Source organism: Nyctereutes procyonoides, unplaced genomic scaffold (assembly GCF_905146905.1).
Source record: "Nyctereutes procyonoides isolate TBG_1078 unplaced genomic scaffold, NYPRO_anot_genome, whole genome shotgun sequence".
Taxonomy (NCBI): Eukaryota; Metazoa; Chordata; class Mammalia; order Carnivora; family Canidae; genus Nyctereutes; species Nyctereutes procyonoides.
The window spans coordinates 22,013,025-22,157,203 of record NW_026575132.1 but is presented as its reverse complement, the minus strand read 5'-3'; the positions used below and the strand labels follow the sequence as shown (position 1 = coordinate 22,157,203).

Here is a 144,179-nt window from a genome sequence, read left to right as displayed (position 1 = left end):
TTTAGACTCTGAGAGTGTTGGCCATTTCCCCTTTATGTTCATTCATTTATTCATTCACTCATTTCTCCAGTAAATATTTGTGGCCACTTATGTGCCAGGTACCCATTTAGGTGAACAAGTACCTAATCCAGGTATTCAGATAAATAAGAGAGATAGGATCCCCTGCTTTCATGGAGACCATGATCAAGGGGATATTAAACAAGTATATAAAATGAGATCACGAAGTAAGTTAATGACCGAGATTGATTGGCATAGGAGGAGAGGGCAACTCATTTAGACTGGCTGGCAACTCATTTAGACTGGCTGGCCGTCTCTGAGGACATGAACTCTGAAGAATAAGAGGGAACCAAACATGCAAAGAACCTGGGGAAGAATGTTCCTGAACCAGGGAACAGAAGTGCAAAGTCCTTAAAGAAGGAACAGGTTTGGCCTTCTCAGTATTTCTGTAAGAAGCCAGTGTGACTACAGTTTAGTGAGCAGAGGTGGGAATATGGTATGACATGAACTTAGAGGTGGAAGTTGGGGCTACAGCATGAACCTCATGACAACCAAAGGAAGGGGTCTGAGTTTTATTCCAAGTAGAAGAAGAAGCCATATGAAGTTTTAAGCAGTGAAGTGACAGGGTCTGTGTCACATTTAAGGCACTGCCCTGGCTGCTGTGCAGCAACTGGCTTATAAAATTGCAAGAATAGAAGTGGGAAAGCTAATAAGGAGGTTATTGCACTGGTCTAGGTGAGAGATGGTGAAGGATCGGGGTAAGAGCAGAGGAGACAGAGATAAGTTAATGGATTTGTGGTACATTTGAAGGTGTACATTGTGGTACAGTTAGCAAAGTGTTGATTAGATTAGATACTGAGGAGGGGATGAAAGAAAGAGAGAAATCAAGAATATCTCTTAAAGATGTGAAATGATGCATTGTATTGATGGCAATGCCATTTATGATGTTGGAAGGTTAAGGGAGGGATGCATTAGTCAAGAGTTCTATGAAGAGTATGAAATCCAGGTAGGAGAAAGTAGCATATCAGAATAATGTATTTACCAGGTTACATCAATCAATATTACCAAACTGCAATTAAGGAGGAAAGAAACACGTTCTTCTCGAGTTATCTTTTTTATACGTGGAAGAAGACTAAAAACTAAAAAATAGGCACAATTTTTTTTTTTTTTAAATAGGCACAATTTAATGCACTGTAACTTGGGGAGGGCAGTGAGTATGTTTAGGTGCAGAGCGCATGGATTTACAGCACTTTTTAATAGAACCTTATAAAATACTAATATATTTAATTTCATCGTATAAGTCAGGAAATCCTTTACCAGCAGCCATATTTATTTACATATACTAGAACTTAAAAGTACTTGGTATACTACTATACTACTACTACAGTATAATAATATACTATGCTATAATAATATGCTGTTATATGCTGAAGAAATATTTGTTAAATGAAGGCAAACATAACAATATAAAAGAATTATAAGTACATGTGCTTATGAAAATAGCCACTAGCTAAGCATCATAAACTATTTATAGATGTGTTTGTTGACACTTGCTTGTTAGACCAATGGTAGCAAAAAGCAAGGTGAACACATAACAGCAGGGTCCAGCAGGCATACAGTTTGAGAACCCCTGACATAGTAGACTCCATTTTGAATTGCTGCTAAAACTAGATCCAGTTATCAGCTTCTCCACACGTTATTTAATTTGGGACTCTCAAACACAAATTTCTATAGTAGCTATGCAGCAAAGAGGTGAACAAAGGGATCTACAACTATCAGTAGTGATGGCCAAAGGATAAACTGGAGGATACTTGCTTGGTTGCCAGGGGCAGCTCTGATAGCTACTATTGTGCTGGAATGAGAGTCTCATCTTGCCAGATTTTTCAGTTTTTCAACACTTCTAAATGTTGGCAATTTTAGTTTTTTTATCTTTTTAGAAAAATGCTGTGGGAGTCAAACAACATATCAATAGGCCAAATTTGGCTCTTGGGATCTTAATTTTGACCTTGGACTTAATCTTTGTGGGTAATATAATTATATGATAGTGACATGTAAGCTTAATATCATTTTCTCAGTGGTTCTTAACATTTTAAGTCACAAACTCCTTTAAGAACCTGATGAAATTATGGATACTTTCCTCAGAAAAATCTCCATATGAATGATATTTTGCAGAAAATGTCAGTATGTTCATGGAATTCCTGAACTTTGTTCATAAACTATTAAGGATTCCATGGACGCAGTATAAGAATCCCTGGCTTAACATTCAATGCAATCCCTATCAAAATACTATCAACATTTTTTTTTTTTCACAGAGCTGGAACAAACAATCCTAAAATTTGTATGGAACCAGAAAAGACTGCAAATAGTCAAAATATTGTTGAAAAAGAAAACCAAAGCTGGAAGCATCACCGATCTGGACTTCTTTTTTTTTTTTTTTTAACCGATCTGGACTTCAAGCTGTACTACAGCTTTATATTACAAAGCTCTAGTCATCAAGAGTGTATAGTTATACTGGTACAAAAACAGACACATGGATAGAACTGGTAGAAAAACAGACATGTAGATCAGTGGAACAGAACCCAGAAATGGACCCTCAATTTTATAGTCAACTAATCTTTGACAAAGCAGGAAAGAATATCCAATGGAAAAAAGACAGTCTTTTAACAAATGGTGCTGGGAAAATTGAACAGGCACATGCATAAATATGAAACCTGGCCACTTTCTTATACCATACAAAAAATAAACTCAAAATGGATGAAAGATCTAAATGTGAAACAGGGATCCATCAAAATCCTAGAGGAGAACATGGATAGCAACCTCTTTGACCTCAATGGCAGCAACTTCTTGCTGGACATGTCTCCTAAGGCAGGGAAACAAAAGCAAAAGTGAACTATTGGGGCTTCATCAAGATAAAAAAGCTTTTGCACAGCAAATGAAACAGTCAACAAAAGTAACAGGCAACCTACAGAATGAGAGAAGATATTTGCAAATGTCATGTCACATAAAGGGTTAGTATTCAAAATATATAAAGAACTTATCAAACTCAACACCCACAACACACACACACACACACACACACACACAAAAAAATCCAGTCAAGAAATAGGCAGAAGGGGCAGCCTGGGTGGCTCAGTGGTTTAGCACCACCTTTGGCCCAGGGTGTGATCCTGGAGACCCAGGCTCAGTGGTTGAGTGTCTGCCTTTGGCCTGGGGTGTGATCCTGGGGTCCCGGGATGGAGTCTCACATTGGGCTCCCTGCATGGAGCCTGCTTCTCCCTCTGCCTGTGTCTCTGCCTCTCTCTCTCTCTCCTCTCTCTCTGTGTGTGTGTGTCTTCATGAATAAATAAATAAAATCTTAAAAAAAAAAAAAAGAAGTGGGCAGGAGACATGAACAGATATTTCTCCAAATAAGACATACAAATGGCCAACAGCATCACTCAGCATCAGAGAAATGCAAATAAAAACTACAATGAGATATCACCTCACACCTGTCAGAATGTCTGAAACTAACAACTCAGGAAATAACAGATGTTGGCGAGGATGCAGAGAAACGGGAGCCCTCTTATACTGTTGGTGGGAATGCAGGCTGGTGCAGCCACTCTGGAGAACAGTGTGGAGATTCCTTAAACAGTTAAAAATAGAGCTACCCTATGACCCAGCCATTGCACTACTAGATATTTACCCAAAGGATGCAGACATACTGATTCAAAGGGGCACCTGCTCCCCAAAGTTCATAGCAGCAATGTCCACAGTAGCCAAACTGTGGAAGGAGCCCAGATGTCCACGGACAGATGAATGGATAAAGAAGATATGGTATCTATATACAATGGAATACTACACAGCCATCAGAAAGGTTGAGATCTTGTCATTTGCAATGACATGGATGGAACTAAAGGGTATTATGCTGAGCGAAATAAGTTAGAGAAAGAGAAAGACCATATGATTTTACTCAAATGTGGAATTTAAGAAACAAAACAGATGAACATAGGGGAAGGGAAGGAAAAATAGGATGGATGAAATAGGATGAAAACAGAGGGAGGCAAATCATAAGAGACCCTTAACTCTAGGAAACTGAGGTTGCTGGTGGGGGGATAGGATAACTGGGTGATTAAGGAGAACACTTGAAGTAATGAGCACTGGGTGTTGTATGCAACTGGTGAATCACTGAATTCTGCTAAAACTAATAATACAGTATATGTTAATTACATTGAATTTAAATAAAAAAATAAAAAAAAAGAATCCCTGGCTTAAAAAAATGCAAAAGTTAGTATGCTATAATAACGTCTCTTCTTCAACTGTCAGCTCAGACCCAGATCTAACTGTAAGATTTTATAATGTCTACTTTTCAGTTTAATTTTTCTCTTTGGTCTTGATCTTCCAAAATTTCTTCTATTTCCTCTTCTCCTCTCATTTTCGCCTTGTTGGTTATTCCTCTCTCTCTCCTCGTGATTGTGCTCATGCTACCGTGGTTGCTCAGAGATCTCTACAGCTGCCCGTACCCAGATCTCTACAGCTGCCCTTATCCATTGTAGGGCTCTGTCTTGAATCTGCCTTGGGCCAACTCCCTTAGACATCTCTGCAGATGTCTTTCAGCAGAACTTCAAAAGCACTTACTGACTGCACATCTCATTTTGACACTTAATCACACTCTTGCTTTTTAATGTTCTTAAATATTTTGTACAACTGTGCCATAGGGTTGCATAAAGTCTGATGTTTTGTGCCTCTTTTCTATACCCCACAGCATTTAACAGAGAACTGAACATAGATAAAGCCTTAGTAGACACAAATTAAGTTCCACTGTACTGCTTGTGATTTCAAAGCTCCCTATTTTTCCTTTTTTTTTTTTCAAACAGGGCAAATTGCTCAAAGTGCATGTCATTTTTAAAATAAGCTTTCACCTGGTGATGCAATGAACACTAGATCCACAAGGGAACATGAGGATTTGGGCAGATGAAGGATATTCCTGTCTGGAAGCTGTAAGAACTAATGTGATAATTGATATGACTGGATTCTAAGGCTGATTAAGTGGTCATAGATCTTTAGGACATAGAGAAGATTAACCAGAGAATGTGTTCTTTGCTATAGAGTAATAAGCTCTGAGTTTATGGTTTTTGATGATTTCTCAATCCATTTTACATTTTTATTAAATCTGTGTTATTGGAGTACATTACCAGACTTTGGATGTAGCCTGTTATTCATTGCAAAACATAGCCTTTAACTAAATGCTAAGATGGCTTCTAAAGGTTAATGTTGCCAATGTCAGATTTTTCTAGACGACAGCTTAAAAGGCTTGACATTTGCTGAGTAGCCCCTGAGAAAGTGTTCCTCCTCCCAGAACATAGCCCGTGTAGAAACTAGATGCCCTGAACAAACATTAATTGTGTGTCTACTATATACCAGGTATGCTGGTATGAAGGCAAAGGAGCTCCTGCCTTTGAGACAGTAGATACAGTAATTAATAAAACAAACACCTTCCCCTGCCTTCTCCTCGCTGTTGAGTGGTAACAGCACAGCAAGGATAGGAAAGTATGAAGGAACAGCACCATGCATACTAGTGGACCCTGGGGATCCCTTAAGCCTTCCTGGAGGAAATGACAAGCAGTTTTCAGAGACACTGAGTTAGACTTAAAGGTTTTTCCTTTGGGACCTCAATCACCATCCATTCACTGTCTGTTGTTTTTTACTTATTGAATTTATATTGTGTAAACTGTCATCTAAGGATTAATATTGTCCTTTTTTAAAAAAGATTTATTTATTATAGAGAGAGAGAAAGAGAGCTCAAGGTGGGAGAGGGGCAGAGGGAGAAGGAGAGGGGGAATCTCAAGCAGACTCCACGCTGAGCATGGAGCCCGACGTGGGGCTCTATGCCACCACCCCAAGATCATGACTTAAACCAAAATCAGGAGTGGGAAGTCCAATCAACTGAGCCACCCTGGTGCTCTGAGGATTAATATCATCATAATTGAAACTCTGTGTATTCAAACTACAAGAGTTCTTTGGGGTTTTTTTAAGAGTTATTTATTTTATTTTAATTAATTAATTAATTAATTTATTTATTTTTAAAGATTTTATTTATTTATTCATGACAGGCACACACACACACAGAGAGGCAGAGACATAGGCAGAGGGAGAAGCAGGCTCCATGCAGGGAGCCCATGTGGGATTTGATCCCAGGTCTCTAGGATCAAGCCCTGGGCCGAAGGCAGACGCTAAACCGCTGGGCCACCAGGGCTGCCCCTAGAGTTATTTATTTTAGAGAGAAAGAGGGAGACAGAGTGCGTGAGTTGGGGGACAAGAAGAGGGAGAGGGAGAGAGAATCTCCAGCAGACTCCCCACCAAGTAGGGAACCCAACTCCAGGCTCTGTCTCACAACCCTGAGATCATGACTGAGCTGACACCAAGAGTCCAATGCTAAACCAACTGAGGCACCCAGGTGCTTCCAAACTACAAGACTTCTAACCAGAGTGGGTATTGGTTATTTTGAAAACTCTATGCTTCACTCACCCAACTGGAGAATTTGTTATAAAGACTGCATCTGTCAAATTACATCCCAGAGCAAAGTCATCTGGGAATACCTTTAATGATAAGGTATAGATAAGTAGGGACATTATGATATTTCTTAGGATTCAAGAGACATATTCTACTATTGGAATTTTATTGGGAAAGTATTGTTAAATTAATTAAACAGGGAGGCATTAGGCTGAGGTGGCTCTAATGCTAGGATCACCTATGTAAGCAAATCAAAATCTAAGCCTATAAATCCCTTGGGTTATGAAATCAAAATACTAAAGACAACCAGTCACAAGCAGTCAACGAGGCTTTTGAGTTTTAGCCAATCAAATAGTTCCCTTTCTTTGCTTCTACATCTTCTTTATATAAGTCTTTTTCCTGGTTCCTGGAGGTAGGGGGCTCCTAACCACTTCCGGTTTAGCACTGCCTGATTGGAAGGAAATAAAAGCCAAATAAACTCTAGAAAATTTTAATATGCCTTAGTTTACCTTTTACTGGTGTGGTGGAATAGAAAGCTATTGCTTACTAAACCTCACAAGGATTTTGAATAATGTTTCTCAATCTAGTAGCTTTTAAGATAGTAGCTTAAAAAAATGTTTCAGACTCTGATGTTGACTTAAACATATACAAAGCCTACCCTCCTGGGGTTAACAGCTTCTATAAACTTAAATAAAATAGAAAATAAACAAATTTTCTAATTAAGTTTAAATCATATTATAAAACTAATCGCAATTTAAATTAAAACATTAACGTAATATAATACGTGCTACTACTTTGGTAAAGCTAAATAATAAAAAGATTTCAAAGATATGGTGTTAGATTTTATATTTTCATATACATTTTATACTCAATATTAGTAATACAGATTATGCCAATTCACATTAGTGTTAATAATTTCAACAATTTATGAAGATGAAGATAATCAGATGTCATTCTTAATCAAAATTTGGCCAGGAACGATGCTTGATTGTCAATTTATTGAATTTTATATTAAATAGGTACATAAATCGAGTTATCGATGAGAAGAAAAAACATCTTCAATATGTAGCCCCTATTTTATTTACTACATTCAGATATAGAATATGCACATACACCTCGATATTAGTTTCCTACTGCCAAACTTATACACTTGGTGGCATAAAGCAACTCATACTTATTCTCTTTTAAGAGAATCCTGAAATCAAGACCTGAGGTCAAGAATTGGATGTTCAATTGACTGAGCCACCAGGTGCCCTAGCAATGTTAGATTTTCAAATCTCTTTGCTTCATCATCAGGTACCGCCTTCTTTCTATCTCCCTCTCAGGGCACTTGCAATTACATTTAGGGAATCCAGATAATCTCCCAATCTTAAAAGTCCTTACCTTAATGACATCTGCAAAGTCTCTTTTGCTGCATAGAACAACTTTCACAGGTTCTGGGGATGAGGACCTGCCTATCTTTGGGGGCCGGTGCCTACCACAATCTCCTTGCAAGCCAAGTATATTGGTACTGACTGCTGGGCAAAAGCTTTTCTTGACTTTAGTCTGTTGTGTTATCACTCAATATTCCCAACACTGTTCTCAAGTTCCATTAATGAGAAACTGGTATTGACTTTCATTGGCCTTTACTTGGTACATGATATGTGAATGCATTATAGACACGAGCATGAAATTGTGTGATGGCATTCAGCTATTAGGTGGCCATCCCAGCGAATCATGCATGTATCAGTCTGTTGTCTCAGACTGTCACATTTTTTCAGCACACAGTATCTCTCTGGTCTACTTGTCCCATCATCATGGCAATTTAGCTCCTTCCAGTCTGAGTTTTGACTTCCCTCATAGAAAGGATCCAATTGGTCAATCCTGAAGCATTCTTAGAGGTCATTTCCTTTGGACAGAGCTTTCATGGCAGGCTCCCCAGCCCTTGTCAATCAGTTATGAGATAAGCATCAGCAGGTCCACTTACACATAAGGGACTTCCTACAAAAGCTCCTTTCAAAAAGAGGATCTTGGCATGGTAGTTCCTCAAAGGTGGGCAGTCTAATTTTATGTTTAATTGCATCATTTCTTTGTAAATTCTATGAACTATGGAATATTGATGATCACCAAATAGCTATAATTGAAGTGATAGGATACATTCAAGGGAGACTATTCAAATTCATTAAATCTTTTTCATTATCAGTTACAGCTATATATACAGCTATATATAAAGCTAAAAGGATTGCTAAACATTTGGGTTAAAGAGGAATGTGGGTTAATTTGAGAAAATTGCCCGTGAGTTCTTACATATTTTTTAATTTCTTGCATGAGAAAAGGTTCTTCTCTTTGAAAGAAGAAGAAAAACATTAGGAAGTAGAAGTAAATGCAGAAGCAAGTCAAATCACATATGCAGGACCAAGCAGCAATTTGTCTCCCTTAAGCAGACAAATTAAGTTTGAGCGAAGCAGATGAGGGGATTCAATCAAAACTTAAATTTATGAGTATTGTGACTTCTCTAGTGATCTGGAGCCCAGTCTAAAACTCTGGCATCCAGACTCACAATTCAGGGTTTTTCTATCATAATTTGATGTCTGTCATTTCTATTGTCATGAGTTTGAAAGTTTCAGAGAGGTAAAATGACAGATAATGTTTGCAATTTTCATAGAGATTGTTTAGAGGAAAGACAAGCAGTTACCGCGGCCCAGAGTTTTTATAATCTTTTCTTCCCATACACTTTTTTATAGAAATATACAATTTAAAAAATCTCCTTGGGAAATTTTAAACTATTTGGTAATTTTTACATACTACTAAGTTTCTAGGAACTTACTAAATTTTTATTTGCATGAGCTAAAATAACTAAGTAATTGGATTTATTGAAAATTTTAATTCAAAACAAGACTAACAATAGTTGAGGATCATCTTAAGACAACATTGTTGTTTATATTATTTTCCTGACCTATCCTTATACAATCTCACTTCTTGTTACTCATTAATTAGAAAGTGAGAGGAGTAGTGTGTGTGAGACATAGAGTTTCTTTTGTTCCTGCTGCAGACCAAGATCTAAAACAATCTTGTGGCCACTGTCCTAGGGAAATTGATTGGTCACTTCTTAAAATTGCAAAAGCATGTTTATGGCCAACAGTAAAGGGAAAGTAAAGTCAAAACTTCTGTTTTCGGAAGTGGCCTGTACTGTTCAAAGCAATAAGAAGGTCCACAGAATTCTAAATAAAGAAATGATTAAAATGGATGTTTCAAAAAGCACACAATATGGACCAAACAACTAGAATAGAAAAGCATTAAAGATGGCACAAAGGTGGTGCATCTCTACTACAACTTTTCATTTACTGATTGCCCCTTGGCCAACACTGACTTGGCTTCTAATGCAATCAAATGCAAAGCAATTTAGGGAGTGAAGATCATTCTTCCAAAAGCAAATCTTTTTTTGGAAGCCAAACAAATGAATTTTACAATGCATTATAACGGTTTTATCCCTATACTAGTAGTAAAAATAGAATGTGGAGATTTAAAAATGTAAATGAGATTTTGCTAAATTATCCATTCTTATTTATTTTTGAAAAGCATTGAACAGACTTAAGTTTGATTTACATTCTTTATCATCTTAATTCGTTATGTAAACCTGATTTGAAAATTCAAATTAATCTGGAGAAACTTTCATTTCAAAAAGAATCAATACATGCCTTTAATAGAAAATTGCAAAAAAAAAAAAAAAATTGCCAGAAGTGCAAATTGGGAGAGATAACTTCATTTCCTAGCAACAAGTCTCATACTAATGTTATATTTTTTGACTATGTGTATGCATTGTATCATAAGATTATAATTGCATATCAAATTGTCATAACATATACTTATTTTTTCCCACATATTCAAACAACTTAACAAAATTAAAGTCAAACCTAACAAACTAATAATTTTTACCAACTTAAAATGCCATAGAGAAAAGCAATTAAAATAGAAAATCTTTTCTTTGTTTGTTAACAGCTCACCAGTCTTATTAGACAATGGGTAAGCAATTTTTTTCTGATTTATTTTTTTAAAGTTAAAGGTTTTTTTTTTTTTTTTTTTTTTTTAAGTTATTTCTACACCCAACATGGGACTCAAACTCTGGCTCCCGAGATCAGGAGTTACATGCTGTACTATTTGAGCCAGGCAGACACCCAGATTTTTTTTTTTAAGTTAAATTTTTATTTTTTATTTTTATTTTTTTTTTTAATTTTTATTTATTTATGATAGTCACACACACACAGAGAGAGGCAGAGACACAGGCAGAGGGAGAAGCAGGCTCCATACACCAGGAGCCCGATGTGGGATTCGATCCTGGGTCTCCAGGATCGCGCCCGGGCCAAAGGCAGGCGCCAAACCGCTGCGCCACCCAGGGATCCCTTTTTAAGTTAAATTTTTAGATGAACAATTGACTTGCTAAAGACTAGTCATATAGTCCTAAAATATACTGTTATGGCTTAAGGATAGCATAACAAGATTTCTGAAGGTAAAATAAAATCATAATTCTCAGTGGTTACATTTTCTTTATATAAAAAATTAGTCATTTATAGATGTTCGGAAAGACAGGCCATTCTTAATTATTCAGAGATTAGAGAGGTCTTTCTTCTGAGTTTTCATCATCAAATTCCTGGATTTATATCAGATCATATAGGAAAGTGACATATAAAATACTTACAAATATATAATACAAAACTGGCCATTTATAAAATTAGTCTCCACTCAAAGAACACAGAATTCTTTGTGCATAACATTAGCCTTTCTAGCCGCCATGGCTTCAAGCATCAGTGTCTGGACGTTTTGACATAAAATATAATGCAAAATACAAGTATTCCACAAGATTCAAACTTTCATAAAGTCACTGAGAGTGATAATGGAGAGCTGCTATAATGACAGACAAATACAAATTAAACCATTCAACCACTGGAGAAGGCAAAACAGGAGTGATGACAAAGTAGAAGCTTCAAAAGAGAATTTTCTAAACATTAAAGGATGAAGGATTAAACTATAAATGTGGATTGAATTGAATTGAAGATGTCATGTCTTACTATCAAGACATTTGTTTGCAATGTTAGACCCCAAAGCAATGAATTTTTGGCTCATTCCCTGTTCATTCTAAAAATCAATACACGATTACAAGTTGTAACCTAAATGTTGTTAAATATGATTATTTTCACAATTTCTATTTCATATTTGGAGCTACAGATCCATGAAATTTCTTTCACTCCCTTTTTTTCTTTCTCTTCCTCCTCTTCCTTCTCCCTTTTTCCTTCTCCTCCTTCAGTATTTATTATGAAATTTTGACCCTAGGGTTAAGAGGATCCACCTTCAGTGGATTTTTCCTCCTACTAAACAGCATCAGATCATGAGAATCTTTGGTGCAGAAACAGAGAAAGGAATGAGCTGGGCCATTTCAAATCTCAATAATCTGAAAAAGATAGGAATAGGGGTAATGATACTTGTTTTGGAGTGCCATCATCTTTGGAGGGCAGATATTCTAATTCTGTGAACGTTCCCAGTTCTCAGGCCTGAACCTCTTAGCGCTGGAGGAAAGTCATTTAAAAAGCAGAATGTGAAAAAAATACAAAAAAACAAAAGCAGAATGTGATCAGTTATAATATGTAGTCTCTTCCTCCTCAGTACCCATCTTATTCACTTAGAGTCCCAAACCCTTCTTCAAAATAAGGTTTTTCCTGCTTAAATTATATTCCCCTTATAGCTTAATTTTTTTTTTAATTTTTTTTTCTTTTAATCATCTTGCTTGTCCTGGCTCCTAAATGTAGGCTTTCCAAGGTGCGTATTCCTCTTTTCGTCAGTGCTTTCCCTTGCACGTCCTGGAAATTAGGGATTGTGTTTTAAATTGCTTCATTTATCTCCTAGTAAACAGGTTTATTTTAGGGATCTTTCCCAATACTTTTCTGACAATCAATCAATCAATCATGTTGTTTTTTTCTTCTACTTGAAAGTCAGGTTGTAACAAATGCAACAGGTACAATATGGAACCTCCATATTCTGCAGTGTGTTGAAACAAATCTCTTACTTTCTTCCCTTTCAGCCTGGATTTGAAACTGAATCTCTTCCTATTTAATATATTCTTTTTGTTAATTCCGGGAATCAGAGAATACCATGATCAGAATACAATTTCAGTTTCTTCCTTGCTTCAGTAATTGAAAAAGGAAATATGACTGGACTGCCTTGATCATTATAACCCAGTATCTATACTAGTAAGGAATAAGAAATATTGGTACCTTCCCTATTGGTACATTGTTAGGAATGTTAGGATCCAGTAGTTAATACTGGATCTTTTGGTCACCTCTAGTTCCAGTATGGATGTATAATAGAAGTGTTAGGCATACATTATAGGTTGAGTTCTACTCTTAAGAGACTATCCATATTACAAATTATATTCTTCAGCTATATATAGTTGATCTTAATGACTGATTTTACAACTGATCTTAATAGATTATTTAAATCTTACAATTGATCTTACTTTTGATCTTAACAGATTATTTAAAGAAAATCTCTTTAGTGATAAGCTACAACATAAAAGGTGAAATGATGATTTTTGACAAGAACATGCTTTATACAGGCCTTTATTATATTTCACTTAAATTGATGTTAGGCAAAATGCGGTTCATTGCTTGTGATTATAAACTTTATAAATCGTTTTGTGATATTCTTCATTTCATTTATACAGAATATGAGTAATATATTGTAGCAAGGAGCTGTTACCCACCTCTAAAGTCACGTTGGAAAGCAATACAAAAGGTTTATTATTTGAAAAACAAGTTCACGGTTTTAAAATTGTTCTTCCTGGACTTCTATGTCAGGGAGTTAAAATACTGATTTTTCACAAACATGAACATTCTTAACTTTCACTATATTAGAAAAAGAAACAAACCATCATACCATGCAAAATAATGAGTACTATATTTTGATTCAAAATTCCATCTCAGGGGGATCCCTGGGTGGCTCAGTGGTTTGGTGCCTGCCTTTGGCTCAGGGCGCGATACTGGAGACCTGGGATCGAGTCCCATGTCAGCTCCGGCATGGAGCCTGCTTCTCCCTCTGCCTATGTCTCTGCTTCTCTCTCTCTCTCTCTCTCTGTCTCTGTCTATCATGAATAAATAAATAAATAAATCTTTAAAAAAATTTCATCTCAGCATTTTGATAAATAAACCATTTGTATAAGTAGTCCACGAAGAGGGCATTAATATGTTAAGATGCTTTAAAATACAAAGGCTGCAGTACGTTCTACTTGGAATATGATGGAACTTCTCTTCCAAAAAGCTTGGTGCCATTTTTCACCTTAAGTTTTCCCTTTAAGCAGCACATTGTTTGGAATTCATATTACTCTCTTAGCAAGGCAAGGTTCTTTGTTGTCTTGACAGGATATGGAGGTCTTGATTCATGTTTGCATAGAACTAAACTATCACAGTATATCATATCACTACTGAAACTATTTTACTGGCTTTCTGTCACATTACAAATTGATTTTAAAATACATTTGCCTTATAAAGGCAAAGACTGCTTTGCCTGTGCTTAAACACCGCATAAACCAAATTTAGTGATCTGTTTATTCTTCACGCTTGCATGGACCAAGTTGTTTGCACTTTGCAATGTCCAATTGTCTGCAATAATTTACTGCAGAAAAAACTCCTGCCTCTGTTTCTAGAGTCTGTAACTCTTTTACCTTATGCATTTAAGAACCAGCCAGTTTAATCTTAGAACTTACTACAATAATGTATTTGTCTGTATATGCTATTATATTCATATACATTTGCTCTTAGTTATAATGTATAGCGGTTTGTTCTGTGCTTACTTGGTTGTAAATTTAAGTACAGCACAACAGAGAAATGCTTACACATGCTGATTTATTGACAAAGACTGCAAGCATATTTCAATTTATGGAAGAGAAGATGATGTATTTTCCTATTTTATTGTCTTATGAGGTCTATATTGGTATCCTTTGTTTTCCAAAGTTAATGGTGACTTTATGTGGAATATAAATGGCTCAAATAGTGTAAAGTTGGACCACAACTTCAAAACTGGTTTGCTTCTCAACAAATAATACTTGAAATACAAGAAACATTTATTTCAAGTAATACTTAATGATTTTTGAATGATTATAAAACACTTAGCAAAGCTGAGCTTGTCAAGTTTGTTTGATCTGTGAACATGTTAGTGCTATAATTTTATTTAAAGAGAGAATTTAAATGAGAATAAGAGGGGATATGGAACTGTTGTGTTTGGTTTGATGTTGCATTTATTCTCTGAGTGAACAGATTAGTTAATTCAGTATTTTAAAATTATCTTTAGGTATGTTTTTTACTGTGTTATACTGATATTGTATAATAAGAAATAACTGGTAGTCTGAGAATATCTCTATTCAAATTGCAGGGTTGGTTTTTTGTTTTTTTGTCTGTGATTTAGATTCAGGGACAGAATGAGTTGGATTTTTGTGATTCTCACCCAATGTTTCAACCATTTATTCTGGCACCCTATAATTCAAGAAAGGAAATTTAACTCCTACTTGGAAATGAAGCATAGAGGAAAAACTTCAAAGCAAACTGCATTGTCTGTTGATTATAATAGGAGTTGGACAAAACCTTTAGAAGCTATTTAAAAGAAGGTATTTTCTTCTACAGAGGCAATTGTGCACTGACAATTGAAGTTAATGGTTTTGTTTTAATTTTAACAAATGTGGGGTTGGCTGAGTACCTCTTAATTTGAGTTTGGACAAAAAGAAGTATAATAATAAGCTCTTTCATGGATGGTTTACAAACTGCTTTTACATAAGCTATTCTGATTTGATCCTCACAGCAACACAAAGAGAAGGCAATTATTATTTTCCTCATTTTAGAAATGATTAAAGGGAAGCACAGATTGTAAACTCTATGAGGACAGGGACAGTTGGTCTCATTCATCCCCATATTTCCAGCTCCTAAGATAGGGACTGGCATATGATAAGCTTTCAAGAACCACTTGATGTATGAGAAATACTTAGAAGGATGAATTAAATGTCTTCACTAAAAAAAATTAGTAAATGGGAGGCCAGGGTATGAACAGATACCTTACAGTTCTAAGAACACTGCCCTATTTTTTTGTTTTTGTTTTGTTTTGTTTGGCTATTCATGAATAGTTATCCTATCTCTTCTGTTTCCTCCTTTCTCCCTGCACAAATAGATGCTCATGAATTCTTTCAAAAATCTGTATGCATTAAAAATTTATTTCTTCTTAGGGCACCTGGGTAGCTCAGTTGTTTAAGAACCTGACTCTTGATTTCAGCTGAGGTCATAATCTTGGGGTTGTGAGATTGAGCCCCGCATTGGGCTCTGTGCTCAGTGAGGAGTCTGTTTGAGATTTTCTCTTTCCTTCTGCCCCTCCCTACCTCACAGGCTCTTTCTCTCAAATAATAAATAAATAAATGAATAACTAAATAAATCTTTAAAATATACATATATACATACATATTTCTTTAGTTTTAAATACTCTTAGCCAATAAAATAGCTGGAAAACAAAGGATATTTTTTCTTTTTCTGTTCTTTCTCAGTTTGGGTAATTACTGCTATCACAGCATCCACGTTCCCCTAAAGCAATAATCCTGAAAGATGAGAAAATCTTTGACATCAAGTCACTGAGTGTGAAAATAGAACTCTATTGAGAAGATAATATGATCAAAAAAAAAATTCAGGTAATATATTTTACCCATAAAAACTGTCATTCCTTACTCTGGAAGGAAAAGCCCGCATTTTGTGGGCTGTTTGGACAGCTTTGAGAGTGAGACAATAGAAGCCTGAAACACCTTGCTCTACAGCCATTGCCCACCCTGCTCTGGTAGCGAAATATTTCCCCTTGGGAGCAGGAAATATCTTATATGTAAAAAACAAAGCAAAGAAAAACAAAAAACCCAGAAGCCTTTCTTACCTAGCCCTACTGAATGAAGTAAAACAAAAGACTGGATTTCAAATCAGACTCTCACAAATCTTCAAGATCAGTTTGCTACCCCCCACCCCCACCTCCCCCATACACATCATTTCTGTGTTTTGGCCACATAATGATGTGCTCTGGCTCTGATCTGTAAGCAGGTACTTCACTTGCATGAAAGAGACATGTTAAGACATGAAATATCTGCACCTTTACACTCAATCACATAGCTTATATGGCATTTTTGAGGGAGCCAGTCCCCACAAATCCATGGATTTCAGGTTTATTTCCATAGCAATCATATCCAGCTAGAAGAATTCCAGAGTTAAACACTTATTCTTCCAAGTTGTCAGCCACCTGACTCCTGGGACTTTTCACTGGCTGTCTTTTCTTTTTTAAAGATTTTACTTATTTATTTGAGAGAGAGAGAGCATGAGTGAGGGCAGGGAGGGGGAGATGGGTAGAGGGAGAGAGAGAAGCAGACTCCCGGCTGAGCAGGGAGCCCGACAATGTGGGGCTTGTCCCAGGACCCCAAGATCATGACCTGAGCCAATAGCAGATGCTTAATAGAATGAGCCACCCAAGTGCCCTTGGCTGCCTTTTTTGTTGTAAGTTTATCTCATGACAATGTTGTTGGCTCCTCTCCTTGCCCCTTTTCCTTTTCTTCTCTCTTCCTCCCACCCAGGCCTCAAACCTAAATTCACTGTCCTTGTTCCTTGGAAAGTAGCTTAAACTTTGTCCATTGCTGCTTTAGGTTTTGCTAATACCCCTCTCAGCCAAGCATCTCATCATTTTTTTCCCCAAATCATGCCATAGATGAAATCTGGTTGGAAAATGCATTTTTTTCTGTTCTGATTTTATACACTCACAGTTTTTGGTTTTCTTCAGGCGGTTATATTATAACATTCCAGTCAATTACCAGTACTGGTGGTTGGTAAAAAGAGGGTGAGGGGAATCTAGGTAGCACCCCACCCACCACAGAGAAGAATTCGATCATAGACAAATTATGAGGCACAACTGATTTAGAGATCTCTGGGAAAACAACTTATCTTAAGCACTGAGAGAGTAGAGCAAGTTTGGTCCAGAAATAATGCCCCTTACATCAAAGGGCCAAGCTGATTCTGACCATAGCACAAGTCAATCGTTTTGTCCCTATTCATTCCTTCATTCATTCATTCCTGTGAGTACCTATTATGACCCTGGAGCTGTTCTTGGGTGCTGGGGATAGAGCAACAATTAGACAAAAATCCCTTGGAACGTGCATTCCATAAGAAAATACAAATAATAAATCAGATAAATCAGTTAAATATATAATGTGTTAGTTAATGATACCTGATAGGAAAACATAACGAAGGTAAAGTAGGGTAGCAAGTGTTCCTCCAAATGAGCCCCTCATGGACTTGTGATGTAAATGTAAAAAGCACAACAAAACAAAAAGAGCCAATTTCGTACAATGATTCTGTAAGCTACTGAGGGCATAAAGCAACACTGATTAGTTCAGAGTTAAGTACAAAAAGGGGGGCGGTGTGTGGAATAGGAATTCTGTTTGAGTAGAATAGTGTTGACATGGAATAAACTTCCAAAGGCAGCAGCTAACGACAGTTTGGGACTTGGAAGGGTTGTGGGGCCCAAAGGCGTGAAGATCTTAAGACTTCAGAGCACGCCAAGCTTCTGAGCCGAGGCAGCAGAAATCACTGTGGGGCTCAGCTTCAGAGCCTGGATGCCATATCAGAGCCAATGGCATTGGGCTTGTGAGTAAATGTGAATCACAGCCTGCAGACCTCCACAGGGAAGCAGGCGGGAGAGACACCAGATCTGACACAAGGAGTAAATGCACTGATCTGCTGGTGTATGTTGAACGGCTGGCTTTCTGAGTGTAGTTCGGACACAAGTATTGGCTGATAGTCACGTTAAATCCATGAGTTAGACAGAAGAGGCTTGTTTGTCAATGATGCTAGTGAGTTGTTTGCTGAATAACTTTTGAGTATTGCGTGAAGCGAAGTTTTTGCGCCTATTCACAGTACAAGAGCTATGGACATGACATACTAATCTGCAGTATTAACATCTTCTTCATCTAAGTATAGAATAAACAACCAGCAAAAGGGTATATCAAACCCTAATTTGTGGCATTGGCCAATATCCATGGTGTAAATACTTGTAAAAAGTCTCACTGTGGTTGACCTCAAGTCACCAAGGAACGCAAAGTTGGCAAGAAATGTGCAAGAATGCATCATTATCTCTACAATAGCATTTCTGCCATAGAGACAAAAAAAAAAAAAAGGAAATCATGTCAAGAGGATAATAAGAAAGGCAGTAAAACATTTAGGACGTGATGAGTTTTTAATATTTACTGCCTTTGCTTTAAGAAACAGTATATTTAATTCTAAGTTTACACAATATGGTTTTTAATAGTGGCTATGTTTAACAAACAGCAGTAAAATTTTTGCAAATTTGATATTGGCTCTTGTGAGCCAGTACAAACCAGTTATCATACACTGCTGGGAGATGCCAAAACTATATGAGTTTAGGTTATTATTAATAATGTTACTTGATTTTTATTCTTGGGGTCAAATTGCTCCAAAAAGGCAAGTTTAAAAATAAAATGCCTTAGCCCTTTAATTTTACTTTGTTTGCTGTGATTGGATTGTTTGCTTTGATTTCTTTGAATATCTAAGCAACAGATTTCCAAGTCTCTTAGGGTACATCAATGAGCAGACAATAATCTCAGCCATTAGTTGCTGATTCCCACTAGCTTTCCACTCAAAAGGTGACTTTTCACTGATGACTCCCTAAATTCTAGGAGTTCTTTATTGCATTTAGCTAGGTACTATCTATAATCACTACTATCTAATATGTATTAGGTTGAGCCAGATGTAATCGCTGTTCTCCAACCATTTTTGACCTAGAAAAAAACAGTAATTTCATATGCTTCAATCAAATATCTTTCCTTTAGTCAAATTGATGCCGATGTTTCCCTGTCACCTGCCTCTATGGTCATGCCATTTTTCACATCTGAAATAATCTTTCTCCTCCCTCTTGCTACTTCAAAACTCTCATCTTCCAGGACTTAACTCCTACTTTCACCTCTTCCACAAACAGCCATGATCGCTTGAATCTTCATTAACCAATTTTAAGCATTGTCTCCCCTGACCTTTCGTGATACTTTTATGTACACCACATAATTGGACATGTATAATTTGTATTGTTTCTCACATTAGGCTTGTCTGAAAATAGACAGTCAATCCTCTGAAAGGAGAAACTAGAAGTTAAACTTATTCTGTAGCCTTTCAATGCACAATTGTGCTGAAAATCAGTATGTCCTCTGCTATTTCAACTGGTTTTGACAACATCCTTCAAGGTTGAACTTAATTAAAACTAGGTTTATACAGGGGTTTAAAACTTGCACTTTGGAGTTATTTCCTTGCTCTTCCAATTATAAGCTGTATATCCTTGGGATAGTTACTCAACAACATGAAGCCTGTTTCCCTCCTCTGTCAAATAAATGGAGATAATGATGTCAACATCATCAGGTGATGTTAGGGTTATACGATAGATCTGGATTACATAGACTCTTTTCTGGAAGTTTAAAATGAATATAATCTACTTTTCTTAATGCTTTGAGTAATTCAGGGAAAGGTAAGATTATCATTATATATGTCTGGCTTAAGAATGAAAAGTATTGTTATAGTTATTTTTTAGGTAATACTTTAAAAAAAATACTTTTTGGTTTGATTCAACTTTCCAATCTCTCAAACTGAGAGATCAAACTGATACCTAAAATACCTAAAAATGGCACAGATAGATGGGTAGATAGATAGATTGATGTTGGGGGAATGGAGATCACAGATACTTTTAGAAGTTGAAACACACTGGATTCCTGTGTAGTTGAATATATGTAAGGATACTGTGGTTCTAATTACTTAATAATAAAATTCTTATCATTTTTAATACTCACAAACCTAGAGTTTTTTGTACAGTAATAATTTGCTAGCATTTGTTAAGAACTCACTATGTTCTTTTTTTTTTAATTTTTTTTTTTTAATTATTTATGATAGTCACAGAGAGAGAGAGAGGCAGAGACACAGGCAGAGGGAGAAGCAGGCTCCATGCACCGGGAGCCTGACGTGGGATTCGATCCCGGGTCTCCAGGATCGCGCCCTGGGCCAAAGGCAGGCGCCAAACCGCTGCGCCACCCAGGGATCCCAAGAACTCACTATGTTCTAACAACTTTGCTAAGTGTATTAGCTTATTGTATCCATACAATAGCAGTGAAGTATTTTCTATTCCTATTTCACATATGAAAAAAATATATACTCTATTTTTTTGAGATAGTGAGAAAAGTCACTAAATGAAGGCATTTGCAAAAATATGAGGAGAGATTTAATGAACAATCTCTCACAGAGAGTGACTTTACAACAGTAACTACATTTTAATTCAGCTTTCTAAAATTCTAGAATGTATTGCTGAAGGGCTATGAAGGGTTATTACCAATACTGGTAAAGTGAATCCGATATGAACAAGACATAATTTCCAAAGCAGTATATAAAGATGGAAGAAAAAAATAAAGCTTTGTAATGACCACTGCTTCCAGGGATAAGGGTATATAGTCATTCACTCATTTCTTCTTTTTATTGAACACATACTGTATACGAGGCATACTTAAATATACTAGTTACCTCTTGTCCATTGAAAGAAATTTAGATTATTGTATGAATTTTGATTAAGCTGATTACTAAATTTTGAAACACAATGGAACCCAAACGAGGGCCAATGCTCATTTCCTAAATGAACATTTTATGTGCAAACAAACAGCTGCTGGAATTCAACAGAATTTAAAACAAGCTGTTTGTAAATTTTACTGACAGCTGTTTTTGGTGATTTTTGTCAACAGAATTTTCCTGCTTTGCATCACAGCGTTTTTTTTTTTTTTTTTTATTATAGTGTCCCCTCAAAGAATAACTTGCTTGCTTTAATCACGTTTACAGAGATTTATGACTTGATGCTTATTCAGTGGTAGAGCTTCTCAACACAAAATGTCAGTGAGCCTGTTATAAATTGCTCCTGGCATTCCTACTCTATCTTTTATTTGGCTGGGAGTATTTCCACCTGAAAGTGATAAATTCCTGCTATAACCGCTTTATGTGCTTCAGTAATTACACTGTACAGAAAAAGGGGGTTTCTACTGAGGTGTCTTCTTAAAAATAGCAAGCAATAAAAGGCAGTGGAATGGGCTGAACTCTGAAGTCTATTGAACAAAAAACAATGACCAGTGAAATATCTGTGTCAGGCTGAATTTGATAAATGATCAGGAAATACAGAAGATACCCAAAATCTTTAAAACCACTGCTGTAGGGGCATTTAATGTAACTATGTCCTTAGACTAGTTACTTTTGATCCTTTGACAGGAATTTGGCAGATGCTCACAAGAATGGAGCTAACATTCTTTCAAACACTGTCTCAAAATATCTAGACGCTTCTAGAGACTTGGGTAATTTTTCAGTAAATGCCAAGGTCTACGTGATACTGAGACTGTGTCCTCATGTGCAAGTCAGAGACAGCAGCATATCAAAACAGTTCATTTTAGTCCACTGCAGCCAATAACTTGATCACTAGATATATGCACAACTGTACCAATCAAGAAAAGATCCACGTTGGTATTTATGGCATCTATGACTGGTAGGTACTGATTAATTTGGGCGATCCTTTTTTGTTTAGTTCATATAAGCTGTCTATAGTACACAGAACAAAATTACTCTTTTTATTACTGAGGATTTTTGGCTTATAAAGGATGAACAAAATGTTGTAAATAAAAGATCTCCAAGTTAGTTGAACAAAAACCATAAAGATTTTTTTATTATCTGGTCCTAACATCATGCCATGAATGGTGTTAGGAGTCCAGTGGATACTTCATTGAGATAATACTAAAGAGATTATGGTCATTAAACAAAATTCAAGCTGTTTTTCAGAGTTATTGTGTCATATTTGCAAAGGAATTGCTACAGCAAGTATCTCTGCTCCAATAGTCATGAAATTTGTGACTCCTTCTTACTCAGAATATGTACTCTTTCTTAGGAGAATTCTTAAAGCAAGTATAACTGGGTTAGTGCAACTCAAAAATGCTAGAACTAGTCCTAAAATTGGGAATATGTATTGAGTGCTTATTGTGAATTAAGTTTTAATATATGTATTAAAGCATAGTTCAGTCCATTGTGAAGGGATTTCCATTGGTTGTGCTGCACTATTGATTTGGAACATTTTCCACAATTTGTAATTCCTTTTTCACAACCATGTACGTGTGAGGTTGATATATGTTAATTCTAAATTTACAAAAGATGAAACTAAGTTCCAAAATAGGTTAAAACAAGGGTCCAGGGTATAATCCTAAGAAATGGCAGGGCTTGGTTTATAACCCAGTTCTGCTTCACTACAGAGCTCTGTGCACTTAATCATTATGCCACATTGGATTCCAGGAAAAATAGCACCGAGCTTATGACTTTAACTTAGGTTAAGAGCACTTTCACGTTAGGAAGGCTAGCTCAGTCAAATGTAGAGAGCACAGACCACACTCCTGGGTGCTGTGGAGGTTTGTTCCATTCCATCAATTACTGCATTCAATTGTTCTTTATTAATTGCTCTCAAACTGCAGTTTTTGGGAGGAGTCTAGGTTTCATAGAGGTCCTTGCAAACGAAATTTATATCTGACAAAGAGAATGCACTCAAGAGTCAAATGCACCCGGAGTCAAAGTGAGTGATTCCGCTCCCTCACCCCATAATTAAAAGCCAGAGAAGAATTAGTGTACATGCTGAATTTAGGAGATAGCTTCACATGTCATGGGAGGAGAGCCTTGGTATTATGTTTGTCCCATTTTGCTTGTTAAATATGTTTATCCAAGTGAATATGAGGAAGATTTACTACTTTGTGAAATCCTTCGCAACACAACAGAAGAAAAAAAATTAGCATTTAGACTGTTTTCAACAAACTGTTACATTGAGCCTGCAGATCAGGAAAGAGACCAAACCCAGATGCCTTTGGAGCATAGGAGCGCTACAGATGGTAATCAGTGCAGTGAGGAAGGGCATGAAGAGAGAAGGATAGGTAAACAGGCTAAAGCAAGCCAATTTATCTGCCTCAGAATGCCTGTAGGACCTGAGTGTTATACTAGGTAGGCTGAATAATTTTGGAGGAGTCTAAGGTACTGGGGAATACTACTTAGCTGGAGAGAGGAGACTGGGAGCAAAATGGAACAATAAACCTATACCCTGATGTATTCACGAGGTCCTTGCGGGGACACAGAAAAGGAATTAAGACATTTAGCCCCTTTTAAAGTGAAGACAAGATACTGTAAGTGCCTAAGCTAAGGCTTTACCAAGACCCTATAGACCGGACTGGATTTTCCTGGGAAGTTTTTTTCTGGAAGCAGTTTCAGGATTTTATGCATTTTTAAAAAAGATTTATTTATTTATTCATGAAAGATACACACACAGAGAGGCAGAGACACAGGCAGAAGGAGAAGCAGCCTCCTAGCAGGGAGTCCGATGTGGGACTCGATCCCAAGACCCTAGGATCACGTCCTGAGCCAAAGGCCGCGCTCAACCACTGAGCTACCCAGGCATCCCAGATTTTATGCATTCTTGTACCTCATCTTGGATTGGTTGCCCATCTTTTATGGACACACATACATGCACACAAGAGAAAGAACTGGCTCTTGAAACTCAGGATCCAGGGTGTAGAGGAAGGGTTGATTCAAAAGCACAGATCCCATATCACTTCACCTCAGTTGGAATGGCTAAAATAAAAATCACAACAAACAACAAGTGTTGGCCAGGACGTGGAGAAAAGGAGCTCTCGGGCACTGTTGGTGGGAATGCAAACGGATGCAACCGATGGGAGAAACAAAGGCAAAGGAAATACAGCTTCAATTAAAACCTCTTTACAGCTTGCAGCCCACTGAAAGATTCCTGAAACATGAAGAGCATGATCTTCCTCAAAGAGCTCCTGGCTGCCTCAGTGCCTTCATGTTTAAACGTAACCATATCCAGAGCACCTGCGTGGCTCAGTGGTTGAACGTCTGCCTTTGGCTCGGGTCGTGATCCTTCTCCCTCTGCCTATGTCTCTGTTTCTCTCTGTCTCTCAAGAATAAACAAATAAGCTCTTTAAGAAAATAAATAAAAGTAACCTTATCCTGGTAGCACCTGGCCCCTCAAGGTCCTGAAAACCTTGCTTCCAGATTCCTTGGAGTCTTGCGCTATCCCTAACCCCCACTAATTAAAAAGTATATGGTCACTCCTCACAATCCCAATATAGCTCTTTCTGCTCCCAGGTCCTGTCCTGTGAATAGGTAGGGGAATAGGCAACAGAGATAGGGGCCTCTGGTTCCCCTGACCAGGCTCTGAAACGATTCCTGGCAGGTGGAGACACCGAGGCAGAGCAGAACAAGAGATAAAGGGGCAAACCAAGGTGGCTCAAGAATTTCAAGGCCACAAGCTTCCCAATCATTTCTCAATAAAAGACTGCAACTAAAAGCTCTCAGTGGCTATCCATTCAGGTCTCCTCTTACTCTAGAGAGCTTTTTTCTTTCCTTTCTGCTCTCACCTTTTTTTTTTTTTTTTTTAAGATTTTATTTATTCATGAGAGACAGACAGAGAGAGAGAGGCAGAGACACAGGCAGAGGGAGAAGCAGGCTCCAAGCAGGGAGCCCGATGTGGGACTCAATCCCGGGTCTCCAGGATCATGCCCTGGGCTGAAAGAGGTGCTAAACCGCTGAGCACCCCGGGCTGCCCTCACCTTTAGTTAATAAGCTTTTACTTCACCCTTCATGAGACTTCATTCTTTGACTCTGTTGTGAGACAAAACCCCTTCATTCCTGCAACGCAGCCATTGTGGAAAACAGTATGAAGGTTCCTCAAAATGTTAAAAATAGAATTATCATATGCTCCAGTAATTCCACTACTGGATATTTAAGCCAAAGAATACAAAAACACTAATTCGAAAAGATAAATGCAACCTGCTGTTTGTTGCTGCATTATTTTCAATAGCTAAAATATGGAAGCAACTCAAGTGTCCATCCATAGATGAAAGTATAAAGAAGATGTGTACACACAGAGTATTACTCAGCCATAAACAATGAAATCTTGCAATCTGCAACAGCATGGATGATCTAGAGGGTATAATGCTAAGTGTAATAAGTATGTCAGAGAAAGACAAATACTATATGGTTTTACTCATATGTGCAATTTCAGAAACCAAGCAAATGAACACAGAAAAAAAAGAGACAAACCATGAGACAGACTCTTACATATATAGAGAACTGGTGGTTACCAAAGGGGTGTGGGTAGATGGAAGGGTGAAATAAATGAAGGAGATTAAGAGTATATTCATTGTGATGAGCACTGAGCCATGTATAGAATCGTTGAATCACTATATTATACACCTGGAACTAATGTAACATTGTGCTAAGTATACTGGAATTAAAAAGAAAAAGCAAAGCATCAGCCACTTGCACTGTAACAGAGCAGGCTGGGAGGAAAAAGTGGAAAACCTGGCTTATTCTCTTGATGAGTTTATTATGGCCACTATCAAACGGCTGCTGGGAATTTCATGAGATTTGGTGAGAGGTAATGGGGCAATGGCAGAGGGAAGAAAAGAAAACTAATGGGAGGAATGCCTCATCGTCCCTGCATCGCAATTCATTTAGCAGCACTGTACCAATAGGCCAGTGACAGTGTCCTTACAGCATTCTACCAAAATAGGGAATTTGCATTTACTCTCATCAGTTCCATTATGTCCTAATTAAAAAAGCATCTGATAAACATATTCAGTGCTATTTTTGGTAAATAAAGCATTAACAGAACTGGGTATAATCATCTTTATATTAGGTACCATTGATTGAGTCCTTTTTTTTTTTTTAAGATTTTTATTTATTTATTCATGACAGACAGAAAGAGAGAGAAAGGCAGACACAGGCAGGGGCAGAAGCAGGCTACATGCAGGGAGCCCGATGTGGGACTCCATCCCGGGTCTCCAGGATCACACCCTGGGCTGAAGGCAGCGCTAAACTGCTGGGCCACCTGGGTTGCCCCCATTGATTGAGTCCTTATGTCCTTATGATGAAGGTGATTTTACATTGATCTCATTTAATAATTCTCTAGATGTACAGAATAAATATTATTCCCACTTTACGGACACTAATGTCCAGAAGACTTCAATTTCTTGACTACCTGCGAGTTTAAGAAAAAAATTTGATTTGGTATGTTTACTCTGCGGATTATAGGTCAGTTAAAACACCTGATGAAGGAACCGAAGGTTAGCGGAGGACGAAGCACAAACCGACCCCCACAAATGACGCCCCCCCCTCCTCGGGTGGGAGGTCTGTGACCTTCGTCAGGAACTCCCTGCTGCTCTAGGGTCAGGGAAAGGAAAGACAAGTATGTTAATTCATGGAGATTATAGTCCTATAGACTGAGTCTCCCTCAGTTTACAAAATGTCTTAGTGATTTGCAAGAGAAAAGCCTTCTTATCAACGACCTAACTTCTGGAAGGAAACTCCCAACTATTTTAATGTTAATGCTTTCCTTGAGGGAAAAACCTCAACTTGACTATGGCAAGGCCTCCAATATCTTCTGGGTCCTCTTTACTATACAAAAATTCTTTTGAGGTTCGCCTGGGTGGCTCAGATGTTGAGCGCCCGCCTTGGGCCCAGGGTGTGACCCCGGGGGTGACCCGGGATCGAGTCCCGCATCGGGCTCCCTGCATGGAGCCTGCTTCTCCCTCCGCCTGTGTCTCTGCCTCTCTCTGTGTCTCTCATGAATAAATAAATAAAATATTAAAAAGAAAAATTCTTTCGAAAACGTTTTCCTTACCTCCCCCAACTCCCAAGTATATACTGAGCCTCCTCTCAGGAGCCCAGGGCAGCAGCTCTTCCTGCCCGTCGGTCCTGCCCGGGGTAAGGTTTACTAAAAATCACCATTTTGCATCAAAGACGCCTCAAGAATTCTTCCCTGGTGGTGGCCTCCGGACGTCACCCCACCAAACCTCACCTATATTCTCAAAACTACATCACACCCTGTAAGATCTTACTTAGGCTTTATCCATTCTGCTTCTACTAACCAAGTGTTTATTTGGAAAGGTTTTCGATGGCTACAGTGTGGGCGGACGGTTGGAGGGCGCTGGCGTGGACACTGGGATCACAGCCAGGAGCCTACGGGACACTCTGGGTGAGACGCACAGGGGCCTGGGGGGGGGGACGAGTGACCCGGGTGGGGGCGGGGGCTGCAGAGGTTTGGCAGCGGGACTGGATGGGGAGGTGGGAGGGTGCGCAGTAGGTGTTGCCCCCGTAATGAGGTCATCAACGAGGATTCTTAGGCGGCCGGTGGGCGCATCTTTAGCAAACAAAACAAAAAGCCTGGAAAAGGCGGTGGTGGGGGAGAAAGTTACTTTTTTAGGAGTAGAGAAGATGCATGTTCAGGGTCACGATCAGCTCTTCCAAACTTTACGGTACTCTAAACAGCGCTCCTTAGGGATTACTCTCCGCGCAAAGTTCTTCGCTTTGGGACTTTCCATCCGCGGAGTCCCACCGAGCGCCGGGGGTCCGCGCAGCCCAGGGCAGGGCTCGTCTTCCCCTCCGCGTCCCTCGGGGCGGCCCGGCCCCGCCCACCACAGGCCCCGCCCCCGACTCGCGCGCCCGGGCTTTGGCTCATTTCGGCGGCCCCGCCCCCTTCCACCGCCAGGCCGGTGCGCCCAGGCTTTGGCGCGCTTCGGCGGCCCCGCCCCCTTTCCCACCCCGCAGGCCCCGCCCCCCGGCCCGCGAGCCTATGCTTTGGCGCGCTCCGGCGGCCCCGCCCCGGCCCCGCCCCCACAGGCCCCGCCCCCAGCGTCCCGCCGGCCCCGACGCGGGACCACTCGGGCCGGGGTCGGGCGCTAGGCCTGCGGCGTCTCGGTCGTTGCTCGGGCCCGTCCGCCCGCCGCGGCTCCCGCTCGGGGAGGACCCCTGGCCAGGCGGGGCGATGCCGGGGGGCCGGCGGCCGAGGGTCCGCTCCGGGAACCAGCCTCGTCCCGCGCCCGCCATGGAGCCGTCCGGGCGCGGGGCCTGGGCCCACAGCCGCGCCGCGCTCGACCGGCTGGAGGAGCTGCTGCGCTGCTCGCGTTGGTAAAGACGGACCCGGGCGGGCGGGCGGGCGCGGGCGGGGGCGCGGGCCGGGGCGAGCGGGCATCACCTTCGCAGGCCCCCGCGCGTCCTTCCCGGCCGGCTCGCAGCCCCTCGGCGCGGCCCCCCCGCCGCTCCTCCCTCCCCTCCCCTCCTCCCTCCCCTAACCCAGCTGCGAAGGCAGTTCCGGAACCTCGGCGGCCCGGCGGGGGGCGTGGCCTCGGCCTCGCCGCGCCTCCCAGGCCCCGCCCCCGCGGGAGGTGCGCGCTGTGGCGGCGGCGCGGGCGGGACCCCGGCGACCGGCCCCGGCCCCGGCCCCGACCCCCGCCCCCGCCCCCGCCCGGGCTGCGCCCGCCCCTTGACCGCTTCTCTCCGGAAAGAGGGTTTGGGTTCCTCTGGCTGGAGGCGCCTTGCGGAGGGCGGGGCCCGGACACCGCCGTCCCGCTTCAGGGTCTCGTTTCCTTGGTTCAGTCCCAAGGCCGTGCGGCTCCGGGCTCCAGCCCTTGCGGATGCTGCTTATTATCACTTTTTTTGCTTCTTGTTTTCCTTCCTGCTCTGGCACCGCGGGAGTCCGCTCACTCCCAGGCTTTCGTTGTCTCTGAAGACCCCATTGCCATGACGGGTGCTCCGTGCCCCCGGTCCTGGGGCTCTTCCCGTTCTGGGAGGCAGGGAGGTCCCCAACACGCAGGAAGGGCTTTGCCGCCCCTTTTCGTTTCGTCCAAAAGCAATGATTGAGCACCTGCTGTGTGCACAGCTCCGTATTTCTGCATCGGTATCACTCGGGCGGGTTTTCTCTCTGCTTGTAGCCGACATGACTGTATTTATCTTTCTGGGACTTTGTTTTGATTTGTCCCCCCCCCCCCCCGATTTCCAACCTGCAGAACTTAGATGTACATAAAGTACAAGTAACACAGCAGCTTTTTCTTTAAAAATGAAATGGACTTCACTGTGGGGCGCCTGGGTGGGGTAAGTGTGGAACTCTTGGTTCTGGCTGGCATCCTGAGGTCCTGAGCTCCAGCCCTGGGTGGAGAGTCTGCTTCAGGGCCTCCCTCTTCCTCTGCACTTCTCCCTGCTTCCCACCCCGCCCCCCCATCTCTCTTCTCTCTCACTCTCAAATGAATCTTTTTTTAAAATTTTTTTTATTTTTTTTTATTCATTTATGATAGTCACAGAGAGAGAGAGAGGCAGAGACACAGGCGGAGGGAGAAGCAGGCTCCATGCACCGGGAGCCCGACGTGGGATTCGATCCCAGATCTCCAGGATCGCTCCCTTGGCCAAAGGCAGGCGCCAAACAGCTGAGCCACCCAGGGATCCCTCAAATGAATCTTAAAAAAAAAAAAAAAAAGAAATGGACTTAACTGTCAGAGACTTCTGCACTTTAGTTTTGTAAAACCTTTACAAAGTCATTGCACTCCTTAGAAAAGTGGCACTTTTGCTAGAATTCATGGAGACATTCTTGAGTTGTGTGTTTTTCGTAACACAGGGGCCATCCATCTGAGAATACGATTTTTTTATTTTTATTTTTATTTTTACTTTTTTTTGAGAATAAGAAATTTAAAACTGGCTCTGTTGCTATAATAGAAGAGATTATGATTACACCTTCCTAGTTCAACAAAAGTTAGACATTCAGTTGGCACATTTCTGTATGGAAGGCACTAGGGCAGCAGCATAGTGCTTCACTTAGACTGTGGTGGTGGAGTCAGGTTCTAGCTTTGACACTGTGGCCCAGATCATTCAAATTCTCTGCCTCAGTTTCCCCGTCTGAGTGATAATATCACTCCGCTCATCCACCGATGAGGATTCGTTAGTAATAAAGATATTATTGAGCACCTGCAAAGTGCTATTTTGGCATTGGGGATTCATTTCCTTAGTGAACAAAGCAGACAAAACCATCAATCCTCATGAAACTAACATTCTGTAGGAAGAAACTAAATGAAATTGTACATGCAGAGTGTTGAGTATGGGTGGTTGTCATAGAATAAGTGATAAATAATAGCTGTCTTACAAAAATACAAAGAAGTATAGCCTGCTTGCTGAATGGTTTCGAGGAAGACAAAATAGGTGATTTGTAAGACTAATCTGTAGGTTGTCCTGAAATCTATTGCAGCCAATTTCACTTTTTATCCTCTACCAACGATTTTTCCAGTTTTTAACTGAAGTGAGCAGAAAATAAGAGCCAAAGGACTGAAAGTGGACATCAGTAGCTAGGTCCAGACTTCTAATACAAGTTGTTCTTTTGACTGGACAGTAATGGTGAGCTCCAGTGATTTTTCTTAAAAAAATAAATAATATATGAACCACTGACAGAATAGCTAAATTTCACCTGTTTCTTTGCATATTTTAACATAGGGGTCTGTAAACTTTCTATAAAAAGTCATATAGTAGGTACTGTAGACTTTGCTGGCCATGGTATCTGTTCTTTATTATTTTTGTTTTTTACAACCCTTAAAAGCAAAAAGTATTCATAGCTCAAGGCCGTACAAAGACAGTCTACTGACTTGATTTGGTGCACAGGCTGTAGTTTGCCAAACTGTTTTAACAGGTACAGTCTTAAGTTTAAAAATCCTTCTCTCTAAAATTTTATACCACAATATTTAGAAATGATTTTGTGTTCTTCTCGATGTCTCTGTGTTTTGGTATTGTCCTAGTGAATAGCGTGGCTAGTTGCTTCTTACCCATGGGGGACAAAAAAACATTCTTTCCACCTCTGCCTTTTCCTGGTAGCTGCCTGACATCATTGCTTGAAAGGAGCAACTCCAGTGGTCTGCTTCTTGCTTTTGGCGACCCACCATCCAGAGCAGTGTCATATTATTTGAAATTGTGTCAGAATGCCCTTTTACAGAGTTTCAAAGTTCTACCCAGTGGGCTAGTGATTACCCCGATTACCCTCACATTCAGCTTGCAGCTGTCATCTATATTGTGTTCCCAGGTGTCACCTGTCTCGTGTAGCACATTGAATCTATTTTGCAGGAAGCATTACTTGCGCGTGCAGGTGGATTGGCTACATTACAGGGCATCCTTTCTTGACCTTTAACATAAGTGTGGCTCCAAGGTGAAGCTGATGAAATTTTTCAAGAGGCCAGATGTGACATTTGTGTTAGGTCCAAGCCTCACAACGAGATAGAAGCTATTTAAAGATTTGGACAAATGAGACAGGAAGACCATATCTTTTGAGAGACTGGCAGAAAGCATAGTAATAATGTGATCCTAAAGGAAGTAGGAAAAAAATATTAGGAGCTGTAATGTAAAAACCCAAGTGTCATATGACACTGTTTTGTGAATTAAAATAATTAGGTACCTCTTGATGGTTAGAGCAAGGGGCTTTGACCTCTACTTACAATGTAATTTGGAGTTGTAGCATGTTTTAAATCAACGTTTAGTCAAAAGTAAAAAAGTAATCTTGTGATTTTTAGGGTAGGTGATTTTTTTCTAAATTTTGTCCTCGTAAAGGCGATCAAGATTGTTTTCTCTTATCGCACAGCTTAGCTGTTATGAGCATTGATTTTGAACGTTGGCTTCAGTCGTGGCTTAGTGGTTTTGGGTAAATTATTTTATCTTTGTATGCTTTTCTCATTTGCAAAATGAGTTAGTAGTCGTTTCTATCTTATAAGTTGGCTATGGGAATTAAATGAGTTAATATTTATAAGATACTTACAGCAGTGCCCATTATGTTTTAAGTGCTATATGAATGTTTGTAAAATACAGGATGGATTTCCTGACCCCAGCATTAAGCTTTTGCCTTCATTAGTTTTGAATGTTCAGAAGCATTTTAATAGGCCAATGATCCTTAAATGGAATGATTACTCCTTTGGCTTGCTCTGGTGCTGATTAGGACCACAAGCCATCTCCGAGGCAGTACATTAGTGGTGCTATGTGGTGAGACATTTTCAACCTGTAAGGAGCATGCTTACCTATAAGGGATAAAATGTACGAAGAGTTTGGGGTAAATTATGGTGAGGGCCAAAGAGATGGAAAGGAGAATACTTTGGATGGTGCCAGTAGAGGAAAGTTTTATGGCTTTTGAATTGGGCTTTGGAAAGATTTTCACAGATGGAGACAGGTGGAATGTGCTAATTACAATATGTTAAAAGGTACAGTAGAATAAATAGGAAGTGTGAGTCAGGTGGGTCAGATCAGAAAGCAATTAGTGGACCAACAACAGACTATTCATTTGGTTCACATAGTTCCTAAGGAGAAGCAATTTAGGTACCTTTCCTGGGACTCTGGTGTCCCCATCTATAAAAGAGGAAAGTGGACCAAGTGCTTTCTAAGGCTCCTTCCAGTTTGTAGGTTCTATAATATTAGTTTCCATTGGATGCACATTGTTGTTTAAAACTTTTTTTTTTTAAAGATCTTACCCATTTATTTATTTGAGAGTGAGAGAGCACAAGCAGGGGGAGCTGCTGAGGGAGAGGGAGACACAGGCTCCCCGCTGCCCAGCAGGGAGTCTGACCCAGGGGCTCAATCCCAGGACTCTGGGATCACGACCTGAGCCAGAGGCAGAGGGGCTTAACCAACTGAGCCACCCAGGTGCCTCTGTTGTGTAAAACTTGCTATTGAAGTTTAACGTACATCTAGAAAAGGGCACAAGGGCATTGGTGTTCAGTATGTATCAGATATCCCTCCTAACTTTTGGTGTTTTGATTTTTTGATACCTGTAGCCTTCAGTAATACTACACATTTCATAAAGACAGGTTCGCATTTGTAGCCACAGTGCTGGACACAACATTTCTTTGTGTTTGTTAAATTAATGGATAAAAGAATTTAGATTAGGTTAGGATCACATTTGAGAAGCTTTTGCAGGTGGAAATAACCAGAAGGACCTGGTTAACTTGCCTCACCAAGAATCCTTCATAGGTTCCTGGGGTTTACTACCTGTAGTAAGTAATGACTGTGGTCTTAGAGTAGATGTAGAAGGCAAAGGTCTTTACCTCTGGGGGTTAGAGCTAGAACTGTAACTTGCGCAGACCCACTGCAGGCCTACACACACCTAGTGCTATACAGGCTTGGGACTGCCAGAGAAACTTAGACATTGAGCATCTGTTTCCTAGAGTATAGGGGATGGTCTTACAAGTGGACTTATTATTAGTTGGGTCTGGGACTTACAGGAGAGGCTGGGAGTGCACTTTTGACAGTCATCTGCGTGTAGATAGTAATTGAGTGCATACTTCTGGAAGTGAGCAGGGAAGGGAATACAAAGATGAATGAGCCTTGAAACTCAACATTTGAATATAAGGTGGAAGAGGTGGAGCTTTAAGAACAGTTACCTGGGTACTGTTTTGCTTTGGAAGAAAGAGAATACAGGACAGAGTAAACCAGTGCTATTTGAGTCAGATATACGTGATATTCTCTGTGACTTACCTGTCTCATAACAGCAGATCCTATTTTAATTAGTCATTAATAGATAGATAGAGTCTATTGCCCATTTGGCTTTTGGTGTATTGGCTTGTTGATTTTATTCAGTGTTTATTAACACTAAACAATTAGACAGGATTTTTAAAAAAATTTTACCATGTGACTTACTTGAATCTGGCATACAAAATACACAGAAAAAGATGCTTTTGTGTCATTATTCATGTCCCTTACTTGTTAACAATTTTGTTTATTTTGAAGATAAATACAAGAAATTGTTTGATTGGCTTGGAGAGCCTGTTAACCAGTTGTGTTGGTGCACACTTAAAATAACTGGGCAGTTTTTAAAATGTAAGAGCACTGTGGTAGCTAGCTATGTTGCCTAATGTTAAATAACAGTTTATCTCATAGAAGCTTAGGGAGCCATTCTGTTAAGAAATGGGTCTGCCTCAGTATTATAATCTCAGCTGAATTTACTTTCCTTTTCTTCTTTGCAAAGACATTTTTATATCAATACGACCTTTTTTTTTTAAATTGTTTGTTCTCACTACTTAGTCTTTCCCTAAGTTATAATCCTCTGACTTTGCCAATCTTTCCAAATCAACTTCATGTAAAGTAACAGAAATATGACTGCAGATGGGAAAAAGTAGAGTAGCCGAATTTTCAAGGTATGGAAATCCTGTTACCATGCAAATGTCTTTTCTTATTCTTCTGGATTTTTTTCTTTCTAATATATATGTATATCAAACAAAGAATAGGGTAAGGATAAAATAGAATTGTTAATATAAATTCATTTTTGCATGTAGTTTTCCATTTGCTTCATTCACTAAGGATTTATCAGAATCCTGCCGCTCACATAGCACCATGCTAGGGAGGTAATAGTGTGTTGGGGAGCTCAGAAAAAATAAAAGTCAAGACCTCTTGTTTGTAGGGCTACAGTCTATTTGGAGATGAGGGAATCAAGCGAATACAATACAAAATATTTCACTTTCAGCATTGATTTCCAGAGCCCCAACTAGGATGCCATCTCTCTGGGACTTTAGAGCATTTTGTACTTAAGTCAGATAGTAACTTTGCTTATGAAATTACCTATTTAGATTATAATTCTAAGCCCCTTAGGGTATATATTATATTGCAGGTGACCTTGTGTTGTTTCTGGTCTTTTGCTGTAATAAGCTGTGTGGGAGGGAATATCTTTGTCCCCTGGCCTTTACATTTAAAATTTTTTTATTAAAATTATACATGAACATAGTCAACAAAGTAAGGCAAAGACATATGAAAACATTGTTTTGCTTCATCTATACTCCACATACAACCTCTTTATTTTAGTTCTTGAAGATTTACACCTATATTTCCAAATGATCAGTTTCTATTGCTACTTCTTGAATTTTTCCATTTTAGACATTGTTCACTTTCTAACTTCCTACTCTAAAAGATGAGTTTTCTTATTATCTATTAACTTTCTAATATGGAAGATGAAGTACAAAATAATTTTCAGTCATTATTTTGAAGGCCAGGCATCCCTTGTTACCCTTGAGATGTCTTAGGCAATTTTGAATATATATATATATATTTTTTTTTTTGAGTATATATATATATATATATATATATGACGTTATATGATGTTTTAGTTTTATTATTTCTTAATCTCTGGACTCTCTTGGTGAGATATCTCCTGTCTAGGGAGATATTTTTTGTGTTTTGAAGTTTCAGTTTTATAAGCACATATCTCTAAAAGATAAAATTCCTGGCAGGGGAATAGTTGAGTTAAAAGTGGGTACATTTAAAATTTTGATAGATCCTGATTATAATAGAAATTGTTTTATTCCTGAGTGTCTTCTCAGCTAAGCTCTGGGCATTGTCAGAAAGCCTGACTTTGACTTGGATCTGTGCCATCTTCTGTCTGTATTTGCTCTTTGAACTCTTCATTAACCTTCTTTTGAACTTGACCTCATCCCCCTTAGCCTTGGTTGTAACACCCCTGTCCCTGCTCCTTCCCTTATGCACGCATACCCATACTTCTCAGTCATTCCTCCAATGTCTTTTAAAAATTTTAAAAGATATTTTATTTATTCATTAGAGACACAGAGAGACAGAGACTTAGGCAGAGAGAGAAGCAGGCTCCTCACGGGGAGCTGGGTGCAGGGCTCCATCCCTAGACCCATCATCATGCCATGAGTGGAAGGCAGACGCTCAACCACTGAGCCAGCCAGGCGTCCCCAGTGTCTTTCTTTTTTTTTTTTTTTTTTTAAATCTTTTTAAAAAATTTTTATTTATTTATGATAGAGAGAGAGAGAGAGAGAGAGAGAGAGAGGGGCAGAGACACAGTCAGAGGGAGAAGCAGGCTCCATGCACCGGGAGCCCGATGTGGGATTCGATCCCGGGTCTCCAGGATCGCGCCCTGGGCCAAAGGCAGGCGCCAAACTGCTGTGCCACCCAGTGTCTTTCCTCATCTGTTAACAACAACAAAATATATTCTAGCTCAGTAATTAGAATAATTAGTACAATTGATCAGTTCATAGATCTTAGATTCATTGCTAATCACACTATAGCTTCTCATTACTGGGGTGAAGGGTCAGAACCATAGATAAAGTGTTCAGAGTCATCTTAGGACATTTAAGTTTAGAAACAGAATCGAGGCATTGGGTTGAATGCTGCCATAGAAAACCATTGAATGCTGTGGACTGCATCCTGGGTTGAGAAACAGGAAAGAGGCATTAACAAAATGCTGAAACAGGCAGGTAAATGTGCTCTAAGGAAATTCAAAACTCAACAGACGGAAAACTTTCAAGAAAGAAGTTGAGGTCAGTGTTACTTCACAGAAAGGTCGGGGAATGAGGCCTAAAAGTGTTTTTTGGGAGCAATTTCAACAGAGTGCTGGGAGTTAAAGCTAGGGAGATAAGGAGACAGTGACTGCTCTAGAGCTCTAAGTTAGGACCTTACATCTGTAGAGAAGAGCTGGGGTTGAAAGTAGAGTGAGAGAAGCAGGATCTAAAGATAGTGCCCCCCCCCTTTTTGAGTGGAGGAGAGAGTACCTACCTGTGCATTTTTAGGCAGACAGAGGAAGAATGGTGACTATAATGATGAGAATAGATTATATTAGGGGATAGAGAAGATAAGGGACATAGGGAGAGATAGAGCAGTGCATTATAAGAAAAAAAGAATGACTGCAGGAGATCTCCTCTGAGCCTGGAGGGAGGGATAGAATTATGGGTGAAAAAGTTAGGAAAGGGTCCAGGTGGTAAGAAGCTCACACAGTTCATCTTCAGTCAGGTTAATGGTATTTCAGAGCATAGAGATTGTTAGGAATAGCCATCTATTCATTTATTTACTCATTGAAAATATAATGTGCCACTTTGGTAGAGCTATCAAGTAAATTTATAAACACATATTTACGTATCTTTTTTTTTTTTTTGAGAGAGAGTGAGCGAGCCTGGGGAGGGGTGGACAGAGAAGGAGAATCTTAGGTAGACTCCACACTCTGTGGGGGGCCCTGACATGGGGCTTGCTCTCAGGACCCCGAGATCCTGACCTGAGCTGAGATCAAGAGTCCAATGCTTAACTGACTGAGCCATCTAGACACTCCTATCTTTCTGTCTTTTTATGATAGTCATAGCCTGAGAGTAGGTGAGGAAGGAGTGGACTGTCAGGCCTGTCTGGCATTACAGATTGGCATCCATGAGTGTCTAAGAGGTCAGTGGAAATAGGGTGATGGTGAAGGTGGCTGTGAAGTAGTTAACTGTGGCCTAGGGAATCCAAGGAGCTAATGAACTGAATGGTATTCTCTCAAGGTAGAGAGCAACCTGAAGGTGGAGGCTTGGTCAGTGATAGAATAAAAGAGACATAGGGAGTATATTGTGATAGAGGATGTGAACTACCACCACTTCAGAGATCTTAGAGCAGAGCTTGTAATGAAGTAGAATTTAATACGTTGATTAGGAGATAAGAGATTAGGTTTGGTAGATGAAATCATGAACAAAAATTACAGGAGGAGCATGATTGTTGTAGCAGATATTATTTTAATTGCCAGAATCACAAAAGTGGCTGGCATGTCACAAGTCATATTTATCACTGTGATCTGTGTAGTGTGATAGAAAAATCAGATATTGTGAGTTTTTGAAAAGTAATGGGTTTTATAATGTCAATGAGCACCATTTGTGGTATTTTGAGGATAACATTGTAGGTGTGTACTCTGTTTTTAGCATTCTTTCTGAAAGCTCAATTTCACTTTAATGTTCATATCTATTAAAATGTGCAGTGTGATACTTTTGATCTTTTAAGAAATGTGGAAAACCATTTTTATTGATATGTGGTATGTATACAGAGGTAATTGGATAATAATGGTGTAAATACCTAAAGGTCCTAAGGTTACTGTGATAAACCAAGCACAAGAAATGTTCATCCTTTGAAAGCTTCATTTCTCCTGTCTGCTCTCACTGCATTACACCCTCTGAAAATAATGACTTGATGTGTTTATTAAGAAGTAAGTACTGTTACTTTCTGAGGATTATCAAATGTAGCAGGTATTTCCATGGACAATAATTGTGTTTCTCTCTCTCCTCTCCCAATGCCATGAATCTCATTCCGTCTGCAGAATGTCAACCTGATGATTCCTATTTGCAGTTGCTTAAAGTACAAAATAGTCAACTAATTGTGAACTGAAAGAATGGCTGGATTTTTGACAGGGCATTGATGAAATGTAAATAGCCACTTAACAATGGTCAGAAAACAGGGTATTTCTATGGGAAACCATGAATTCTTAGTGTCAAAGTGATTAGATGTCCTGATTTTCCTAGGTCAGCCCTGGTTTACACCTGCTGTCCCAGTGTCCTATTCAGTTATCACGCCCCTTCATTCTCAGAAATGTTTTTTTTTTTTAGATATTTATTTATTCATGAGAGACACAGGCAGAGGGAGAAGCAGGCTCCATGCAGAGACCCCAATGTGGGAACCATTCCCGGGACTCCAGAATCACATCCTGAGCCAAAGGCAGATGTTTTAACTGCTGAGCCACCCCAGGCATCCCTCTCAGAAATGTTCTTATATGGAAAATATATGGCCATTTTATTTTTAAGTCTTATTTTGAAATTTATGGTCTATACTTTTGAGTCATTAGGTGACGATGTGTTTTAGTAGTTGAGAGAAGCAGCCAGTGGTTGGTTTTGCCTGTAAGGGATATAGAGATACCAGCACAGAGTTGCTTCTCTCTGTGATTTCCCAGTGTGTACATTATAAAAATTGTTACAGTTCGTACTGAGTTTGATAGTAGCTATTTGAATCCAGCAGATGTGTGATGATACAATATTTAATGAGGTAGTAACAGCCTTTCAAATAAATACATCCTTAGTATCTTCTGCTTTAAGAAAGAGAAATATGGTAGTGTTAGGCCTTGGATTTATGAAATGTTGGGTGTAAAATATTGATCTAATAATGACCTAAGTCTTGATTGTTTTCCTTTTCTTCAAACAGCTCTAATATTCTGAGGGAGCCTGTGTGTTTAGGGGGGTGTGAGCACATCTTCTGTAGGTAAGTAATTACGGCTTGATACTTAGCGTAATGGTATTTTTTACTAGGTCATCATCATGTAATCAATAATAATGACAATGCCTTATGTTTGTGTAGCTCTCATACACTGCAGGTAATTTACGGTATATTCTCTCATTTTGATTTTTAGAACTGTCTTAATTTACAGATAAGAGCATCAAAGCTCAAAGGGGATGGCTTGTCCAAAGTTGCAAAGCTTTAGTAAGTAGTTTTGCTGCTAAGGCTGGGGAGAAAATCTATTGTGTTGTTGAAGTATGTCTCTCTTTCCTTCCAGTTAGTTTTGAGTCTAGACTTTCCAAATTATAAAAAACCTAGTTCTTATAGTTGTTAGATTAGTTTTCTAGGGCTGCTGTGCGAAATTGCCCAAGACTGAGTCCTTTAGAATAACAGAAATTTTTTGTCCCACAGTTCTGGAAGCTAGAAGTCTGAGAGCAAGGTGTCAAGCAGGGCTGTGAGGAAGACTATTCCATGATTCTCTTCTATCTTCTGGTGGAGAAGCTTTGTCTTCTGGCAGTTTTTGGCATTCCTTGGCTTGTAGATATATCACTCTGATTTTGACCTTTATGTTCACATGGCATTCTCTCTTGTGTGCATATTTGTCTCTGCCCAAACTTCCCCTTTTTGTAAGGATACTAGTTATATTGGTTTAAGCCTTACCTCGATGGTCTCATATTAATTTGATCATCTAGAAAGACCCTATTTCCAAGTAAGATCCCATTCTTAGGTACTGGGGTAAAGACTTCAACATTTTTTGGGCGGCACAATTCAAATAATAATAGTTATGTGAAATTACATCCATGTTATAGTATGAGAGCTCTGGCTTATAGATTAGAATACCAGATTTTCATGTCATTCTATTTCTTATTTTGGAGAAATAAATTCAAGGACCGAATGTCTTAGTTTAATTGTCTGAGACAGGGTTAACGTAGCCTCCTTTGACTAGTTTTTTAAGGATTTCAGTTATGACTGACTATGTGGCATGAACACCTGCAAGACGAGGTTTAAGCATATATGAAAATAATTTACTATGTGACTGCCGGGCTGGGATGTGTGGGAAGCAATTATGCTTGGGGTCCCGATTTTCTTTCTGGAAATATGGATCTGATATATGGGACCCACCAGCTGGATAGGAAGTAGTACCTGTTGCCTACCTGATAACTCTATATGGATGATGACGGGATTTCAGACTTGACGTGTGCAGAACATGCCTGTCGGTCACTCTTCCTTCTGCTGTGCCTGTCTCGGTGATCTTCACGGCAATAAAGGGTACCACCCATAGCAGTGTTGCTTAAGGCGAACACAAGTAATACCCAATTGCTCTTTTTCTTCCTTATCACATCATGAAGTTCTGTTAGTTCCACCTCAAAATGTGCCTTGAACCTTGAATTTTCCCACTTTCTCTGTATTTATTACCATTTCCACTTTGGTCCAAGCCATCATCCTATTACCGTATCTCCTCCTAATAAGTTCAAAACTGACCCCCTTCCCCATTTTCTTCATTCTTATCAGCGATCTTTAAAAAAAGGTACATCACATCCCTATCATTAACCTCCTTAAATTCCTCTAGTGGCTTGTTTTACAGTTAGAATGAAATCTAGACTCTTCACTCTAAGGCCCAGAAGACCCTCCTGTACAGGACCCAATTCCTACCTGCCTCTACAGCCACGCTTCCTGCTTAGCTCACACTGTTCTACTCACCTTCTCCTTTTAGTTCATTAAACACACCAAACTCACCAGTGCCCCAGGACTTTTGCACTTGCTATTTCTTCCATCTAGAATGTACTGCCACATTTTTGTAAGGCTGACTTTTCGTTAGTTACATTTCAGCTCATATGTCACCTCCTTCAAAAGGCCTCTTATGACCCCTTTACAAAATGATGCTACTTCCTGTCCTTACTTGATAGGAAGCAGATTCGTTTCAGCTGATGTACTCATTGTATATAATATATGAGTGACAAATATGCTGGAGCATAACAAACTCCCTGAAATTATATGTAAAGCAAGTGTGTGTGTATGTGTGTGTTGAGTGTGAGAGAGACCTATACTTTTAATTGGGTTCTAAAGCAGTCTGTGGCTTAAAATGGTCAGTGAAAAATTAAGATAGGCATGGGAACTTCTTTTTTTTTTATAATAAATTTATTTTTTATTGGTGTTTAATTTGCCAACATACAGAATGACACCCAGTGCTCATCCCGTCAAGTGCCCCCCTCAGTGCCCGTCACCCATTCACCCCCACCCCACCCCCGCCCTCCTCCCCTTCCACCACCCCTAGTTCATTTCCCAGAGTTAGGAGTCTTTATCTTCTGTCTCCCTTTCTGATATTTCCCACACATTTCTTCTCCCTTCTAGGCATGGGAACTTCTTAGAAGAGAAAGTGGTCATCTGTAAATGACACGAACACAGGAAAGAATACATTCAGTGCAGTTTTGGTTCATTTTGATTATGTGATGCCAAGAATTAGGGTTTTGCAGATTTGAAAACTATTGAGCAATGCTGTAAATATCATGCAGTTTTATTTTTTATTTATTTATTTTTTTATCATGCAGGTTTTTAAAAAAAATTTTTATTTATTTATGATAGAGAGAGAGAGAGAGAGAGAGAGAGGCAGAGACATAGGCAGAGGGAGAAGCAGGCTCCATGCACTAGGAGCCCGACGTGGGATTTGATCCAGGGTCTCCAGGATCGCGCCCTGGGCCAAAGGCAGGCACTAAACCGCTGCGCCACCCAGGGATCCCCCATATCATGCAGTTTTAAAAGATGGTTTGATATATACCAATTCAGCTGAAGCTTAGAAGTGGGGTGGGGAGGGGGATGGTTGGAAGGGCACAGATTTTTATGTTATTGACAGTGTTGTGGTGGTTTCAAGGTAATTTCATTCCAATCCCTGATAAAAAGTAGGCTGTGTATTCTCCTTAAGATAAAAGATCATTTAAAAAATATGGCAGACATATGCAAACTTTTTGACTTTGGATCATTTTATACCCTTAAAAATTGAGGACCCTAAAGCAGTTGTGTGTGTGTGTGTGTGTGTGTGTGTGTGTGTGTATTTACCATGTAAAACTGAGTGTGTTTGTGTATTTACCATGTAAAACCGAGACATTTAAAACATACTATTCACTTAAAAATAACAATAATAAACTTATTACATGGTAACATAAAGAACACTTTTTTTTAAGAAAAAATAACCATTTTCTAAACCAAAGAAAAACTAGTGAGAAGAGTGACACTGTGTTCTATTTATGCAAATCTCTTTATGTTTTGCTGAATAGAAGACAGTAGGTTCTCATACCTGCTTATGTAATCAATCTGTTGTGATACATTGCTTTGATTGCAGTATGTGAGGGAAGTCTTGTATTACACATGTGCATAGTTGGAAAAAGGAAGGATTTTTAAGTAGCCTGTTTAGATAATTATGGATATTCTTTTTTTTTTTTTTTTTTTAGAATTTTTTTAATTTTTTATTTATTTCTGATAGTCACAGAGAGAGAGAGAGAGGCAGAGACATAGGCAGAGGGAGAAGCAGGCTCCATGCACCGGGAGCCCGACGTGGGATTCGATCCTGGGTTTCCAGGATCGCGCCCTGGGCCAAAGGCAGGCGCCAAACCGCTGCGCCACCCAGGGATCCCGGATATTCTTTTTTTGATACTACACTATTACTTGCCAAGTGCTAGTTTCTTTAGATTTGTTACAGTGTGGAATCTAGAAGGATAACAATGAACTTTTTGTATTCTGTTACATTAAATATCATTGGTTTATCCTGTGCTTTTTTTTTTTTTTTTTTAAAGATTTTATTTATTTATTCATGAGAGACACAGAGAGAGAGGCAGAGGGAAAAGCAGGCTCCATGCACCGGGAGCCCGACGTGGGATTCGATCCCGGGTCTCCAGGACCTCACCCTGGGCCGAAGGCAGGCGCTAAACCGCTGTGCCACCCAGGGATCCCCTATATGTTGAGGTTTTAAGAGCTCTAACTACAAGTAAAGAAACTCCCAAGAAGTTCCTTTCTTTGCTACAGAAATTTAACATTTCATGATCTTAGGGTTGTGAGATTGAGCCCCATGTTGGGCTCTGTGCTGAGTGTGGGATCTGCAGTGCGGTGATCTGGAAGGTCTTTCCTAGCTCTAGTGTGGTTTACAGATTCGTTTTACAACATTTATTGAGTTACTTTGCATCAGAATCTAAGATGCAAAGAATAGAAATGCCACAGGCTTTTTCTGGAAGGAGCTCTCATATTGTAAAAATCCTCTGTGCCTATAGATGAGTGGGTCACATGGAAAGGAATGTGTTTGGGGGAGATTGATGTGGCTTTCATCACTGTTAGCATCACTGTGAGCTTAGTCTTGCTGGAGCTCCTCTAGTGAGGCTAAGGAAGAGGGAGTGGATTTTTTAGGTTTCTTAACTCACAAATAAGCTTTGGAGGAAGGGTTGTGAGCCCCGCCCCCCCCCCCTTTTTTTTTACCAAGAGCTTCTATATATCTTCATCAGATTTGCTAAGGATTTGTAACCGCTAAAGTCCAGGAACCCACCACCCCCAACTATGAGACTTTCAGTCCCAGACAGATAACCTGAGATAATTTGAACCTGCAGGTTATAAAAGTATCTGAAAGAACTAAGTATCTTTTCTCAGAAATTATGTTAAAGCCTTTAGACAATTGTCAGCAACAAAACAAAAAAAATACCTTTCCCAGTCTCTGCAATAATTTTCTATGAAGCACAGTGCATACAAAAAATGTTGAGATGCATGGCTGTTAAGCATTTAGTATCAAATATATTTATTTATGTCCCTCTCTGTACTCTTACTGAAGCTATAGATTTATTTGCATGAAAAATTATGCAGACTCATGTCTGGCTAAAGTCTCTTCATATCAAATTACCTAAGCAACTGTAGATTTAGATTTTATGTGTGTGTATTATACTCTTTCAGAAACATTATTTTAACAGATATTTTATGTTTACTCATTGCTTGTTAAAACAACCTTTACTTCATTTATTCTGTTCAAACTCTGTATCTTAGAATTAAGGTTCTGCTGAATGCATTGATATATATATATATATATTTTTTCTCTTTTAATCCTTTTTAAAGTAATTGTGTAAGTGACTGTATTGGAATTGGCTGTCCAGTGTGTTCCACCCCAGCGTGGATACAAGATGTGAAGATAAATAGACAATTGGACAGCATGATCCAGCTTTGTAGTAAGCTTCGGAATTTGCTACATGATGATAAGCTTTCAGGTGAGAAAAAATATCACTGTCTCTCTTCATTAAATAACTGATGAATTCATATTGGTCACATAAAGTATGTAAACATCTCTCAGGAATTCTGATATGACATATTTCAGATTTTTAAGAGTTATAGTGTTTGCAGTTATTTTGAGAAGTGACAGATAATTTAGAGATAACTTAGAGAAACCAAGGTCCAGAGAGGTTAAATGATCTTGCCTAGAGTCACATGTGTAGTTAGTACCAGAAACAGGAGAAATAAAGCCCATTTTTTCTGAATGTCAGTCCAGACACTTTTCACCACATACACTGCTTGCTTTTTACAGTTAATATAATTTCTGTATAATATATATGGAAAAAGTGATTTTGTCCTTAAATTCATTTAAATACACTTTTACAAGATAGAATACAACCTGTGCATCACTTTTCCAGACTGAATTAATTAGATGAGCACATTTTGAAAGAGCAAAAATCTAATATTCATTATCTTTTCTATTTAAACGGGGGTTAATGTTTTTCAGATTGTTCTTAGACTCTGTATTAACTATATATCTTCCCATTGTGCTTTCTGCTGAGAACTAATTAGCTACGGAAAGAAAGTAAAGGGTTTTTAATCTTCATAATTAGATATTGGAATTATCTTTTTATTGACCAGATCATGTCATTTTAGCTTATGTTTATAGGATAACCTTCTCTTGACTGGCAGGGTGCTGTGAATGATTGATAATATTCATATAAAATGGCTGAATTTCTTTTTTTTTTTTTTCTTTTTAAGATTTTATTTATTTATTCATGAGAGACACAGAGAGAGGCAGAGACACAGGCAGAGGGAGAAGCAGGCTCCATGCAGGGAGCCCGATGTGGGACTCGATCCTGGGACTCTGGGATCACACCCTGAGCCAAAGGCAGATGCTCAACCGCTGAGCCACCCAGGCATCCCTGAATTTCTTTTTTAAATCTTTTGACCTTAGATTTCTGACACAATGTGTTAATTGTCAGCTACCAAAGGTGAAGTTGATTAGACAAGATAAACAAGGCAAGGGATCCCGGGTGGCTCAGGGGTTTAGCGCCTGCCTTCGGCCCAGGGCCTGATCCTGGAGTCCTGGGATCGAGTCCCACGTCAGGTTCCCTGCTTCTCCCTCTGCCTGTGTCTGTCTGTCTCTCTGTCTCTCTGTCTCTCTCTGTCTCTCATGAATAAATAAATAAAATCTTAAAAAACAAAAAGAAACAAGACAAATACTTTGAGTCTTATTGACCAGGTACCTCTGTATTTTTTAAGAAGAATTTAAATCATAGTCTACCTATGAAAAGTTTAGATAAATAAAATGATCAGACTCTATTGATCATTTTATCAGACTCTATTCTTTTTTAGGAAAAAATGTGCTGTAGTGATTAAGTTTTACTTATTTGCAGATGTAATTATACACAGATACAGATTTCAAAAAGTACTTACCTTTTTGAAAAAATAATTCTGTGTTGTAAATGTTTTTAAGAGTGAGGAAAAGTTTCATGATTAGTCCATCTTTTTTTTCTTTCTTACTCAGAGGTAGGGCTGATAGTGTTAATTTTCTAATTAAAAAGATTAGTGTATGAGCTGCCCCCCCCCCCCCCCATACAGCTACTACTGATTAGAGAGTCCATGTATCTTTGGCCATGTTTGGGGTGGAGGGGGAGGATTAAATTTTTAATATTTTTTATTTTTAAGTAATTTCTGCACCCAATGTGGGGCACAAACTTAAAACCCCAAGATCGCGAGTCACATGTTCCACCAACTGAGCCAGCCAGGTGCCCCTAAACTCTTAAGTGTACAAAATGAAAAATGTTCACGTCTGAATCAAAGTGGCCTTCATCAGATTCTTAAAGACATGTGGTCTGTTAGGATTATTGGCCGTGCCATTTGGGTGCTACTCTGAGAATTTCGTCAGGAGGTTTTGATTTGATTCTCCAGTCCCTCACAAATTCATATATCCAAGTCCAGTTACAGCTGTATGGTGATACATTAGCATACTCAGGCTGTGGTAATAAGCTGGATGGCTTAAGAAATACAAGTGTACTTTCTTCCAGTTTGGGAGTCTAGGAGTTTTAAATTGAGGTGTTGGTATGGTTGGTGCTTTCAAGGACTGTGAGGGAAAGATGTCTGTGAAGGAAGGGCCTCTCTGCTTGGTTTGTCTTTGTGTTCACGTGGTGTTTTCCCTGTCTGAGTGCTTATGTCAGATCCCCGCCCCCCCCCCCCTTTTTTAAAGATTTTATTTATTCATGAGAGATAAAGAGAGGCTGAGACAGGCAGAGAGAGAAGCAGGCTCCCTGCAGGGAGCCTGATGTGGGACTCATTCATCCCGGGTCTTCAGGATCTCGCCCTTGAGCCAAAGGCAGACCAGACACTCAACCACTGAGCCACCCAGGCATCCCAGATTTCCCCTTTTTATAAAGATGTAAGATTGCATTACAGAGTCCCACTCTACTCATTTTTACTAATTATATTTATAATGACTCTTTACAAAAGTAAGGTCATCTCCTGAGGTACTGGGAGTAGGACTTGGATATATGAATTTGTGAGGGAAACAATTTAACCTGGGACAGTAACGTGACTATTTTTTTTTTTTAATGTGACATTTTTAATGTTGATAAAAAGGGAATAGGGTAACTCTTGATGGGTAGTGAACTATGGCATAATGGTAGTATTGGTATGGTTCTTTAGGGTGCTGAGAAGAATAAGCTAGTGTACTTCTTCCGAAATTTTACTGTGGTTGGTGGTGTTTGAGTCTTTAGTATGGTTTTCCTATTTGTGGACTCTATGAAGTGCCTCCACATTTTATTATTACTAAAGATATTTAGGAAAATCATTGAGTTTAGAACAGTTTTTGTGTGGGGTCTGAGGCCTTTCAGAATCTCATCAAAAAGTAGATGTGGGGGATCCCTGGGTGGCGCAGCGGTTTGGCGCCTGCCTTTGGCCCAGGGCGCGATCCTGGAGACCCGGGATCGAATCCCACGTCGGGCTCCCAGTGCATGGAGCCTGCTTCTCCCTCTGCCTGTGTCTCTGCCTCTCTCTCTCTCTCTGTGTGACTATCATAAATAAATAAAAAAAAATTAAAAAAAAAAAAAGTAGATGTGGAGTTTGGGGAGAGAATTCTGGTGATTAATTTTTTGAAAGCCTTTTGTGTTCATTTTCCTTTTTAAAGTAAGTAAGAACTACTTTTGTCCTGACCAGACTGAGCAGTGCTGGCTTCAACATTATTTATTTTAAGATGAGTTGAAATTTCAGTTTGGATAACATACAATCAGAATATTAGGAGCAGAAAGGTCATCTTGAATTCCTTATTCTGTGGGTGAGGAAATTGAGGCCTTAGGTTATGCAAGGAGGTCATGCTGTAAGTTTTCTTGTTTACTGTTTTATCATTTAGCTCAGTGCTGTCAGGAGGAGTGTAGGTGTTCATTATATTTGTTGAATTGAATTGGAGACAAATTGTGAGTGCTATTATTAATTCATATCCCAAAGACTTAAACAGTTTTAAAACAGATTCTTCGATTTTGGTTTCAGCAATTCATTTTATAACGGATTATCATCCTCCTTTGCTCCCTTTATAGAAAATGATAAATCTCAAGTATAAGCGTATTGGAATAAAGATCTCTGTCCAGATCTATAAATTACATGGTGCTGAGCCTTTTCTACTTAGCAGTTGCATTGTCATCACCTTTTCCTCCTGAGGTTCCCAAAATAAACTAGCCTCAGAGGGTATTTGAGTTTGAGGGTATTTCTCTTTCTTTATAGTGCATTAAATGTCTTATGTAGAATTTGTGTTAGTTTATGTAGCAAGTACTTCCAAAACTCATGCTGTATAAGATGTACTAGATGAACAGGTAGAGGGAGCAAACAGTTGGGGACAAATAATGGTTTATCTTTTTTATAATGAAGAAGTTGGAAATGGATCTCATAAAATAAGGGTATTAAATTAAGTGATCCATAAGGTATAGCTTGAAAATTATATGGTTCTGTTAAATGAGTGTTGAGGATGATGAATTAAGCAGGATGGTGGGATATCTCCTACATCTGTATTTTTTTTTTAAACCCTGTAGTTCACGATTTATCTTTCAAATGAACCTTGTTACTTTCATTTACTATAAAATATATAATTACCATAATTAAGGTGGGTAATTAGGAAGAACTTGTCAAATCATGGACATGGTATATGATATGCTGGAGATAAAGAAGCCTGATTTATAGTAATACTTTTTAAAATGAGCTTCTAAATACTCGAACAGATTTTCCTCGGTTCAGTGTACTTTAAAGAGAAAAGATGGTGTGTCACAAATTTTTCTGACAACCATTTATGGATTAATTTTACCTTATTCTTTATAACATAATCTGCTTTCTACTAATAGAGTTAAATTTAAGAGTTTGTCTTTTATTTTTTTTTTTAAACTATATATTTTTTTAATTTTTTTTTATTTATTTATGATAGTCAGAGAGAGAGAGAGAGAGGCAGAGACACAGGCAGAGGGAGAAGCAGGCTCCATGTATGGGGGGCCCGATGTGGGACTCGATCCCGGGTCTCCAGGATCACGCCCTGGGCGAAAGGCAGGTGCCAAACGGCTGCGCCACCCAGGGATCCCGAGTTTGTCTTTTATATTGCTTCCCATTATATTAAATCAGACCTTGCAGGTGCTGGTCAGGCTCTGTGAAGCATTTGTTGGTGTTGGTGGTGCCACAAAAAAAAAAAAAAAAAAAAAAAAAAAAAAAGGCACTTTGATTATGCTTTCAGTGGATCACAATTTCCTTTTCTCTCCAGAAATGGCTTCCGGAGAGATAGATGCTTGTCTTTCTGGAGTGAATTACATAGTGTTTCATATATGTTATGACTTTTTTTTATAATAGATGAAGATGAACATTTGAATAGCTGTGTTGCTGTTGTTTTTTTTAAATGGAACTGAATACTTCTTAACTTCCAAAATAATCATTCTTTAGTGAAGGCGTTAATGTTGCACAGATGGTAGCAAAGTACTTTCCTTTGATTTTTAATAAGGGACTAGTTTGTCAAAGAGATTTCTCAACTTCTGTTGTGAAACCTATAATAGAGAATAATTTGAAAGGCACACAATACATCATTATAATCCTTTGATGTAGATTAATGATAGCTAAATCACATTTTCTAATTGCCTCCTTTTTCTATAGTTTATTATTGAATTTTAAGAAAAAACTTGCCTAAGCTGCTCCTTACCAACATGTGCATCTCTGTTCCTCGATATTTTGTGGTTTTCTCAGAAATATTTATATTCAGAGAATAGAATTTTTAAAAATGTCATCATTAAGAAATTTACTATGTAGAGGAAGGGACCAGTATTTTTCTTCATGAAATGAATATGACAATTTATCGTGCTTAGAAGCATTCACTCATAAAAATTGTTGTTGCTGTTAGTAATATGATTTATGTTCCAGCAGGGGTGGTGGTTTTGCTTTTTACAGTCTTAACTTAGATATGCTGTATAAAATCCAGGATTTATAATCACGTTTGCTATTGTGGTCCTTGCTTAGTTAGGACAAGATGTATAATTTCAAAAGCAAGTCATTTGTGATATAATCTCAAGTCTAGAGGAAAGATCAACATGAAATCTTCCTGAGTGTATGTATTGTTACTGGATGATTATTAAATTATTGTGTACATATAAATTACATGAACATAGACTCTTTTCATTTACTTCTTTATAAATTAAGGGATAGGTACACCTGAGTATGAAATTGTTGTCTTGAATCTTAGATGTAGATTTTTTTTTTTGTCAGTTGAGTGTGTTGCTACTACTTACCAGCCTTAATTTTCCCTTAAGTGTCTAATTCCACATTTTGTAAATTTTGTAAGTATTAAGGACTTTAGCATTTGACTTATTTTTAATTGAAAATGTCATCCTCTATCTTTAAAATAAATTTTAGCACATCAAATACAAGTTTTTACAGACTACCAGAGGATTAACCTTTCAGTCTTTGTAATCCTGAGTCTTAAAAAAGCAATCCTTGATAACATTTCATGTTGACCTTTCCTCTAGACTTGAGATTATATCACAAATGACTTGTTTTTTGAAATCTGCCTATTACTGCAGAGAAAAGACCCTGTTAGAAATTAGACGTACAGTCTCTGTGTTGAGTGGATACCTCATTCTGATTGTTTTTATTTCCAAGATCCTGACCAAAATAACACTTTGTGGATCAACTGATATTCAGCTGGGATGTAAGAAGGGTGCCAGAGACTCTGATGTTATTCAGATACACCCTCCTGCTTCCAGCTGTTGTTTGTTGTCTTACTGTCTCCACAGTTGGGATGCTTCCATTTGCATGAGGAGGAAGAGATGGCTTCTTTGGTGCAGAATGGAGTTGGACTGAATTTCTTTGCTAGGCAGAGAGAGGGTCTGTGAAATTTCTACATGGTTAAATATGAATTATTTGTTTTTTATAATCCACTGTTTTTCATTTTTTCTTACCTGTTTAAAGTGCTATCTTGGCAGATCTATTTATAAAGGAGTTTTATACTCCAGAAATAGGAGGTGAAAGAGGAATAGAAGAATCAATTTTGAACTTAAGAGATTTGAGAGATTTGAGTTTACTAATCCTCTGGTGTATCAATAATTTTAAATGGATAAAATAATAGTGTTCTGTGTGAATAAAAATACCTAAAAGGAATTCAAAAATAATATTTAATAATTTCCTTTTCCCTTGCTTGTATTTTAAGACATGAGAATGTTGAGAAGAAATGTATTCTCAGAAACAAATAAGAAAAATGAAACTAAAATTATGTTTTCTCTCTTAAGTATTAAAGCTTTTCAGGAATAGGCACACTTGGCAATTTTGTATAACACCTTAGTAGCATCAGACATTTATTTCCTACACAGCAGATGTTACCGGTTCTTAGAAGTAAGATGCCATTGGTTTTCTTCATAAAGTAACTTAGTTTTAGAACTAAGTTTGTTAAAACTTTGCTTTAGATTCTGTAATGTAAGAGAAGGCTTATGAAGAGTTCTCATCTTGAATGAAGAGTGACTTCTGAGGAGAAACACGTAATCAGAGAGCTTTCCTTCTTTCTTCTTTTTTAAAATAGGACAAATCAAACATAGTCCAAGTACTCTGGTTGGTCTTAGGAGATTACGTCTCTGTTAATTTGGAGAATGAGTATCAGGCAGTAGGAACTGATTTGTGAGGCACTGAAACCTGTCAGGTGGTGGTGATGATTTTCCATTTTCCCTGCCTTTCCTGGGTTCTTTTACCTGAAGCGGCCTCTCGGTAATCCTGTTCTCAGTGGAGAAGAGTGCTGCACTGGGCGACCTCCCTCCTTTGCCTTTCTTTTTAACTTTAATTCTTCATCTTTACATGAGAGAATTGGATGTGTGGCTCTCAAGTTATCTTCTAGCCCTTAGATTCTAACCTCTTGTATAAATACTTGTGAAGATTTAAGGGCAGGTATCAATTTATTTATCCGTATGTTTTTGAGCACCATTGAGGGTGCTCACCCCTGTGCCGGGCTGACCTCGGTTGCCTTTACCTGTCTGCGTAGGATGAAAGGAAAGATTTTTGAGGGAATGCTTTTTAAGGAAAAACGAGTGGGCTTAAAGGCAAAAAACAAAATAAGACAACTTGAAGAGGGATCATGACAGAGTCGGAAAGTAGATCACTATATGATATGTCTTACCCGCTGACTAGTTCTTAAGCATCTGTTAATGAGCAAGATTGATAGGTCTAAAAAAATACATTATACATAGATAATATATAGTATATATATACTGTAGTACAGTGTATATATATGTACTGTAATACTATAATATATATAATACCATAATACTATTTCTAATACTAGAATTTATATATGAAGTATATAGTGTAGTATGAAGAAAAACTCATTTTGCCTGTGTGTTTTTCTCTATTTCACTCTGATACCAGATGTGTAGGTTTTCCACACATTAAGCCATTCTGTGACACTGGGTGGGCATCCTACAGTTTCTTTTACTCAATTCTTTCTGACACTGTCTGCCTGCAGATAACATCAGAGCCACAGGCTAAGAGCTTAGTCCTGCAAGTCTGCTCCAACCTACTGGCCTTCAGAGCCTGACTGGCTATGAACATTAGAGGTTCCCATGACCTCCTTGGGTTCTATTAATTTGCTAAAGTGACTCACAGAAGTCAGGAAAATGTTTTACTTACTAGATGACTGTTCATTATAAATGGATATAACTCACGAACAGCCAGAGAGAAGAGGTTCACCTAGGCCAAGGAGCGTGGGAAGAGGTGTGAAGCTTGTATGCCCTCTCTGGGTGTGCCACTCTCCCAAGACCTCCATGTGTTTACCAGTTTGGAAGCTCTCCAAACCCTTCCTTTTAGGTTATTCTTTTAAAGGCTTCATTACATTGACACAACTAAGTCTTTGGCCAATGGGGATTGATGCAATGTGTAGCTCCTCTCCCCTCTTGAAGTTTAGGGGTGAGACTGTGAGTTCTAACTCTAATCTTGATTGGTTCCCCTGGCAACCGGCCCCCATTCTTAGAGGGACTCCAAAGTCACCGCATTAACATGTTCAGGTGTGGTTGAGAGAAGTGATGAATAACAGGAGATGCCCATTTCCTCTTTATAACTCTGGAACTGTTTTTGGAACTGGAAACATGACTAAATATTTCTAACAAAAGATGCCCCTATACATTCTTTTTTTTTTTTTTTTTTTTAGTTTTCTCATTTAGATCAATTTTTAAAAAATCTAAATCACAAGGGTTTTTGAACTTATGTACTAGGAACAACAGATGAAGACCATATATGTTTTCTTAAATTACAGTATTGCATAAAGTGTGTACTTGGTGAAAAGTTGTTTTATTTAGTAAAGTCAGGTATGAGTTCAAATGCCAGGTCTTTCAGCAACTAGGCTTATAACCTTAAATTTGGTTTTCTGTTTGTTTAATTTGTATAAGAAATATAAGAAAGCATTCTTTTCTACAACCAATTAAGCTATATAAAATTGTATAAAGCGTGAAAGTCATCCTCTATCCTTTCTCTCAGCTGAAAAGTAGAAAATCCTTTTCTTTTACAGAGGCACTGTTTTCTACTTTATCTTTTGTGAATTTTTGAAAATATTTGGATGTAAATGCAATAGAACTTTTAGGACATAAATGGGATTGTGCTACACTTACAAGTGACTTGAAGATCTTTGCATGTCCATTGATGTATGTAGTGACCACATAAGATTTTGTAGTCCAAATCTTTCAAAGTTGGCTGATCGCTGAACACTGATTTTCTTTTTTCCTTAATTTATGCTATTCCAAATACTGCTGCAGTTAACATTCTTATACATTAATGTTTGCAGGTACCTGCATGGATTTTTCTATATTTGGTAAGAAAGATGACTAGAGGTGAAATTGCTTTGTGAGAGGGTGTATACATTTAAAATTTGCAAATATTTTACCATATTGCCTTTGAAATTCTGGATTTGATAGGCTTATGTTGTATTTAGCAGTTTTGCATCTTTGAGCATAACTGGCAAAGGCCTCATCATGGATTCCCACACGCACAGTGGGTTGCAATATAGGAAATGAACCCTAAGCTTGGGGAATGGACTTTTCATAGTAAGCAGAAATAGGCCTGCTTTTTTTTCCCCCCACAAGGAGACCCTACCACATCCCTCAGAGATGATTGCCGTGAACCCAGTCCTCAGAAATGGTCTGGGTAGAGAGCAGCCAGGGCCTTGCCTTCCTGCAGGATGCGGAGGATCCCTGGCAGCTTGTGTCCTCCCACATCCGTGTTTCTAGGTGCCTTTAGTGGTGTAAGCCACAAACATGTGAATCATCCTTGTTGCTGCCTTCTTGTATTCACTTCACCAAATTCTGTAAATTTTATCTCCTAAATACTTTTCAAAGAGTTCTCTTTTTATTTTTTCCCCTTTCACCACCTCCCCAGTCTGTTACCTTCTACTTGTACTTCTGCTTTGACCTCATAAGCATTGCCTTCTTCGAATCTGTTTTCTCTCCAGTTAGGACTGATTTTATAAAACACAGATGTAGTCCTGCCTTCTGACTTTATAAAGCATTTTGTTGGTTTGAGGAACAACACCAAGGAGACCCAGTGGCTGGAAGAGAGTAAGGAGAGAACGTGAGAGGAGATGAGGAAGGTAATGGAAGATCAGGCTGTTCCTCACCTGTTAGATGGCTTATGAAGATTCAGAGTCAGAATGGAAGTCTGAAGGGTGTTAGTGATATAGTTTGACCAATTATAAAAGGATCACTGACTGCTGTGTTGAGAATACATACATACACTCATGGGGGAGGAAGCAAGTACATAATCAGGGAGATGATTTAGGAGGTTATTATAATCTAGTGCAAAATGGTGTTTTATACCATACTGGCAGGAATGGAGGCAGTAGGAAGTGGTCAGATTTTGTATGTATTTTGCAGGAATTATAGAACTTGTATTTTGCATATAGGATACGAAAGAGATAGAGGCAGGTTTGATTCTAAAATGTTTGTTCTGAGCTACTGGATTGATGATGTTTCATTTACTGAGATGGGGGCAACTGTAGGAGGAACAGGTTTGGGAGGATTTGGATCAGGAGTTCAGTTTTAGTCATGTTCAATGTGAGATACTTATTAGAAGTAGACTTGCTTATAAGAGCTGTTTAGTAGGCAAACATTAGTCTGGAGTTCATGGAAGAGGTCTGGGCTGTACATACACGTTTGAGGTTGCTAGTGGATGGAAAGATAGGTAGGTAGGTAGGTAGAAGATATAAGGTTACCACGGGACTGATTGCAGATGAAGAAGTCCCAAGCCCTCCCACTTCAGAGATTGATGGAATGAGGAACACCAGCAGTTAAACTTGAGGCTGAGCTCAAGAGTCCTCTGCTCCATAGAATACTTCTGCGTCCCTGTCTGCTTAATTTTCTGCTCCTTCTCCGAACTCCAGCCATCGTGGCTTTCAATCCATTGAATGTGCTAATAAACTCATATCCAGTGTAGGAACTTGGCACCTGCTCTTCCTTCTTGGGCTCCACTTCCCTACATACTTACGTGGCTGCTTCCATTTTGTCATTTGTCACGAGGTCTCAAATCAAAAGTGAGCTTCCCAGGGAGACCTTCCTTAATGACCTTAGCTAACGAAGCAAGGTGTTTGTACCAGAGTACTCACCCACAGACTGTGGCACCTGATCTACTTAGTGACAGTGATTCTTTTCTTTTTTAAACTCTGCTGAATATTCGTCTTTAAAATCTGACTATTAATAAAAAGTTAAGAAAATTCTTATAGTATACACATTATAATTATATAGCTTGATGACTTTTCACAAATGAACTCACCCAGAAGAATAGAAATATTCTATTCTAGAAGCTCCACTTGTTGCCCCTTTTCAGTCACTCTGTTCTCCAGAATTATTGGATAATCACTATTTTGATTTAACACATCAGATTAGTTTTGGCTGTTATTATGTATGTATTTTCTGTCTGACTTCTGTAGTTCATTCACTTGGATTAGTTTCTGGCGTACGTAGCTTGAGGTTATATTACATGGCACCTAAAGAGTTCTGACTATGATCTTTAATCCCTACATTCATTTTGTCTGAAGTACATTGAAGTCAGGTAGTGTGAGTCCTCCAATTTTGTTCTTCAGTGTTGATTTGGCCATTCTAGGCCTTTTGCCTTTCTATATTAGTTCCTTTGCTTTCTCATGTAAATTTTAGGATCCACTTGTCTATCTTTACAAAAAAGCCTGGAATTTTCATTGGATTATATTATAGTCTGTAGACCTACTGGGAAGAATTGACATCTTAACAGTTTTTGAGTCTTCCTATTCATGAACGTGGTATGTTTTTCCATTTGTACAGATTTCTTTCATAATTTTCAGACCTTGTACATACTTCTCTAGATTTACCTTAAGTATTTTTTTTATACTATTAGAATTTACCAAATTTTTAAAAATTTCATTCTACATTTGTTCATTGTTATTACATAGAAATATAGTTGGAGTTGACATGGTATGTTGACCTTGTTTTCTACGGTCTTGGTAAGTTAAAGTTGTTAGTTTCATCAATTTTATTTTATTTTTTTTTATTTTATTTTATTTTTTTTAATTTTTTATTTCTTTATGATAGTCACACAGAGAGAGAGAGAGAGAGAGAGAGAGAGGCAGAGACACAGGCAGAGGGAGAAGCAGGCTCCATGCACTAGGAGCCCGATGTGGGACTCGATCCCGGGTCCTCCAGGATCACGCCCCGGGCCAAAGGCAGGCGCCAAACCGCTGCGCCACCCAGGGATCCCTAGATACAGTTTTATATCTTCTTGTATAATCTGTATGCCTTTTATATCTTACCTTGCTGTGCTATCTAAACCTTTCAGTATTATGCTGAATCAGAGTGGTGAGAACAGACATTTTTGCCTTGTCCCTAATAGGAGGAATAAAATGGCAGTTGGAGTCTTTTACCATTAAGGAGGATATTAGCTGTATGTATTTTTGTAGATGCCTTCATCAGGTTGAAGAAGTTACTTTCTATCCCTAATTTGCTGATTCCTTTTTAAAATCATAAATGGAAGGGATCCCTGGGTGGCTCAGCGGTTTGGTGCCTGCCTTGGGCTCAGGGCCTGATGCTGGAGACCCGGGATCGAGTCCCACATCGGGCCCCCTGCATGGAGCCTGCTTCTCCCTCTGCCTGGGTCTCTGTGCCATTCTCTCTCTTTCTCTCTCTCTCTCTTCTCTCTCTCTGTGTGTGTCTCTCATGAATAAATAAATCTTAAAAAAATTAAAAAAAAATCATAAATGGATATTGGATTTTGTCATTTTGCTTCCTGTGTCTGTTGACAAAATCATATGGTTTTTCTTCATTTGGCCACGCAGTGAATTGTTGAGGTGAATTTTTTTTTATTAAGATTTTATTTATTTATTCATGAGAGAGAGAAAGAGAGAGAGCGAGGCAGAGACACAGGCAGAGGGAGAAGCAGGCTCCATGCAGGGAGCCCGATGTGGGACTCGATCCCGGGACTCCAGGATCATGCCCTGGGCCGAAGGCAGGTGCTAAACAGCTGAGCCACCTAGGGATCCCCTAATTTTTTTTTCTTTTTTTAAGATTTTATTTATCCATTCATAAGAGACACAGACAGAAAGAGAGGCAAAGACACTGGCAGAGGGAGAAGCAGGCTCCATGCAGGGAGCGCAACGTGAGACTCGATCCCGGGTCTCCAGGATCACACCCTGGGCTGAAGGCGGCGCTAAACAGCTGAGCCACCCAGGCTGCCCCAGGGATCCCCTAATTATTGATTATTGTAGTGTATTGATTGTTTTTCAGAAATCTTTTTTAAAAATTAAGCATTGTGTAACAAGTCTTTTTTGACTACTGCTTATTAAATCCCATATTTGTCTGCCTGTCTATCCATTGATTGGTCGATCTAGTATATCTTTCTCCATGGCTCTTATTATTGCCAGGATGCTCTGTGTTCTACTTATTTATTTGAATATTCTGTCCATCTCCAGTGGAAATTAAGTTCCATTTTTTGTTCTCTGTTGTATCTCCAGTCTGTAGAATGTTGTCTGGAATTAAAGTAGGATTCTATAAGTATTTGTTCAGTAAGTAAATATCTGCTCTCAAGGAGATCATAGTCCAGAAGAGGAAAAAGAGGTACAGAAATGAAATGTGATACAACTTAGGAGAACTACAAGCACAATTCTTTGAGAGCTCAAGATGGGGGAGATTAAGTTCATGTAACAGATTTCTTTTCCTTTTTTCTGTCAGATTTGAAAGAAGACACATCTAGGGAAAATTTATTTAATGATGCAGAAAATAAGAAGAATTCAATAAAAATGTGGTTCAGTCCTCGAAGTAAGAAGGTCAGATATGTTGTGAGTAAAGTTTCAGTGCAAACCCATCCTCAAGTCGTAAGTGATGAGAACGCTCAGCAGGCTTCAATGTATGAATTTGTTTCTACAAGTCCTCCAACAAGTGTTTCAAAGAGGGCTAAAAAGGCTCGTACAAGATCTAGAAAAAAACAAAAAAAGAAAACTTTAACCGAAATCAACCAAAAATGGAATTTAGAAGCAGAAAAAGAAGATGATGAACTTGACTCCAAAGAGGAATATAAGGAGAAGCTGGTGTCTTTCTGTAGCCAACCATCTGTTAACCCTAGTCCTCAGGCAAATGGTGAAATAGACTTACTTGCAAGTGGCTCTGTAACAGAATCACAGTGTTTTAGCAGCTTAGCTGAAGTCTCTTTACCATTAGCTGAGCAAATAGAGTCTCCAGAATTGGAGAGCAGGAATGAAGAATTGACTCCCCAGAAGAATCTCTGTGAGAATCCTCTTCCACCTAAGCAGTCCTTGCCATCAGGTCACAGTGGGCGGCGTGGGCGGCCCGGGCAGTGCAGCGGCCGGTTCAGTCCCATTTCTAAGAGATGCAGAAGCAGCATTCCTGGCACCAGTAGCCAGCACATAGTGCTTTCAGAAAACAAGCCATTGCCTGGCTGCTCTTCACCACCTTCAAGCAAACTTAAAATTGGTGACACATTAAGGAGGAAAAACAGTAATCTATCAGTTGAGTCCATGACCCTTTCACCAGGTACACAGCCTTCTGCACTGAATCGCCCAAGTTACAGATGGATGATGTCTAGCCCCTCAGCAACAAAGCTGTCACCCAATAGCCTTACGGCTGTGAAGAGAAATCATAGAGGAGAGACTCTGCTCCATATTGCTTCAATTAAGGTAGGATGCTTACTCTGAAACACAATTTTGGAATGAGACCAACTATATATAAAACAGTTTCTGTGGGGCTTATGAACAATGACATAAGATGGCTTAGATAATTAGCATACCCCATGTCATAGTTCCTGTGAACTAGAGAAGAAAATTCATAGGGACTGCATCCCCACCTCAGTTAGAGCCGTGGCACCTGGGCCCGAGGAGCATGATCTTGCAGGAGAAAACTAATATTTCAATATTCCAGCTTCTACTTTGCCAGGGGCTTTAGTTTGTTCCATGAGAGTTTTGTTCAGTTTTTACCACTTTCTCATGCTTTATGGATACAGACAATTGCCAGGTTACTGCAGGCAGTATGTCTTTACCTGGCCAAAGAGCTAGGGACAGTGTGGGAGGGGACAGGCTTCTGTATGTTGGTCACTTGTAGTGGGCACTGCCAGAATTTGCAGGGTTGAAAGATGTGGTCTGTACATCTTTCCAATGATCTGGAAATGTGATTATCAGAAATGGCTCCCATGACAGACCATGAAGGAGCTTGTCTATATCCTAAGGCCAGTCGTTTCTTTTACTAGTTGTGATTAAAGTTACCTCTCTTTGTTTACTGCTCAACACTGGGGGTGTGGTAGTGTAAGTTTTTTGGAACCTAGCCTATTTGTCAAGCATGAGTTGTACTTGCAAGGGTTAATCTTTGCAATTGACTCAAGAACTGCACATATAGGGAGCACTTAGCATCACAGCTTTAAAGACTGATTTCATGTGAGTGTTATCAAAATAAAATCTAGGCATGCTTAGGGTGAAATTAGGATAGCTCTTATGGTCTTTTAGGTGAATGGAGAACTTTGGGAGATCTGGGAGCCATTGGAGGCCCTCAGATGGAGGCCCTCAGACACAGGGCTTGGTGAGCAACATGAAATATTTGGGAAGAACAGGGAGTAGACATTGAGTCCAGGCATTCCTGTATTTTTGTATAGAGAAAGGGAAAAGCACAAAAATGAGTTTCCCCAACTGTTAGGGTTTTATTTATTTATTTTTTTCTTGTTTTGTCTTCTACTAAATGATGAATGTAGAATACTCTATATCTGATTCCAGGGAGGAGGGAAACTGCAACATGATGACATGCTAGTTTCTACATACACATCCTTTGAACAACTTGAATGTTCAGAGTTTGTCCTGATTATATTTTAGTTTATTTTTTGCAAAGCATTGGTTTAAAAAAAGCAGACTATATTTTTTTGTCCTATTTGTTTTTTTTTATTTTTTTATTTTTTGTCCTATTTGTTATATTTTTAATATACATGCACATAATCTAACTTTATAATGTTATAAATGTTTCATTAAACTTAAGTAGCTAGCATAATAATAATTTTTTTGTTTGTTTTTCTGACTAATACATGGGAATGAGGACCGCTGTAGTTTCTACACTTTCCTTTCTGGTACTTTCAGACCACCAGGCAAGCCTTTGTTTACGTTGGTAGAGAATTTTTCTTTTAACCATAATAATACTTATATAAGATTCTAGAGCTACGCAGGTTTTTAACATAATAAAATTACTATAAAGATTCTAAGAGCTACGCCATGGTTTGACAAACTTTTAAAGGAGCAAATATTTTCAGCTTCGCAGGCCATATTGTCTGTACAACTATTGTTTGCTCGTAGCTCAAAAGCAGCCATTGACAGTTATGTAAATCAATAAAATTTGACATATCACATCATGCACCTGGCCTGTGGGCCATCGTTTGCCAACCCTTGACCTCGTCAGTGGGAAAAAAGACACAATCTTAAGACCAGGAAAACACTATACTGCCCTGTGAATTTTCACCATTGAAAATTGCTTCATACAAGTTTTGTCAGATTGTTAGTTTACCTAGGAGGAGTCTTGTCAGTATTAAAATTGCCCATTTGACTCTCTTGAACTTATTAAATACTGTTATTGTCATTAGTTGGCAGATTCTTTTTTTTTTTTTTAGTTGGCAGATTCTGATACATAGTACATTTAAGAAAAGCTAATTGATTTCTGTAGTTTTTTTAAATCACTATTTAACAAAAATGCACTCTTTTAAATATTTGTTATGAGTTGAATGTAAACCCTTCACCCAGGTTGATTTTAGTAGAACCAATACTTGAGAAAACAAAAACAGTAGATTTATCAGGAGATTTATCTTTTTATGAATAGTATTCGTTTTGTTTTCTGCCCTAATATTCTCATTTGTGGTCAACAGTGAATAATCTGTGTGTACTAGAAAACCAAATATTGTGATTCTGCTATCTTAATTTATGTTTTGTGCGCATCCGGTTTAGAAAAAGATTTGAGGTGGCTCTGAAGTTAAAATACTAAAAATGGAACAGGGAGCAGGGAAAGAGAGAGAAAGAGTTGCTGTGGCTGAATGGAATGTAGATCTGATGACCAGTCAGGCAGCCCCACCAAATAAGGGGAAGTACCAGGTTTTCTGTCGTCAAAGGTAGATTTTTGTTGTGCTTGTTTTTCCCCAAAGTGACTTGGTAGACTTGCCATTTGCATTGTCCAATCGGCTTTTGAGAGTGCATGGTTGCACCATACATGCTTGGTGTGTGGGCTCTGAGGGTAGAGATTCCACCCCCCACCCAGCAGTTACATTGGGCCAGTTCTCTTCAGCTTCTCTTACTGCAGTTACGGCTTTACAGAATGATCTCCGATCTTGGTAATGATATTAACAAAATTCTTTAATATATTGCTGCACACTAGCCCATGGCGTCTTTCTTGGCCATAACCTTTCCATAGCTACTATCCAGGTGGAAGTTCCTTACCTTTTCTTGCCCTGACCCTATGTGTTAGTTTCCTGTTGCTGCCATAGCAAGTCACCATAAATGTAGTGACTTAAGCCAAATTATTATTATTATTATTATTATTATTTTTTTTTTTTTTACAGTTCTATAGGTTAGAAGGCCAGTATGGGTCTCACTGGACTAAAAGCAGTTTGTCAGCTGTGTTACAGCTCTTAGGCTCTAAGAGAGAACCTGTTTCCTTGCTTATCTGGGATGTTGCACAGAACTGTATAGTTCCTTGTGGTTGGAGGACTGAGATCCTGTTTTCTGGCTGACCTTCTACTGAGGGCCATTTTCATATTTGTTTTTTTAAAGATTTTATTTTTAAGTAATCTCTACACCCAGCATGGGCCCAAACTCACAACCCCGAGATCAAGAGTTGGATGCTCCACTGACTGTGCCAGCCAGCCAGGCGCTCCCATTCTCATGTTCTTTAGTTGATGGCCCCTTTCCTCTGTCTTTAAACTTGCAGCAGCAGAGGCTTTTAAAGACTCCCATGATTAGACTGGGGCCACCTGGTCAATGCAGGATAATCTCCCCATCGAAGCTCAGTACCCTAAAGTGTAGTAGAAACTGTAGCACATTACAAAATCCCTTTTGTCATATAAGGCATAACATAGTCACAAGTTCTGGGGATTAGGGCACAGACATTTTGGGGGACAGGGTGAGTATTCTAACAACAACCACTGAGGTAGCTTCCTAAGTTCTCACCCTGCTTTTCTACACACTTCCTGCAATCAGTTCTCTACATGGCAGCCAGAATAATCTGACATAAGTTAGAATTTGTCATTCTCTGCTCCCCTACCAGAAACTTCCTGGCCCACTTAAAAATCCACAGTGCTTCTCATGGTCTACACAGCCTGATGTGATCCTTTTCCTTGAGGCTTCTGCTCAGATGCCACTTCTTCAGAGAGACTTCCTAGCTTACCTGAACTAGCAGCCCTGCTTGTTTTGTTTTTCTTCCTTTTATTTCCTGACATTATGAGTGTAGATCTCTTAGTTTCTTGCCACTCTTTAGAATGAGAGCAAGAATTCTGTTTGTTCACTGTCATGTCTTCAGGATGTAGAACATTGCCTGGAACATAACAGATGAATTTGATGAATAAATGAGCAAATTTTCTACTCGGTCATGAGCTGAACCCCATTCTCCTGTCACACTGAGATTTAATATTATGACTTATTCAGGTACGTTCACTAATGCTGCCAATACTTTTCATGTGTTCTTTTTTCTGACTCTGAAATTCTTTCCTCTCCATGCTTCTGTCTTCCTTCCTGGCTCTTTGTACCTAACCTTCAGAATCCAGTTTACATCCTACCTTCTTAGTAAATCTTTCTCAGAATTCCCAGAGATAGTTTCTTCTCTATGATGACATTATTTTGTTTGCATTTATATTCATTTAGATTTTTGTTTATTACATGTCTCAGTTAGATATTGTGGTTATCCAGAGTATATTTTTCATTTAAAATTTAATTTTGAAATTTGAGTAATAACTGCATGTTTCAAAAATAAGAATAATAGTACTTATCGTAGAAAACCTCACTCCCATTTCTGCCCCTTGCTACCATATTACTGACAAGCCCTTTTTGCTAACCACCTTCCTTACTTGTGTGTCCCTTGTGAATTTCTTTATGTATTTATAAGCAAATGCTTTTATATTGGCACACAGCTTTCTGTATATTTTCATAGTAGTATTGCTTTCCATGAATTTTCATTACTTAACTAGTCCCTTACTGGTGGATGCCTTTTAGTTTCTATTCTTTTGCTTTTATAAACAGTGCTGTAGTAAGCAATCTTTGTTTCATATCTGAGCAGGTGTATCTTGAGGATAAATTCCTAGAAGTGGACTTCTGGGTTAATGTAAAGCATCTGTTACCTTATTTATCTTGATAACCTCCATACTTGACAATAGAAGGGTCGTATTAAATATCCACACTACCTAAATTCAGGCTGCCTGAATGTAAACAGCTACTGTATCACTGGCAGATATTGTTTGTATTCTCAGTTCTCAAATCCTTTTTTCCCTCAGGATCATGGATTTACAGTGAGCCATCTAGGTTTTGAACATTCAGCACTATTTGAATGCAAACCCTACACAGGATTATTCTTGAATTCCTTACTTATACTTTAGTTTTATTACACTGTGGAATTTCAAGCAGAATATTCATTAATATGATGTCTTGGATGTTGTGCATATTCTCATTTAACCAGAACAAAAGTTGAGATCCAGTTGGTTCTCTTTATTGCCCATGTTTCTATTTGTATTTGAATGTGAAGGTCACCTATGGTTAAAATGCTACTGAGAACATTATGTTATAAATGTGAAATTTTATGAGAAAGTGTTCTACCTAATTAAAAACTAAGATAAATACTCACTATTCTTCTGATGTAATTTTTAAAAATTTAGTTTAGTTTGATACTTATTTAGACAAAATTTTGATTTGTTACTTATTATGTTACCTTTGCTTGAAGATTCGTAGTTGCTGGAATAAACGTCCTCAAATTTCTAGCACAGATTCTTAAAATGGTAATGATTACTCGTAATTCATGCCACAGCATTGAACGTATCATGAAATAGAAGAAAGACCTGAGCTTGGCATGTCATGAGACGCATTTGATGCAGACATAATGAATCGTATTTTGAAGACAACTTAAAAAGCATGATGTACTTAACGTAACAAAGGTGATGGGAGTCTCCTGGGTGGAGAGAACATCCCTTGTGAGGAGTCTCCTTTAGGGTTTGACTTTGTAATTCATTATATTTTATGGTGGTCATGTGTGTAAAGTTATGGTACTACTTGTCCTTCATAGTAGCTTCCTGAGAAAGTAGTGGAGGATTCAGAAGCAAACTAGCATCTATGATATCTTCAAGATTTTAATTTCTAGAACATCTCTTGGACTCAGTATCCATTTTTCCCTCTGTCACCCACCACTTTTATAATACTGAACCTCCTTAATACCAGAATCATCTGTGAAACTATTTTATTCAGTCAAGTCTGAGAAGCCAGGGAAGTGTTTAATCTATTTTAGAGCTTCATTCTGGATAACTAAAAAAAAAAAATTAACAATATTTAGTTGCCAAAAGAGGTTTTAGGTAGCTGATTAGTTCATTTATGTGGAAAAACTTAACCATTTGGGGTAAGTCATTATTATAATGTTTGTACCATATTTATCAAATAATATTCTTATATTTTAGAAAAGCTAATATTTATAATGGAAAAGTGTGTGTTTGGGAAGTTAATTTATACTGCTGAAACGTGTGGATGTGTGAAGAATCTTTTTGAATGAAAGATTAGCAATAAGAAAATTCATTGTGGTACACATGCTCCCTTTATTTTCAGCCTTTTAGGTATTACTTGAAAATATCAAATCCATTTAAGATTTCATACAAGCCTTGGTAAAAACGTTGCTTAGACTGTTTTTATTTTCTTGCTGTGGTTTAAGAAAATCTCAATCTTTTAAGTTGTGGGGAGTCTAAAAGTGAGTGCTTATTACTCAGAAAATATTGTTAGTAAAGAATGTAATTTAAGGAAATGAGAAGCAGAAATTAATTTATTTCCCAGAAACTCCATATTGGTTCAAGCTTACTCAGTTACTGTGGGCTCTATCTAATTTTCATAATTTTATTTATGTGCATGACATTAAATTTACATAAAGTAGAACAATGAAATTATGACAAACTTTTAAGGACTAGGGAGGGAGGAGAAAGCAGATTAGATTGGGTATAAAAAATAAGCACTAAAAAAACAAACAAAAACAAGCACTTTGCAAATTGGGTATGTATTTTGGGGAAGTCTAGGGATGGTTTGTTACCAGAAGACACTGTGATAGTCTAACGAGGTGACATGAAAGAAAAATACCACCGTCTAGCAACCTTACAAGAGAGTCTGCTTTTCGTCTTTAGATTGTCACTGTTTCTTTGTGACTGTTCCTGTGTGACTCTTCATTTCAGTTATATTATTTTATGGGCTGCTTTAGGTGAATATGTCTGTGTGATTACTATGTAGAATTAGAATGAGGGAATCTTTCAGAAGGCTTTTTGCAGTGGTGGTTTGGTTTGTTTATTTTAGATACTTTCATGTTGAAGGTTGGAAATGTATGTGGTTCTGGCAGTTCATCTGCCTTCAGTATTCATGGGATTGTTTTAAAAAATTCAAATTTGTATCTCGACAGATGTTCCTGGTTTTATTTGGAACTGACTTGAATATAGAGCAAATGTTGCTAAATAAATGTTAACTTGTATTAGAGGTATAGAGTTTGCACCCTTAAGTAACTATGGGAATTTTTCTTTTTTTTTTTAAAATTGGAACTGGGACAATTGATTTAGTTGGGTCATTTTGTTATTTTAGGAGCATAAAGATGTGTGTTGCATTATTTTTTTTTTTAAGAAAGCTAAGTAAGGTACCATCTTAAGATTTGCTGTGTTTGAGGGGTGCCTCAAAACAAGCAAATAAATGCAGGTATTGGGAAACTTAGTGACTCCTACATAATCAAACCAATAGGAAAAACTCCTTTCAGAATATTGGGGCTGGGAGTGGGAGAGGAGAGGTTTCCTTCTCCCTAAAGAAGCTCTTCACAAAACCAGTTGAACACAACTTTTTCATAGGTAACTTTTGCCATATGTAACTTTTATTTATTCAGCCTTTTTTCAGAGTGAGCTCTGTCAGTAATTATTTGGAGAAAATAAGCATTGCTTTTGCCTTAAAAAAAATCTTAGAGCAAATAAGGTAAATATAGACTAAATTAGTATATTAAGGGATAAGTGGGTAACTGTCAAAAAGAAAGCAATTTTTGGTATTTTTTTTTAAAGATTTTTATTTATTTGAAAGAGAGGCAGAGCATGAACTGGGGGAGAGACAGAGAGGGAGAGGCCAACTCTCCACTGAGCAGAGAGCCCAGAGGACCCTGGGATCATGACTCTAGCCCAAGGCAGACACTAAACAGTCTGAGTCACCCAGGCACCCCAAATTTTTGGCAGTTTTAACTTAGCAGCCTTCTTAGCATTAATTTTGCCTTTAATGGTACTTGGAATTCATTTTAATGCATGCTTGAAAAGGATGTTTTTCACAAATGAAGCGATGACTTTAAATACTTCATTATCACCAGTTGATTTTTGGCTAGTGCCCTTTATTTGGTATTTTGAAATGACTTTTGATAAGGGTTGCTAATCTCAGGCATTTTGTGCTTGATATTCAGGGATGGACAATATAACTTCATGACTTGGTACCTCACCACAGTTCATCTATACATTACTTATTTATTATTCATGAGCAGTAGGCTTTTAATAAAAAATGTAAATTTGATTCCATCTTTGAGGAGACAGAATTAAAAAAAAAAAGAAAGAAAACCAAAACCTAATTATCTATTTTTCTTTTCTTGATGATTTTTAATTTCTTTTTATTTTTTCATTGTTCTACTAGGGTGACATACCTTCTGTTGAGTACCTCTTACAAAATGGAAGCGACCCAAATGTTAAAGACCATGCTGGATGGACACCGTTGGTAGTTTTCTATTTGTTTTTTATTCTCATTTTGTTTATGTTTTATAGTTACTATACTTTTATGTTATATAGTCATCTATATATTATTCTCTGCAATATACACTCTCCTTTTAACCTGAAGAACTTATATTTTCACCAAGTAAGGGAAAATGATGATTTTTTCATCTGACTTTCCAATTGTGACAGGCAAGAAATTGGCTACCTTTTCACTGACTACCTTTAGATTTAGGAATCTAGTTATTGCTATCTACTATGTTGCTGAATGTAGCCACTGTGTGCAGGTACACCTACTACAATGTACATCAGACTCCCTTTTGCCACATTGCATGTCATTAGAACCAGATTTCTTGGAACATGCAGAGGTCAGAGGAACAGGGTATAGGATTCTATCACAAGGCAGTGATTCTTACTGAGGGTCTATTATAGCCTCATTTAAACCCAACCTAATTGCAAATGTTTAGAAGTAGTAGAAGACCTTGGCAGATATTACACAATTTAAAAAATCTTTATTATTATTACTAAAAACGCAATGTGAAGTATAGCCTGGAAAAGGAATGGCACAAATACATGGTAACAAGCGCTGTATGGACTGCCTGATAGCCGTAGAGGTATCAACAGAGAAAGTGGAAGCCCTTATCCTGTGAGCTGGAAAGTTATCACAGAAATTAGGAGATTCTCATTAGGCCAGGTATAAAAAAGGTTTAAAGTGATATATAATTCTCACCAAGTTTTTAAGCTGGGAGGGGTTAGTCTGGATCGGAGTGCTTTGTTGTTTTGACTCCGTAGGCTAGCTAACCTTTTCTTTCTTTCTTTTTTTTTTTTTTTTTTAAGATTTATTTATTTATAATAGACATAGAGACAGAGAGAGGCAGAGACACAGGAGGAGGGAGAAGCAGGCCGGGAGCCTGATGTGGGACTCGATCCCGGGACTCCAGGATCACGCCCTGGGCCAAAGGCAGACGCTAAACCGCTGAGCCACCCAGGGATCCCCTAGCTAACCTTTTCAAAGAAAGGTCAAAAAGGTCAAAGAAAAATTTTTTTTAAAGCCAGTAAGGCAAATTGTAGTAAAGTTTGGTGAGCGATTTATTAGATGACCTGATGTCTAATTTGGCTTCCTTTCTCCTAGAAATAGACCCACAGACATTTAGTGTGATATTGCTTATAAATTGAATAGATGTACTCAAAAAAACAGTGTATGCCACAGAGATTTATTGGAGTTAAACATAGTGGCATTGTTAACAGTTCATTCCACATAAGGAAAGATTTGCATCTTTGAACATTGCATTGTTAAATCATTCATTCTTTTTGAGCACTTACCTCTATATTTGTTACCATCGACACCAGCTGTACAGCAATTTGTAACCACCAAAAAAAGAGGTTTGTCTTTTAAATACTCTCTCGGGGATATTCATTTTGTGGGGTGATTGTGTATATGTGGGTGCACCACTTAAGTATATGTGCACTAAGAACCTGATTTAGTGAATTCTCTTCAGCCGTGGGAAATTTCACTTTTTTATGCACGATCTAGTTGTTAAATACTCTGAATTTTTGTGTTTGTGATCTTTTTACGGTGGAACAGTTGAGCTGGAGTTGGTTTATACCATATGTATGTCAGTAAATTTACTGACTAAAGTTTACATTTATTTTCCTAAAGTGCAATTTCACTACAATATGATGCACTGTGTTGTTATGCATCATCACTTTTCTCCCTTCTTATCACTTAGCACGAAGCCTGCAATCACGGGCACCTGAAGGTAGTGGAGTTGTTGCTGCAGCACCAGGCGTTGGTGAACACTCCTGGCTATCAGAACGACTCCCCCCTTCACGATGCTGCCAGGAACGGGCACTTGGAGATAGTCAAGCTCTTACTCGCCTCTGGAGCCTCCAGGGATGCCATGTGAGTAGTTCAACACTGTTGTTTTACTTGTATTCCTGAGTCCAGACTGATGGAGCACACACTATGAGACTCCAGCTGACGGCTCCCTTTCTTGTCTTTCACAACCGAGGTTAGGTGTGACCATTATATTCTGTATTTAATATCAACATACGTGCCCTTTTCCTTTTGTGACTCTTACATATTTTAGGGAGGTTTGCTCCTTTAATTCAGAAGCGATTGCCAAATTAATTTCAGAAGCTTTGACTTTTCTGGTTAAGTTCACATAGTTACCTTCTGTAGATTGGGTCATACTTATTAATTAGAAAGGAATTAGAAACGTAGAAATAGCAATTTTGGATGCTTCCCGGTCCTTCAGGATTTGTTTTGAAAATTCTATTATGTTACACTTTTTTCTGCATATTTAGTTAAAATAGATAAGAATTTAGATGTTGGGCAAGTGCTGTTGAGTTATCTCTTAGACTTTTCACATCATTCAAACGAAACTCTCGGTAAATTGTTTTGCAGTGTCAGGGCACAGAGATGCATTAGTGAATGCTGGCGGCTGCATTTTCAAATTGCTATTGTCAAGAGTGTCACAAGCAATTGCCATATGTGGATTTTATATCTTTAATCTATAACTTGGTTCGTGTCGCCCTATATATTATTTTACTCTTTTCAGTTAATGAGGGAGTTGAAATGGAAATAGAAGAACTGCCTCTTCCTATCCCCATTGCTTGTATAGGTTTAGAAAGAGCACACAAAAGTCACGCTTACTTTGGCTACAGAAGCAAACAAGAATTACAAAATGCAAAGCTTCTAAGTTGACATTTTTTATAGCATAATTAAAAAACAAATTAATAATGCAAGAGTGTACCATACCTTGAGGTTTTAGTTTCAGTAAGTGTGTCTAATATCCTTTATTTTTTGTAACATGTGATGAGATAGTTAAGGCAAGCTCAAGGGATACCTATTTCTATGTACTTTTATTTTTCTAGTGTGCATGTGCACACGCGCGTGCACGCACACACACAAATACGTGGTCCTAACAGATATGACCCTCCTGTGGGTATAGCCAGCCATTTGATAAAGCAAAATGGTTGCTTGGGTCAGGTGAAACTGAATAGTTTCCATCCTTGGGTTCTTAAATCAGCCATGACTACTTTAATGAATGGAGCACTGGTCAGGGCGTTAGGGAATTCAGCTTTTATTTGCGACTCCATTATTGACTTTATAGCCTCAGGCAGGTTAATTTCTGTGCCTTGGTGTCCTCACCTATAAAACATGGGTGATGCCTGCTGCTTTTCTATTTCTTCAGAGCATAGTGAGGATTAATGAGCCAAAACACAGGGCCTGTCTGGTGGTTTGTACACCATGATTCTTCACTACACGGTGAAGCTTATTAATATACAAGGTGTGGGCATGAGACAGTGAGCTGAGTCTGCCTTCACTGGTGCCTCTCAGATAAATGTGTTGTTTTTAAATAGGCTTACCTAGTGAAGTGGCAGATGTAGGTATATCTGTAGCCCAGCACTATCCGATAGATCTTTCTGCAATGATGGAAGTGCTCTATGTCTGTGCCGGGCACGCAGTAGCCAGTAGTCATCTGCTGCTGTTGAAGACTTGAAATGTGGCTGTTGCCACCGAGAAACTAAAATTTTTTTTAAAAAAGATTTATTATATATATATATATATATATATATATATATATATATATATATATAGAGAGAGAGAGAGAGAGAGAGAGAGAGAGAGGCAGAGACACAGGAGGAGGGAGAAGCAGGCTCCATGCTGGGAACCTAACGTGGAACTCGATCCCGGGACTCCAGGATCGCGCCCTGGGCCAAAGGCAGGTGCCAAACCGCTGAGCCACCCAGGGATCCGCCCCCCCCCCCTTTTTTAAAAATTTATTTCGAGAAACTAAATTTGAAAATGTATTTTAATTAATTTAAATAGCCACGTGGGCCAAGTAACTACTGGATTGGACAACTGGTTGATACAATTAGGATAGAGGCAAGATTTGTTTGGTGAGAGAGGTGAGGATAACGTTGAGTAGAGGACGGTAAGTCAGCTATGGTGCAAGTACAGTGGTAGACTCATCTAGGGTATAAGTGTGTGGTAGCTATTTCTAAATATTGTTATTTCTTTTTTTCCAGACTGGTGGTCATCATACTTTAGTATTTGCTATGTTTTTTGCTTTTCTATTTTATTTTATTTTTAGTTTTTAAATTTTTTATATTTTATTTAAATTTAATTTGCCAACGTATAGAATAAACAGCCAGTGCTCATCTTGGAATGTTTTCATAGTAGTTCTTTTCACCTGATTGGCTTTGTCAGTTTCCTAACTGGTCTCCTCCTTTTCAGATTACTTTTCTTCGTTCATTCCTCACACTGTAGCCCGAGAACTTTAAAATAAAAGTAGAAGTCTGGCCAAATCACTTTACTTGCTTAAAAGTACCTGGTACCTCTTAATGTTTTTAAAATAAACTTCAAGATATGGTTTATAAGGCCCTGGATTGTGTGGCACCACTTACCTCTCCAGCCTCCTCTTGCTAATAATCTTCCTCCTGTTCCCTTTGCCTTCAGCTTTTTTTTTTTTTTTTTTTCTCTTCTGCATTTTTTATACCAGCCTTTCTAAATCATGCCTGTTCTCCTGGTCCTGCCAAGTGCCTAACATAGTCTATACCCACATTTATTTGTAGTAGAAATGAGTAAGTATTTGAATGCATGAGAAGATGATGTATTTTTTCCTCTCTTTTGAAAAAGAGATTTGATGACAACAGCAAGTGCCTCTCTGCTCCCAGATTGACTTTAAGTGTGGTGTGAAAAGTCTAAACTTAGTTTCTATAAGCTGCCCCTTTTCTGGGGTGGTGGAACTGGTTCCTGGTAGATGTTAGTGGACATGATGTGTACTTCCTGGTGGAATCCTTAGTCTCTTCTCCATTGGTGGGCATCCATAGTATGTTACCTTTTGTAGGTTTGTGGCTTCCCAATAGGAATCTATTGCCTTGACATTTTTAAGATCTGTTTTTTTCTGCCAGTGTTCTGTATATTGTCTTTTTGAGTTATGTACTGACAAGTGACCATAGATGAGAATTCATTCCTTGACTTTCTCCATTTACGAGTAGAGCATGGGGAGGGGGACCATGGGGACTAGATGGAGTTTTTACTACCTTTTTTTTTTTTTTTTTTTTTAGCCTAGAGCTCTTGTTCCTTAAACCATTAATATCTCTGACTCTAGAATCTGAGTTGGCAGGCATATTACTTTTATTTACTCTGCTTATATTTTTATTTCTATTTATGTCTCTTTTACTCTTTTTTTTTTGTCTCTTTTACTCTTAATGGAACTCTTCTCTCGATAACCGGGACTAGACTTTTCTATCCCTGGAAGAAGGAAGAGGGTTGGAACCAGAAAGGGTGAAGGCTGTCCTTCTGTCCTTCCCTTTTTATGGCTTGGTACTTTGACTAAGCGAAGCTGTAGGTGGGTAGGGTCTATCTGCTTTTTCTGAGTTTCTGAATGGCAATTTTCAGCTCTATAACAGACATTTTGGCAGTCTTCTTCATTCTTTTGAGATTGAAGTTTTCTTACTCGAATGCCTTCATTTCCTGGGTCTTCAGTAGCATCCTGTTAGGTTTTCTCATATTCTTGCCACTGCTACTTTACTTCCTCATCCTCCAATCATTTTATCTGCTTGCTGTGTTTTAGTGGAGTGAATAGACAGGCCAGTGATTACAGAGCTGTGTGACACATGCCTTCATGGGTCACTTCACAAGATTCTGTGAAAATCTAGATTAGGGGCTGTAATTTTATGACTAGAGGAAGTCATAAAAGCCTTTCTAGAGGAAGGAGCACTTCCATTGACTTTTAAAGAAGAGGAGTAGGAGGATGGGCTTTTTAGAAGGGGCTGATGGGTACTAAGGGACATTGCCGTCAAGACGTCTTATCAGTTCAGTTCTAGGAGCTTTGGTTAGTGATGTCAGCTAGTATGAAGGGGAGGAGGATGACCGCATAAGAGGCTGGAGAAGTTGATAGAGGCAGAACGAGACCTTGTGTGCCAGAGGGTTCAAATTTTACATTGAAAACTTCTTTCTGCACACGGCTGGGAGATCAGTGGAGAACTCTGTCCAATAACCCAGGGAGGTGAGTCTGAGCTAAAGTAGTGACCGGGACAGTGGTGGCAGGGGCAGGGGAAGGACCGACGGATTTCTCTCTCTTTATCAGCTTCTTAGGTCACTCAAAGTCTAATACACTGTGTTAAGAAGTAATCTTACTAGAGTTGACGTTGAAATTGACTAGGGTATGGATTATAGTGGATTTAATAAGCTTGATTTTTCATTCAGGAACATAGCATGTTTCTCCATTTATTTAAGCCTTCTGCTACATATCTTAGTAAAGTTTTTCATCTGTTATACATATGTGATCTTACATATGTATGTTTATGTGTGCACTTGATATTTATTGAGGTTCCCCAGATATTTAATTCTTTTTTTATTCTGGTGAACTGGATGTTCTGTTAATAAATATAACTTTTTACTTTGATATATAGGAAACTGTTCATTTTAGTACATTTCTCTTATATCTAGCCAACACCTAATTCTAAGGATCTGATTATCATTTATTAACTTCTTACCGCATTTATCTGATTTTCTAGGACAGTATTGTAAAATAATGTGATAGTTGGCATCCTTATTTTATTGTCATTTAAAAAAATATTTACTGTAGGTTTAGAGCCAGTGTTAAAATCAATATGAAAAATAAACATCTTGTTATTTTACTATTTTTACTATTTATTAAATGAATCTTAGTTTGTACTGAGATGATCTTAAACCTTTTGCCTGTTGTGTCATTAATACATTTAAAAATACTAAACCATATTATATTCTTGTGATACACTTGATTTAATGTAGTGTGCTATTTTTTAAACAAATGCTTTACATCGGTTTGCTAGGATTTTATTTAGTATTTTTGCATTTCCCAGGTGATTGATGGTGATCATCTTTTCATGTGTCTGTTGGATATCTGTATATCTTCCTTGGAGAAATGTCTGTTCGTGTCTTCTGCCCATATTTAATGGGATTATTTGGATTTTTTTGGTGTTGAGTTGTATAAGTTCTTTATATATTTTGGATACTAACCCTGCATCAGATATGTTATTTGCAAATTATCTTCTCCCATTCAGTAGAATGTATTTTAGTTTTGTTGATTGGTTCCTTTGCTATGTAGAAGATTTTTATTTTTATGTAGTCCCAATAGTTTATTTTTGCTTTTGTTTCCCTTGCCTCAGGAGACATATTTAGAAATACGTTGTTATGGCCAACGTATTATTGCCTGTGGTTTCTTAAGGAATTTTTATGGTTTCAGGTCTCACATTTACATCGTTAATCCATTTTGAGTTCAGTTTTGTATATGGTGAAAGAAAGTGGTCCAGTTTCATCTTCTGCATGTGGCTGTCCTCTTTTCCCAACACCATTTGTTGAAGAGACTTTTTCTCATTGCATATTCTTTCCTGCTTTGTTTAAGATTGACCATATAATTGTGGATTTATTTATTTATTTTACATATTTTATTCCATTGATCTATGTGTCTGTTTTTGTGCCAGTACCATACTATTGATCACTACAGCTTTGTCCTATAACTTGAAGTCTGGAATTGTGATGCCTCCAGCTTAGTTTTTTCTTTTCAAGGTTACTTTGGCTATTTGGGTCTTTTATGGTTCCATACAGATTTTAGGATTGTTTGTTTTAGTTCTGTGAAAAATACTGTTGGTATTTTGATAGGGATTGCATTAAATCTACAGATTACTTTGGGTAGCTAGTATAGACATTTTAATTTAAGAATATTTATTCTTTCAATCTGTGAGCATGGAATGTCTTTATGCATTTGTGTCATCAATTTTTTTTATCAACATTTAGAGTTTTCAGAGTACATGTCTTTCACCTCTTTGGTTAGGTTTATTCCTAGGTATCTTACTATTTTGGGTGCAATTATAAATGGGATTGTTTTCTTAATTTCCTTTTCTGCTGCTTCATTATTAGTGTATAGAAATGTAGCAGATTTCTGCACATTGCTTTTGTATCCTTTGACCTTACTTAATTCATTTATCAGTTCTGGTAGTTTTTCCGGTGGATTCTTTTGGGTTTTCTGTATGTAGTATCATGTTGTATGCAAATAGTGAAAGTTTCACTGCTTCTTTACCAATGTGGATGCCTTTTATTTCTTTCTGTTGTCTGCTGAGGCTCGGACTTCTAGTAATATGTTGAATACAAGTGGGGAGAGTAGGCATGCTTAGCTTATTCCTGATTTTAGGGGAAAAGCTCTGTTTCTCTCCCACTGAATATGATGTTCACTGTGGGTTTTTCATGTAAGTCCTTTATTTTATTTTATTTTTTTTAATTACCACTCTCCACTTTATTTTTTTTTTTGTTTTTTTGTTTTTTTTTTATAATAAATTTATTTTTTATTGGTGTTCAATTTAAACATACAAAATAACACCCAGTGCTCATCCTGTCAAGTGTCCCCCTCAGTGCCCGTCACCCAGTCACCCCCACCCCCCGCCCTCCTCCCCTTCCACCACCCCTAGTTCGTTTCCCAGAGTTAGAGTCTTTATGTTCTGTCTCCCTTTCTGATGTTTCCCACACATTTCTTCTCCCTTCATGTAGTAAGGCCTTTATTATGTTGAGGTATGTTTCTTCTAACCATACTTTGTTGACGGTTTTTATCACAAATGGATGTTGTACTTTTTCACATGATTTTTGTGAGTCTATTGAAACGATCATATGATTTTTATTCTTTCTTTTTTGATGTGATATACGTGATGTATCACATTGATTGATTCATGATTATTGAACCACCCTTGCATCCCAATAATAATCCTACATGATTGTGGTGAATGATTTGTTTATTGTTGGATTCAGTTAGCTAATATTTTGTTGAGGATTTTCGCATCTGTGTTCATGAGAGATAGCAGCATGTAGTTCTCTTTATTTTTTGTGGTGTTTCATTTTGTTTCATTTCATTTCATTTCTTTTTTTTAATATTTATTTATCTATTTGACAGAGAAAGAGCACACAGGAAGGGGAAGCAGGAGAGGGAGAAGCAGGCTCTCCGCTGAGCATGGAGCCTGACATGGGGCTTGATGTCATTTCATTTCATTATTATATCACCCCTTTTTGTGATATTTTTATCTGGCTTTGGTGTTAGGGTAATGCTGGCCTCATAGAATGAAAATGGAAGTTTTTCTCTTATTTTTTGAAAAAATTTGAAAATAATAGGAATTAACTCTTATTTAAGTATTTGGTAGAGTTCATCTGTGAAGCTTATTGATCCTAGACTTTTGTTTGGAGTTTATGGATTACTTATTCAATGTTGTTGCTGGTAAATTGGTCTGTTTAGATTATATATATATATATATATATATATGCATATGTATACATATACGTATATGTATACGTGTATATACACATAAAATCTTTAAAATAGGGATCCCTGGGTGGCACAGCGGTTTGGCGCCTGCCTTTGGCCCAGGGCGCGATCCTGGAGACCCGGGATCGAATCCCACATCGGGCTCCTGGTGCATGGAGTGGAGCCTGCTTCTCCCTCTGCCTGTGTCTCTGCCTCTCTCTCTCTCTCTCTCTCTGTGACTATCATAAATAAATGAATTTTAAAAAAATCTTTAAAATATATATGTGTGTATATACACGTATACATATGTGTATGTATATACACATACATATATATATATTTTTTAAAGATTTTATTTATTTGAGAGAGAGAGAGAGAAAGAGCGCGCACACACGTGCATGAGTGGGGTTAGGGAAGGGGCAGAGGGAGAGGGAGAAGGAGACTTCCTGCTGAGCAGGGAGCCCAATACCAGGCTTGATCTCATGACCCTGGGATCATGGCCTGAGCTGAAGGTAGAGATGCTTAAGTGACTGAGTCACCCAGGTGCCCCAAGTTCAGATTTTATATTTCCTCCTGCTTTAGTTTTGTACATTATATGTTTCTAGGAATTTATTCATTTCTTCTAGGTTGGCATATGATTTTTCACAATATTCTCTTATAATCCTTAGTATCTCTGTGGTATCCTTTGTTATTTCTCCTCTTTCATTATTGATTTTGTTTTTTGGAGTCCTTTTTTTTTTTTTCTTGATGAGTCTGCCTAGAAGTTTATTAGCTTTGTTGATCTTTTCGAAGAACCATTTTGGTTTCATTGACCTCATCTTTTTTTTTCTATTTTTCTTTCTCTCTTTTTCGTTTTTGTTTCTGTGTCATTTATTTCTGCTTAATTTTTATATGATTTCTTTCCTTCTGCTGGTTTGTATTTTATTTATCCTTCTTTTTCTAGCATCTTTAGGTGTAAGGTGTTAGGTTCTTTATTTGAGATTTTTCTTACTTCTGGAGGTAGTCATGTGTTGCTTAGAAACTTCTATCCTAGAACTACTTTTGCTGCATCAGAAAGATTTTGGACTATTGTGTTTTCATTGTCATTTGTCTCCATTTGCATTTTGATTCCTTGTTTGATTTCTTGGTTGACATAGTCATTGTTTAGTAGCATGTTATTTAATTCCTTGTATTTACGCTTGATTTTTTTCTTATGGTTGATTTCTAGTTTCATTGTGTTACAGTCAGAAAAGATGCATGGTATAACTTTGATTCTTTTGAATTTGTTGAGGCCTGTGACCTATGTGATCTATCCTGGGAATGTTCCTTGTGTACTTGATAGGAATGTGTATTCTGCTGCTTTAGGATGAAATATCTTAAGTCCATCTGGTTCAGTGTGTCACTCATTGTTTCTTTGTTGATTTTGTTTCTATCATGTGTCCATTTATGTAAATGAGGTGTTAAAGTCCCCTAGTATTATATCACTATTGATTAGTTCCTTTAGAGTTATTAACTGTTTTAGTATTTGGGTACTCCCATGTTGGGTGCATAAATACTTAAAATTGTTGTATCCTCTTGTTGGATTGTCCCCTTAATGACTATACAGGGTTGTCTTTTGTTACAGTCTTTCTTTCAAAGTCTATTTTGATACAAGTAGCTTTCTTTTGATATCCATTTACATGATAAATGTTTCTCTCCCCTCACTTTCAATCTGCATGTGTCTTTAGGTTTGAAGTGACTCTCTTGTCAGCAGCATATAGATGGGTCTTGTTTTTTTAACTATTCCGTTATCATCCTATGTCTTTTGATTGGAGAGTTTAGTTTATTTTCCATTTATATTCTAATTATTGATAGGCACATATATATTATTGCCATTGTATTACTTGTTTGTGGTTGTTTTTGTAGTTCTTTTCTGATCCTTTTTTCTCTTGCTTCTCTCATGGTTTTCCTTAGTACACTGGGATTCCCTTCTTTATTTTGCATGTCTATTACTGGTCTTTAATTTTCATTAGGTTTGTAAATAACATCTTCTGTAAATAACAATCTGTATGAAGTTGATGGTCATTTAAATTTGAATCTGTTCTTTACTCCTCTCCCCACCAACATTTGGGTATATGGAGTCATACTTTATATCCTCTTATTTCCTAATTTCCTTGACTGATTTATTTTTACTGCTTTTGTGCTTCCTACTTTTCTTACCCTTACTTATGGTCTTTCCTTTCCACTCAGAAGATTCCCTTTTACATTTTTTATAGGGCTGGTTTATTGGTTAGGAACTCCTTTACCTTTCATTTGTCTAGGAATCTCTTCTTTTCTCTCCTATTCTGAATAATAGCCTTGCTGGATAGAGTCTTCTCGGCTTCAGAGTTTTTTTCTTTCAGCACTTTGAATTTATCATGCCATTCTTTTCTGGCCTGCAAGGTTTCTGCCAAAAAAATCTGTTGCCATATAGGGTTTTCTCTTGTATGTAACTATCTTCTTTTCTCTTGCTGCTTTTCAGATTTTCTCTACTTTTTGCCATTTTATTTTATTTTAAAGATTGTATTTATTTATTTAGCACAAGCAAGGGGAGGGGGCAGAAGGAGAGGGAGAGAATCTCAGACTCCTCACTCAGTCCCAAGCTAGACCGGGGGCTCAATCTCACATCCCTAAGATGATGACTTAAGGTGAAATTAAGAGTAGGGTTCAGCTGCTTCACTGACTAAACCACGCAGGCACCCCACTTTCAGCCATTTTAATTACTATGTATCTTGGTGTGTTGGAGAAATCTCTGTGCCTCTTGGATCTCCATATCTGTTTCCTTTGCCACAATAGGGAGGTTTTCAGCAATTATTTCTTGAAATACATTTTCTGCCTCCTTTTTTCTCTTTTTCTTTTAAAGTGTTTATAATACAAATGTTATCACATTTGATGTGTTGGAGTTGCTGAGCTTCCCTTAGATTATTCTCATTTTATATAATTTCTCTCACCTGCTCAGCTTAATTACTTTCCATCACCCTGTCCTTCCAGTTGCTAATACATTCTTCTGCTTTCTCTAGCTTGCTATTTATTCCACCTAGTGTACTTTTCATTTCATTTATTATATCCTTCACCTCTGATTGGTTCTTTTTTTATCTTTTTGTTAAGGGTTTCACTGATGTCCTCCACTCTTTTCTCAATGCCAGTGAGTATCTTTATGATTGTTACTTTAAATTCTCTATCAGGTATATTACTTATATCTGTTTTGCTTATGTTCCTTGCTCTGGTTTTGTCCTGTTTTTTATTTGGGATATATTTCTATGTGTTCTCATTTTGTCTAACTCTCTGTGTGTCTGTTTGTGCTAGGAAAGTCAGCTATATGTCTCTTGCTCTTAGAAGTAATGGCCTTAGAAAGAAGAAGTAATGGCCTCCTGTGATGTCCTGCAGTGCAGTGTTCCCTGTTTACCAGAGCCTGGCACTTCAGAATTGTCTCTTACATTGCATGAGCCCTGCTGTTGTGTCCTGGCTGCCTTTTCCCTTAACCTAGTTGTCTGCAGTGATTTCCTTTGCCAGTTGTGGGCAGTGTTGGGTCCCTGCCTAGGGTGGGTGCATAGTTTTAACAGTGTGCAGGGTATTCTTTGGGGGGCCTCTGCCACTGCTGAGACCAAGGCCCTGCAATATGCGCAGGTAGGAAGACTTGGTGTTGGCATGGCTTGCACAGGTCTTCTAGGGAGCTGGGACTGAGGCAAGATGGGCTGGAGGAGGTGGAGCTTAGTATAAGCAAGTTAGTGAATGTTGGCACTGTGCTGTTTCCCCAAGGGCCATGCCACGTGGGACCATTCGGTTGTGCCTGGCAGCATTGGGGGAAATGGTGCCAGCTGGCTCCTTTGTTCCTGGTGGAATCTCCCGGAGAAACCTCCCCCTCACTCTGAGAGGAGTAAATAAACTCTTTGGTATCTCCCAGATGTTTTCAAACTGCTGCTTCTATACTATATCTGGCTCTTGTCGAACTTTCTTTAAGCGTGGGAACTCTACCTCCTAATGCCCTCTGGGCTCTCCCAGAACCAAGCTGGCTAATTTTTTAAGTTTTAGGCTTTAACTCCTTCTGGTTGTAAGAATTTATGAAATTCAGCTCCTCTCATTTTCAAACCCAGATGTTCTGGGGAATTGTCTTCCCCATGCAAGCTCCCTGGTGATGTTCTGTTTTTTTCCTCCCTTCTCTGTGCCCCCAGCTCCCTCCCTCTCAGGGATGCCATTGTCCGATTAGTTTCCCACATGCCTCTGCCCTTCCTACCCTCTTCAGTGTGGCCTGTGGGATTTGTTCTGCCAGTCTGCTCACTGACAGGAGTATTTTCTAGCCCTATCCATGGGACAGGGTGATCTTCGGGTCCTCCTACTCCACCATCTTCCAACTTCTCATCTTCTTGAAGATAATCAAGGATGCTTTCTACGTTCTCTGGTCACTGGAACATGAATGGAGTATGTTATAGAAATAAACTCTCCATTTGGCACATCATTGTCAATTTTATAATTTGCATAGTATATAATATGTGAAGATTTCTCCAATTCTGTTACTAGTAGTTAATCGCTCTCAAATAGTAATATATTCATAGAATACAGGTACTAAAATAAACCTTGTCTGCTACTGTAAGAATTTAACTTAAATTATTTCAGTTGTCTGTAAAGCAAACTTGTAGAGAGAAGTAAAGATTTTTGTAACTTAGCCCTGATAGGGAGAAGAAAACCTGAGACAAAATCCAGCCTTTAAAAAAAAAAAATCCAACCTTAGTTATTTTTGGATGTCTTTAGAAGGGAGCAAAGCTCATATATGAGAGCCAAGGGATCCAAGTTAAAAGTTCTATATTCTAGGGACTCCTGGGTGGCTCAGTGGTTGAGTGTCTGCCTTTGACTCAGGTTGTGATCCTTGAGTCCCAGGATCAAGTCCCACATCAGGCTCCCTGCATGGAGCCTGCTTCTCCCTCTGCCTGTGTCTCTGTCTCTCTCTCTCTCTCTGTGTCTCATGAATAAATAAATAAAATATTTAGAAAAAATTTTCTATATTCTAATAGGTTCTGGTATTAAATTGTCATAAATGGTGTTAAGACCATGTGACTTTAAGTTTTGGGGAGAAGGCTCAAGAACTAACATTTTTAGTTAATACTTTAAAAATGTGACAATAACAGAATCTTTTTATAGTCCAGGAGGTAGAGAGAGTCAACAACTGAGAAATATAATTAGGCATTGAGCATCTATGGAAGACCAGTTACAGGTAAAGAAAGCATGGAACATGATTTATCACAAAGCTAAATAAATTTAAAACCATCTTACTGAATACTGGTGGAGGAAAATCTTGAAATGTCAGTCAAGATAAGGTAATTAGGAAATAACTATATGCAGTACTATCATTGATGCTCTTCATCTATCGTCTTCATTGTTTAATTTAAAAAATACAGAAACTTTTATAAGTTCAGTGAAATTTCCCAGTCCTTTATTTCCTCGTGAAGGCTGTAATCCTCAACTATGAATTTTATGTTGCAAGGTTTTGGGGCCATAAATCTTTATTATTATGGAGGGAATATGTATATAGTAGAAGGTTTTATTTTTTTATTTATTTTTATTTTATTTTATTTTATTTTTTTTTGCCCCCAGTAGAAGGTTTTATATATACATATATATATATATATATATATATACATATATATATATATATCTACTTCAGACTTAATCTTTTGTTTAGATTTAATCTAACACTGTTTTTTAAATCACATTTTACTTAGAATACTTATGTGATTTGGACTTTTGCTATGCAAACTTTGCCACTTTTAAAAATACATTTTTGCATTTAAATACAGTATTGATTCATTTAACTCTGATTTTACTTTCGTTTTGCATGAGAAATTTACATCTTAGGCACTAAAATAAGAGTCCATTACCCAAGTGGGAAAATTAACTTCTCTTTCGACCTCAGATAAAAAGGTCCATATCTTCTATGCTTCATTGTTGCCTGAGAATATTTATATTGATGACTAGTCAAAACCTCAGTGGCTATCCTTCTTTCCCACTACCTTCAGTGCATCCGGTGTGAACCTAAAATAAAAGCTCTTCATTGTATCAGAACCATTTTGAGTGTGTGGAGAATAGCGTGTGCCCTTTTTTTTTTTTTTTTTAAAGAGATATATAAAGTGTAGGATTTGGTACTTGGTCTGCCATTAACACAGTTTCCCCTGCAGGGGTGTAGAATTCATAATTAGAAAATAGTACATGGACCATTGGATCTATTAATTGTCCTCTGCCCTAGTTAATTTTTAAAAAATAAATCTTCTATAAAAATAATCTTCTATAACAGATAATTTGTTTTATAATTTAAAAAAGGAATGTTGCTCTTTTGAATTTCTGTGCCTTTTCCTGCTCCACAGCCAGCCAGTGACTTGAAAATTAAAATGTATGTGTTTGCAATTTTATAGGATTCATAAAGGATTTCATTCATGGACACTGTCTTGGTAGCCTGTCACGCATGATAGGTTTAGTATTAGTTAAAATGCCTTTTGGCATGAGTGTTTGGGACTGAAAGACCTGTATGTGTAAGTTCAAGTTTGAATTTGCCCATCTCTCCTCCCTTTTTTGAGTGGTGTACCTTCTCTTGGGCCTAGTTGTGGACAGGTTCTAGTATATTCTTGGGTGGAAAGGACACTAAAGGGCTATACTCTATTCTGAACTCTTGCCTGTGGGGTAAGGCTGCACTGTTAAACACTGCAGTTCAACTCTTTAGTAACTTCCTTGTCATCAGTCTTAGTGATCAAAAGGAATCCTAGTGAGGAAAGTTATTCTCACTGTCTTCAATTAATAATTGGTCACATTGGTAGTCTTTTGTGATTTTTCTTCCAAGTGTTACTTTTTTTTTTCAAAAAGAAGATATATCTAACTGTACATTTTATTTATGTATTTATTTAAAGATTTATGTATTTATTTTAGGGAGAGGGAGAGAGAGTGGGTGTAGATGAGGAGAGGGAGAATCTCAAGCAGACTCTCCACTGAGCTTAGAGACAGACACGGGGCTTGATCTCACGACCCATGAGATCATGATAGGAGCTGAAATCACAAGGTAGACATTTAACTGACTGAACCACTCAGACACCCCTAATTTTGTACATTTGAAACTGATTTTTTACACTAAGTCTAAAGAAAATATTAGTGCATTCAAATATATCATTATGGGGGGAAAAGTTGTATGACTTTTTTGTGTCCATGTGATAAAGGAGAAATCTTACCTATGCCTGGTCTTGCTGTGGGTTTATGAAAGTGCCACATTATTAAAACTTGATTCTAATTTCAAATGTCAGTGATCCACAACAAAGCAGAAACATGACAGGATTTAATAGGCTCCATCTCCCATGATGCAGGACTGAGGTTTAACTGATTATCTTTCAATCTGTAGCATTTGTATGTACCATTTGCCAGTTCATTAGCAATACAAGAGAGCTAAGGGTTTAGTGAACTGTGTATAAGCAGAAGCATCCATAATCCAAGTGCATGTTTAAAGACCATATGAGATAGCGAGCTTTGTGTAGTAAGGACTGTAAATGTAAATTAGAATCATGCCAGTCATTTTATGAAGGAGAACTTTAGACAGTATAAGCATCTTACTTGTCCAGACAATTGTTTTACTGGTTACTTTTTGTTTGCAGACCACTGGCTGATGGTAGTACTTTTAGGAAGTATTTCTATTAACATTGTTTTCTGTTATCAGAGTGGACTTAAATTCATATTTGTATAAAACAACTATACTATAGTTACTATTTATTAAAGTTTATTTCTTAGGCTTTCACATTTTATTTCTTTGAAGTTGTCTTTTTTAAATTTACAGTTGTCTTAAAAAGATCCTCTGGCGGTGTACGGTTTTTTGTTTTTTTTGTTTTTGATGGCATAGGGTGTGACACATTTTTTTGTTGTTTATTCATTTTTGTACTTGGTGGTTTAAGACCTAGAATATTGATTCTTTATCTCAGATTCCTAGTTTTTGATTGTCATACTTACAGAATATATGTGTGAGGAGATTGTTTATTTGGTATGTGAGTACAGTAATTTAAAATAATGAAATGAAGAAATATCAAGTATAGTGGATGAAATCCGCTGCCTTTTGCAGTAAACTGAGATCATCTGCTATAAATGTATGTGGAATCAGAAAGACCCAAAATCCAGTGCAGTGGCTTGTCACTTGTTTGTAAATCAAAAAGCAGAAACACAGTATGATTCTTGGCCGGAGAAAGACTGTTGCCAGAGAAAGATTGCAAACTATTGAACCTAGGTCTAAACGGAAATCTGAGAGTACAAATTTATCAATGTTTATGGGTACATTGCAAGAGGAGCGAATGAACCTGAGTCATGAGTGGCAGTCATTAGAGAAATGGTTACTGGGGTTCATTTCTTAACGCATTAGCTATCTTTTCCTGCTTTGCTATCAAAACCACTTTCTCCAGGGTCATTCATAATGACCTTGTCTCCAAACCAGATTGGTGCTTCTATCCCTCATCTGTGTGCCTGCCCTTCATGCGGCATCAGAGTTGACACCTTCCTCTTCCTTCCACTCTGTTTCTAGATCTTCTAGATCTTTTCTGTACATTCAGGACAGTTTTAAACACTGGTATTGTATCATGTGTATCGTTTTGTGTCCTGTTGAAATCATTGCATTTTCATGTGCACTTCAGTGGCCATTACTTGGATATACCATAATCTTTTTTTTTTTTTTTTTTGATATACCATAATCTTAAAAACCCTGAAAGCATATAAAAAGAAAGCTTATTTTAGGAAACTTTTTTTTTAAAAGATTTTATTTATTTATTCATGATAATACACAGAGAGGAGAGAGAGACAGGCAGAGACACAGGCAGAGGGAGAAGCAGGCTTCACACAGGGAGCCTGATGTGGGACTCGATCCAGGGTCTCCAGGCTCACACCCCAGGCTGCAGACGGCGCTAAACCGTTGAGCCACTGGGGCTGCCCTTAGGAAACTTTTTTTGTCATAATACAATATATTAAAATTATTTGGAAACCACATGTAGGAAGTGGAAGAGTAGGCTAAGTGTATATTTTTAACGATTTACTTATAATTAAAAAACTAATGATGGGCAATATTGCCTGTTATTGGAATAAATGAGGAAAACACAACCTTCATCGTCATTGGAACCTTGTTCTCTTTGTTCTATCTATGAAATAACAGATTTCTACTATTTCTGAATTCTCTTCCAGTGTAATAGAATCTCCGACTTGTGAATTAGTACATTCTGAGAAGTCTGTGTTAACTTGTTTCCTAAACCACCAGTTGATTCTCTTAGATGGCTGTGATTACTATATAATGTACATACATATTAATTTTAAAAGTGCCCTGTTCACTGCTTTATTCATTTGTTTGTCATGTGGCATGGTTTTCTTTCTAGCAGATCTGAATGCCTGTCCTATGTATTTATCTAATTTCTGTGTTTGTTTATGTAGAATGTAGAGCCTATGATAGCTCTGGTAAATTATTTTTATTTGCATTTGAAAGCATCTTGCCCTTGGTGATTAATGATTATGAAGCTATATTAAAAATATGAATATGAATACAGAAGAATATAGAGTTGTGAAAAAATTCATGTGTAAGTAACAACATATTCAATTAAAAATACTCCCTAGAAATGGTTGATGTCAAATTGAAATTTCACATCCTTTTTTTCATTGAATTCAGCAGCTTGTGATACTTGATCCTTAGGCTTTATGTGAATTATGAGTCATTTATTTTACTAAAGTTGTATATTATTAAGGAAGTTGGAAAAAATCTTCCCCTGGTGCATTTAGTTAAAAATCAAGTCACACATTCTATTTACTTAAACCCATCTGCACTTATTTCACCAGTAACATATTTGGTTTGCGGCCTGTGGATTATGCAGACAATGAAATGAAATCACTATTGCTGCTACCAGAGAAGAATGAATCATCATCAACTCGCCATTTCTCAGTAGTAAGTATGGATTAGGCTTTGGGGAATTTCTGTCTTTTATTGAAAGGAATATAATAGGAAAATTTCCAGTTAGCAAATTGCTTTCAATCACCACTCAATTATTGAACACTTCCCTTTGTATTAGGTATTGTTAATTCAAAGACTGTTAGAATAAGTCTAACAACAAGTGGGTTTTTTTTATCCCCCCCCCCCCCCACATATTTTAGGGAGCATTCATACTGCAACCAATGTGACAGGTGGAACTCTTATTCTCAAGGAGCTAACATTCTAATGAGAGATAGGAAAGAGAGAAATTATAAATATGTCAACTAATATAAATGAAATAATTTCAGGAACTTATAAATATGTGGTTTAAAGATTTTGTAGTGTGTGATTGAGTGGCAGTTGAGGGCTCCAGAAAAGGCACTACTTTAGCAGTGTCATTGAGGAGGGCCTCCAGAAAGCTGATGTTTGTTTGAAACTTGAATGAGGAGGACGAGTAGGCATCCATTATCTGGAGGACAAGTGTTCTAAGCAGAGGAAATAGCAAATGTTGTGTGAGTCTTTCAGTGGATGAGCTTGACATGCTTGAAGGGTAAGGGTAGAGAGAAGAAGGTCATACTTGCTGGCGATGTCAGTGTCTAATCTAAGAATAGTGGTAACCACTGAAAGGATTTAAAGCAAGGGAATAACATGATTTATGTTCTAGAAAGTTCACTCCGGCTGCTTTTTAATAGAGAGGGGTGGGACAAAAACAGAAGCAGGGAGATTACTGAGGAGGTTTCATCCAGGTATGATCACCTGGATTAAAGTAATAGCAGTGGAGATTATAACAAATAATGATTAGTGATATTTTTGAGTTAATGGCAACAAACTTTCTGATGGATTATATATGAAGTGTGGACACATACTACAATTAGTGTGACTTTAGCAATGCGGTGGTAAATGGTGGTACCATTTCCTGATATGGAGAAGGAAATAATTAATTCTCTGCCAATTTTGTATCTGTAAGGCAGGAAACCTGTTGAACCTGTAGCTTAGGAAAGAGCTATAAGCTAGAGAAAGTGGAAAGAATGCTTATTTTTTAGGAATTCATGGTTTAGTGAGAAATACAGATGTTAAAAAGTTAATTACATACTATAATAAATTTATAATAGAAGCCATAAAAATGTACAGTAGATTCATAGGGAAGGAAGAAGCCAACTTCAGGACTGATCAGCAGAGCTTCACAGAGAGGGTGACAAAGAAGTCATGTAAACTTATAAGGTAAAAGTTTTAGCAAGATACCTAATAGAATGCTGTTGGCTGCAAATAACAAAACATTTAGCTGAATGCCTAAAGGCATTATATTATTTTATATAAAGATCATCTCAGTATAGATGGATTTCGTTGGTGAGTTCAGCAATTAAATGGCTCCACCAGAAACCCAACTTTTTTTTTTTTTTTATAATTCCATCCTTGACTTGTTGTCTCTGTCCTCCCTCATCTCCCCTGCATGGTTGTAGGATGATTGCTACAATTGTCCATGTGACAGTGTCCAGTGTTAAAAGAGGGGCTAAAACCTTTCCCAGAAGCTTTCCAGTGAACTTCGCCCTATGTCTTATTGGTCAGAACTGGTCACACAGTTGGTGTTGACATACCTTGTGGTTGAAGACACAATCAGTCCTCAAGGAGTGGGTATCTGTAAAAATTGGGATCTCTTAGTGTGGAGGAAGTAAGGCGTGGATTCAGTGAGCATTACCCCCCCCCCCCCAAGGTATACAGAGTGGGAAGGGAAGCCCAAATCTAGGGAACAATGGCTCAAAGGCGAGGAACTTTTGAAAGAACTTTCGAAATCTGAAAAACTAAGTTTAATGTGGGTGGAGTGCAGAGTGTATTATTATTAGAGAGAAACCAGAGGTCAGGAGTGAGATTGGGGTCAGATTGTAAGGGCTTTGAATCCCCTGAGGAGGAGTGTAGACATTACTGCCCTACTCAAGGGGGCATTGTCAGTGCTGTTAGTACAGAGGACAGCTCTGAGTGGGCTGAGACCAGAGACAGTTTGAGAGACCATGTGGTAGACTGAGCTCTGATGTGAAATGATGGGGTGTGTGGGCAGGGAGAGAAGAGGAGTGTGGTGGACACATTGCAACTGCCCCAGGTGGAGGAGGAGGAGAGAAAGAGATGAGTTGAGGTCTACGACCAGAGGTCCTGCCCTTCTTGTCTAGTGAGGGCAGCGGCACGGTGATTGATCTCTTGCTGAAGATGAGGAGGTGACCTAAGGCACTTGAGGGGGTCATAGGTGCTGTCACGCGTTAGTTACTCTTGGGCTCTGAGAACTCTGTCTCCTGCCTTCTGGAAGTCAGCCCGGCAAGTGTGCCCCAAGCTGTAATTTTGATAATGAAGGGAAAAGTAGAAATCAGCAGTTTAATTTTCTTGGTTCACAAATGAGAAAGCTGAAACGTAGTATGATTTGCTTATGGTTAAGGAGCAATTACCAAAAAAAGGGGAGGGAAGTCAGGGTTTTTTTTTTTTTTTTTTTTTTTTTTTTTAAAGAGATCAACTGGAACTTGAATTTCTTAGATCTTAGGTCAGTACTCCTTCAGTCCCACCATACTTACGAACTATGAATTGCCATTTATCTTATTCGTTTGGACTTGAACCCTCCCAGCAGAACACAGAACTAAGAACCAAGTGGTCATTTGCCAGTGTTCCTCCAAGCTGGAGAACAGGGTATTTTAAATGTGTCAAAAATAAGGCTGCGTTTACAGTATTCTTGGAGTGTGAAAGTGGTGCTGTCCGTCAGAGAAGAGGGCATCGGTTATTCTCCTCTCAATTCTGTCCGTTTCCCATTTATTTTTATTAAATGTGAGAAACTTACACTTTCTGCATGTCACATGGACATGGCCTGAGAATGTCATTATTTACTTATCTTAGTGGTAGATTTTTGGCTAAGGAAAAAAGCCTTAGATCTAAGTACGAGGTTGAAATGGTTGTCTCTTTCTGGAATCTGGCTTCTCAGCTGCTGCCAGACTCCCTTTTTACTCCTTCTTCTTTAGCCACATTGGGCTGCCTACTGTTCCTTGAATCCACCAAACGTGCTCCCATTTCAGATCCTCTGCACTGGCAATTTTCTCTGCCAGGAGCAGTTGTAGGGAGCTGCGTCACCCCCTTCAAGTCCCGCTCCGAGAGGGCTCCGTCCTATGGGATCTGAACATAGCAACCTTCCAGTGCTTCCTAGCCCCCAACCCCAGCTTTATTTTCCCGTACCACTAATCATTTGCCAAAATATATTTTTATTTTATCGGGTTTTTACCCTCCTCCCAACTAGAATGTAAACTGTGAGGTCAGGGACTTGCCTCTTTTGTTACTGTAGTAATCCCAGTGTGTGCAAATAGTGTGTGCTAAGTATGCGTTTCCAAGCTGTCCCAGGAGCTGCTTCAGGAAGAGCATCATGTTGGGGGAAAGAGGTGAGAAGTGGGTGGGGTTTGAGTGTCTCTACTTCCCATTTAGAACTTTTGTTTCCTGGTTGTTGGAAAACACAGTTTTAAAATTGAAAAGCTGTCTCTAATGACTTGAAAAGCTGCTTGCCTTCTTTATTTTGTTACTTCTCTGCCCATGATCCCTTCAAGCAGCATATTTACCCTTTTTCTTCTTTTCGTAGTTTTTAAACCCTATTTTTAATAAAATCATTAATTAAGAATAATTTGTTTAAGACAAATTTTCATGTCTGATTAAGTCTTTAAATAAGAGTTTAATGCTGTTGTACATATAGTGACTCATACCTATAAAATCAGGATATTGAACCCTTGGGATGTTTTCTGAACATTTTTTGAACTTCATGATTTTAAGACCTCTGCTTATTCAAACCAAATGCCTCCCCTACCCCTCACCTCCTGTTCCAAATCAAATGTATAGCTTTGGTGGCTGTTTGCTTTATCTTTTTTCTTTTTAAATAGTATTCCTTAACTATGAGAAATTAGTGCCAGTTTCTATTCTTTATTCAAATTTTAAAACTATGATAGGAAAATGCTTGACCCACTTTGGTGCTTTTCTTGGGTTGATGGAAATAGTATCATATGCTATATTTAGAATTGATATCTTTTCACTCTTGTATTTTGTGCAGAGAACTCATTTAGCTGAAGTGGAGTTATATAAATTGGAAAGTAATGTGTTCCATTTAGAGCTATTTTTGTGGCACTTATTTGTATAACACAGTAATTTTTGAATGACTGTTTTTTACTATTATTTAGTAATTGATCATAAAGTATCCTGCATTATTTTCATTTTACAGAATATTTACAATGTTTAGGTTAGACATGGTTACATCACCTTATAACATAGTGAATAGGAAAGACACATATATAGAAATGTGATGTAAATGTGTATGTGATGTGTGTAGGTTGTCCAGGAAAACCTTTGCAGTTTGAACCTTAGATGAATAATTTAGGAAACTGATTTTAACTGCTGTATATTGTGATTAAAAAACTTTTTATAGAAATCTTTTTTTTTAATCTTGTATATATACTTGTTTAATACATAGTAGAATCCATTCAGTAGATTTGAATGAATGAGCTCTGTTTATAGATGTAGCTAACAATTTAGATGTTACATTGTCAGGTATCAGACTGTTTGAATTATCACTACTCTGATATATAAAGTGAATATTTAAATACTCTCTCGAATCTAGTTGCTGAACTGTACTGGTGATCATACTTTCAGTGTTTGACTTGTGTTCTTTGGGGCTTTTGAGAACCCAGAAATCCTCTGCATATAAAGTCACATGTCAGAGGGCCCTGTGTCTTGTATTTGGAAATTACCATACTGTGTTTGGTAATTTTTGTCCTCTAATTTTGTCCTCTAATACAGTGTCCTCTATACAGTGATGCCGATTTGCTTTTTTTCCTTTTTTTTTTTTGCTGGGTCATTGCTTATCTTTTATCAGGTAGCTTGTAGCTAACTCATTCCAATTCTATTTGTGAAGTTCTGTTGGCTGCTGTTGGAGGCATTATTTTATTGTTTCTTTGAATCCTTCATTTCTAATCTCGAATGCTATCCATTCGTGTCTTCTCTTTATTTTGTTTTGATCTTCTGTAAGTTCTATGTCTTACTGTTCAAGTGAAAATACTGGTCTTTGTTAAAGCAATTCTTTCCTTTTCATGAGCTACATTGAGTTATTACTGTTAGTGGATCTAAGTTTTGTATTCTCTTGTCTTTTTTAATTTTCTTGGTTTTGATAGGTAGCTGTTTTGATGTTGAGTTTGTTTTCTATTTTTGAGCTGAGTGCTGTTAGAAACTTTAGTGTTCATTTTTCACCTAACCTCAGTTTAAAATAAGGCCAAACTGGATTTAACTTTTGTGAAGTAAGTTAGTAGAGGGGACATAGGGAATTGATAATTTTAAATGGATGTTTTGGGTTACTTAAAAAAAAAAAAGAAAAAAGCTTACTGGTGACAGAATTACGTTGTAAAATCCTAGAGAGATCCAATTTAGAATCAAGGAAACAAGAGCTCTGGGTTTAGATTGCTATTCCAAATAGCGTTTTATTGGGGGAAAAATAAAGGACTAATAAAATAACTCTTGAAATGCATTGAGCATTAAGGCTTTGAGTGACGATTCAATGGAGATGGTGGGGAATTACTAGGTAGAGAGGAAGCTAAATACTGAGACTTAAGATTCTATCAAGTGAAAGCCAGTTTATATCTTTTTCTAGTCTTTAAGTGATTTTAACACTGTTGTATCTCCCCTTTCTTAATAGCCAAACACTGGTCAGCGTAGGGATGGACCTCTTGTGCTTATAGGCAGTGGGCTTTCTTCAGAACAACAGAAAATGCTCAGTGAGCTTGCAGCAATTCTTAAGGCTAAAAAATGTGCTGAATTTGACAATACAGGTGAGGTTTTTTATATATTTATTTTTGGTTCAAAAATTTTTTTAAATAGATAATCCCTTTGTAGACCTCCCTTGATAATTTATGTTTTAACCATTGGGGATTAGCAGTATACTCTGAATTTTGTAATACATTGAAAAAGTGTTTATAAACTACTTGCAGGCCTAATTTAGTCAGGAAATGTTAAGTTTAAAGCTTTGCACATATTTTAGGACCGAATAGTTGTCAGAAGGGCAAAATTAAGAGTTCACTAATGACAAATAAATTGTGTGCAATGTAGTGCTTTAATTCTTTAGTTATAGTTTGAAAATAAAAATGTTTGCTAATGTGGCTTTCAGATACAGGGTTTATGGTCTGATTTTTCATGTTGTTGACCAGGATGGAGAATGATACTAACTTTAATAAAGTCTAATATTTAAGTGTAAAAAGTGTTGCTTTTGGTCTTTTAAAAACTTTATTTATTTGAGAGAGAGCGCAGTGAGAGAGAGATTACAAGCAGAGTTGAAGGGCAAAGGGAGAGGGACAAGCAGATGCCCCCCTGGGCAGGGAGCCTGATCCTGGTACCCTGGGATCACAGCCCAAGCCGAAGGCAGACTTTTAACCGACTGAGCCACCCAGGTGTGCCTAAAATTGTTGCTTTTGAAGAAGATTCAGGTTATGAAGCATAGACTAGCTGGTATAATAGTTAAAGAATTATTTTGGTTTAAATCTCTGTTTCTCTTCTTTTTTTTTTTTTTTTTTTTTTTTTTTTATATTCTAGTAACTCATGTCATTGTTCCTGGGGATACAGTTCAAAGTACCCTGAAATGTATGCTTGGGATTCTCAATGGATGTTGGATCTTAAAATTTGAATGTAAGTACTGGATGTGGGAGAACTACAAAATGAATTAAGTTGATGAATTTCATTTTTTATGGTGCTCTACTGCCAATAATTATTTAAGGAACTTAATACTTTTTTTTAAACAAAGCTTCTTATATTAATGATATCATTTAGATGTTCTTGATGAATGTCCACAGAAGCGTTTTTTAGTCGTTTTTTAATTTCTTTTTTTCTACACTTTGAAATATTTTAATGAAGAGTGAATGAATATATGGTGGAATTTTAAGAATTTTAAGCTTAAGTTATCCATATCACTCTCATGGTATATTTAACTTTATAATAAACACCTGTTTTAAATATACTACCATGACATTAAATAATTTATTGCTTTTGTTTTATGATTTTTTTTTTAGGGGTTGGGGAGGGACAGGGGGAGATGGGGAGAGAATTTTAAGCAGGCTCCATACCCAGTGTGGAGCTAGACATGGGGCTCGACCTCACAACCCTGAGATCATAACCTGAGCTGAAAGCAAGAGTCAGATGCTTAATTGACTGAGCCACCAGGCGCCCCTCATATTAAGATGTCTAAAAACTATGTATGCTTTCTTAGCTGATCCAGTATATTTTCGGGAGCTATAAGAACTTTAGACTGCCTTGTACTACCTGATTTGAGGCAATTAATACCAGCTATTATCCAAACCTCTGATGAAGAAGTATCATCCTTATCTGCTTCTTGTTGGTGGTCAAGCACACTGCCTTCAGAATTGCCTTTCACCTTCCCTGCTTGCACTTGTTCGTTTTCTTACTCTTGGATTCCCTTAGGACTCATGGAGCTCCACTGTACATTTCTTTGTATCCTCCAATGAATCTGTAATTATTTCAGATTAAAAAATTTAAAAAAGATAGTATTTTTAATGAAACTTTCTTTTTATGAAGCAAATGTTGGATTAGAATTAGTTTTAAAAAACTTTGTTATAGCTTTGTGCTTTGAAGATTTTATAGTAGGAATGCTTGATTTATCAAGATCTGGATTATTATTAATTTAATCTGTAGTTTGAAATTAATTTGGTTTGTAGAACAGTTTCTCTTTAGCAATTGGTATTCATGTCCTTTTTAAATGCAGTTCCCATTGTCCTTGTGATCATAGTCTCCACTGATATAGGTCGGATCCGGCTAAGGCTATGACCAGCACTGTGATTCGTCTATTCTCATCCATATCTGTTATTATCTGTCCTGGTTAAGACCAGTTTAAGAAGTATGATAAGCAGTTGGACTGATTGATTATGTACATAGAAAAAAAATTTCTCTTTCTGCCTCACTTTTATTTTTGAACTTCTTTTCCCTTTTAAATCTGTGGCAAGTCTTAATGGACCATCGTGTTTAAAACATTTGGTTTCATGATTGTAGATGCTGTTTTACTGAACCTGCTCCAGAAGCTTTGCCAGTGGTTATAGGAAGGAACAGATTTTTGTAATAACAAGGTCTTGATAATAAAGAAACCATGTGAAATTTTGAAAAGACATTGCTGGTTTAAGTCTTTTTCTTGTGAATATTCTCAACTTGCTTCTGGTTAAATATACAGGCTACATGATTCATTTCCATAAAATCTGCCTTCTTTAAGAAATGGAAGTTGTATCATTTTAATGACTTGGCCATGTCATTTTTATAAAGGAATCACGATGGACTCAAGCTGACTCAATAGTGTGTTATTTGGTGAGTCTCATAGTGGTGAATAACACACTTGAATGTCAATGGTTCTGTACGATAAAGGATGCATGGAATCAGTTATTTATGATTATATTTATTTATTTGAGAGAGAGTACAAGTAGGGATGGAAGGAGGGGCATTCAGAGAGGGAGAAGCAGACTCGCTGCTGAGCAGGGAGCCTGATGCAGGGCTTTATCACAGGACCCTGAGATAACAACCTGAAACAAAGGCAGATGTTTAATGCAATGAGCCACTCAGGCACCCTGCATGGAACCTCTTAACTGAAGTTTGTATCCTTGTACTTTCTAACAAAGAGTCAAAGAGAAATAGGGTCAGGGTTTGGGACAATTATTGTAAACAGTCACTGAGTTTATCAAAAGAAGGCAAGAAACTGCAAATACCTTCTGTACTAATAATATCTATATTTCTCACTACATTGTTTTTTGTGTCATATATATCTATCAATTTGATTTTTTAAAATGTTCAAATCTATTGAAAACTCTCTGAAACAAACATGTATATTGGAGAAAGAGGAGATGGACCAAAGCTTTCAAAATTAATTGTAAAGATTTATGACTTATGAAAAGTAGGTCTTGTGGTTGAAGATATCCATGAACTTGCTGGTAAACAAAATCTTCTTTAATGTATGGAAACTTCAATATTATCTTTATGGGATTTTCCATAAACCGACTAGATTCAAGAGGAAATTTTATCTGAACTTTTCTCTACATAATTACCAAAATAATGTAACAGATTAAATGAATTTAAACAAATCAACAAAAAAAATTCTAACTCTCCAAATTTAGCTATTGAAAATTTTCTATTTAACCATATTTTGTCTTAATTGATTATGTATCTTATTTTCCCACTTTATGTATGTATGTAGAGTATATTACAGTGCCACAGTTAATGACTATACTGACAGATTGAGACTAGGCCATAGTTATACTATTGTATCAGCCATTTGTCTCATATTTGTTTTGTAGATATTTTGCAGAAATGGGAGATACATATAGGAAAATTCCTTTAAGATTATATTTATGGCTAAACTCCTGCTCAAGTCTTGGTTCTGGCAAATTCTTTATAGGCAACTCAGAGCCATTATCGTACAAGGGTGGATTTTGGTAATTAAAGACATGACTAGAATAAAAAAATATAAAATGCATGAATAAGTGACTTTTATTCACCTTATAGGCTGTAAAATGGAGCTACATCTTAAAGATGTAAACTAGTCTTCAAAAAAGAGGAAATATCTTTTATTGACTTGTCTTTTGAGTACACTTCTTTCAAAATTTCCTCTAGACCGACCTTTTTTCAAAAAAATTAATTCTGCCTTTTCATGTCTCCTCTCAATGTGAAGAAGAGAGCAGATGGCTGTCATCTTTTCTTTAATAATCTCTCCCTCTCCCTGTCCTCTTAAGTTTAGCTGCAGGAGAAGTTTTGAAAATCCTTAGCACCTGAGGGCATTGCCATGGGAATGTACCAAACCTTTTACCCTAGACTGGTGTCTGTCAGGTGAGGAGGCACCAAAAAGGGTGTTTTAGTTGAGGAGGATGGAACCTAAAAGATGATCATTATGCCATCATATTATAAATGACCTCACAATCAGTTTAATAAACTTTTCTATTTAAAATTTGTCTCTTCAAATTTTATTCTATTCAATAAAATAGAATAGAATCTATTTAGTTCCATTTAAACTTTGCTAATTTCCAAAAATAAACAAACCAAAGCATTTCTATCAACTAAAATTGGTAGGCAGCTTCATGCTTAACAGAAATCCTCCACCAGAGATTCTGTAAAAATTATTAAAAAAAAAATCTTTTGATCTGATAGTCCCACTTCTGAGAATTTGTCCTTAGCAAGAAATACAGAAGAAAGAAAAACTTACTTTCATTGTTATTTCCAATAACAAGGCATAAGGGGAATAGCATTAAATATGAAATAATTAAGAAAAGGTTAAATACATTCTCTGGGGATCCCTGGGTGGCGCAGCGGTTTAGCGCCTGCCTTTGGCCCAGGGTGCAATACTGGAGACCCAGGATCGAATCCCACGTCGGGCTCCCGGTGCATGGAGCCTGCTTCTCCATCTGCCTGTGTCTCTGCCTCTCTCTCTCTCTCTGTGACTATCGTAAGTAAATAAAAATTAAAAAAATAAATACATTCTCTGAAAAAGTTCGTATTATGTGATAATTATTAAGACAAAGTATTATAAAGAACAGGATTGTTGAAGTGTTAAAAAAAGCATAATACAATTACATCTTCACTTTTAACAATATATAAATGTGTAAATACAGGCAAAAGAAACAATCAAAAGGAAACATTGGTGAATCGGTAGGTGGAGGCCTGTTGGTAACAGTTCTAAAAACAATATGTGTCTTGGTGGCTTTGTCAGTTAAACATCTGACTTTTGATTTTGGCTTGAGTGTGGAGCCTACTTGGGATTCTTTCTCCCTCCAACTCCCTCCCTGCCCTGTGCGTACATGGTCATTCTCTCTCTCTGAAAAACAAAAACAAATCCAATATGTGTCTTTTAGATGAAATCCAAGTGCTGTCAGAAGAAATTCAGCTTCCTAAGTTCTCATGACAATTAGAAAGTTTATCTTCTTTTTCAGCTTTCCAAAGATTAATTGGGCAGGAAAGGGTGGGCTTCAGTCTTAATCAGGGAAATTAGAACTTGTGTGTGTATATTGCTGCAGTCAGATATACCAGATCTCTTATATCAGTTCTGTAGACCTGCCAGTCAAAATGGAAATTCTTATGTACATATTTAAACTATATGACTAAAAAAGAATACCAGGTATGAATTATTTAGAAAAAATTTTAGATGTTTGAAAAAAGAAAAAAGCTTGGTTTTTAACCACAACTCTAAAAAGGGGATTATTTTGATATTAATAATACAAGGTTTTAGAAATGATACGCAAATTTTGCCTAATAAAATTTTGTGATATAGCATGTAGCATGATTTTATATATATATATGTATGTATATATATATTTGTATATATATATATATAAATATAAAGATACAAAGATATATTTATTTTAGAGAGTGTGAGCCAGGGAAAAGGGAGAGGGAGAGAGAATCTCAAGCAGACTCCTGCTGAGCACAGAGCCCAAGGCAGGGCTTGATCTCCTGACCCTGAGATCATGACCTGAGCTGAAACCAAGAATTAGGCTCAACCAGCTGAGCCACCCAGGCACCCCAGTACATCATATGATATATTTTTGTGATAGAATTTGACCCGCTTTTCAATACACATGTGAAACAAATAAATTCAGCATACTGTCCTATGAAGAAAATGTTTTCATGTATAAATATGTTTTTGTAATTGGAATACTAGCTTAAAACGTGCCAGAAATAAGTTGTTAAATGGTATTTATGTAGGATTACAAAATCTAATGATCTGTGGTACCATTTTCTGTGATATCCCAAGTCTAGATGTTTATGATGGCATGAGTGGAACATTTAGCTTTTATTTTATATTTTCAGCCTTCATTTCATTGTCCTTCCACCCTATACTGTGACATTTCATAATACTGAGCTTATTTCTTCTTGTACCAGCCATGCAGGTTTTCAGAAATTGCAGGGAGAATGGATGTTCTTCCTTTTTTTTTTTTTTGTCACTGTTGTGAAAGGTTTCCAGTGATGATTTCCTTTTTTCTAAAGTTTAGCGATATCATAGCCTCTTTGCCTAAAAAGCCTAGTAGAAAAGCTGTACAAATAAAATAATTTGTTTATTCCATCTTTGTTGTATTTTATAATCACTTGTATATAGCTGTGGATTCAGGAACACCCCCCTCCCCTTTTTTCTTACTCCTTCCCACTTCTATGATTTAAAGCTAGATTTTTCTTTTCTAAAACTAGGAAAATGATTAAGTTTAGTATAGATTTGCAAACATCATTAGCAGTTCATAAAAATGTACATTCATTATGTGCTGTTATGAGGTATAGGAGATAAGAGTGGTTACTAGAGATTTAAGATAAAGGAATACCTTTCGTATATAGTACAGACTTCATTTAAAAAACTTATAGCACAGAATTCATAAGCTGCATTAGTCTGCAAAGATTCCAGGCTTTGCTAAGGTAGCCAGAGCTACCTTAATGATTTTGAGTTAATGACTTTGAATTAAGTAGTACTTTGGGAATTGGGCTGCTTACCTATATGTAAAAAAGTAGTAAGTCAGGGCCAAAGGAAAGCTTACCTGAAATGGTAAACAGGATCAGGAATATATGTGGGCTAAAAAAATCTGAGTTCTAATAAAATAAGTAATTCATTCCTATATTTATGCAAAATGATAGCTTTAGTCACATCTTGAAACATAATGGAACATGTGAAAAGAAGGAAAGGATATAAACTTTTTTGAGGATATTGGGCCCACACATTTTAAGATACATATATCATTTTGGCATATGTAGAAATCTATGTTTACATAAATAAAACAGCTTGTTCATGTAAAATCATTTCAGTTTGGAAATTGTTAGCTGAGAAAGCTAATAAGTGGTCTTACATATATGTCTTATTTCTTCAAAAAAAAGTCTAAGTGAGATGCCTGGAAGACTTAGCCGTTGAGCATCTACCTTCGGCTCAGGTTGTGGTCCCAGGGTCCTGGGATCGAGTTCCACATCGGGCTCTCTGCAGGGAGTCTGCTTCTCCCTGTACCTATGTCTCTGCCTCTCTCTCTGTGTCTCCCATGAGTAAATAAATAAAATCTTAAAAAAAAAAATTAAGAGGCTAAGTATCCGTCTTTCTGCTAAACTCTTTTAGTGTCAGATGATGGAATAATACCAACTTTACTAAGTACATGTTACGAAAATAAAACCTCTTTTGGTTAAGTTTTTAGAAATATCTTTTAATGAATGGAAAATGGCCTATTTTAAAATCTTGATGTATATATAGATAATAAGGATTACAGTATATATTGTACTTAGGATGACTTTATGCCAGTGAATGTTACGAAAGGTCTGATATTTTGTTTAACATGGAAGATAGGTTTAGGAATTCTTGCTGCAGTTTGCTTAACTTTCATTGAGTAAATAAAATCTTAAAATAGGGATCCCTGGGTGGCGCAGTGGTTTAGCGCCTGCCTTTGGCTCAGGGCGCGATCCTGGAGACCCGGGATCGAGTCCCACGTCGGGCTCCCGGTGCATGGAGCCTGCTTCTCCCTCTGCCTATTTCTCTGCCTCTCTCTCTCTCTCTCTGTGTGTGTGACTATCATAAATAAATAAATTAAAAAAATAAATAAAAAAAAATCTTAAAATATTATCCAATGTCTCTACTTGTTAATTAGGTAGTATTTAGGCTGGTAGGTTCTTCCATTTTATTGATGATGTTAATAGGTCACTATTTAAATTGCTGAAAGTTTATTTTAAAGTACCTTATTTATTTATTTTTTACTTGTTAGTAAATCAGGTTAGTTGGTTTACGTATTGGTATGTAATTATCTTAAATGTCGGTAAGTAAATGTTGAGAAAGAGTAGCAGCTTTGGCATCAGTCCGAGTAAATAACTCATTGATTCACTAAAGACAAAGCCAAATGCATGGTCTCCCTACACCCCCACTGCCAGGGTAGTAGCAGTTTTTGCCATTTGGTTTACTTTTTTGCTAATCTCTTAAAAATGAAGATCATCCTATTTAGACATCTATTAAGAGGTTTTATGACTTTAAGAGAAGTATGTTAAATCTGCGTAGAGAATGCCTGGCATTTCCTTAGATACTTTATTTTTTAATTAAATGATAAAGATTAAACAACTGATCTAGGAGTTGGAAGATCTCTGAGTTCTCATTCTTGGTTATGTCTCTGAGAAACTGCTTAAATCTCTTAAGACTTAAGTATCAGGGTGCCTGGGTGTCTCAGTCCGTTTTTGGTTCAGGTCATGATCTCAGGATCCTGGGATAGAGCAGAATTGGGCTCCCTGCTCAGTGGAGAGTATGCTTCTCCCTCTTCCTCTGCCACTTGCTCGGCTCGTGCACTCACCTACCCTCTCATAAAGAAATAAAACCTTAAAAAAAAAAAGACTTAAATTTGTCTATCTGAAATGAAAAGATTGATTAGACAAAGCATCATGCATTTCAAATTGTCAATCTAAGGGCCAAAGTAGACTGAGTGAACAACTCAGTCCAGCATAACCTTTAAAGTTTTGCATTTTGATGTATGATATCCATTTTCCTATTGGTTACAGTCTCCACAACTTCCTGCCCCTTAATACCGTTACATTATTCCTTAAAACTTTACGTAGTCCGATTGGCCCTTGTAGGTAGTCAAGTTGCAACCCTTAGGCTAGATGTCATTCTTAATTTTCAAAAAATTCTTGATGTTTTCTATGCTATGACCGCAACTAACAGAATACTTAGTCACCATGCAAGCATATTATTAAAGACCTGTATGCTGTTCCTTAATTTTCGGGGTGGGGGGGCGGGGATTGCTTTATTTTCTTTCTTCTTGATAATTAAGTGATACAGAGAATTGGCAGATTGTTGCTTAGAATAAGAGAATGTCAGAAGAATGTACTCTTGATTCAACTCACTAATTAGAGCGTTGGATTTCTCTCTCTTACTCTGTAGAAATTTATTGAGCAACTGCTCTAAAGCTGTAAATTTTATGGCTTAAGGCGTTTTCATACTCTAGAAGCACTGGCGTCTTCCCACTGAACTGCTGTAACTGCTTTGCTGCCCTATTTGTGACCGCTAGATGCTACACTTCCCTCATTCTCATATCTGGTGATTGAAACTAATACCAGCATGTTGCCAGGATCAATAGATAACCATTTTAATATGCTTTTTTGACCATTTAAATAATCAACTAAATGAATTTGTAAAATGGATAAATAGCAAGCATAGGCACAATCCATTTATTTATTTCTGTATTTAAGACCTTTACTTTTCACTTGTACCAGTAGTTATTATAGGAGTATTCAGTTGTTGGCTTTATATGCTCTCATGTTCATTCATCAAAGATACTGGTCTGACTGCTCTGCAAGTGTCATTAGGAAAGGGGATTTAAGAAGAGGAATACATGCTTAAGTGATAGAAAGAAAATAACTTACATGTAGAATAATGAGTTTAAGGTAAGTCCATGATTTAGCTAGATTGCTCACGTTATTTAGGTTGGTTTTTAATATAGAAATAGTATGTGATATAATTTAAGCACACTGGTGTTATTTCTTTTTTTTTTATTTTATTTTTTTTTATTTTATTTTATTTTTTTTTTATTTTATAAATTAATTTTTATTGGTGTTCAATTTACCAACATACAGAATAACACCCAGTGCTCATCCCGTCAAGTGTCCCCCTCCGTGCCCGTCACCCATTCACCCCCACCCCCCGCCCTCCTCCCCTTCCACCACCCCTAGTTCATTTCCCAGAGTTAGAAGTCTTTATGTTCTGTGTCCCTTTCTGATATCTCCCACACATTTCTTCTCCCTTCCCTTATATTCCCCTTCACTATTATTCATATTCCCCAAATGAGTGAGAACATACACTGTTTGTCCTTCTCCGATTGACTTACTTCACTCAGCATAATACCCTGCACACTGGTGTTATTTCTATGATACTTTGACCTAGTCAAAAATATTGAGACTCATTTCCTTTTTTTTTTTTTCCTTCAGAGATTTTATTTATTTGGGCTGGAGAGAGAGTGAGTGAGTGAGAGAGAGCGCAAGAGCACAGGGTGGGGAGGAGCAGGCTCCACACTGAGCAGGAAGGCTCAACATGGGGCTCAATCCCAGGATGCTGGGATTATGACTTGGGCCGAAGGCAAGGCACTTAACCGACCGAGCCAGCCAGGGGACCCAGCATAAGCAAAATTAACAAATTAAGAATCACATGATAGGGAATTATAGATATTCCAAGGCTGAGTGTTGAATATCAATATTCACTGACAGTCCCAAGTTAAAAAAAATCCAGTCTCTTAACAAAGCTCTGCTTTTGGAGAGTTGGAGAATCCAGTTGTTAAAATCCTCTGATTTTTATATATTAAGTAGTATCTTAGGACATCGCTATTGAAGCAGCTCTAAAGCATTTGAAATATTCACCAAGTTATCTTTAGACTGGGGACTTCAGTTGTGTACCTGTCAAATTCCCAACATTTACCAAGCTCTGCTTACCTTGTGACAAGTGCTGTTGTGCTTCTGCTGGGTGGCCATCTGACCTAGGTGCTGTGGACAAAAGCACTTTCCTTAATACCAGATCATCTAAGAGTCTAACAAGAGGTTAAACATAGGACTGTAGAAATGAGCAGTGCAGGTGAAAAGCCCTCAAGTTCAAATCATGATCAGGGACTTTTTATCCACCTTCATTTTGGTAATTGCTATGAATAAAAATTCAGGTTTTTATAATTGCATGTGAAATAGTGTATTGATTTAGGTTTTTCAGAAAAGAAACTAAAATTAGTGTTCAGTACACTTCATTGCTCAGTTCTCTGAAGGAAAGATTTCTTCTGTTTTCTTTATATGGAAAACCATTTTTATTACATTTTGTTTTACCTAAGTAAGGTTTCTATTTCTGTTTCAGAACAATACTTAACGAGGGAGAAGAAAAAGCACATAGATAAACTACTTGTTTCAGTGAGAAACAAATACTCGATACTTATTTTGCTGTTATCCTTGTTTTTTGTTAGGGGTGAAAGCATGTCTACAGAGAAAAGCATGTGAACAAGAGGAAAAATATGAGATACCTGAGGGACCCCATCGAAGCAGGCTCAACAAGGAACAGCTGGTATTTGTCTTTTGATACCACTTTCATTGTTCTTATTATAACTTAATATTATCACCATCAGGAAAAACTTCTCTTGCCCTTTCAACAAGTACAGGTGACTGATTAAAATTTTAATTGCGCTTGTTTCAAGCACTGGATTCTGAGAGATGATCACAATGAGCAGTAAAACCCAGAAGGTGATAATTTCATACTGTTAATGGATTGTTGGCATCTTGAACATTCCCATAAACCTTTCAGAATCTGAGGTTAGTCTCAGAGACAGAGTAACTTGAAAGAAGACTTACGGCCACTGCTCGGATTTAGTTCCCATATGTCTTTATTGCCACGTATTGCAGTTTTAATGGATAATATTCCATTATCCTGTGTATGTATATATTAGAAGTGACAAAGAAAAATTTTCATAGAGGGCAATTGTGAATTTTTTTTTTCATAATGCACAAGGAGAGGTGTGTTTCAGAGCTAAATGGATGCCTAGCCATAGCTTCATAATGTATTGTGCCCCAAGGAATATGTATCTGGAACCCTGGAGGCCACACTCCCACCGAGGCTGTTCTAGAGACCCAAGGTTAGTAACATAGGGAACTGAGTCAAGATCCACAGAAATGATGTTACTTGTATAATTTTTTTTTAAAGTATAACCTGGTATCCCTGAAGGACATTTCAGATACCGTTGGAGTTCTTGGGACTTTAAGTCCCACCAAATGTAAATAACATTCTGATAAAAGAAGTTTGATGAGCAGTTTTTGTTTGCTTTTTTTTTTTTTTTAAAGGTTTTATTTATTTACTCATGAGAAACAGAGAGAGAGAGAGAGAGAGAGAGAGAGAGAGAGAGAGGCAGGGACACGGGCAGAGGGAAAAGCAGGCCCCATGCAGGAAGCTCGATGTGGGACTCGATCCTGGGATTCCAGGATCATGCCCTGGGCCAAAAGCAGGCGCTAAACCACTGAGCCACCCAGGGATCCCTGTTTGCTTTTTTAAAACATGTATGTGTGTGTGTGTACAGAGACACATGCATACACACAAAGCACACCTAATCTGAGGAGAATGAGGTTCCTTAGATGGTGACTGAGTTTTAGGAAAAAATTGTAAATAGGAAACCTATAAATACATAAGTATATTTCTTGACCCAAATAGCTTACTTGAAATACAGCTTATCCTAGCACTTCATTTAAGCAGCTTCTTAACTGCTCATGACTATTTATCTTTATTTTCCTCATTCATATGCAGTGTTTTAAAATATTTTGATCTGCTTTTAACAAGCTTTTTCTTGTTATTTCAGCTGCCAAAGCTGTTTGACGGATGCTACTTCTATTTTGGGGGAACCTTCAAACACCATCCCAAGGACAACCTTATTAAGCTTGTCACTGCTGCTGGGGGCCAGGTCCTCAGTCGAAAGCCCAAGCCAGACAGTGATGTGACTCAGACTATCAATACGGTTGCGTACCACGCGAGACCAGATTCCGATCAGCGCTTCTGCACACAGTATATCATCTACGAAGATTTGTCTAATCATCACCCAAAGAGGGTTCGGCAGGGCAAAGTCTGGATGGCTCCTTCCAGCTGGTTTATAGATTGTGTGATGTCCTTTGAGTTGCTCCCTCTTGACAGCTGAATATTACACCAGATGAACATTTCAGATTGAATTTACAGATTGAACTTACACAGTGTGAGAACCCAGCCATTGCACTGTTGTGATCATTCACATTTTTAAAAATAGGTAGACTCATTCATACGTATTTTTTCCTTAAATTAAAAACAAAAAACAAAAAACAAAACACCTTATGCCAGATTAGGAACTCATTTGGTGTTTACCATTTAGATGCTGAGATTGTTTTTGACGGATTTTTCTTTTTAAATCTGGTGTATGCTTTGATTCATCATGTCTTTTTATTCAAATTATCAGCTATCAAAGATTAATGAGAGAGTATCAGAACTATTGGTTAAATATACAAGCAGTATGGTTATTATCTCAGCCTTTTAATGTTCTTTGATGAAAAAACTCCACACTTTGCCACCAGCAGAAATGCTTCCCATGCTTAGTAAACAAAAAATATTGTCAAATAATTGATTCTGGCTTTATTTTAATACAGTACCTGGTCTGAGTGTACCACCATAGGTGTTAAATTCTTCTGTTTACAATTGTCTTCATCTTACGTTTCATTTCTTATACTTCATGGGGATTGTCAGTTCCTCTGTTTTTATCCCTTCTTTTATCTTATGTATTCATCAAGAAATCATGATTTAAACCATAGCAGCATTCTTTGGTGGTGAAAATCAACACTGGGCACCTGGTACGTATTTTTATTATATATACTTGCTTATCGCTAACTATCAATTTGCGACTGTGCCTACAGTGTATGTGTATATACGTAGAGCATTTTCTCTCACACATTTAGTCTCACCAGATGAGTGAATTGTCAATCAAATGTTAATAAATTAAATTAGGAGCCAGTTCTTCTTCTGGTAGACCTCACTACATATTGCTAAAATAATTGTTTTGAAGGTCTTAATTTCTTTTGTAAGATTTTTTATTTACCCCTTTTAGATTGCTGTGGAGGCAGAAGTTGGGGATTATTTGTAAGAAGCAGAATTCTTTAGTAAGTCTTCCTAGAAACTGAACATACTTCTAATATGAAAGACAGGGGAAGGGAGACACTGTGGGACCTGCCAGGTTTGGTCTCTGATGCACTGGAGATGGTCAAGGTGTGGATGACAATACTGAGAGTCTGAAGCGAACGAACATACTAAGATGCATTTATTTGTGTGTTTGAGATTCTGCTGATTATTTCAAAATAAATCTTACTGTAATTCCCTCTTTGACACGGCACGTTTCCATATAAAGAAACACATTATGTAAACGCGGTGATACACTGCGGACCCTGACCTTCACGGATGAATTAGCTCCTCAGCGCTGTCCGACCAGCCATGTGCTTATCCCACATTTTATTGTTATGGAGAATGATGAACAGCACAGCACCACACAAATCTGAGGGGTTAGATAATGTTTGGATTAAATAATTTGGGACACTCTGGGATTTCACTTGTCATTTTTGATTTATGACGGACTTGTCACTTTCTATTGCCTCATCGGTCACATTCCTAGACAGCGTTGTGTCTCCCTCGGATTTGAATCCCTTTTTGTAAAACCACTTTGGGGGTTGCCCACTCTGCTTCATTCATTTTCTTGGTTTGTCCCCACCCACCCTCCCTCTTTGTTGTATTTTGTCCCCCACTATTAAGCGGTTCTGTTTTTGGTTCTTTTTAAGTATTTATTTTGATAGAAGTTGGTTGATGTTAAGCTTCTAAGCCTTGTAATTTCTGCGTAGATAATACTTGTAATGTTTTATTTTTCAATCATAGATTCAAGCTTCCTTTTTATTGAGTATAAATCATTAAAGTTATTAGTGTATCTGTATCTCTGTATCTTCTACAAGTAGCTTACTTACTGCGCGCTCTTGAAGCGTGAGACTCCGCAAGACCTGGGAGGAAACCTTTTCAGCGAACAAAGCCTGTCTTTCGGAACACTAACACATATAATTAACTTTGGATAGAAATCTCTGTAAAGTATATTAGATGCTTTATTACCTTAAATAAATACGTCTGAACAGAGTGTAACCTTGATAGTTTGAAATTGTCATTAGGAGGGTCATTAATCGATGACACAGTGACTCCTTCATGATTCCATTAAATCCAGAGGGTCAGCAGCTTGTCTGTAGTATCACCCAGGGCTGCTTTCTACTTCTGCCTTCATTTTTGTAGTTTCTTCCCTTGGCAGCCACTACTTGCAGCTACTTATCTATTTCCTTCTTAAAAAAAATTGTTTTTTAATGTTATTTATTTGAGAAAGTATTGAATGAGAGAGAGCATGAGCAGGGGGAGGGGGCAGAGGGAGAAGTAGACCCCCCACTGAGCAGGGAGCCCCATTCAGGACTCCTTCCCAGGACCCTGAGCCCAAGGCAGCTACTTAACTGACTGAGCCACCCAGGTGCCCCCTACTTATCTATTTCCATTAATATTTTACGCTTTTTTTTTTTTTTTAAGAATTTTATTTATTTATTCATAGAGACAGAGAGAGAGAGAGAGGCAGAGACACAGGCAGAGGGAGAAGCAGTCTCCATGCAAGGAGCCCGATGTGGGACTCAATCCCGGGTCTCCAGGATCATGCCTCAGGCTGCAGGCGGCACTAAACCGCTGTGCCACCGGGGCTGCCCTGTTTTACCCTAATTACTTTTTTTTTTTTGACTTGCTAAGGAATAAAAACCAGGCACGAACCATTTTTGAATTATGAGGATAAATAAGCAACGTGTGAGGGTTTGGGTGATTCACCAAAGAGTTAGATACTTAATGTTTTTGGAGAAAATAATTACCATTTATTTTACCTGTCTTGATTTCTTCTGAGCATGCTCTGTGAGTTTGGTGATTGACCCCTGCATAGGTGAAGAGTATGCTTTGTGAGGTTTAATGTTTCTGTGGGAGTAAGAAAATGCAGGGAAGTGCATGCAGGGCAGTCACATCACACATTAGCTGTAATTACCTCCTTGGTTGGGGCAGAAAAGTCAGTTGTGATCTGAAGGTTCATGGACCTCATCACAACCATGAATGTGTATTCTGTTCTCCAACCTAAACACATAAAAATGGCGGGAAATTGTGCTTATTTTAATAAGTACAAGCCACTATTTCGTTTGAACTACAAATTGTGAATATATATATATATAATATATATAAATATATATATATATATATATAAATAATATATAATATTTAAATATTTTATTTATTTGAGAGGGGGAGAGAGCCTGAGCAGGGTGGGGAGAGCCTGATGCGGGCCTCCCCGATCCCAGGATCCTGGGATCATGACCTGAGCCTAAGGCAGACATTTAACTGACTGAGCCTCCCAGGCACCCTCATGTATGTTTTTATAATCAAATCACCTAATAAATGAAAACTAAGCATTTCCAATGTTTCTTCAGTCAACTAATACATACTGTGGCTGCTTAGTTGAATACTACCTTATGAATTAAGGATTGTTGATTGTGTAGCTTTCTAAGGCACATATATTATACCTTTGGATAACTGGATGTTGTTATTAGAATAGCAATGTAGGAGAAGTTGGGGAAGGCACTAGACCTTTTTTTTCCCCTGAACTGGCTTCAAAGGTGGTTGACTAACTCTATATGCCTGTGTAGGCCAGGTCAGTAAGCCAGTCAGAATTGGAGATTGGATTAAATACGTGGGGGGGGGGGGGGGGGGGGAGGAGGAGGAGAGTGGCAGGATGTGCAGGTTTTGGATTCACTTGTACCTGGGTTTGTTTATCATCTCTTTACTCATTTTGCTAACCTATGTCTACAGTTATAAAGTGGGAAAAAACACTGTCCATCTCACATGGGCGTAAAGATGGATTAAAGCATCGAGCACCTTGTTTTTGGTATTCACAGGATCACCTTCCAAAACCTTGGTGAGCAATATGGACGAGACCTCTCTGAAAGCAGCTTATTCAAAGGTGACTTTTGGTAGCACAGCTCATCTCAGTCCTGAAGAGTCCTGGCTGTTGTCCCCAACCCCTGCTCAACTTCAGGCTGTCTTCTCTCCCCATCTCTGAGTGCAGTGTCCCCATTCAGCTAACATTTTGTTCATGGATACATTTATTTTGGATACCAGGCCTGTTTAGGCCTACACACTTGAAATACACACCCCTTTATTCATTTTCTTGGGCTTGGAACATTACAGAGTTCATCTACAACCCAGAAAAACAGCTATTGACATTCTTGTCTTTTTTTTTTTTTCTCTTCAAGTGCACACACATGGAGCTTTTTTTTTTTTTTTTTGTTGTTTTGTTTTTTAAATTTTTATTTATTTATGATAGTCGCAGAGAGAGAGAGAGAGAGAGAGAGGCGCAGAGACATAGGCAGAGGGAGAAACAGGCTCCATGCACCGGGAGCCTGATGTGATGTGGGATTCGATCGTGGGTCTCTAGGATCGCCAAACCGCTGCGCCACCCAGGGATCCCCACATGGAGCTTTTGTAACTAAGTAATTAAACCCCTAATATATTTTTACTTTGCCTCTTTTCCCATGTAATTAAATATTCTTGAATGTGATTTCCCTGTTCATATGGTAGCCTATCAACAAGATGTATGATAATTTAACTAAATCCCCGCTATTTTGTATTTGGATTATTTCAGTCATAGATAAATCTGTATAAATATTGTTATGATAAATTTTGGTCCTGGGGAAAGGAGGTGTTTTTTTTTTTTAAATGTCAAACTAAGTCATTGTCTGTCGTTACCATCTCTACAAAATGCAGTGCATACCCCACATATTTAAATTAAGACCTCTAGTTATTCTTAAAATACAAAAATTAGAAAATGAGCCTTAAGTGATTGCTATGACTTTCATGATCGATGAGACTTTGCTTGTAAGGTTCAAAACTCTTCTGCTTTCTGGGTTAGAAACTAACCAGGAAAAGGAAGGGAAAGAAAGGACTCTGGCCTTTCAGTAGAGACCTTGGAAATCACCTTGCCTGTGTTAAGATGAGGAAACAGGCCCAGAGAACTCTAGATCATGCAGCTTGTTATTGGCAAGGCCCAGACAAAGCACATGAGTTCCTTTCCTCCCGCCTTACCACCTCCCAAGCTACATAGCTTCTTAAAGTGAATTGGAAGCATCTGCTATTAAAAGGAGCCTGTGACCTGACTTTTACTTATGAAAGAACATATTGGACTGGCCTGTGACATCTAGAAGGGAAGGTGGCATCCATCCCAAAACTGCTGTAGCCTCCACTTCATCTCGGCAGACATTACTAATTAACTGCATCTGTTTCTGAGACCAAAGAGGGTCTTAAAGTCTTTTTCAGCTTTTGTTTCAGGCAGCCACAACCAATTGGTGAATTTGGTTTATTAGCTAGGATGTACTTACTGTCCTCAAAGTGAACCACGTTAAAAACTTAAGTGATCTTTGTATGTTTCTTGCTTTCCCCACAACATGCCAGAAGTATAGGACATACTCTAGTCAATAATGGTGGCTCAATACAGAGATGATTTTTAACTGGCAGGCCATGTCCTTCTAGTTGGGAGTTAAAGGGGCTAAAAAATAAATACCCCCAAAAACAATAGGAAAAAAACCCTCCAAGATAAGGAGAGTGTAAGGAGGGAGAAAAATATTTGAAAAAGCTTTCTGGGTGATTGTTATGCCTGCACTTAACTGCACTTGCAAGGTACTGCTTGGCACCATTTATTGTTGGAAATTTCCTTGTAAAATTGTATTTCTGATTCAGGCACCTAGTGCAATGCAGTGTGTGTGTGTGTGTGTGTGTGTGTGTGTGTGTGTGTGTGTGTGTGTCTAAATGCGACCATATATTTTGTATATAATGCGTCTGATTCCCCAAGACCTACATTTCTGAGACTGAGGCATGTGGAGTTTGAGGTAGAACGTGGCGACACATGTGCCTTAACATCAGCAATCCCATTGTAATAATCATTTCCTTGCTGTGAGCACTGAAGTTCTGATACCTGGTAGTAAGTTCGGATTATTTTTCTGGGCAGGAGAAGTAACAATTAGCAAGTGTGATGTTTATTTTAAAAGGGAATTATTACATTCTGAAAAGTAAATGAAGCCTAAAGATTTTTTCCTATTGATCTTCCTTTTGCAGATAGTGACAGAAGCACAAGCGTAGGCAATTGACTTTCAGTAAGTATCCCCACATTTAAAGAGCTACGCAAAGATGCCCTAGCAGTTAAACCTATGAGTTTTGTCTTTTTTTTTTTTTTTTAAGAACTATATAGATCTGGTTTCACATTTTCAAAGGAGTCTGATCCTGACTTACTCACAAATGTGTACATTGACTCATTGGGTATTTATTGGGAAACTACTAGATAGAAGCTGTATTGGTCACTTGGAATAACTAAGGTGAATAAAAGCCCATGGCTACAGCCCTCAAGGAACTCCTGCTCTAGCAGGAAAGCCAAGCAAGTAAAGGAGAAAGTAAAGATTGCACAGGCATTGTTCTCGGTGAGGCAGACCCTGACCTGTGCAAGAGGGACGTGTTGATGCAGACCTGAACGCTGATGGCCTTTACTGCGTCAGGACGTACTTCTAGAAGTCTACCTTGTCCCCTTGACAGAAGAAGCAAACCCATGTTTGCTCTGGACATAATATTTGGAAGGATACCTGGGACTCATTCTTAGGATCAGATGACTTAATATTTACCATGATAGTCACTAAGCATTTTTTGATTCCCCTTGAGTGATACTTATTGTCTTTTGCAAGAGAAGAGAATGACATTTTATCAATATTTTATTAGGGGATTTTATTTATTTTTATTTTTTTTTTAATTAGGAAGATGCGTCAGAAATAGGAAATGCGGCTTGCTGAAGCCATGAATAGGAAATGAGGGTTTTTTTTGCTCTCAGTGTTTTATTTGCTAAGTTGGCAAGTTTAATCTCAAGATAATTTAAATAGTAGTTAAAGCTATCCAGATTTATTTCATTTCCCTTTTCAAAAAAATGCATGATTTTAATATTCATGCTGGTTTTCTATGAATTCAGATGTCGGAAGACTTTTTTTTTAATGTTTTTTAAGTGAATTGTTAGTATTTTGCAATTTTCCATTGTTTAGCAAAGTCATTTGTGTACGTAGTTTAAAAAGTGAAATAGTGCTAAAATATTTAGACCAAAATGCATGTCTCCTAGATCTCTTTCTGTCTGCTAAGAAACAATCACTTTGTACTGTTTTAGTACTTTACCTTGGTATTTGCCTTCTACATAAGTAAGTATGGGTGTGCTGCATTCTTTTGAGTAATCTATTTTAGGTATCTGTGATTTACTATTATGGTAGCTGATTTTTTTTTTTTCATTCTGAGATTCCTTTTTCCTTTTCAAATCTTTCCAAGCCCATAAATTTCTTCTCAAGGCTTTCACAATGATGACTATGGACATAGTCCCTGCTCTTCCAAGTTTTTTATAGTGATTGCATGTCCTTTGTATAAACCTTTTTGTTTTTCTTAAATTTTAGTTTAGTTTTTTTTTTTTACAAATTTTAGTTTTTAAATATCTAAAGGTTTGAACCTTTGTCTACAACTTCAACTGCTTTCTGATGTCTTTGAAAAAAAAGTCGCACAATGTAATTTTTCCCTAAGACCAAACAAAGTAACAGACTGCTTGTTTTTCCTGGAAACACCTCCTAAAGGTTCTTCTCTCTCCAGTGTGGACTGCTTGACAATAAAATCTACTGCAAAGCTTTTATCCTGTCACTTTCCTGCTTTCCCAGATCTCAGGAAACCCCTTTGCTTCTCTTTCATAATGGGAGAGGGGAGAGTCCTTGTTTACTGCTTTATACCTTAATCATAATTAAGCATATCCTCCAGCAACTTGAGAGAGAATACAGTTTGTACATATATTGGCTGAAAAATGTTTTAATTCTGCTATCACCTGTGACTTTGCTTTGACAAATAATTCTTAGATGCCAACTGTTTTCCCTCAGAGTGGGGTTTGAAGAGTGATCAGCATCTCCCTTCTTGTCTATGACCATCTGCAGGCACTTGGTTTTGACCTTCCTCCCACCTAGAAGTCATTTTCACCTACCATATGTTGTGTTGAGGGTTATGTCAAATTATTCAGTGGTTTTCAGCCAGAGAAGGGTGTAGGCAATGGACCAACATAAAGCACATTTTAACGTCTGTACTCATTCTTTCAAATACCTTTTATGTATACTTAAGGTAACTATACCTTTTACATATAGTTAATAAAAGGATGCTTTGGATTACTTCTGCCATTTGTAAATAATTGGGAATGCTCTTGTTTAAAATGGTGCAATCTGGCCCTGTGAGAGTAGTGTTTCACAAAAAAAGGTTAGTCATGCAGGGCTTAGGCAACTTACAATGTATAAACAGTTTCTTTTCTAAATTAGATTTGAGCCCTTGAATGATAATTTTGAATGATTGAATCATTTCCTGCACAGATAAGCCCACTGGTTCTATTTGTAGTATTTTATATGCAAAATATCAGTACATTGTGAATAGTCTTTTTAGCCACAAGCCTTTCATTCTAACATTTCTTAGGTACTTTTTTTCTTCAGGTAGAACTATTGAGATTTATAAATCTTGTAACCTAAAAGTAAAGGCAGTATTGATAATAGGTCTTCTAAAAGCAGATGGAAAAAAAATAAAAGGCAGATGGAAGTCCTCTAGATGTAGGGGTAATAATGAAGATTTTTTTAAAAACCTAAGAAAGAGCTACAATGATAACACAAAAAAAGATAAAGCCATTTAATGATGACCAACTGGGCATATTGGAGGGTGGAATATCAAGTGAAAAACCTATTAATCTTCTATAACCATGGTTGAGGAAAGAGGAAGAAAGGACAAATTAAAATATTGAGAATATTTTCTAAATTATTCTAAAGTATTTAGAATAATTGCTTTGTATCTTATGTTACACAATGATAATTTCTTAAGAATTGGCAGGTATCCAGAATGTGGAGGGGGTGGTCCAAGATGGCAGCCTGGCAAGATCCTGAACTCAGCTCCTCCTGGGAACGCACTGAATCTACAGCTACACACGGGACAGTTCCCTCTGAAAAAGAGCTGAAAACTAGCTGAGCAGCTCCTTCATGAAAACTAAATTGCTATTGACTATTGTATAGATAGGCTCTTATATGTGAGCCTCGTGATTACCACAAAGCAGAAACCTATAGCAGATACAAAAAAGATAATGAGAAAGGAACCCAAGCATAGCCCTAAAGAAATCAAACCAGAAGGGAAGAAAACAAGAGAAGAAGAAAGGAAAAGAGAGGAACTATAAAACAATAAAAATGGCAATAAGTACATACCTATCAATGATTATTTTTAATGTAAATGGACTCTATTCTCCGATCCAAAGACACAGAGTAGCTGAATGGGTAAAAAAACAAAAAACAAGACTCATGTTTATGTTGCCTGTAAAAGACTCCCTTCAGATGTAAGGAAACACAAAGTGAAGGGATAGAAAAAAATATTCCATACAAATGAAGACAAAAAGCTGAGGTAGCTATACTTACATAAGACAAAGTTGGACTTTATTTAATTTTATTTTTTTAAAAGATTTTACTTATTTGAGACAGAACGAGAGAACATGAGCAGGGGCAGAGGGAAAGGGAGAAGCAGACTCACCTATTGAGCAAAGAGCCTGATGGGGGGGGGGGGGACTCTATCCCAGGACTTTTGGCAGAGTGACCTGAGCCAAAGACAGATGCTTAGCCAACTGAGCTACCCACACACTCCCTAACAAAGTGGACCTTAAAACAGACTATAATAAGAGACAAAGGCATTAATAATAAAGGGGTCAAACAAGATATATTTGTAAATATTTACATATTCGAACATAAGAGCATCAAATAAAGCAAATTTTAGCAGACTTACAGGGAGAAATTGACAGTAATACAATAATAGTAGACATCTTGAATACCCCACTTAAATCAATGAATAGGTCATGCACACTGAAAATCAATAATGAAACATTTGCCTTAAATGACAGATGGACTTAATGCATACATACATAACATTCCATCCAGAAGCAACAGAATATGCATACCTCTCAAATGCGCATGGAACATTCTCTAGGATAGATCGTATGATAGGCCACACAAGACTCAAGGAATTTAAGATTGAGATCATGTTAAGCATTTTTTTCTGATGAGAGTGTTATGGAGCTAGAAATCGATAAGAGAACTGGAAAAATCACAAATATGTAGAGGTTAACGTGCTACTGAGCAACCAATGGGTCAATGAAGATATCAAAATAGAAATCAGAAAAATTCCTTGAGACAAATTAAAATGGAAATACAACATACCAAAACCTATGAGATGTGGATACCCAAAGGTTTTTTTGTTTGAAATCTCTATAATAGCAGTTCAAAGAGGAAAGTTCACAGGATGCAAATCTATCTCAAACAAAAACAAAAAAAGAAAAATACGAAACAATCTAACTTTATACCTAAAGGAACTATAAAAAGAACAAACGAATCCCAAAGTTAGTAAAAGGAAGGAAATAACAAAGATCAAAGTGGAAATAAGTGAAATAGAGACTTATTAAGAGCTTATTAAATTAAGAGCTGATTCTTTGAAAAGATAAAATTAATAAACCTTTCACCAAACTCACCAAGAAGAGAGTTCAAATAAATAAATGAAAGAGGAAAAGTTACAACTGATAGCCACAGAAATACAAAAGATGATAAAAGATTACTTTCAACAATTATATACCAGAAATCCGACAACCTAGAAATAAATTCCTAGAAACATAATTGTCCAAGACTGAATCATAAAGAAATACAAAATGTAAATAGACCAATTGCCTGTAAGAAGATTGAATCAGTAATCAAAACCCTCTCAACAAACAAATGACCAGGACCAGACCACCTTTGCTGTTAAATTCTACCAAACATTCAAAGATTTAATCCCTATCCTCAAAATTTTCCAAAAAATGGAAGAGAGGGGAATTCTCCCAAACTCACTTTACAAGGCCAACATTACCCATATACCAAAACATTGCAACAAAAGGAAAATTTCAGGCCATTATTTTTGATGAACATAGACACAAGAAGTCTTAACAGAATGTTAGCACACTGAGCTCAACAATACATTAAAATAATCATACATCATGATCAAGTGACTTTATTCCAGATATGCAAGGACGATTCAACACCCACAAATCAATCAAGGTGATGCACCACATTAAAAAAATAAAGGATAAAAGTTATTATATAGATGCAAAGAAGATTGATGAAATTCTTATGTGTGTGTGTGTGTGTGTGCGCGCGCACGCGCACATGGGTACGTGTGCATGCCGGTAGGAGGAGAGGAGGGACAGAAGGAGAAGAAGGTGAGGGAGAGAGAGAATCTCAAACATCCTCCATGCCCAGCGTGGAGCCTGACCTGGGGCTCAGTCTCACAACACTGAGATCATGACCTGAGTTGAAGTCAAGAGCAGTTGCTTGACTGACTGAGCCACCAGGTGCCCTTCCCCCATTTTTAAAAGAGAAATACTGATTTTAATTCAACATAAGGTAAGCTCTAAGCATCTGTCATCTTTAGTCTAAAATTTAGCAAAAACTGTTGAAACAAGGCACAATTTTCCCCCATACTTGTTACGTGGCTCCAGTTACAAAAAAAAATTTATGAAAATGTTAAAAACATAAAAATAGAAGTCTGTGATTTAAAAAAAAAGTGTATGAAAATTTCCTGCAAAACCTGTCAACGTTGTTCCTTATCCTACAAAATAGCACCAGTAAGATGAATAAAAGGTGTTAAAAACCATTACGACAGCATTTCTGAAATGCAGCTTTCCCGACCTCCTGTTCCCCCTAAAAACAACTTCTCATGAAATACAAAAGGACTTTAAAATCTCTGGAGGGAAAGTCGAGCTTTTACTGCAGTTTCCCCCTGCAATCTCTCTTAGATAAGGAGAAAGTGAGGGGAATGTGCTTGTGCCCTGGCTGTCACTGCTGCTTCTCAGTTTGGAAAAAAGGTGGAGGATTTGAGATGTCATATTTCTCATGTGAGGACTGTGCCAGGGTAGTCTGGAAGGTACATTCTGGGGGCAAGGGGGATGTCTTGCCTAAATCTCCTCCTTTGACCCCTTCACAGGAGGAAGAGGGAGACAGAAGCCATACACCTGCCTGCATAATATACAGCAGCTTGTAGCCCATCCCATCCCCTTCCTTAGCTCTCCAGAAGGTTCTATGGCAGTCCCTGGGATGGATTTAACTAAGGGTGGACCTCCCCTTGGGTTTGGAGGGGAAAGTAGCTCTGAATGTGATGATGAGGTCATCCCTGTGGAAATCATCAAAGTTACGGAAAATACATAAGCCCTGACAGTGGGTCCCAGTCCTTTTTACTGAGACCAGGGGAAATATGTTGAGTAAAATTCCAGAAAGACATAGGCATCGTTTCCTCTTCTGCTAGTCCTAGAGAAAAAAGACACCCAGGGTACTTAAAATGTCCCTTAGCTACATCAACATTATGATAAAACCTCAACAATGTGGCTATAAAGAGAATGTACCTCAACATAATAAAGGCCGTATATGACAAGCCCACACCTAACTCATACTCAATGGTGAAAAGCTGAAAACTTTTCCTCTAAGATCAGCAACAAGACAAGGATGTCCATTCTCACCACTTTTATTTAGCATAGTATTGGAAATCCCAGTCAGAGCACTTAGACAAGAAAAAGACAAGACATCCAAATTGGAGAGGAAGTAAAACTGTCAATGTTTGCAGATGACATGATTTTTGTATAGAGAAAATCTTAAGGACTTCCTCCCAAAACTGTGAGAACTAATAAATTTAGTAAATTTTCCAAGTACAAAATCACTATGCAAGAATCTGTTGTGTCTCTATATCCTAACAATTAGCTATTAGAGAAATTAAGAAAGCAATCTCATTTATAATTATATCAAAGAGAATAAAATGCCTAGGAATAAATTTAATCAAGGAAGTGAAAGACCTGTACACTGTAAATTATAAGACATCAACAGAAGAAATTGAAGAAGATGCAAGAAATTGAAGAAAAGGAAAGATTTTGTACTCATGGATTGGAAATATTAATATTGTTAAGATCTCCATATTGATCAAAGCAATCTATAGATGTAATGCTGCCCATATTGGAATTCCAAAAGCATTTTTCACAGAAATAGAACAAATAATCCTAAAATTTGTATAGAGCCATGAATCACCTCAAATAGCCAAAGCAATCTTGAGAAAGAAAGCTAAAGGTATCTGTGTTCTCTCATTTTAAATTGTACTAGAAAGCCTTAGTAATCAAAAACAGTTTGGCATTGGCATAAAAACAGACACATAGGTCAATGGAACAGAAAAGAGAGTCTAGAAATGAGCCCACACATGTATGGTCAACAAGTTTATGACAGAGAAACTAAGAATATACAATGGGGAAATGACAGTCACTTTAATAAATGGTGTTGGAAAAACTGGGCAGCCATATGCAACGGAATAAAATTAGACTACTATGCCATACACAAAAACTACCTCCAAATGGATTAAAAACTTGAATGCAAGATCTGTAAACATAAAACTCTTAAAAAAAAAACAAACAAAAACGAAAAACAAGTGATGAGTTCCTTGACATTGGCTTTGGCAATGATTTTTTGGATCTAACTCTAAAAGCAAAGACAACAAAAGCAAAAATAAACAAGCAGGACTACATCAAACAAAAGCGTCTGCACAGCAGAGGAAACCATCAACAAAGTGAAAAGACAACCTACTAAATGGGTGAAAATATCCACAAATCATATATCTGATAAGGAGTTAACATCCAAAATATGCAAAGAACGCCTACAACTCAACAGCAAAAAGCCAAAAAAAAAAAAAAAAAAAAGATTAAAAAAAAAAAGGTAGAGGATCTGAGCAGACATTCTGCCAAAGAAGACCTACAGATGGCCACCAGGCACATGAAAGGATATTCAACATCACTAATGATCAGGAAAATGCAAATCAAAACCACAATGAGATATCCCATCACATCTGTTAGAATGGCTATTCTCAAAAAGACATGAAATAACAAGTGTTGTAGAGAAAAAGAAACCCTCGTGCATCGTTGGTAGGAATGCAAATTAGAGCAGCCACCATGGAAAACAATATGGAGATTCCTCAAAGAATTAAAAATGGAACTACTGTATGATACAGCAATTCTACTTTTGGCTATTTAAAGAAAGTGAAAACATATCTTTGGAAAGATACATGCACCCCTAAGTTCATTGCAGCATTATTTACAAATAGCCAAGATTTGGAAACAACCTACGGGTCCATCAATGGCTATATATATAAACTTAAGTCATGAAAAAGAATGGCATCTTACAATTTGTGATAACATGGTTGGACCTTGAAGGTATTATGCTAAGTGAACTAAGTCAGAAAGACAAATACTGCATGAATTCACTTATATATGGAGTTGGAAAACAAACAAAACTCATGGATACAGAAAGCAAAATGGTGATTGCCAGAGGGGAGTGCATTTGGGGGCTGATGACACGGGTGAAGAGTTTACAACTTCCAGTTATGAAATAAATGTCATGGGGTTGTAATGTGCAGCATAGTGACTATAGTTAACAATATTGTAGTAAATATTTATAAGTTGCCCGGAAAGTAAATTTTAAAAATTCTCATGACAAGAAAAAAGGATATAACCATATGAAGAAGGATGGTAACTAGATTTACTGTGGTGATCATTTCTCAGTGTGTGTGTGTGTGTGTGTGTTTTGAATCATCATGTTGTACACCTAAAACTAATGTAATGTATGTCAATTATACCTCTTAAAAAAGAAAGAATTGGCGGGTAAGATAAGCCTGTTCACTGAAAGATATGCTTGTCATCTTGTGGCTTTTCATCTATAAGAAAATAGTCATTCAATTTCAATGTATGTTGAATATATTGGGGAAGTTAGAGGCAATAAGCCACTGAACCTACGTTGGGTAGTGAATAATCTGAATTATTTCTATATATAGAAATATCAGATTCAGGTGGTTACCTCTGTGGAATGCCTTAAATATCATATAATAATTTTTGAAGGAAAGGAATCCATAGAACAGAAAAGAATTTAAATGTTAAACGTGTCTTTAATGCGACCATCTCTACCAAAACCATCAGCGTGTGCTGAGTGTCGGGAAATCGTGAATTAGAATCTTGATCCTGAGCCATTTCCTTCTTTTGTTTTGAACCTTTACCAAAATTTTGTTCCTTTATAAATCATTTCCATTTGTAGGTGATCTTCAGGATCTCCAAAAATAGCATACTGCTTCAGTTGTCTTGTTTAAAATGTTGCATCACAGGTAAGCAAAAAGGTTACAGAACCGAAGCTCAGAGTTTTTCCCTCCCAATGATTAGATATTCCTTCTTCCCCATTTTATATTTGGGCATTTTCTTCTTGCCAATTTTGTCACCATATATTTTTAATAGTTTTTTTCTTACTGTAAGCTATCTATCTGCCTCCATCTCTCCCCCCACACCTTTTTTTTTTTGCTTCTGCCAGACTTTCATTTACCTTGATACTACCATTCTTCTACTTTGCTCTGTATTTATACCCCTTGTTGTCTATTCAATGGTGTTCAGTTTCAAATATCTGATCTTCACTACAGTGATTTTCTAGCTTTGTCATCCAAGAGGAAAATATGTTTCACAGGACTCTTGGAATTGTCTACTTTTGTAAAGCCATCAGAAGTTCCCCTACTTGAAGGGAGAAGAAATGTGTGGGAAATATCAGAAAGGGAGACAGAACATAAAGACTCCTAACTCTGGGAAACGAACTAGGGGTGGTGGAAGGGGAGGAGGGCGGGGGTTGGGGGTGAATGGGTGACGGGCACTGAGGGGGACACTTGACGGGATGAGCACTGGGTGTTATTCTGTATGTTGGCAAATTGAACACCAATAAAAATTAATTTATTAAAAAAAAAAGAAGTTCCCCTACTTCAGTAAATGGAATACTAATTAAAAAAAAATCTATCTTCTTTACTGCCCCCCCCCCGAATTTTGCTTTTACTTCAACATTTACTCAATGTAGCTATCAATTACCAAAATTTTTGTTTTGTTAGTGGTGAAAGTCAACAATCCTTTGGTTCTTATCACAGAAACTGTGATCTAATTTATATAACCTCCTTAAAGCTAGGGCTATGTAGTGATCACAGCAGCGAATGCTTTCTTGCTGCATACCCTACCATGACCAGACATCACTTTGGTTGCTTCATATGTGCAAAATAATTCTCACAACAGCTTTCATTTCCTGAGTACTACTTTTGTCCCATTTTAAAAATGGGGCAGGCTCCGAGAGGTTAAGTGATAAAAGAATCTTCAAGAGTTCCAATGCAAGATGGATGAAACAGATAGAAATATAGCCCGTGTAGAATAATGTCCAGGTTCACAGCTAATGGCAAATTTCTTATACTGCTGGGAAATGGTCTGGCTGAAAAAGATAAGTATGATTTTCCCCCTATCTGCTTTAAAATATGAAAGTAATGCGATTTTAATATGCCCACTTTTGAGAGGAGACAGTGGCCTGTATACATTTCTTTTGCCTTTGATCTGATAAAATTCATTTTTTAATATAGGTCATTTCAGAGAAGATTCTTGCTTATTAGGTAAAATATACTAGTAACAAAAGAGGCAAAATTTTTCCCATCTAGTGAAAAAAGAACATTAAAAAATTTGGAGAAATATTTAAGCGCTGGGCTGTCAGGATTTTGCCAAAAACCCAGAACTGAGTCTTTAATGTTATAGGCTTGAGTTGTCATCGCCCTTGGAGGAAAATAGGCATATTTGTTTTTTCTGCAGTTATGAGTACAGCCAGTTTCACTGTGGCATTGATGGAGTTAGCTGGCTTCAGCTGCTGGGTTTTTGCTATTTTCAAGATAAGAGCTGATGCAATCATACAGAAGCTCCTGATATTTATGTAGATGTACTCTATGGCTTGAAGAATTCTTCTCTACCTAATTTCAAATCACTGCTAGGCATGGTTGGGCCAGTACAATGTTTCTCAATTTCTTGGAGCTTTGCTACATATTTCTACCGCATAAAAGTCAAGGATGTATTAAATTAAATCACCCATCTCCTGATAATAAGATTGGTGATTGCCGCTCTTACATCAGAGCACACTCTTATATCCACAACTGAAGATGTCAAGCATTTCTGTCTCTATCAGAGCAAATTTAAGTATGTCTGAATCAGGGTTCAAATAGAATACTTTGCCAAATATTTATGTTTATTTTATATATTAAGAACATAGCCTTGAAAACATTTTTTAACAAAGAGGAGTTCCTTTTGACTTGTGTATCACTGCCAACTGTGGTGACTCTGAAATCAGAATTTTGTAATATTTTTGATTCATGAGAAAGAATAGCATGTGTTTTGCTCTTCTGTAGCAATATTGGTTCTGCAGAGGAGGAGATAGTAAAAAATTTATTTTTTCTGAGTACACTAAGCAGACGTGAATCAGAAGACACATGGGAAGGAAATATATATTCTTCTGAGCACTATTTTTACAAAGGCTCTTTTTGGCAATAACCACATTTTATGTCCCTGTCCTTTACAATATTCTGTAATTTCTAATACCACATAAAATAAATTTACACTTTCCTCTTCAAGTCAGCAGTTGTAGGTTCTGCTATCAATCCCTCAAGTTAAAGTATATTGTGTGGTTTGAAGCAGCATGATATAGTAGCAAGAGCATGAGACCAGGAGTCGGAAGTTCTGGATTGAGTTCCCACTGGACCATTTACTATCAACCAGGACAAGGCTTTTCAGAGTCTCATTTTTTTGACCCATGTCAAAAAATAATAATCTTTTACTCTCCCACAGTGGCTTTGTATATCAAGTAATAATGCATGTTTAAATTGTTAGGTCCTCCATAGATAATTTTGGAGGCTTCTGACAACATACTAGCTTTTCTAAATTCAGGGCTTATTTTATCTGGGGTGGGGGAGGGGGAGGGAATAGCTGATAGATGTACTTGACCAAGGCAGACAAAGTTATTGGCTGTCAAGAGAAATCGGAAGTGTTTTATACATCAAAAAGTCTTATATTTTAGAGATGAATAGCATCTCCAGAAGCTCTCCAGTTGTGAGATATAGAATTGCACCAATTGTAGTATTATTTACAACTTATCTAAATTTGAAATATTTTATATATGCCATGTAATCAAAGGTAAATAAAATGAATGATATTTTTAATAGATGCCTTCTACTCTATTAAAATTATGGGATACTTTTGTACATCAAGAATATAATGTAGTTTTGATAATAGCATAAATTATTCTTCCTTCATATGATTTTTAGTGAGTTATTTCCTGAAAAAGGTTATTTATATATACATTTTTAAATTTTTATTTATTTATGATAGTCACACAGAGAGAGAGAGAGAGGCAGAGACATAGGCAGAGGGAGAAGCAGGCTCCATGCACCGGGAGCCTCACGTGGGATTCAATCCCGGGTTTCCAGGATCGCGCCCTGGGCCAAAGGCAGGCGCCAAACCGCTGCGCCACCTGGGGATCCCAGGTTATTTATATTTTTAAGTAAGGAGGTATTATTCAATGCAAATGTTTTATTTCTAAGCCTCATAATTTTTAAAGAAAGAACATAAAGGATATTTTCTTGAGCTATCCATAATTACATAATCTTAGTGGTATAGGAGAATCATAAATTGCAATCAAGATTAATCTGGTAACTGGATTTTCAATCATGCATAGATTCAGTAGTATCTCCTTCAAGAATTAGAAAGAGGACTTTACGTGGTATAGACTATTAAGTTCACAAAGTAATCACATAATAGTTATCTATAAAATATCTGTAGTCTGATGTTTTGTTCTTTACAGCATAATAAAAATACGTGAAATCAGAACTTAGCTCTGAATTTGTAAACTTGCAAAACTATATAACATTTCAGGAAATATGTTCTAAAAAGTAGTCAGAAATCAAATGTCAATTCAGGATGACTAACAAAGAGATGATGATTACCAAGAATGTTTTTCTTTTTTTCTTTCCTAGTTCGTTCTCTCTCTCTCTTTCTTCCTTTGTCATTCTCTATTGGAGGAAATCATCCTATCTATAAACATCATTATCCTCAAAATGCTCAAAATAATTTTCAAAAAAATACTTATTCTTCTGTCTCTCATTGAAATTTTTACACTGCTTATCAAAAAGTCTTTACTTTTTACAACCTACTTTTTATACTATAAACGTGTATCTGTCAAAAAACATTGCTTCTTAAGTAAACATTTACTGAAGACCAAGTCTACTACTAGTCATATATAGGCTCTATGCAATTCAAGGTGAGAAGACATAGTTTTTGATTCATAAGGCTACATTTTCCTGATTTAAACAAATTTAAGAATCATTTTAAAAGGCAAAATAAATTTTAATATCTAAGACAAAGCCAAATTATATTTTATCACTTATCTAACACAGGAGGGTGTATGTGTGTCAGTTACATATCACCATAACAAAACTTATTGGCTTAAAAATGAGTCATATTTCATGAAGCTATGGCTTGATTGGATTCATCTGATTCATGAGGCTGTGGCTTGATTGTATTCAGCTGAGATTGCAGACATCTGTAGATTTGACTGGGTTGAGTCATTTAATTCATGTTGGTCATGTGACTGGCAGTTGGCATTGGCTACACAACCACCTTGTGTCTTGGTTCTTCTCCATGGGGCCTCTCAATTTAGACTTGGGTTAGACTTCTGAGAACCTTCCAACGGACTTCCAAAAAAGAGTCGTATTTCAAGCAGCAAAGGATGAAAATGCTTTTGAGGCAAAATCTCTTGAACCCTGGTCTCAGTAGTTACACATTATCACTTGTGATGAATTCTATTGATTGAAGGATATCATAGGGTCAGCCCAGGTCCAGGGGAGTGGAAATAAAGCACACATCTCAATGGAAGGATGGATTGGAGAATGTAGTCATCTTTAATCCACGGCAGGGTGATAGTTCTCCATGTTTGGTAAGAAATTGTCATGACACCCTAAACATAGTTTTAGATTCTACCATTACTTAGAAGATTACTTGCTTTTTCTAAGCATCCTTCTTCATTGCTTATTGATTCAAGACAGAGTTTATCATATACATAGAACATTGTGACTTTTTTTGGGGGGGGGGTGCCTGAGTGGTTCAGTCAGTTAAGCATCTGACTCTTGATTTCCACTCACGTCATGATCTCAGGGTCATGAGATCAAGCCCTGCTGCCAGGCTCCATACTCAGCACAGTTTACTTGAGATTCTCCCTCTCCCTCTGCTCCTCCGCTCACTTGCACTCTCCAAATAAACATTTTGATCTGGCACGTAGCTTTGGAAAAATATGTGTAAGATAGCCGCAGAACATTTACGGTCAGCACATAAAAATAGAAGAAAAACCATATTGTTTATGCTCATTGTTGAGTTAAATTTGATGGGCCAACATAAATTTTGATCATTGTTTTGTTTTTTTAACGATTTTATTTATTTATTCATGAGAGACCCAGAGAGAGAGAAGCAGCCTCCACGCAGGGAGCCGGATGTGGGACTTGATCCCGGGTCTCCAGGATCATGCCCTGGGCTGAAGGCGGCGCTAAACCACTGGGCCACTGGGGCTGCCCTGATCATTGTTATATCCACTCATCATAGTATAGATTTTCATTTTTTGCCTATTATTATTCTTTCTCTCCTCATTCTTTAGTATAGATTTATAATATGTATTTATAATCTAACTAAAAGACTACATTTCCAGATGTCCAGTGCAGTTAACTATTTGATTAAATGCTAATGGTCAGTCACAAGATGTGTTCAGTGAAGAAGAACCTTCACGTCTACTTTCATTTTACTGTTCAAACTTGATAGATTTGCTAGACAAGGATCATACCCAGATATCAAGAAGTGGGAAGTCAAAACAACTCTGGCTCCCTGATGACATTGTGGAGAGCCTACACCAGTTCAGGACTGCCAACTGCCGAATTTCTTTTATGCGAGATAAACTTGTATTTTTTTGTATAAGCTACTTCTGTTTTAGATTTTTGTTTTTGTTGTTATGAGGAGCCAAGCTTAATCCCGCTTAATTTATCTGCTAAGCAAATCCTCTATCTCAGATTTAAACTCAATGAAAATTGAGTCAATGTTGATAAATATCTTTTCTATGGGTGATGTGGAACAGGACTCTTGTGTTTTTTTTTTTTTTTTAATTTTTATTTATTTATGACAGTCACACAGATAGAGAGAGAGAGAGGCAGAGACACAGGCAGAGGGAGAAGCAGGCTCCATGCACCAGGAGCCCGACATGGGATTCGATCCCGGGTCTCCAGGATCGTGCCCTGGGCCAAAGGCAGGCACCAAACCGCTGCGCCACCCAGGGATCCCGGACTCTTGTGTTTTTGTGTGTTTCTTTTGTTTTCTTTTGGGCCCAGGCACTAGTTTGGTGACTGCAATGAAAGAAACATTGTGTGTATACACGCTCATTTATATGCAAGAAAAATTAAGAAAACTTTAAAGCTGACCTTAGATAATATTCTGATTGTTGTTTGTCAAGTCATAATTTGCCAAAGACTATAGCAAAGAAAGTTGATTGTTTTATATTTTTTGTTTTGAATATTAGAGCACTACTGAGAGTCCCAAGCAGAAAATGAGTACATCTAACTAAAATTAAAGAGAAAGTAAAATACAACTAACATATAATCAATGTTTGATACAAAGAAAATTATGCGATATTTTTATGTAAATAGAATTTTTTTCAAAGGCAGTGTTTAAATTTTATTTTTCTTTCAGTAAGGGGGTACTTTCCTCAATGAGTGATGCAATTTTACACATAATTTTACAGTGAAAGGACTTACATCTGTCTCTGCTCGTACATTGGATTTGTTTTACAGTAGGTAAACCAGTGCCCAAACTGGTAACCGTCCCTACAGCACTCCTTGATGACACCCTTGGTCTTGAACTCCAGAGTAAACTGCAGGCTGAGTAGAAGGCTGCTGGGGAGAAGCAAGGGCACAGTGGCCACCATCATGTTGAGTTTTGCACCAGTGGGACCTCTAGCACGAAGTGGTCCCGGCAGGAGGGGTTTGCTGGGCACTGACTTTGGTGGAGCAGAAAGTTCAGGGAAGACACCAGCATTTCCCTTACAAACCTAGTTGCCATATTGTGGTTAAATCTGGGAAGAAGGTGCCCTGGAAGGCCAGCAACAGTTTGTATGCACCTTCTCAATAGAAATATTTAAATACAATCCTGAAAGTTTATGTTTTTTTAAATTTGAATTGTATTTTTATGCTTATAGTGCCTACTTTAAAAAAATAACAGACTTTTTGAGGCAAATTTAATTCATATGCCACAAAATTCACTATTTTAAACGTACAATTCACAGAGTTTTAGTATGTCCACAGAGTTGTGGGACCATCACCACTATCTAATTTCCAAACACTTTCATAACCCTACAAACATTACATAACCCTTTCATTTCCTATTTAGCCCTACCTCCTGCCCCTAGGGAACATTAATCTACTCTTTGTTTCTATAGATTTGCCTATTCTAATCACTTCATATATGTGGAATATATAATGTGGCCTTTTGTGACTGGCTTCTTTCATTAGCATAATGCTTTCAACATTTATCCATACTGTAGCATTTATGGGTACTTCACTCTTTTTTATGGGTGAATAATTTCCATTATTCAGATCTACCATGTTTTGTTTATCATCAGCACATGGATATTTGAGTTGTTTCCACATTTGGGCTCCTACGAATAATGATGCTATAAATATCTGTATATGAGTTTTTGAGTAGATATATGTTTTCATTTCTCTTGGGTATATACCTAGGAGTGAAATTGCTGGTTATGGTAGCTCAATGTTTAATCGTTTTCAGAACTTGTAGACTGTTTCCCATATAGGTTGTACCATTTTACATTGCTAGCAGCAGTACATGAGGGTTCTGAGTTTCCACATTCTCCATAACACTTGTTATTACCTGACTTTTTGATTCTAGATATCCTAGGGCCTGTACAATGACAACTCATTTGGGTTTTGATTGGCATTTCCTGATTACTAATGATACCGAACATCTTTTCATGTCCTTATTGGCTATTTGCACATTGCCCTTGGAGAAATATTTATTGATTATGTCTGTCTATTTTTTTATTCAGTTGTCTTTTTATTATTGAGTTGTAAGAGTTTTTTTTTACAACTTCTAGATGCAAGTCCCTTATCAAATATATAATTTGCAAATATTTTCTTCCATTCTGTGATTGTCTTTTTACTTCATTGTTGGTGTCCTTTGAAAACAAAAACAAAAACAAAAACAAAAACAACCGATGGTATTTGATTAATCTATTTTTTTCTTTTGCCACTTGTGTTTATATTGTCGAATCTAAGAAACCATTACCTAATCCAAAGTTATGAAGATTTATTTCTATGTTACCTTTTAAGAGTTTTACACTTTTTACTTTTACACTTAGGTCTTTGATCCATTGAGTTGATTTTTATGTATGGTGTTAGATAAGTATTCTGCTTCATTCTTATGTGTGTGGATATCCAGTTCTAGCACCATTTGTTGGAAAGATTATTCTTTTTTTAAAAAAAGATTTTATTTATTCATGAGAGATACAGAAAGAGGGAGAGAGAGAGAGAGAGAAAAGCAGAGACACAGGCAGAGGGCTCCATGCTGGGAGCCCGACGTGGGACCCCAGGATCATGCCCTGGGTCAAAGGCAGGCACCAAACCACTGAGCCGCCCAGGTGTCCCAAGATTATTCTTTTCCCATTGATTTCTTGGCACACTTATCAAAAATCAACTGATCATAAATGTAAAGATTTATTCTTGGACTCTTAATTCTATTCCTTAATCTAAAAGGCTAGCCTGTGCAAGCCACACTATCTTAATTACTGTGGAGTTCTAGTAAATTTTGAAATTGAGAAGTGTGAGATCTCCAACTTTGCTTTTCTTTTTCAAGACTGCTTTGGCTATTCTGTGTCTTATATATTTTTATGTGAATTTTAGGATCAGCTTGTCTACTTATGCAAAAAAAAGATAGCTGGAATTTTGGTGAGAATCATATAAAACATTCAGATAAATTTGGGGAGTGTTCTCATCTTAATAATAGTACATCTTCCAACTCATGAACATGGGATGTGTCTTTCATTTATTTAGTTCTTCTCTAACTTAATTCAATGATGTTTTATAGTTTTTTGGGGGGAAGTACAAGCCTTACACATCTTTTTCTAAATTTATTTTTAAGTAGTTTTTTTTTCCTTTTAGTGTTATGGAAATGTAATTCTTTTCTTAACTTCCTTTTTTGATTTTTTATTGTTAATGTATATAAATACAACTGACTTCTGTATAGTGCTCTTGTATTTTGCAACCTTGTTGAACCCATTTATTAGATTTAATAGTTTTTCTGTGGATTTGTTATAATTATCTGTACACAAGATAATGCCTGTATGAATAGAGATAGTTTTACTTATTCCTTTCCATTTGAATGTTTTTCATTTTTATATTGATTGATTGATTACCTAATTGTCCTGGCTAGTAACTCTATTACAGTGTTGAATTGAAGTGGCTAGAGTGGACACCCTTATCTTGATCATAGAGGGAAACCAGTTTTTCAACAATAAGTGTGATGTTAGTTGCAGATATTTAATACATGTTCCTTATCAAGTTGAAGAAATTCACATTTATTCCTAGTTTTCCTTGCATTTTTGTAATGAAAGGATTTTGATTTTGTCAAAAATTTTTTCCAACTATAGAATTGACCCTGTGGTGTTTATTCTTATTATAGTAATATTATTTATTACAAGACCCTTTCATTCCTGGAATAAATATATATATTTATATATATATATATATTTATTTATATATATATAAAATATATAATCCTTTTTATATATTTCTGGATTCCTTCTGTTAATTGTGTTGATAAATTTTATGACTATATTCACAGAGGATATTAGCCTACAATTTTCTTTTTTTTTTTTTTGTGATGTCTTTGTCTGGTTTTGGTGTTAGGGTGATCCTAGCTTTATAGAGAAGTTGGAAAAATTTACTATTTTTGGAGGGAGCGTTGATGAAAGATTGGTATTAATTGATCTCTAAATGTTGGGTAGGATTCACCAGTGAAGCTATCTGTGCCTGGGCTTTTTCTTTGTGGGAAATTTTTGGTTACTAATTCAATCTCTTTTTCTCATTATGGATCTGTTTATATTTTTAGAAATTTTCTTCATTAATTAGTTTCAGTTTTTATCTTTATAGGAATTTGCCCATTTTACTTAGGGTTTTTTTTTTTTTTTGGCATAGAATTATTCCTAGTATTCTCTTTAAATCATTTTTATTTCTGTAAACTCAATAGTAATGTCCCCTCTTTCATTTCTGATTTTAATAATTTCAGTCTTCTCTCTTTTTTTATTGGTCAGTCTAAGGAAAGTTTTGCCACTTTTGTTGATCTTTTCAAAGAACCAAATTTTGGGTTTCTTGATTTACTCACTTTTCTATTGTCTCAAAATACCTATTCTGATATTTATTATTTCTTTCCTTTTGCTTGCTTTGGTTTAGTTTGCTTTCTTTTTTCTAGTTTCTTAATGTGTAAGGGAAGTTATTGATTCAAAATCTTTTTTTTTTTTTAATTTATGATAGGCACACAGAGAGAGAGAGAGAGGCAGAGACACAGGCAGAGGGAGAAGCAGGCTCCATACACCCGGAGCCCGACGTGGGATTCGATCCAGGGTCTCCGGATCGCGCCCTGGGCCAAAGGCAGGCGCCAAACCGCTGCGCCACCCAGGGATCCCTCAAAATCTTTTTAATATAAAAATTTAGAGCTATGAATTTCCTTCTAAGCACTACTTTGTTGTATCATATAAACTTTGGTACATTATGTTTTTATTTTTATTAATATAAAAGTCTTTTATAATTTCCCTTGTTATTTCTTTTATCAATCCATTGGCTATTTAGGAAAATATATATTCTTTTTTTTTTGAAAATATATATTCTTTTTTTTTTTAATTTTTTTATTTATTTATGATAGTCACAGAGAGAGAGAGAGGCACAGAGACATAGGCAGAGGGAGAAGCAGGCTCCATGCACCGGGAGCCCGATGTGGGATTCGATCCTGGGTCTCCAGGATCGCGCCCTGGGCCAAAGGCAGGCGCCAAACCGCTGCGCCACCCAGGGATCCCGAAAATATATATTCTTGATGCCAGATTACAAGACAAAGAAGGGAAAAATAAATGCCATATACAAATTTTAATAATTTATAGTATGAAGCAGATCCTACCTGAAAAACATTACTTGCAATTAATAGAACATGCCATTGCTCGTATTCATCTTGCATCTGTGTTCCAAAATGGTACATATTCAAGATGTATTACATATTCCAAGATGGTATGGCTATTTCTTTTCAAGGTTTTATCATGTTTTCAGTCTTTATTTCTTCTAATTTGATCCCAGTTTTCCTGACTGTTCATCAATCAGTGAAATATAGCAATTTTTTTCTTCTCCATCTTGAGGGAGTAATGAAGACAGCAAGGAAAGTCAAATGTTTATTAGATCTTCTACTTTCAGCATAACAGGAATTTCAGTAGAAAAGATCTGAAATTTAATAGACTTGTTATATTTTGTGTTATTTTAAATTTTTCCAAAACCATGTGATAGGGAAAATTGTTTCTATTTTACATATGAGACTCAGAAAAATTAAGTAATTTTATTTTTTATTTTGTTTAAATATTTTATTTATTTATTCATGAGAAACAGAGAGAGAGGGGCAGAGACACAGGCACAGAGAGAAGCAGGCTCCATGCAGGGAGCCCGATGTGGGACTCCATCCTGGGTCTCCAGGATCACGCCCTGGGCTGAAGGCAGATGCTCAACCGCTGAGCCACCCAGGTGTCCCAAATTAAGTAATTTTAAATAAAGTTTCAATAATTATATATCTGGGATTTGAACCCACTTTTGTGACATGTTTGGTCTCATATCCTTTCCACTGTATCTTCCTCCCAAGAGGCAAAGGGAATGACCTATCCTGATTACATTTGGGGGTTTTACAATCAGCATTAGGACTATACCAGCCATAGCCAGGCTGTACAACCTGTTCTCTACTTTCTCAAAACTCTCACTTGTTTCTCTTTCCTTTAATTCTTACCAAAATGTTCTTCATCAAATGATCCTCCTCTCAAATGTGTTGATTTTTAAAGTGTTTGATATCTTCTTCACATATAGCTCTTTTCTCTATTTGATTGTATTGTTGCATTATCAACATTTTAGCCACAGTTTCCATGTCCTTTATCTTGGAGATACCTAAGATAATATGCATAATTTTGCTATACAATTGTGTTTCCATTTTCCCCATGTTTTGTTCCAGTATATTTGAGGTTAAAATGATTGTTCTTATCACTTAATCCTTTTCATTCTTCTATTTTTATTCTTTTTGCCATAGCTATTGACCTCTCCATCATCTCATTGTCATATTGTTATGGTATTATCTCCATTGCCATTGTCAGCTTAAAACTTATAAGTGGTTAAGAGGGTGGATTTTTAAGCTAAACTGTTAGCTTCAAATTCTTGCTCTGTGTCTGACCCCAACTGTAAAAACAGGAGGAAGTCACTTCACCTCTTAAAACCCAACTCATTAGGTTACTGAGAGCTTGGTTACATAGTCACGTATAGAGTGCTTGGATAGTGCCGAACACAAAGTGTTCAGAAGCATTAACTATTATTTTTGTTATTGCTATTATTTGCCACAATTCATGGAAATCTATAATTTTTTCCAATAAAGGTATGAGCTGGAACCTAGCTTTCTAATATTTAAAAAAATTCTTTTAAAAAGATCTTATTTATTTATTCATGAGAGACACAGACATATAGGCAGAGGGAAAAGTAGGCTCCTCATGGGAGCCTGATGTGGGACTTGATCCCAGGACCCCAGGATCACACCTGAGCCAAAGGCAGCTGCTCAACTACTGAGCCACCCAGGTGCCCCACCTTCTAATATTTTTAAAAGAATTTCTGCATGGTACCAGTAACTTTCTACAATTTCTTCATTTTTTTCACTATTGCATTTGTAGCTTTTTTTTTTGAAGAAACTCTATCTATCTATCTATCTATCTATCTATCTATCTATCTATCTATATGGATTTCTTCCAAGTGGATAGTATACCATAATGGAAGAAGCTAGAATTATTATTTTTTTTTTGTCTTGAAAAGATTTTGTAAACCTCACAGAGCCTGATTCCTCTTTGTTTGTCAAGCACAGGGCAGTCAATGGTCCTGCAGAAGATTTGGGTTACCTTTAATGGAAAGGATGTATCCTTGTACAGTTCTAGCAGGGCTCACTTCCTCTGGTCTTTTCCCTAGCCAATATCTTCACAGTATTTTGATTTTCTCACTATTGGAATTCTGCATCTTCTCTAATTTCTCAAGTCTTATTCTTTTGCAAAGAGGCCTTTGTCAGAAAATCATAACATAAAGTCGCATTGGACCTTCTGTTCAGCCTTGAGGTAAAATATAAGCATTTATGTTTCCCCACAGATACAACTGTATATCCTTTAAGAATGGGAGATGGGGGAAATGCTTTTGGTAAGAGTCCTCATTAGCTCTTCTGGTTATCAGTTTCCTTTTCTTCTGTACATTTACTTCTACCCAACCTTCCAAATGAAGATAATTCCAAACAGCAATAGCTTTCCTCAGCAATTGCACTAAAATAAAAAAAAAAATCTGAGGCACTTGTAAAATTACAGTTGCCAGGGTAAGATCTTTGATACCCTGAATCAGAATTTTTGAGGATAAGGTTGCATAGGTAAGTATTTTTAAAATAGCAGCCAGAATATATACATTTTCTATATATTATTTCCTCCCTCTTCTTGATATGCCTATCAGTCCAAATGACTTCTTTGAACATCTGGGTTGGTCGGTCCTTCCTTCCTTCCTTTCCTTCTGAAAAATTTCATACCTTTGTCTATTAGTCTGCCTTTTGGAGATTTCCCTGCCTTATTTCCAATTTATCTATTGAAAAGTTTATTTCAAAAACATTAATTTTTGAGTGCTCTTGTTTTCTAAATATTACCAGTTTATGTTCTTTTCCCCCCTTTTTGTCTTCTTGAATAGTTCTTGAATCCATTTTGTACATTAGATTTGTTTAGAATTAGCATGGCTATAGGTTATCTAGACCTAGAAATATTTCCTGGAAGCTGTAGGATATTTAAAACAATGATGAGGAAAAAGTACATATAAATTTGGAACCCTAGAGAACATTCCTGACTTTAAAATTGTAGTAAAGAAAATGTCTTTGCTGTTCTATTACTAAAATGCTAAGATTCTTGAAAATCATCATTCCAATTTTGTTCTTATTCTCTGCATGCAATATCCCCTTGAATATCTTTGAAGATACAAAAATAACTTCCCTTTTATCTGGGATCATTTATCTTGGTTTTTATCTTTAATATTACAGATTTTTCTCAGCTTCTGGATGTTGACCTTGGATATTCAGTCAAAGTCTAGAAAGAAGGACTGATGGGTGAAAGCTCTATGTGTACAGTCAAGGTTAGTAACACCAGGCTTTTAATTTTTTTTTTCCAGAGTGAAAAAAAATATATAGTGAAAATACTCGATTGAAGGAGCAATCAAAATGTCAGAATCAGGAGAGTTACACCCAAGGACATGAATACACCCACTAGCTATCCTTAGTTATTCTAAGATCACCAATGCAAGTATGGGGATATGACAGTAGGGTGAGAAAAGACTCAGCTTTTCTGTATATACGCAGACTTACAGTCGGTTGCCCTATTTTCTGCCCCACCTCCCTTTCCCTTCTGTCCTTTGTTTTACTTGTTCTTTGTGTTAAGTCTAGAGATTTGATTAGTTCTCTGTGGCATGGAATCCATTTTGTTTAAACTCTAGGCTACAGCTTCCACAATTTTGTCTCATTTGTCAACATTCCTCCATCTGTTTTTCTCTTCTACAAATATGTTGAAATAGCTCATCTGCTGAAGACCTGCATTTTATCTTAGAGGTCTTTTATCCTTCACTGTCTTTGGAGTGGGGTTCGTGGTTCAGTGAAGTGAGGAGACAAAACAGATTCTCTGTCAAACTACAATCTTGGACATCTAATCTATCGTTGCTCTCTAGTTATTCCAAATGATGTTTTCTATCTCTTCTCAGACTGAGCCATGAATACAGGTTGGACTGTGTGATATTTTGATAATTAGTTTGATAATGTGATGCTCCAAGAGCCTTTCTATTCCTGAGATGCCCTCTCACCAGTAGAGTTGTGGATAGCATCTTGGTATCTTCCTTTGCTCTGACCAACGTGTTCTATCTCTGCCCCAAATTTTCTAGTTTCTGACATTGCCACACAATTTTTTCCCCAATTGATTATTTGAATAGAAATCTGGTGGAGTGGAGTTAAATGTTATTTAACCTGGAAATCCTTTCCAGGTCTTTGATTAAAAAATAAGGACATTAGGGTACATTACAAGGTACAGTAAGGTATGGTATGTTAAGACAGTAACATAGGTAATAAATGACAAAAGCAGACTTACATGTAGATTTTCTGACTCTTTTCCCCTAATGCTCTTTCTTTCATACTACATCACTATTACCAACTGGTTCTGTGCTACTGACTGGTTCTTGAAGCATGAATTATTTCAGGGTAACTAATATCATGGACCACAAACATTGATAGTTCATTTTATATTTATGTCTTAAATTCTGACTGTTGAATCATTCGTATTTATGTTGAGCTAAAATCTATAGCCCACTAACTAATACTGGTTGGTGTTGACTTTTTCTTAAAGTAATAAAAATAAGTTTATATATTTTTCAAATAGTGACCCTTAATTAACAGATTTGCCCTCTTTGTTTTTTAATCTTTTGACTCATAAGTCTTTCTCTTTTCCTTCTCTCAGCAGATTTCTTTTTGAATTTTTGGTTATGGTAAAATACACACAATATAAAATTTACTGTCTTAACTATTTTTAAGTGAACAGTTCAGTAGTGTTAAGTACAATCAGATTATTGTGCAACCAATCTCTAGAACTCTTCATCTTGCAAAACTGAAGCCTAGACAACAACTCCCCATTGTCCCTTCCTCCAAGCCCCTGGCAATATTTCTACTTTCTGACTCAATGAATTTGACTATTCCAAGTACCTCATTTAAATGGACTCATATGATATTTGTCTTTTTGTGGAAGGCTTATGTCACCTAGAATAATGCCCTCAAGCAGTTCTTTTACAGCAGGATGTCAGGCCGCCTAACCTCCTCTCTTACTCCTCTGAATTCCCTTCTGTTTGTCCATATCCTACTCAAGAAGGTGAGTCCCAAACAACACATATTAATCCAGGCATAGTCTGAGAGTCAGAGAAGAGAACTCACTGTGAACATTATATTTCTAATAAAGAATGTGTGAGATTTTTCGATTGCCTCCTGCCACTGTTGACTCATATTGAATTGTGCTATCAACTCAAAACTGCTAAGTCCTTTCAGCCACTTCTTCCCTGCCACCCCTGGGCTCCCACACCACACCATTGTGTATCACCAGGCGCGAAGAACATTAGAAATTGCATATTAAGGCCATAATGAGATTTTTAAAATCTGCATAGGGTCTGCATGGTGAATGAATTTTCTTATGCAGTTTCTTCTATAATAACATTTCATATTTTCATTAAACTTTGGTCCAAAGGTAGAATGAATATAGTGACTTTAGGAGATAGAAAAGAGTAAAAATTATGAATATGCACTGACCCTGGTCTCCAAATGCATGTTCTATGATGATCCAGAATTACTATGCTGGGCACGTTCTTTTTATCCCCCCACTTAAAGCACAAACATATGAAATTGAATTTTTTCTTTGCAAACACACATTAGTTTGCATTTAACAGGCTAGCAGTTCTCAAAATGATGTCAAGCCACATTTATATAACTGTGATAAAATGAGTGGTGAACCTCAGTATAGGTCATTTGTTACTAACAAGAGTACCCAAGTTTATAAATGAATTACTTTCTGTTAAAAATTAAAGTGGACCCAAACCTATATCTCTCATTTGCTTTCTGGTATGAGACAAAAAGTGTTGAATTGTAATTCATTATCTGGGTGGATATCACACATAATTCCCAATCTTGTCTTTTGAATGCAACTGTTATTAATGTGCTGGTAATACATGAGGGATTGTGAATCATTTAAGTATGTGTAAGTAGCAATTTTAATTTTTTTTTAAATTTACCAAATGAGTACATTTATAAGGAGGAAGAAAGTGAGAATAAGGAAAGTGTAAATAAGATTGTGAGACCTAAGTCTACATTACATCCCTGGGATTGTTTAAAAATGCTTCAGGTCCTAGTTATGTCTTTGTTGCAGCACAATCTGCCTAATCATGGAAATGTAAACATGTGAACATCTCCCATCATAGTGTCAAAGCTGAAAAAAATATTGAGAACCACTAATCCAGGGCAGTAGGATAATATATCTGGGAATACAAATATAACTTTTTACATTATAAAAAACTCAAATGCACACCCGTATATATTATAAGATACTTGAAGCATTACTTTTTTTTTTTTTTTTGAAGCATTACTTTCTGAGCAACCATCTACCTCGTACTGGTTAAATTCCCTAAGAATGTAACTCAGTAGGCCCTGCTACAGTATTTTTGTAAAGCAGTCATTAAATAGATTGCATTTTAACCTGTGAAATGGTATTAAGTATTCATTGTATTAAGTTTATTTGTAAGTTTGAAAATTATTTAGCAGTTATACTTTGTAGTATTTCCCTCTAAATACATGTAAGCTTCTAAAAACAACAGTGGACTTTCATACAACATGAGCACTTGGAGAAAATAATATTGTAGGATGACTGGAAATGATACACTTGCCAAGAGAAAATACTTTATATATTTATCAACAAATATAGAGATAATTTTATACTTTTTAACTCAGAATCATGCATTAAAAAATGTAGTCAAGCTGAATTCCTTTACAACTAACTGACACACATATTGTTATAAATAAAATTGTAAAAAAAAAAAAAGACAAATGAAATGAAACAAAATGTAGTCAGGATACCATGGAGAAAGCAGAGATTGGCTCTGAGCACAAGGGGAGGTCAGCTGGCTGGTCTTGCCTTCCCCTAATCCAGAGGCTGCAAATGGTCAGCTGTGCGCTGAGTTTACACGTAGGCTTTCTTTCATGTTTCTTACAATGTTTAAATTTTTTTGAATAGTTATTAATATTGAAATGTTGGGAGCTGATATATAAAAATCTGATTTCTTCTTTTGAAAAATCTAATGCTATGATACCAATGGGCTTACATTCTCTGGGGTAGCAATTGGCTGGGCTGCCCAGAGCTGGCCTTTTTTAGAATGGAGCCTATGTCCTCTTTGTCCTCCTTTGTTCTCCCAGGACTATGTTCTTTTTATACTAACAGCATCTCGATCATTAAGGTATCTGCCTGGCTCCCGTAGCATATATTTGAGACTTCTATTCCAAATAATTCGGTACATTGCTGCCATATTAATTTTTAAAAACATTCTTCTCCACACTTTTAAGTACTTCTAGTTGTCTTTAAATAAAGTTTATAGTCTCCTTGATAGCATTTTGTCCCACAACATACATGGAGATTCCTTCCCTCCATTGCATAAACCCTTCACCCTGCCATTCCTCAAATGATGATATCCTCACCTGCTTTCATGCCTTTAACTAGAAAACTTTCATGACCTACAACACCTTTGGGGTTGGCTGAACAGTGTCTGTTTTGGGCATGCCATATCCTAATCCCTGGAATCTGTGAATATCTTACCTTACATGGCAAAAGGGGGACTTATAGTTCTGGTTTAGTTAACAATCTTGAGAAAGAGAGATTATTCTGTTTATTATTATCCAGGTGGGCTTGATGTAATCACAAGGATCCTTGTAAGAGATGCAGGAGATCAGATTGGTAGAAGGTTATATGAAGACAGAAGCAGAGATTGGAGTTAAATGGTTGTGAGTTAAGGACTGCCAAGGTAACCTTTAGAAGCTGGGATACGCAAAGATTGGATTATCCCCTAGCACCTTGAGAAGGTGCCAGCCCGGCTGACACTTTTGTTTTTGCTACCTAAGGCTTAGGTTAGACTTCTCACCTCCAGAACTGTAGGAGAGTAAATTTGTGTTGTATAAGCAACTAAGTTTGTGATAACTTGTTACAGTGGCAACAAGAAAATTATTATAATCTTCTTTATCTTTGCTTATAAATGCTACCTTCTTGAAACACTTCTGGTCATCAAAACAATGTACGATCTCTCACTGATTTCATATCTTAGTTCTTGTACTAGAATGCAAGCTTAATGAGAACTGGTCCTTCGTGATTCAATGTTGTATTTTTCCCAGGAATTATTAAGTGTTTGAAAACAGTTAATAGTTCAGAAATATTTTTTGAGTGCCAGGAAGAAGGGATAAAAGGGAAGACTAAGGATATTGGTGGCTAACATGGCTATGAGGAGCAATTGTAGGGAATGACAATAGTTTATATGCTTTGATATCTCAAAATGTTAGTGTATCTTGATTACTTGCATTGGCCTGATAAACCTACGGGAGAGGAGAAGAGAGAAGAGAGAAGAGTAGAACTTGGTCAAAACGAGAAGAATGGATTTCCTCTGTTTTCCTTTCTGTTTGGATATGGATCATGAAAAGCCCACATTGCCTATTGGAGTACCAGAAGAGGCAATTTTCTCCAATGAATTTTAAGTTTATTTTATTTATTTATTCATTCACTCATTCGTCATTCATTCAAATAATTTCTACACCTAATGTGGAGCTTGAATTTATGATCCGAGATCAAGAATTGCAGACTCTTCCAGCTGAACCAGCAGACTGCCCCTGCTCAAGTAATTTTATTTTAAATTCTACCTCTTGGGATCCCTGGGTGGCGCAGCGGTTTGGCACCTGCCTTTGGCCCAGGGCGCGATCCTGGAGACTCGGGATCAAATCCCACATCGGGCTCCCGGTGCATGGAGCCTGCTTCTCCCTCTGCCTGTGTCTCTGCCTCTCTCTCTGTGTGTGACTATAATAAATAAATAAAAATTAAAAAAAAAATAAATTCTACCTCTTTTGAGGGCTCCTCCTAGATAGATTGGATCATGGTATTCCAAAGGTATTTTTTCTTGTGGTATTTTTGGTCTAAGATACTACTCCACTCTAGAAATTATAGATTCCTTTAGCAGATGAGATGAAGATAATTTTTCTTTGTTTTTCTGACACACATTAGAGTAGATTACAGCTGTCTAAATGGACAATGTGTTATTTCAGTGCAACTTAGAAATTGGCATCCAGGCAAAAAGTCTCCAGGGAAGGTTACACATTTGCATAATGTCACCGAAGGTTTGTGTTCCTGTATTAACTGACAGAGATGGGCAATGACAGGATGCCAGACAGCTGCATTGATGACAGAGCCTCTGAAAATAGAGAGTGCATGTTCTTTCAAGATGACATCAGCTTTCAATTATAGGAAGGTAGGAGGACACTCAAAGGAAGGAGACATGGAAAGACAGGAAAAGAGCTGCCGAAGAGGTGACAGGTTAAGAGCACAGTATTTGATCACTGAAAGAAGGAGGGAAGCAAATATTTTGATTATGTTGGACTTTTGATAACAGAATGTGAAATGTGGAACAAATGGTTTAAATATTTTGAAATGTTACTATATCTGCATTACTTGCATTGGCGAGATGAACGAGGAGAATGCAGAGAAGAGTGGAACTTGGTTAAAATGGGAAGAGTAGATTTCTAAAGGTTTAATGAAAGAGAACCACTAGATTAGAGTTAGGCTAATAGTATTACTGCTATTTTTCCATTCCATGTTGTTGGTCACAACATAAAATCTTGTCTTTTCTATGTGTAACCAGAGTGAAATGTGCCCTAGTTCTCTGGCCCTGTGTAGTGCACAAGGACAATTTCTGTTTTTGCTTTTTACCCATCCCAATGAAGACCTCAGAACTGGTCCAATTCTTCAGAAGAATCCATTTGTGTATGAACATCTTAGAGTATGACATAGACATTACTTGACATTTCATAGAGGAGATGATTTGTATATATATATGTGTGTGGGGGGGTAGTGGTGAAGAGTGATTCTGTCACATGAGTCACCAGCTCTGTCTCAGTAACTACTACTAAATTTATATTCTCAAACCCACTGAAACACAGGGCTTTCTGATTAATGGGACCTACCAATTTTAGAAGGCAGGTAGCAATTATCTTTTGTTACTGATGCATGCCTTTGTGGTTGCAGCCTGTACCTAAGTGGCTCATTGATGAGTTGGGTTCCCAGAGGCAAACCATTAGATAAAAATTTTAGTGTAAGTAATTTATTTAAGGTGTTCCCAGGGGAAACTAGGAAAGGAGTGAGAAATATAAAACACAAAAGGGAAGAAGCCAAGCAAAGGTGGAACCACAGGTGAAGTCCTGGACTTGGCCTGGTCTTATGGAGTATAAATAGCACCTCATAGTTTGTGCCTTGAGGTAAGAAGGCTGGGCTTCCATGTTCTGGTACCATCAATCATTGACCAAGGGCCAACCTGAAGGGTAATAAACTCTCATGTACTTGAGATTCTGTGTATGAGCAGGCTAAGGACTTCCATTGCAGAGAGGGGAGGACAGCCCCCCAACACACCGCGGGAGACCCTTAATCCTCAAACCCCATCTCCCCTCACCTGCCTCAGTGCCTGAGATGCCACCATTTGCACCCCCTTTCTGGTTAAGATAGAGACTCCTTATTTTACTGCGAATATGTTTGTGTTTCTCATGAAGCCATTGTCCGTCCTGAGGAAAGCTGGCTGGCTCAGCTCCTCATCAGTTGGCATTAGAGCGGTGGCCCAGCGGCCAGTGGGGGTGGTTTGGTGAGGAGCAGATACTGACCTCATTGTGCCCTGACACTGCTGTACCCTTCTACATGGAGAGAAGAGACTCAGGGTCTCAACCGGGAATAAAAATAGGTTCTCCGAAAAAAAAAAAAAAAAAAAGACAGTGCAGGCAGGAGTGGAGCCTGTTCAGGTGAACACCACAAACGTGACAGACGCATGACTTGGCCCATCCAGCAAAAAGAAGATACCACTGTGGGCCACAAGAGACAAGTACACGTGGAAGCTGCACAGAATGGCACAAAGAAACAGGAAGAAGGATCCAAGAAGGATCCAAGAAGATTTAGGCTGAGCACCACCAGTGTCTGCTATCCCTATCAAAGTATTCTTTCCAAAGTGAATATTCTCTTGAAGAGGATCTCTTGGAGACAACATTTCTCTTTCCTATTTTATTTTTATTACCCCTTCACCAAAATGATTTCCCTGCTCTTGAATATTATAGTAGGAATTAATCAAGGTAAATTGTCCTTTCAAAATGTCAGAGAGCGGGATAGGCTGTATGAGTCAACTCTCTAGAAGCTCTTCATCCTCTTGACATCATTTGAGTAACCATCTGGGAACTGACTTCCCATATTCTGGTTTGGTGCTTCCAAGTAACTTAGTCATGGTATTTCTGGTGTTTTTCTGGATAATCCCAAACTTCACTGTTTTGGGAATGACATCTTGACAAAAGCTTTTCTTTCTATGGTGTCTCTAGGTTTTAGCCCTGTTCTGAATGACTGAGATTCATCCTTTCTTCTTACTGATTGTTATGTTAGTAGTAATAAAAGTGGCAGTTACTATTTATTGAGTGCTTCTCAGGCGGTTTAGATATAAACTCTCACTAAATTCTCGCACTGGCCCTGACAATGGATATTGTTATCTTCCTTTCATGGATGAGGAAACTGAGGTTAAGCAGAGAAAAAAACAAAAACAAAACAAAACAAAACAAAACAAAAAAACAATTTTCTCCAGGACCTTTCTGCTCCTTCCACACAGTGCAGTGGTCTGGGCATCTCTACCTCACCTCTCCTTACGTCCCTGCTCTCTCCTGGGCAACTGGCTTTTGAAGTTTACATAATCCAGACATCAGAGGCAAATACATGTTTGTTTTCTTCAAGGTCAGTAGTAGGTTGTCTTGTTTAGTGGGGCCTATTGACAAATGACAGTCCATTGTTTGACCTCTATATGAGGACTGTCAAATAATAGCGAAAAATATAGTTAGCTATTCTTTTTGCAGCCTAATGTTTCTTTTTTTGAATTGATGGCTTCTGTCCTCATTAGAGGCTCTTAGCATATCAAAAAGGTGTTTTAAAAATCACTCTGAGAATCCAAAGAGCAAACACAAGCACATTTTGATGTATTCATAATGAGGCTAGCTACTTCAGTTAATAAATAGGCTATAGTACTAAGAACAGAAGTGCCCCACAAATGATCCACACAGATGAGTCTAGTGATGTGTAAGGTCCCTGGGGCTTGACATTTCTAGGATGCCATAACTCTTATGACACTATTGAGAGTTTAGAGCCCAGAAGAGATCATCTGCATGGTGATCAGTCTGGGCTGACTTTTATTTTCTTTTTAAAGTCTAAACAAGCTTTAGGTTATTTTAATTTTCTTTTCAAATTCTATAGTGGATTTGACTCATCTGTCTCTCAAAGTAACAACTTTATTTACCACCAACTCATGATGAACTGGTTATCAGCTGTGTAACAAACTGTGCCAAACTTATGAAATCTTAAAGAAGTTATTTTATTATAATACAATTTTGTGCATCAGGAATTTGAGCAGAGATCTCCTAGGTGATTCTTTTACATTATGTGCCATCATTTACTCGGTGGACTTCAGTTTACATTTAAGCTTTTGAAGTAACTCAGTAGATGAGTTAGAATGAAGAATGAATA

The 144,179-nt window shown here is 37.5% G+C and overlaps 1 protein-coding gene across 2 annotated transcripts; it reads left to right on the top strand.

The window, feature by feature from the left end:
- Nucleotides 1-28,304: 28,304 nt before the first annotated feature.
- Nucleotides 28,305-107,548, top strand: BARD1 (BRCA1 associated RING domain 1). Of its 2 annotated transcripts, XM_055345543.1 has the most exons (11): nucleotides 28,305-28,556; nucleotides 39,375-39,431; nucleotides 44,532-44,680; nucleotides 58,397-59,358; nucleotides 67,573-67,653; nucleotides 69,377-69,549; nucleotides 86,753-86,858; nucleotides 92,575-92,707; nucleotides 93,465-93,557; nucleotides 103,847-103,944; nucleotides 105,224-107,548. In XM_055345543.1, the coding sequence occupies exons 1-11, from the start codon at nucleotides 28,414-28,416 to the stop codon at nucleotides 105,554-105,556; spliced, it is 2,328 nt and encodes a 775-aa protein (XP_055201518.1). In that variant the 5' UTR covers nucleotides 28,305-28,413; the 3' UTR covers nucleotides 105,557-107,548. The 2 variants fall into 2 exon arrangements, with proteins under 2 accessions (XP_055201518.1, XP_055201519.1); XM_055345544.1 differs by lacking the exons at nucleotides 28,305-28,556; nucleotides 44,532-44,680.
- The last annotated feature ends 36,631 nt before the right edge of the window (nucleotides 107,549-144,179 follow it).

Bases quoted from the DNA above. Each gene is read 5' to 3' on its own strand.
- BARD1 (XM_055345543.1), top strand. From the start codon at position 28,414: ATGCCGGGGGGCCGGCGGCCGAGGGTCCGCTCCGGGAACCAGCCTCGT. The intron at 44,681-58,396 runs GTGAGAAAAAAT...TTTTTCTGTCAG, and splicing joins ACATGATGATAAGCTTTCAG to ATTTGAAAGAAGACACATCT. The intron at 86,859-92,574 runs GTAAGTATGGAT...CTTTCTTAATAG, and splicing joins CAACTCGCCATTTCTCAGTA to CCAAACACTGGTCAGCGTAG.